The sequence below is a fragment of the Sus scrofa genome, chromosome 3 (assembly GCF_000003025.6).
Source record: "Sus scrofa isolate TJ Tabasco breed Duroc chromosome 3, Sscrofa11.1, whole genome shotgun sequence".
NCBI lineage: Eukaryota > Metazoa > Chordata > Mammalia > Artiodactyla > Suidae > Sus > Sus scrofa.
This window is the reverse complement of record NC_010445.4, coordinates 73997866-74142044: the sequence shown is the minus strand read 5'-3', so window position 1 is coordinate 74142044 and position 144179 is coordinate 73997866. Positions and strand designations below refer to the sequence as shown.

At 40.3% G+C, this 144179-nt stretch overlaps 4 protein-coding genes and 1 non-coding gene across 6 annotated transcripts in view; 2 read left to right on the top strand and 3 right to left on the bottom strand.

Annotated features, from left to right (window-relative positions):
* Window positions 1–8380, bottom strand: part of C1D (C1D nuclear receptor corepressor) — a 20092-nt gene extending 11712 nt beyond the window's left edge. The window contains exons 1-2 of one of the 2 annotated variants that reach the window (XM_005662505.3): window positions 8286–8380; window positions 5374–5545 (exon numbers count right to left, since the gene is read on the bottom strand). The gene's annotated coding sequence lies outside the window, so the exon portion shown is untranslated. The remainder of the gene's footprint in view (window positions 1–5373; window positions 5546–8285) is intronic. The other variant, XM_003125076.4, reaches the window with a different exon arrangement.
* Window positions 9717–9791, top strand: TRNAV-UAC. Its single transcript has one exon. It is a non-coding gene; the product is annotated as a tRNA-Val (tRNA).
* On the bottom strand, window positions 33116–56912 carry WDR92 (WD repeat domain 92). The gene is made up of 8 exons (XM_005662502.3): window positions 56564–56912; window positions 48717–48817; window positions 45800–45930; window positions 43532–43633; window positions 39855–39970; window positions 38173–38307; window positions 35363–35460; window positions 33116–34182 (listed from the first exon to the last, which is right to left on the bottom strand). Exons 1-8 carry the CDS (start codon window positions 56744–56746, stop codon window positions 33975–33977), a joined length of 1074 nt encoding a protein of 357 aa, XP_005662559.1. The 5' UTR covers window positions 56747–56912; the 3' UTR covers window positions 33116–33974.
* PNO1 (partner of NOB1 homolog) lies at window positions 57149–70424 on the top strand. The gene is made up of 7 exons (XM_003125074.4): window positions 57149–57474; window positions 57694–57843; window positions 60805–60888; window positions 61087–61147; window positions 61546–61663; window positions 68953–69023; window positions 69702–70424. Exons 1-7 carry the CDS (start codon window positions 57268–57270, stop codon window positions 69767–69769), a joined length of 759 nt encoding a protein of 252 aa, XP_003125122.1. The 5' UTR covers window positions 57149–57267; the 3' UTR covers window positions 69770–70424.
* Window positions 73872–137425, bottom strand: PPP3R1 (protein phosphatase 3 regulatory subunit B, alpha). The gene is made up of 6 exons (XM_021087426.1): window positions 136917–137425; window positions 101635–101674; window positions 82484–82660; window positions 81083–81142; window positions 79167–79351; window positions 73872–76007 (listed from the first exon to the last, which is right to left on the bottom strand). Exons 1-6 carry the CDS (start codon window positions 136917–136919, stop codon window positions 75960–75962), a joined length of 513 nt encoding a protein of 170 aa, XP_020943085.1. The 5' UTR covers window positions 136920–137425; the 3' UTR covers window positions 73872–75959.

The window sequence follows — 144179 nt, the reverse complement described above, 5'->3', positions numbered from 1 at the left end:
TCCTCCATTCACCTTCTCCTCATAAAGAGAACCACAGTGAGGTTCCGCAACTTGCCCAAGGCTGTACATGGTAAAGGTGCAAAAAAGAGGAAGAAGAAAAGAACTCATCCACCTCTGCTCCTAGCTCCCTGCCCGGGTTCTGCAGGGATTCGCACCCCACCACCTGCTCCTACAACGCCAGCTGCAGAAGTGGAGGAAGTGCAAGAGGCATGAGAAAAGGTGCCTCTCTCCATCCCTCAGTAAGGTCTGGCTGAGGCTCGGGGGAGGAGAGGAGACACCCTGCCCAGAAATCCCTTCAGGACATTATTGCCACCCCAACTCTCAGTGATGCTAAGAGCCCAGGAGAAAAGAAGGGGTGCAGACACCACATACAGAGCTGAAGTCATCCCCCACTTCCTTCCCTCCATCCTCTGCTTCAGGGAGCTCAGTCCAGCCTGGAACCTGGGAGTCTCCCCTCAGCCCTTCCTCAGGCCCGTCCCCATCAGTCCTGTCACTGTGACCTCCTTAATCTCCTTAGCTACTAGTCTTCCTCCATTCTCACTGCCTAGGTCCCTTCCAGAGCCTTTGAGTAGTCTCTCTACAGTCAATTTTCTCCACTCTCAATTTTAGGAGGTTATATAACATGATTTTTCCTATAGAGATAGCCTGGTCATGGTACACTTCTGCCTAAAATCCTGTAAGAGCTCCCCACCACCTTGAAGCTAAATTCTAAATGCCTTAGTATGGATGTCAGGCCCACTATGATGAGGCCCATGCTTGTCTGACTAACCTCCTCTCTCACTGCTCCCCTCTTCCAACCCTAGAGCTGTAGTCACAAGATGGCAATTTTCTAGATGTTCCACACCCATTCAGGGTAACCAAGCCTGTGTGGTTCTCTATACATGGACCACCCTTCCCACTTCACAGTGTTCAAGCCCTGCTTATCTTTGGAGGTAACCTCAGGTTTCCCTTTAGCCAATAAGACTGCTCTAAGTGCCACTCTCCCTTTCTCTGTCTGCATGAACACAAGTTCTTGTGTCACTTACAAAACGATCTAGTGAATGTGTTGATGTACTTTACTTGGACTACAAGCTCCCTGAGGGGGTGGTGTCATGTTGATGTGTCACCAGGGGCTGACACACAGAATGACTCTGTCTCAGTTTGCCTAAGACAGACCCAGTTGGTGCCTGCTGTTGTAGCTCACCATCTGCTCAGCTCCCCGTTTCTCTCATAAGTCTCAGTCTGAGCAATAAATTACAGGGTCACGCTAAACAAAAGTAGCTTCTCTGACCCTTGCCACCACTCCCCATCCCACTCTGTTAGAGCACAGGAGAGCCCAGGGAGTAGCCTCCGGTACCAGCCACGGTTCAAGCAAAGCAGCAGAACCAGTAGGAGTATGCTGATGAAATTTGTTGCAATAAATTGGTTTATGCAATTGTGGGGGCTGGCTAAGTAACTTTGAAATCTGCAGGGTGGGTGGGCCAGAAGGGGCATGCTAGAACTCTTGGCTACAAGCAGAAATTGCTCTTCACAGGTAGAATTTCTTTTTTGTCAGGGAAGACTCAGCTCTGCTTCTTAAAGCCTTTCAATTGATTGAATCAAGCCAACCTAGGTTATCTAGAATAATCTCCCTAATTTAAAGTCAACTATTTAGGGATTTCAACTACATCTACAGATACCATCACAGATGTTAGACTGAATGTCTGGGGGCTGCAGCCTAGGCAAGCGACACATCAAAAAAGACCTCACTCCCTTAAGCCTCCAGAACTACAGCCAGGAAAGGTATATTCCTGGCAGCACAGACTGTTGCTCTGATAGCATATTTCCTACAATAGCCATGTTATTGTTGACTGTCAGGTTCCCAAGTAATAAAACTAGAGTTCAACTTCCAGCTAATATATGGAAAAGAAACGATAATTTTTTAAAAATATATCACCATTTTGCAATCTCTAATGAAATTACAGATTTGAGTAATGATCACAGGGACAGTTTACACAGAGAAGTGAGATTGTCACTATCTGAATCCACAGATTGATGGGTTTACTTAATCACTACAAGTAGGAAACAACTATATCACGAGCCTCCTGATATGAAGCAATGTGATATACACAGCACCACCTGTAAAGGATTTCTACTTCCACCAAAAACCTGAATCTGAATATATAACTGAGCCTTTAAAGCTAACTTCCAATTTATAGGAAATATAGAGGACAGAGAAAAAAGTTAGCGCCACAAGAAAGCAAACAGACAAATCTGGAATGAGAAATACTCTACAGGATAACTGATCTGGTTTCCATTAACAAGTAAGCAACATGAAGAACAACTAAGAAAAGGGAGAGGAGGGAGAGAAAGGAAAGATCTACCTTCAGATCTAAAAACCAAAGGGAGGAGTTCCCATCGTGGTGCAGTGGTTAACGAATCCGACTAGGAACCATGAGGTTACAGATTCAATCCCTGCCCTTGCTCAGTGGGTTAACGATCCGGCGTTGCTGTGAAGTGTGGTGTAGGTCACAGACGCGGCTCGGATCCCGAGTTGCTGTGGCTCTGGCGTAGGCTGGCAGCTACAGCTCCAATTCAACCCCTAGCCTGGGAACCTCCATATGCCGCGGGAGCGGTCCAAGAAATGGCAAAAATACAAAAAATAAATAAAATTAAAAATAAATAAATAAATAAATAAAAATAAAAACCAAAGGGAATGTGTAGACCTTGTTTACATCTCTAAGAAACTAAGTGTAAAAAGCTATTTTTGAAAGAAAGAAACACAAACGTGGATCAGGTATTAGATGATACAAAGAAATTACTGATAATTCTGCTATAAAATTAGAATACACCTATGAAAATGGCATCACAATTGCATTAGGCAATACTCCCTATCATTTAAGAATGTACACTGATGCACCTAAGGGTAAAATTACAGGACAATAAATTTACCTTAAAAATAAATCTAGCCTTCATGGATTAATCACACTTTGGGAAAAGAAATAAGAAGCTATGTACTTTATTCCTATAGTGAAATTAGACAGCTAACCCACAAATTAACTTTTAAAATATAACCCAGATCATTAATTGGGTAACACCTAAATAGAAAGTATAATCTAGAAGACTCAGCTGCATCTCATTTCAACTCTAAATTGGGGGTGAAGGGAAGGTAGGTTACTGGGTATTCACCAAATCTGTAATAGTTGCTGAATAACTTTTAAAAGCAAGACAGAGCCTGTGGCCTCCCATGAAGTTTGCATTACTAATATTTCCAATGAAGGCTGACTTTCCAGAGTGTCTAATTACTTCCATAGTGTCACGAATTTCCTTCTGGAAAAAAAAAAAAAAATCCTGATGTCTTATATCTTTACCTGGCCCACGCAAAAGGAAACAAACAAACCAAGTCTAAAGTCAAATGAAAAACTAGGGAAAACTATTTGCAACATTAAAGCAGCATTTAGGAGTTCCCGTCGTGGCGCAGTGGTTAACGAATCCGACTAGGAACCATGAGGTTTCGGGTTCCGTCCCTGCCCTTGCTCAGTGGGTTAACGATCCGGCTTTGCCGTGACCTGTGGTGTAGGTTGCAGACTCGGCTCAGATCCTGCATTGCTGTGGCTCTGGCGTAGGCCAGTGGCTACAGCTCCGATTCGACCCCTAGCCTGGGAACCTCCATATGCCACAGGAGCGGCCCAAAGAAATAGCAAAAAGACAAATTTGGGGAGGCAGTTGGGCACTATGCTTTAAAAACGTTTATGCACAAATTCTTTGACCCAGCAATTTTGCTTCTCAAAATGCACACTTTCACACAAGATAATGTTCAAGGACATCCACTGCAACACTCTTTAAAATACACTTTAAAGCAGAGAACAACCCACATGTCCTTTAGAAAGGACTGGTTAAATAACTTATGATATATTCATTCAATAAAATACAAGGCAGCAGATAAAAATATGAAGTAGAATTTCAGTTCCTAAGATATATTAAGCAAACAATAACTGAGGAACTGTTAGATGCAGCTTATGGCTCAGATAAATGAGGATTGACACCTTTGGATTTATCAAGATATATGAGGAGTGTTACTGATGGATAAGTAAGCCTGAAGATTCTTGGAAACAAAGAGGAAGAAAAGACTGCTTTTGTTTGAGAGATATGAAAGCCTTTATAGAGGAGGGAGCATTCGATGGATTTGAAAGGATTAATAGGTTTTACAAGGCCGGGAAGAAAGGGGTGGGTAGGGGTAGAGGGTATTTCAAGCAGAGGCAAAAACCCTTATTTCTCTCCTTCAAGGCCATACCGCCTGGTCAGCTGTTTTAAAGATGCTTTGGAGTTCCTGTTGTGGCTTGGCAGGTTAAGAACCCAACTAGTATCCGTGAGGATGCATGTTCAATCCTTGGCCTCGCTCCATACAATAATCTCTCAATAAATATTGTTGTCTTTGGCAGATAGTCCATGTTAGTGTTGCCCGTAATTCTCCTTCAGACTTACAGTAAAATCCCAGTTTTAACCTCTAAAAACAAAATGATCCCAAAGATACCAGAAATAGATATAAATTACAAAGAAGTTGCTCAAGATTGAGTTATGAAAAATTGTATCACCTCTCAACTGTGATACAACATAGCTATTTGAAGGCATCTATAACATGTTTTGACTCGGAACTGTTTTGCTAATTTTGAAAAACCATTGTTCACACTACTACTATTTCACCTTTCAACAGAACAGTGAGCTCTATCATTTCCGTCAATCACAGTTTTCGGAACTTCAATAGGGATTATCTAGTTATTTTCGGATCCAAAGTCAACATACGGTTAAGACTCGGGTCAGCGTACTATCACACAACCAAAGAGATTAATAAGTGGGCAACAAACATCGCACTGGGACAGCTACATCTTTACCAAGCCAAAATTGAATGGCAGTCAACAAACAGCAAGACAAGAAAGATACTTTCAAACAGCGTCTTGAATCACACTAACTTTCCTAGGCCACGAAGAAAAACCACTTTATTGAGATTCCTTTAGATTTTACCTTAAGGTCACAATTAGCCTCCGCGGGAAAGATACTCCCCTACACCTTGCACTTTAGCCTTTCTCCCTCAACAAGGTTTGAAGAAAGCAGAAAATTAACAGTGAAGTCACGTGCTTTTAATTTCGCCTCCTTTCCAGAGTTAGAGGCGGAGCTAAGAAGCGAAGAGAAAGGTCTGACCCAGAGAGACGTGAGGAGCAGAGCAAGACTAAGTCAGCAAGCAGCCACAGGACGAGCCAAAGTGGGGTCTCGCAAAGATGCTGCCCCAACGCTCGCGTTCGCGGAAGCCTACGCAGCCTGGCTCAGCTCCTGACAGCCAGCCGGCGGGTGACATAAAGCTCCCAGGAGAAGAGGACTTAGAAGCACAACAAAAACTCAAACCCCAGCCCTGAATACCTCAGCAGCTCTCCACTCCTGCCTCCCGGAAAGCAGTCGGCGGTGTGACGTCAATGGCGCGCCGGACGGGGCGCGAGCGGCGCACTTCGATGACTTCACGCTGCTGGCCCCGCCCCTTCGGTCGGGTCTCCTCCTCCCTCAAAGAGATTGTCATCTGCACCACAGGCGGAATCTGTGGGGAAGTAGACGTAGGGACCCAGAGCTGGCACTTTTTTCTAGGTTTGTATTTGGCCAACCCCCCACCCCCGCATACAAGCTCAGTGTATTTAAGCAGAAAGAAGATGTTAGTTACTAAAGCTTTGTGCAGGTTTTTACGTTCGCTGAAACTAGTGCAGAGCCCTGGTTATTAATTACCACACTGTCCGCCTCAAAATCTGCTTCCAAAGCAGCTTCCAATGTTATCTGCGAGGAAAGGACGGGTTCTTTGTTTTTCCAAACCATCGCTAGGAGATGCTTTTATAAATTACAGTAAAAATGAATTACTTGAAAAATAGTTTTTAAAAAAGGCAAAACGCAAGCCCAGATTTCTAACTTTCAATAAACACAAAATTGCATTGCGATAAATAAAACTCAAAACAAACGTAAGAGGAAGAAAATAATTACAAAGACTGTACAAACTGTTCACTGGAGGATTGAGAGCATTGTTTTTACATTCCTGACTTCATTATTCCACAATTGTCATCTAACAAAGAGTTATGTATGAAGCAGCGATTCCAAATATTAAATGCCTCTAAAAGACTTGGAATGGAACACTGTGTGTGTCGATATCTAAAGTTTTTAAAGTGGCAAATGAGCTTTCTTCTGATTTGTTATTCTAATCTCATGGAATTAGAGACAAGATTCTGGTTGAGGGTGGTGAGTAAACTGTTCCCGTTTTGTTTTTGTGCTCAGAGAAACTGGTCTCACGGAATTAAGTTGATGAGAATGGAAGAAGAGTTTTCAACGCAATTTCTGCAAGCTAGGAATATTCATTTTTAACTTTAAGATAAAACAAATAAAACAAACAATGCCCTTTTCAAAATTCATCCTCAATGCTTCATCAGTTGCCTGTTCCAACAATTTATCTTTTTAAAGTTATCTTTAAAATTAAATTATCTTTTGATGGAAGAAATGGATTCCAGATTTATACATTGTTAAAAGTCTCAATTACAAAACTAATTTTAAAATATCACCAATGTGGTCCTATTACACCAGACTAATACACGATTCAGACAACATAGGACTCACTCATGTGAGTTCAGCAACATCTGAACTAATCTGTAGCCTGCTCAAGAAAACCAATTCACTGATCTTGGTTGAGCAGTGATGCCAAATTGTCCTAAAAGTTTTTAAGGGACTAGTCTCAATTTCTGCCCTCATCTCATTGTAGGCCGGTAATAACAAGTAGTTTGGGGATTGGCACCAATCCACCCTTTGAGTAGCTCTTGAGAGTTGGGTACATCGCCCTACTGGGAAGATTGCTGTGGAAACCAGGGAAGACTGAAATGTCACCCAGAATAACTCAGAACCTGACTGTTCATCCTGCACCAAAGTGACAATGAGGCTTCAAGGCGAGCTGTCACACCTTGTGCCTTTTAGGTCCTCAAGAAGCAAACACTGACATGGAGTTAGAAGTCTAAAAGGCTCAGGGCATAGGGGAAGCAGGGATGTCTCTTAAAGAAGGAGGAAGCAGAATTGACTGGAAAGACTCAGACCATGACAGACATCTCACAAGGTCTCTGTCAACCAAACAGTGGGTTCCAAAGCAAAGAGGAGGAGCCCACATTGGGCAGAAATGGCCAAGCACTGGCACCCACCTCTGTGTTCAGTCAGTTTAAAAACTGAGAGTTCTTTGATGGCTCAGATTCGGGTTGTCGCTGCTGAAGCATGGGTTTGATTTCTGGCTTGGGAACTTCCACATGCCACAGGCGTGGCAAAAAAAAAAAAAAAAATAGAGCTAATATTTGAGTCCCACAGTGGGTTAAGAATCACACTATGGCAACATTTTGGGTCACTTCGGAAGTGCAGGTTAGACCACTGGCCCTACACAGTGGGTTAAAGGATCCAGCGGTCAAAACTGCATCTTGGATCGGATCCTTGGCCCTGAGAATTTCCATGCGCCATGGTGCAGCCATTAAAAAATGCAAACTGAGGCAGAGGCTAAAGGTCCTGCCAGGTGACTACTCTAAGTTAACCACACTCCTAGACCAGAATGGAATTTCTTTCTTAAAGGGAGATTTGAGGGATGCACCTCCTGAACTGCCATACACCTAACCACCCCCAGTAGCGCAATCCCAGGATGGGTTCAACAAATGTTTGCTAAGTCCCAATTAAATGCCTGACTCTGTTCTACATGATACTGGTAGAGCAGTGGGAGAAAAAAAAAAAGTCCCTCTTGGTATGGAGATTACAATCAAATTTACCACTGGAAATGCCCCACTCTTCTTTTCTTCCCTTTTACTCCCCTTGATTCCCCTATTCTTTTCCTCTCGTACATGTCTTTCTCCTCTAATTCCTTATCTCAGCCTTTAAACCTTCCAGATACACGCCTGGGTATTGCTGCCGGATACTTGCCACAGAATGCCCAGGGGGTGAGATTTCAATCTTGAGGGTAGGAGTTTATAGAAGCTGATCAGTTGACGCCATCAGTCTCTACTGTTTATTTTAAAAACCTCAGTAAATAAAGATTTCCTCTTTTTTTATTGCCTTGTCCTTTTTTCCTTCCCCTCCTTCCCCATTCCTCCATCTCAAGGAGTAACTGGTGAATTTGAAACATTCTGGTGGGATGGGCATATTTAAATAGGCTGTCAGCTCATAAGTCATTCCAAAAACATAGAAAAATGATATTTGTTCCCTTATTGTCTCAGTCCCTTCATGCTGCTAGAACGAAATACCACAGACTGGGTGGCTTATAAACAGCAGACATTTCTTACAGTTACGGAGGCTGGAAGTCCTAGGTCAGGGCACCAGTACAGTCGATGAGGGCTCTCTGTCAGTTGCAGCCTTCCAACGTCTTGTACCCTCGCTTGGAAAAGGCAGAAGGGAGCACTCTCAGGCCTTATTTATAAGGAAGCTAATCCAGTCATGAAGGCTCCACCCACAGGACCTAATCACCTCCCAAAGGCCCCACCCAGCTCCTAATACCATCACCTTGGGCCTTAGGATTTCAAAGGTATGAATTCTGGGAGAATGTCAACCTCCAGACCACTGCACTCATCTGCCCCTCATCGTGCTTTATTGTCATAAACGACTTACATCAAAAAACGGAATAGGTGGAGTTCCTGTCCTGGCACAGAGGAAATGAATCTGACTAGGAACGCTGAGGTCCTGGGATCTGGCGTTGCCGTGAGCTGTGGTGTAGGTCACAGACGCGGCTTGGATCCTGTGTTGCTGTGGCTGTGGCTAGGCTGGCAGCTATAGCTCTGATTCTACCCCTAGCCTGGGAACTTCCATATGCTGCAAGTGCGGCCCTAAAAAGCAAAAAAAAAAAAAAAAAAAAAAAAGGGTATTTCCTGGGGGCTCAGGAGTTTAAAAACCCGGCATTGTCCCTGCTGTGGCTCCTGGCTACTGGGAAGGAGAAGCTAATTATTAGAATTTCCCAGTAACCAGGGACAAAGGCCAGCCAAATTATCTGTTATATAGCACTAATGACAACTAATAAATCATTCAAATAGCATTTGGAACGCAAATTTCAAACAAGGCTAGAATTACATTCTGAAGCGCTCCTTGGCTGAATCTGTATGACTACTTTCAGCAACAGAAGTAGAACCACAGTCTCAAGACCTGGCCTGGTGAAGTAACTCACTATGAGAAAGCACTTTTGTTTCCCAAAGTAAATGGGAAAATGGCTATGTTGCTAATTATGATCATGCTTCTGGCAACTGGGCTAATTTAGAAGGGAAGATTGGGTTATCTGACAGTCTCCACAAAAAAAAAGGATGAATTCAGGAAATTCCCCTGTGGCACAGTGGGTTAAGGATCCAGGGAATGTTGCCATGGCTGTGGCGTAGGTCATAACTGCAGCTTGGCTTCCATCCCTGGCCCAGGAACTTCCACATACTGCTGGCATAGCCAAGGAAAAATAAAAGGGCCAAAATCAAAGGAGAGCTTCTGGAAAGGCATAGCTTACATATCCCATAACTTGGTTTGGGGAATAATCAAGTGAAGACGGCAAGTCCACAAAACTGTCTTCAATATAATGGGAATAGGGTGTGTCCATGCTGGGAACTCAAGCCCTAACAGCCCTTATCTAGTAGATTAACTGATGGGATTAAAAATCACAATGAATCTTTGAAGAGGTGCTGAGGTCTGCCCTTTCCCAAAGAAAGTCTGGGACCCTACAGGTAAAAGGAATTTTGAGGAGTTCCCTGGTGGTCTAGTGGTTAGAATCCAGCACTTACACCACTGCTGTGGCCCAGGTTCAATCCCTGGTCTGGGAAATGAGACCCCACATTAAGCCACTCTACACAGAAGCCAAAAAAAGAAGGAACTTTGAAGGTGAAAAAATTATCCAGATAAAAGCCCCCAAAACTGGGAGTTCCCTTTGTGGCTCAGCAGGACTAATATCCATGAGAATGCATGTTCAGGGGAAAAATTGTAATTGCAATGTATACATGTAAGGATAACCTGACCCCCTTGCTGTACAGTGGGAAAAAAAAAAAAAAGAATAAATAGATCTGTAGCATAAAAAAAAAAAAAAAAAAGAATGCATGTTCAATCCATGGCCTTGATCAGTGGGTTAAGGATCCGGTATTGCTGCAAGCTTTGGCTTAGGCCACAGATTTGGCATTGCTGTGGCTGTGGCGTAGGCTGGCTAATGCAACTCTGATTCAACCCCTAGTCTGGGTACCTCCATATGCCATAGGTGCAACCCTAAAAAGAAAAAAGCAAATAACGACCCCACTCAAAAAAAAACCTCATTTCTGCTAACAAAATAAACTAAAGCATGGAAATGATTATCCTGGACTCAAACAAGACTGGAAATATTTTGCAAAGAGGCATTTGCAGTAATTTGCGCTATTTTGGACTTGCTCTATGCCATGACTTCTGCTAATGAAAAAAAAAATAGTTCTCTTTGGAGAGAATTTTTCGGTAAATATTCTGTAAAACCCCTTTCCCTAGAGTGAAATATTTGCATCTGGATACAAGAGATAATGGGCTTGAAAAATCTAAATTACCAAAATTGGTTTACTCTCATAAACAACATAATTAATTCTCCACATTCAGAAATAAGTATTTAATGTGAAAGAATGGTAGGGTGTTGTGTGGTTCTATTTACTTGTTTTGCTTTGTCTTACAGGCAGATAGTGGGAATTTCTTATTTTCATTACCAACCATCTTTGATATGTGTTTCTTTTTTTTTTCCAGGACAAGAGATTTTTTTTCACTGTTATTAGTATTTACTGAATTATAGTTGGTTTCAATGTTGTGTTAGTCTCAAGTGTACAGCAAAGCGATTTATGTATATACATGTAAATTTCATATCTTTTCCATTATAGGTTGTTACAAGATATGGAATATAGTTCCCAGTGCTCTACAGTAAGTCCTGTTGTTTATCTCTTTCATACATAGCGGGGCTATATGTTAATCCTAAACTCCTAATTTATCCCTCCCCCTCCTTTTCCCCTTGGTAACCACATGTTTGTTTTCTCTGTCTGTGGGTCTATTGATGTTTTGCATATATGTTAACTTATATCACTTTTTTTTTTCTTTTTAGATTCCACATACAAGTGAGACCATATGGTATTTGTCTTTCTCTGTCTTGATTACTTCCTTTAGTATGATCATCTCTAGGTCCATCCTGTTGCTGCGAATGGCATTATTTCACTCTTTTATGGCTGAGTAATAGCCTGATGTGTGTTTCTTTAATTCCAAATGGGGAGAGGAATTTCATTTTTATGTCTTATGTCAATAGCCTATTTTTTCCTTTCATGTTAAATAATAAATGATATCTCACTATCTTATTAATCTTATTTTTATGACATTCCCCCAAGCACATCTTAGCTTCCTGAGCAAAAATCTTGAAGAGTTCAAGTTGCACTGACTCTCTTCCCTGGGCAGCCAACACAACGCCCTGGGGGACCTTCCCCAGACTGACTCTCCTATTGCTTCCTATTCACTCCCAACCTCATTAGTGTCTTTGGCCTTTAGCTGCAACTGTCTAGTAGCAGTTCAGAGGAGGCAGCATAGAAGTATAATGTGCAGATAAACACAGTAGAGAATTTGATCTGCCTTCAGATCTTCAGATCCGGCACTCCTTTTGTAAACTCCTCAGCTAGATTTCCAGTTCTCCCCTCTCCCACTTTTCAGGGCTACATGTGAGGCATATGGAAGTTCCCAGCTAGGGGTCAAATCAGAGCTACAGCTCCCAGCCTACGCCACAGCCAACAGCAACTCGGGATCCAAGCCTCATCTGCAGTCTACACCACAGCTCATGGCAATGCCAGATCCTTAATCCGCTGAGCGAGGCCAGGGAGTGAACCCAAATCCCCATGGATACTGGATACTAGTCGGGGTCATTAATGCTGAGCCACAGTGGGAACTCCTAGATTTCCAGTTCTTAAGGACAGTGACCTCTTTTCTCCCTCCCTAATTTCTTTTTCAGTGCCTGGTACATGACTATAATTCTATCTAATTGTTGATTGACTAATTGATGATTAGATTCATCTCTTTTTTCAGCTATTATATAAAGAAAAGGCTAGGGAAAATGGAAACTGGCTAGTATAAAGAAATCTGGCATCATTTTCGTCACAATAAACAAAAATACAGCGGAAATGTTATCCTGAGAAGTGGTTAGCAGGAAGAAGCACATCTATGTTATGAAGGAAAAAATATGTTCTGTTCAATTAGTACATCTGAATGTAATGTGTATATATAGAATTTCAGGGGAAAATATAGTTATATAAGGTTAATGCATTTAAGTGTATTATTTATTTTCCAATGGAATGATGCTGATCTGTGAAATTTTTATATAAAGTTGAAATTTTAAAATACGAAGGAAAAGCAAAGCAGATATAGTTTTGTCCATTAAAAACGTCTTTAAGGAGTTTCTGTCATGGCTCAGCGAAGAAGAATGAGACTAGGTCGAATCCATGAGGTCGAAGGTTCGATCCCTGGCCTCACTCAGTAGGTTAAGGATCAGGTGTTGTTGTGAGCTGTGGTGTAGGTTGCAGATGTGGCTTGGATCTCACATTGCTGTGGCTGCGGTGTAGGCTGGCAGCTGATTGGACCCTTAGCTTATGAACCTCCATATGCCACGGATGCAACACTAAAAAAAAAAAAAAAGAAAAGAAAATGACACAGACGTCTAATGTTGAATAAATTGCTCTAAAAATCAGCCTGTCTTTACTGTCTAGCCTTGTCTGGACTAAATATTCCTGGGCTACAACATAACACAGGCCAGAAATAGGTTTTATAAAAAGAGATGAATTAAATCTAGGAGTTCCCACTGTGACTCAGTGGTAATGAACCTGACTAGTATCCATGAGGATGCGGTATTCGATCCCTGGCCTTGCTCAGGGGGTTAAGGATCCAGCGTTGCTGTGAGCTGTGATGTAGGTTGCAAAATGCAGCTCACATCCTTCGTTGCTGTGGCTGTGGTGAAGGCCAGCAGCTACAACTCAGACTCAGTCCCTAGCCTGGGAACCTCCATGTGCGGTGAGTGTGGCCTAAAAAGACAAAAACAAATCTAAATGGAAGCTTCTTTTATTTTCCCCTACTTTCCATTCTTGTTTTTTTTTTTTTCCCCTTTCTCAGCCTGACGCATTTTCTTTTTCTTACCTGTCTAAACCTTTTTCTTTATTCAATGACTCCACTTACTAAATACTTCAGAGTACTTTTTCTCTTTTTGTAGGGCTGCTAAGTACTTCATATCAAGTGTAATAAGCCAGATCATGCCATGGACACAGCTTTAAAAAAAAAAAAAAAAAAGCAAAAGTTTAAGGAGTTACCTTGCGGTGCAGTGGGTTAAGGATCCAGCATTGTCACTGCTCCCTCTGGTCGCTGCTATAGAGACGGTTTGATTCCTGGCCTGGGATCTTTCACATACCGTGGGTGGGGGAGGGCGAGGGCGAGGGCAGGGTAGACTGCGTAAAGGAATCTATTATAAACAGCTTGACTTAGTGGGTTTGAATTAAACCCAGTATGTTCCCTAAAAGGCTCTAGATCTTTTTTCCAAGCTAATGCTATTATGATGTCAAGTGGAAACACTTACCCTAACCCTTCCCCACTTTAAAAATAAAATTATCACCCTCTGTCCTTTGGGTGTAACACAAAGTTAAGTTTGGGGGGTTTTTTGGCCACACCTGAGGCATGCAAATATTCTCAGGCCAGAGTTCAAACCCATGCCACAGGAGTGACAACACCAGGTCCTTAACCCATGGAGCCACCAGGGAACTCCAGGATTTTGATTTTTAAAATGGGGCAGTCCCATACAGCCATCCCTCAGTATACTCAGGGGATTGGTTCCAAGAATCTCCATGGACACCCAAATCTATGGATGTGCAAGTCCCTTACAGAAAATGGCACAGTAAAGTCAGCCCTTTGCATCTGTGGTTCCACATTCAGGGACTCAACCAACCTTGAATGGAAATTCGATGCACGGTTGATTGAATCCACAGATGCAAAAAAACTTGTGGATATGGCAGCCCAACTACATTTATTGAAAAAAATCTCTTGGTCCCCATGCTGTACAGCAGAAAAATAAATAAATAAAAAGAAAAAAAAGAAAAAAAATCTGTGTATAAATGGCCCCGTGAAGTTCAAACCCATGTTGTTCAAGAGTCGACTGTATTTTCTCCTTATTTTGTAATTAACATTTTTTTTTTTTTTTTAGGTCCACACCTGCAGCCTATGGAGGTTCCCAGGCTAAGGTTCAAATCAGAGTGTAGCTCTGCCACAGCAATGCCAGTTCTGAGTCACATCTGCAACCCACATCATAGTTCACGGCAACGCTGGATCCTTAATCCACTGAGCGAGGCCAAGGATCAAACCAGCAACCTCATGGTTCCCAGTTGGATTCGGTTCCACTGCACCATGACGGGAAGTCCTATAATGAATGTGCTTGTATGTATTTATACATATACTGAGCAAATATCTTTGGGGTTTGTTTGTTTGTTTGTTTGTTTTTTCCTTTTTATGGCCACACCCGAGGCACATGGCAGTTCCCACGCTAAGGATCAAATCGGAGCTGCAGCCTCCAGCCTACATCACAGCTTTGGAAACACCAGACCCTAGCCACATCTTCAACCTACACTGCAGCTTGTGGCAACGCCAGATCCTTAAACGACCGAGTGGGGCCAGGGATCGAAACTGCATCCTCATGGATGCTACTCGGGTTCTTTACTGGCTGAACCACAATGGGAGTTCCCAAATAGCTTTGATTAAAAAAATGAAATGAAATGAGACAGTCTCAGGCAATATGGGACTAATAAATCCAGCCCATGTGAGTGCTGAAGCGTCATTTCTGAAGGTGAACTGTCTCTTCTGTAGCACCTGAGGCCCCACCAAAGGAGATGGCATGTCAGCTACACTCCAATAAAATTTTTTTTAAAAAGGAGATGTCATGTGTATCAAACTCAGAGCCCTTGAATAAGGACGGTATCTTGAACCTGCTGGAAGACCGACCTGAGGACTCCAGCATCACAAGCATCCTCCCAGAGGAAGTAACTCCCATCAATCTGTCACCACTTGCACACAGCTCTCCACTTCCTCACAAAATTTGTAACCACATTTTGGTTCTCACCAGAACGGATGAAGTCAGAACTTCAGCTGCCTCAGCTCTCGTCTCTAAGAGGAGGCGAATAATATCAATGACCCAGGTCTGTGTAGAGAGCAGTGAGGTGATGAATGACAGCGCCTAGACACACTCCTGGTACACAAGCATCCTGCAAATGCAAGGTTCACTCTCCTTTGAGTTTCTACAAACCCATTATTGAGAAGAAAATGAGTCTATTAGAAGAGGCAACCTCTCTATGTTTCCTAGAGCCTCGTATTTATTTTGGGGGTCCACTTTCTTTTTTATTTTTTTTTCTTTTTCGGCTTCACCCAAAGCATATGGAGATTCTTGGGCCAGGGATTGAATCCAAGCCACAGTTGCAGCAACACTGGAGCCTTAATCCACTATGCCCCATAGGAACTGCTGCCAGCCACTTTCAAGGGGAGTGTTCTGTGAGGATATTGCAGCTGAGCTTGTGTGTTTAGAAGGTGCTAATTTACTACGGGAACGATTGCTTTTCATCCTCCGGACATAAACTGAAACAGATCTGAACATAAGATGCAACTTCAGACATCTTTGGGAGCACTGAGATGGGCCAGATTCCTCTTTTTTTTTTTTTTTTTTTCGTCTTTTGTCTTTTTTAGGGCCACACCCTAGGCATATGGAGGTTCCCAGGCTAGGAGTCTAATTGGAGCTGTTGCCAACGGCCTACACCAGAGCCACAGCAACACCAGATCCGAGCCTCGTCTGCAACATACAGCACAGCTCATGGCAACATCAGAGCCTTAACCCACTGAGCGAGGCCAGGGATCAAACCTGAAACCTCATGGTTCCTAGCCAGATTCGTTAACCATTGCACCACAACAGGAATTCCCCAGATTCCATTTAAAGAGTTTATTTCAAAGCATTAGGTGTAGGAGACATTCCTTGATTTATTTATTATGAACAATAAATTGGTGCAGTGGGTGGGAGAGGTTTTTTTGGTTTTTTGGTTTTGTTTTGTTTTGTTGCTTTTTAGGGCTGCACCTGAGGCTTTTGGAAGTTCCCAGGCTAGGGGTCCAGTAGAAGCCACAGCTGCCTGCCTATGCTGCAGCCACAGCAACATGGGATCCGACCTCATCTGCAACCCACACCACAGCTCACGGCAACGCTGGATCCTGGGACCACCGAGCAAAGCCCGGGAACGAACCCGCGTCCTCATGGATACTAGTTGGCTTCAGTTCCACTGCGCCAAGACGGGAACTCCCTGGGAGAGTTTTAAAATATTTTTTTCTGTAAAAAAAATTTCAAACATGCACAGAATAATACAGTGGAGGGAGTTGTTTTTACACAGCTGATGTTATATTGCCACCCAGGGAGTAAAGTGATAAAAGAAAATGTTTGAACCCTAAGCTTATGCTTCCAGTAGCAAAGTAACAGCTTATGTAGTAGTTGTAGGATTATGTTTGTTTGTTTGTTTATTGTATTTTTAGGGCCGAACCTGAGGTGTATGGAAGTTCTCAGGCTAGTGGTCTAATAGGAGCTTCAGCTGCCAGCCTACACCACAGCCACAACAATGCCAGATCCTTAACCCACTGAGCGAGGCCAGGGGTCAAATCAGTGTCCTCATGGATACCCATCACATTCGTTTCTGCAGAGCCACGATGGGAACTCCAGGATTCCATTTAGTGTGTGATACTCTCTTTGGGGTTTTTGTGTGTGTGTGTGCTTGTTTTCATGTGTGTGTGTTTTCGTCTTGTTTTTGTTTGTTTGTTTGCTTGCTTGCTTGCTTGTTTGTTTGTTTTGGGCCACCCCTGCACTGTGTGGAAGTTCCTGGGCCAGGGATCAAACCAGCACCACAACAGGGACAATGCCAGATCCTTAATCCACTGAGCCACCAGGGAACTCCTGGTTTTATTTTTTGCATGACACTCTTATCAGCAGTGACTATCGTGAACCACAGTAAAAAATACATCTTACCTTGTGAATCATACTTTATGTATAACATACACCAGTTTCCTAAAAGAATCCTTACTATTTGCAATGAATTGTTTTCATTCATTTATTACTCTATTCGTTCAGTATATGTTTGTAAGATTATATAAAATAGGTGGAGTAACATCCACTTAGAGAACAGGAATATGTAAAAAAGAACAAACACTTCCCGTGTCTCGTTTGACCTTCTTTTTTTTAATTTTTTCTAAACTTTGTTTATTTATTTATTTGTTTGACCTTCTTTCTGAAGCTCTAACTAAAATTATCCAGAGGACATCCTTTCTTTTCCACCACAGAGCAAAAGGAAGCCCACAAACCTACCGTTCTGGTAGACTGTTTAGTATAAGGAGAACTGTAAGCATTTTCATTGCATTGTGAGAACTGGAGGCACATATGTGTAATTTTGATCCTGCAACCTGTCCTGGGTCAAAATGTATGTAATCCTAAAAGGACTGCAGGACTTCTGCCCCCAGGCAACAGCCTCCACTCCGTGCTCTCTGCTGCCCTCTCCTGATGGATTTTCTGCAGCAAAGCATGCATCCAGGCAGCTCAGAGTCCTAAATCCCAGGCAATTAAATACATCCTTTGCTCAAGCAGTTGGCAGGAGAATGTGAGCTTCCGTTCACCCTGCACCAAGAAGAAAAAAGAAAATGAAAAGAATAAGGGAAAAAGAGAAGTAAATGTTTGGTATGTCTAGTTTTGGTCATTTCAATTAAACTAGAATGATCCTTCATCAACCCATCTGCCAGTTAACTCCTTATCCTTTTTCTTGTCTTTTCCTTTTGTTTTTTTTTTTTTTCAAGAAATAAACACAAAATAGCTCATCAAAATAGCAGTGACTGAGGGGTTGGGAAAGAAAGAGCCCCAGTTTGATGTTGCCTTGTTTCCAATAGAATGGAAAAAAAAAATCTAAACCCAAACCCTATAATTCAACCCTCTGATTAAAGCATTTTTTAAAATCACATCTAGGAAGTTGAGATCTGCATTGAGATAAGGATGGATAGCATAGATCAAAAGGAATTGGACATATGTCAGTTAGATTAAGTGACAGGATGTGGGGAACTGGTGGGTCCCGTATCCAGTTCATGCACGAGTACATTGGCTGAATGCAGGTACTGGAACAGAGGAGCCACACATAGACAGAGGCAAAGAAAATGAATGGAAGGCAATCTGTAATGGTTAGAGTGTTTGTCTAATATGGATCTAAGACCACATCTCTCCTAATTAGTAATATTACTGTAATTTTTTATAACCATCCTGTCTTGCCCTGCCCAGGAGATTAAATTATCTTTGAACCTTTCATCTGGCATTTCTGAGGGGTCAGCATTATGTTGAAAGAACTCTGTACCCCACAGACATAAACTTAGTCATTAGATATGGCCAGCCTATTTCCCCAAGCCTATTAGAGGGGAAAATATTTACAATCCTTCCCTCCCCCCACACACATAAAGACTCCATTTTAGGGGAAAAAAGGGACAAGTAATATAGAAGAATGTTAATATTAATAATGTCAATATCAATGGATGCCAGAAAAGAATCGTAAGTGGGTTTTGCGGTGAAGTGGGGCTGGGGAAAGGAGAGGCTGGAAAGGAGGAATGGGAAAATGGAAAAGTCACACAATGGTTATTTTTCTGGCAGGGAAATTTGCACTAGAAGAATGCTGTTAAAGACCACAGTCGGTGCCACCTATTTTTTGGGGGACGCCATTCACACATTTCATGCTGAAGATGATGTTGGCTCATCGTGGCCATACTACATATCGGAGAAATTAAAAATCCAAGTTACAGAAATTCCATACAGCTTAACATGGGGTTTGCTTCCTTAGTTAACATAGTCACCAAAATCTAAAATTCTAGAGCTTGAAAAGACCTTCTCATTTACCTCCACCCCCAGCTTAGTTGTAATCCCATCGAATCACCTTTTAGCTAAAACAATTCCATACTGTTGATAATCCAATAGGCTAGAACCAGGGTGAGGGCACAAAATCTGAGAGCTACCCTAAACCTCAGTAATCAAGATAAATAACATTTTAACTTTCACAATTCAAATTTCATCTCTGTTGGATCCTGTCTTCATTTAAAATTTTAATAGACCGTTCATCATGGATTTTTTGGCACTGATTTTTTTTAAAACACTGCTTATCTTTCTTGAGTACTGAGGGTTTTGATGCTCTTATACTATGAACCCTGCAGTTCCACTGTGGTGAGGTGTGTAAAGAATCTGACTGCATAAAAATAAAAAAATAAGAATAAAAACCACACAAACAAAAAAAGAATCTGACTACAGTGGCTGGGGTTGCAGCTGCAGCTCAGATCAACCCTTGGCCTGGGAACTTCCATATGCCTCAGGTTCAGCCAATTAAAAAAAAATTTGCACCCTAAGGCAAACCTTTCACTCATCTTACAGTTGTCCTGGACCTGTAAACCTATTCCAATATTTATATAACTTCAGAAATGTTTTTCTCACCTCTAGCCCCGGGTTTCCCAACCTCTGGGGCTACTGACATTTTTGACCCAGGTAATTCTTGGTTGCAGGGGTTTGGATTGTGCACTGTAGCATGCTTAGCAGCAGCCCACCCACCAGATACTAATGCACCCTCCCCCTCCTCTCTCCCTACTGTCATTGCCAAATCACACCTGGTAGAGATCTAACCAAAGTCTCTCATGCTGCAAACTTCCCCATTTCTTCCCAGTGTGTTCTCTGTTTTGGTAGAGACAGAAAGCATCTTTTCAACATCCTCTACATAACAACCCCATGAGAGCCTTTGCTTTGTAGACCATGTGTTTACATTATGACCTGAACAGAGTGATGATAATCCTATTAGCATGTCTAGACTTACCAAAGTCAAATCCCCGGCCTCTGTAAGGTTTATTCCTGTCTTACATCTGACATCTTAGTAGACCACTTGGCCATCTGAAGGAGTAACTTCTCCCAGAAGTTCAGAGATGCCCTGTAATTATAACCCTTTGCCAATCTGCAAATTCAACTCCCTCATTACATGAGGCCAGAGAGATTCGTTACCGCCAACCACATTTCACTTCAAAGTGAATTTCATCTTGGAATTTATCAGTAACCTTTTTGGAAGCTACCGTATCTTCTTCCATCTCTGCAGTGAAACCTCTATGAGTCAGATTACATTGAATAATTCAGCAATTCAGCTTTCCCTGCAATCTTAGTTTTGTAAGTACTACAATCAGGGAGAGACATTTTACCTATGATAGCAGGAAAGATATTTAGTATTTTTCTTCCTTATTATTCAAAGGCTAAATTCATCACAAAATTTTTTTTGTCTTTTTTTTTTTTGCCATTTCTTGGGCTGCTCCCTCGGCATATGGAGGTTCCCAGGCTAGGGGTTGAATTGGAGCTGCAGCCACCGGCCTACGCCACAGCCACAGCAAGGCGGGATCTGAGCCTCATCTGCAACTTACACCACAGCTCATGGCAACACCGGATCGTTAACCCACTGAGCAAGGGCAGGGATCGAACCCGCAACCTCATGGTTCCTAGTCGGATTCATTAACCACTGAGCCATGAAGGGAACTCCCATCACAAAATTTTTAAAGACCAGAAAGTCAAATTAAACTTAGAAGAGACAAACCCACTTCTGGATCCTAGTTTTGTAACCACATGCTGAAAAGTCCCATTATCATCTGTGCAAATTGCAGTGGAGGCATAAATAGGTAGTCAGAACAATGAGCTAGAAATTGTTCCCAATGATCCACCATCTTCTACCTTCACCCTCCACTCTGTTGAACTGTCATAAAATTCTGGGTACATACGTGTTTTTTTCTTCCAGGCAGGAATGACTTATGTGGGAGTCAATCTACAGCCAAGATAATGAGTTTGTATCTTATACCAGTCACAGTTGTTGTCTGCAAGCAACAGAAACTAATTCTGGTTGGTTAAGCAGAAAACAGCATCTGTCACTGGGTTGTTAAACAGCTCAAGGGGTTTCCGAAGTGATTGAATCCAGGCTAGAAAAGGAGACCAGACAAAGGAAGTTAAGCCGCAGGGGGAGCCCAGACTCCAGCCAAAACACACCACCTCACCCACCTAGTGAGGAAACCATCACTCCTGACCACATCACTGAAGACTGGATGCGGAGGTTGCCTGGCAACCACAGACACCGGACTCTGGATGGTGCTGCTCCTGGTACCACCCCTTATTCGGGTAAGACAGGAGGAGTGGATCAAAACGATCACTTATGTGTGAGACAGATCTGTTCTTCCAGTGGCAATATATTTTCCTCACATGCATTTCACAGCAAGCAAATGCCTGTGGAGCCGGTGACGATGAGGCAGGTCATATTGAATTTACTCAGTTTTCCTCAAGTCTTCAAGCGTGAAGCGTTGCAAACCTTCGTAGGTACACTGGGGAAAGAAAGGAAGAGGAAAAAAGAACTCCACAGCAAGGCTTAAGGAAAAGCCTGCGAAAGAAAACAGTGAGATAAAGCAACACAATTTCAAATCTTAATCCCCTGAGACGGTGCCCAGAAAGCCGCACTTTCCCCCTTTCTGAGTGGGTTCTTCAAAACTCCGTGTCAAATCATGTTATAACCTTGCTTCTTAGCTATCTGTGATAGCTTTCAAAGGCCAGTAATTCCCCCCTATGTGGCAGAGAGCTTCACGCTACAGATTTGCGCACCTGACTGAGCTTCCCGCATGGCTTTGTGTGGAGGGCGGGTGAGGGAGAGAAATTTGCTCTCCCTTTCAGAACTAAATCATGCCACTGCCAAGGACACAGTCTAGAAGCACACCGGAATCACTCCCTTGGTTACATAATCTCCAGGACAATGACTTAATAGTACACACTCTCTGCTTTTGTCCCACAGGACACATAGCCAGGTCGTAGAATGCGCTTGCATTTTCTTGCATTTTATTGATTTGATTTGATTTTTGATTCTTTTTAATTTTTTGACCACCCCAAGGCATATGGTGTCCCCAGGGCAGGAATCAGTTCTGAGCTGCAGCTGCGACCTACTCCGGACAGATCCTTTAACCCACTGCACCAGGCGGGGGATCCAACCTGTATCCTAGAGCTGCAGAGATATCACCAATCTCCTGGTGCCACAGCTAGAGCTCCTTACTTTATTTTTTGGCCACTCCCATAGCATGCAGAAGTCCCCAGAACAGGGATCCAATCCAGGCCACAGCAGTAAGCAGAGCCAAAGCAGTAACAATGCTAGATCCTTAACCCACTGAGTCACCAGGGAACACCTGCTTTTGCATTGCTTTATGAGTAAAAACAAACAGACAAGACTCCACCTATGAGTTCCCCTTGTGGCTCAGTGCTAACAAACCCAACTAGTATCTGTGAGCATTCCGGTTCAATACCTGGCCTCACTCAGTGGCTTAAGGATCCCACATTGCCACAAACTGTGGCTTAGGTCACAAATGTGGCTTGGATCTGGCTCTGGCGTAGGCCAGCAGCTGCAGCTCCAATTCAGTCCCTAGCCTGGGAACTTCCATATGCCTCAGGCGCAGTTCAAAAAAAAAAAAAAAAAAAGAAAGACCCCACCTATGAGGGAGAACTTTTTGGTGCCCTCTCCTCTGGTACCCTAACCATAACCAGAGACGGCCTGGACATATGAGCACTGAATAGTGACTTGGGTGATGACAGGGCCAGGGGCTCAGGGCAGAAGAGTCATAGAAACACTAAGAGCTGTGGAGAGAGGGTGTCATCTGCCATAGCAAGGGTGGGGGACAACTCCCTCTGTCTCCTCTCCCCGCCTGGTGGCACTCTGACTGGCCTGAGGCTTCAGCAGGAAGAGGCAGGCAGGACCAGCTCTGAACAGCATCCTCAGGACCAGAGGTCAGCAACACAAGTGTCACCTGGGGCCAGGCAGGCAATGTCAGCCAGGGGCCCGCCTCAGGTATAAGGCTATAAAGACGATGGGGTCTAAAGCGAGAAAGGAAAAAAGACATCACCTCTACCATATTATTTGCTGGGGGTTTTTTTAATGAAGAAAATTTTCTGAAACAAAACCAAAATTAGTTCCTCTTGGCGAACTAACGTGCTTTCTTGCATCAGGCATGACATTTATTGTTTCCTTTTCCTCCTGACTGTCCAGAGGCTCAAAGCTATATTTTTGTGCTTCCCTTTGATTTTTTTATGTTTGCCTCTGAGTTTTTCCCCTCTCCTTCCCTTTTCTTTTTTTCTTTTTTTTTTTTTCACTTTTTAGAGTCACACTCACAGCGTATGGAAGTTCCCAGGCTAGGGGGTGAACTGGAGCTACAGCTGCTGGCCTATACCACAGCCACAGCAACGCCAGATCCTTAACCCACAGAGCAAGGCCGGGGATCAAACCCACAACTCACGGTTCCTAATCAGATTCACTTCCACTGCACCACGACGGGAACTCCTCCTCTTTCCCATTCCTTTTTTCTCTCTCTCTCCACACACACACACACACACACACCTGTTTGATAGTCTATAAAGAGGTGACGTAGACAACGAAAGAGGAATACTGATTAAATATTTCAGAGTTCTCAATTCCTTATTTATTAAGCTTTAATATATGCCAAGGTCTGGGTTTTTATTTGCCTCTGTTTTATTATTTTTATATAAAACTCTCTACTGAATGTCCAAACTCAGTGGAAAAGACTGTTAGGCTAATTCCAGATTCTGGCTCTGCCAATGAATTCAAGGGATCCTAATTTTTAAAACATTTATCATCCTAATTTTAGGAACTTAGAGAATTTCCCTTTGGAAGCTTTTTAGTTCTTTTTCTGACTTTAGGACTCTGTTTTTATTTCTTTCTCTCTTTGTTTCTTTTCTTTTTTTCTTTTTTTTTTTTCTTTTTAAGGTTGCATGTGTGGCATGTGGACATTCCCAGGCTAGGGGTTGAATCGGAGCTACAGCTGCTGGCCTACACCACAGCCACAGAGGATCTGAGCTTTATCTTTGACCTTTACACCACAACTCACAGCAATGCTGGATCCTTAACCCACTATGCAAGGCCAGGGATCAAACCAGCATCCTCAGGGACACTAGTCGGGTTTGTTACTACTGAGCCATGAATGGAACTCCAAATTTGTTTCTCTTTATTTCTCTCTCCCTCTTTTTCTAGGACCACACATGTGGTATATAGAAGATCCAGGGATAGGGGGTCAAATCAGAGCTGCAGCTGCTGGCCTATGCCACAGCAACACCGGATCCAAGCCGTATCTGCCACCGACACCACAGCTTGCAGCAACACCAGATCCTTAACCCACTGAGCCACAATGGGAACTCCTATTTTATTTCTCTTACTATCATCTCTATCTGCCAGCCAAGATTATGAATAGAGATGATGTATTTTAGGAAGGGGCCAGAGATCCAAAATTAATCTCTCCCAAAGTTAATTACTGCATAAATTAAGCTGAATGTGTTTTCAACACCATAAATCAAGGATAACAGGTATAAATAAAACATGAACCTGGGTGTCATTTATAACTTCATATCTAATGACACTTCAGTGAAGAAAGTGTAAAGCTGTCTTTTCTTTAGCTGTTGGGCTGGCCATCTCCAAGACTGTCGTAGATAGTGTAAAACCAAATAGCTCTCCTCCTGACGGCTGAAACAGCTAATAATCAGAAGCCTACAGAAAAATTCCCTCTGTGAACCTACACAAACCACGATCCTCCTCTTGGGCTCAGTAAACCAGGAGGAGAATTGCCAGGGATGATTTGAGAATGAGGTGGAAAAGGAACCTGCAGCTCTAGGGACTGGGAAGGTTGTTCTGCTGTATGAAGTTGACAGCCAGTTGTTGGCTTTAGGTTATTCTGTGGATGTAATTCAGTTCTTCTTTTTTTTTTTTTTTTTTTTTTTTTTTTTTTGCCATACCCGCAGCATATGGAAGTTCCCAGGCTAGAGGCTGAATCAGAGCTACAACTGCCAGCCAACACCACAGCCACAGCAATGCGGGATCCAAGCCGTGCCTGTGACCTACACCACAGCTCATGGCCACGCAGGATCCTTAACCCACTGAGCAAGGCCAGAGATCGAACCCATGTCCTCATGGATACTAATTGGGTTCATACCACTATGCCACCACGGGAACTCCAGGAATTCAGTTCTTAGAAAATCCGTGAGGTAGGATGAAAACAGAGTTGGGGTGGGCATGGGGGTGGATGGAGTCTGCCCATTCGTAGATTCATCCATTTTGTGCATAGGCTTAAAAAAAAAGACAGAGCAACAGAAGTTCCCCAGTGGCTTAGTGGGTTAAGGATCAGGCAATTGTCATTGCTATGTATCTGGTTGCTGGTGTGGCGAGAGTTCAATCCCTGGCCCGGAAACTTCCGCATGCCACGGCTGTGGCCAAAAAAAGGAAAAAGAAAAATGACAGAACTGTATATGGAAAATTTTGCTCCCACTTAGGAAAGCCTAAAGGGGTACCCTCAATGTCTTCAGTGCTGCCCAGCTACATGCTCCGTTCACTTCTCCCTCTTGCTTTCTCCTACTCTTCCTCAGTGGTCCCCCTTTGCCATCAACTGGGTGTCCAGCCTGGGGATTTCTGTTAGAACTATACACTTCAGTGACATTGTAGCAGAATATTACATCGGAGCATCTGTTTATCATTTTGCCAGCACTATCCCAGTGTCCCTCTTAAGATATGCTACCGGAGTTCCTTTGTGGTGCAGCCAGTTAAGGATTCAGCATTGTCACTGTCGTGGCATGGGTTCAATCCCTAGCCTGGGAATTTCCACAAAAAAGATGTGCTGCAAAGGCTTCACATCTGATTGGCCCATCCAACATTTTGGTGCAAATTTGGTCCAAGCAGAATTCTTCTGGAAACCCGATTGGTACCACTTTCCCTGACCACAGACTCAACTCTTTTATTTATAACAAGAGTTCAGCTCACTGTCATTAACTATGAATTTAGCATTTCTGGCAGCTCTTTCCAATTACGCAGGCTCATTCCTCTCTGCAAAGATTCTGCTACAGAGATCTCTAGGAACATGTTTAATTTTTTTATTTTTTATCATTATTATTATTATTTTTTGCTTTTTAGGGCCGCATCCGCAGCATATGGAGGTTCACAGGCTAGGGGTCGAATTGGAGCTATAGTCACCAGCCTACGCCACAGCCGCCACAATGCAGGACCCGAGCCATGTCTGCAACCTACACCACAGCTCACAGCAATGCAGGATCCCTGACCCACTGAATGAGGCCAAGGATTGAACTTGCATTCTCATGGATACTAGGAGGATTCATTTCTGCTGCACCACAGTGGGAACTCCCAATAAAATTTTACTAATAGGATCATATTATACTTATTACAATATGTATAATATCCTGCAACTTGCTTTTTTTTTTTTTTTTTTTTTTTTTTTGTCTTTTTGTCTTTTTAGGGCCTCACCCGCAGCATATGGAGGTTCCCAGGCTAGGGGTCCAATTGGAGCTACAGCTTCTGGCCTACACCAGAGCCACAGCAATGTGGGATCTGAGCCATGTCTGCCACCTACACCACAGCTCACAACAACACTGGATCCTTAACCCACTGAGAGAGGCCAGGAATTGAACCCACAACCTCATGGTTCGTTAACGACTGAGCCACAACGGGAACTCCCTGCAAATTGCATTCTGGTTTAAGAACACATCATGGTCCCAGTCTAACTTTCAGTTTAGTGTGACCACAGGACTACCTCTGGCCATAGAATCATGAATGCAAGTGTTGTGTGGAACATTCTGGAATACTGCTTATTAGAGTTATGCTACTTTTGGCCCTTCTGCCTTTATTCCTGCTTCCAACTTGCCTAGTGGGATGCCTAGTATCCCAGCAGCCATCCTGGACCACGAGGTGATCTCAAGGCTGGAAACCACACACTAGGGACTGGGAAGGAGAAAGAAAGGATGCCGGGAGTTCCCATTGTGGCTCAGCAGAGATGAATCTGACTAGTATCCATGAGGATGCAGGTTTGATCCTTGGTCTTGCTCATTGAGTCAGGGATCCAGTGTTGCCATGAGCTGTGGTTTAGCTTGCAGATGCTGCTCAGATCCCACATTGCTGTGGTTATGGTGTGAGACAGCAGCTGTAGCTCCGACCCCTAGCCTGGGAACTTCCATATGCTGTGGGTGCTAAAAAAAAAAAAAAAAAAAAAAAAAAGAAAAGAAAGAAAGAAAGAAAAAAAGAGGAGGCAGAATCATAGAGCCATTTTACAGCCTCAGACTCTCAGACTGCCTACTCTTGACCACCATTGTTCTGAGAACAAAGCCAGGACTTTCTGAGCCTTTGGTACATGCAACTGAGTGCAATTCCTAAATGGCACCATTCCTTCCAGTCATTTAACTAGCAAGCCAGTCTTTGCTGAGTACTTGCAATGAGCCCAGTCACGTGCTGTGAGTTATCACCACAGTGCCCTTGCCCATCCCCAAACTGGGCTGTCCTTCTTGGAGGGGGTCAGTGCAACCAGGCACATGACCTTGAACACAGATTCCCCCCATCCCTTCTTCCTCAAAGGTGATCTCAATCCATAGGATTAGTGAGTAAACGTGACATTTCCATCTCTTTGGCTCAGATCACCTAAGGAAATCAAACTACAGAGACACACACACCCATATACACATACACACACACACCAGTGCATACACAAAACCAAACACCAAAAACTTCTCCCAGGATCCACAAAACTTCCTTATCTTCCAGTCTCAAGAATTTTCCAAAATAACCCTTCGGCTCCCCTTTGAGACGTCCTGCCTAATGAAAAATATGACAGCTCAATGAAATAAAAATTTGCAGAATTAATCATTCAAAGCTACTATTAAATCAAAGTACTTCTTGTTGGTTTGTCAGTATGGACTTTTTCAATTAGACGATTTTGGCTACAGTGATGAATATCAACAGCACAATTAAGAGACTACTCTTCTAAGTTACGGCCACTTTCAGCTAACAATTCAGGTTTGCTATTGAATAAATGTGGTGCCTGTGACTTTCCAAAGATTCATGGGTTTTTTGTTTTTTGTTTTTTTGCTTTTTAGGGCACCGCACCCGAGGCATATGGAGGTTCCCAGGCTAGGGGTCAAATCGGAGCTGCAGCTGCCAGCCTACACCACAGCCACAGCAACTCCAGATCCAAGCCGAGGCTGCGACCTACACCACAGCTCACGGCAACACCAGATCCCCAGCCCACTGAACAAGGCCAGGGATAGAACCTACATCCTAATGCATGCTGGTCAGATTCATTAACTGCTGAACCAGGACAGGAACTCCTCATGGGTCTTCATCAGCAGCTGAGCCTCTCCTGTCCCTGGAGATGTCTGGGCAGGAGGGACTCTGCCCACATTTCCTCGCAGATCCTTCCTGACTGCCAGAGTGGTCCCATCACCTCCCACCCCAGGGTTCTCTCCACTCCATATCAAGAATCCCCACCTTGCTGGTGACAGGTGTCACAGATAGGACCTGACAAGCAAACTCTGAGTCCCAAACCAAATCCCTTTTATTTATTTATTTATTTATTTTTCCCATTTTTTGTGGTAAAGACAACAAATAAAATCCCTTTTTAATCTCCATGAGGTCCTGTAGAACTTGTCAAGTGAGAATCACTGTGGCAAAAGTTCACAGCCACTCCAGTCAAACACAGGGGACCTCTGTTCTGAGGAATGCTTCCTTGTCACCTGCGACATTTAGCCTGATGTAGGGAAAGAACACCAGACGTGGAGCCAGAAGGATGGAGGAAAATGCTGATTCACCATATTCTAGCAGCATTACCCTGGGAGTCACTTAACTGCTCTGAGCCTCAGTTTCCTCATCAGTAGACTGGGAATAATAATCTCTACTTTCCAGAGTAGAGCATCAATTTGAAGGTGGGGAAACATTCTAGAAAGTTTGAAGGAAGTTAAGAAATGGCATAAAGAAGTCCTTACTTAGAAGCATTGCATCTGGCAAAAACCTCTGGCTTCCAAAGGAAAAGACCTGGCTCAGACACAAGGAGCATCGGGAATCCTTTTGCTGGAGAAAGTGCAGGGGAGTTTGAGAGAAGCCAGAAATGTTCACCTAGTGGAGTCTACTCACTAGGACTGATCCCCCCTTTTTTTTTTTTTTTTCTTTTTGGGGCCACACTCTTGGCATATGGAAGTTCCCAGGCTAGGGGTCTAATTAGAGCTACAGCCACCAGCCTACACCACAGCCACAGCAACGCCAGACCTGAGCTGTGTCTGCGACCTACACCACAGCTCACAGCAACGCCCTATCCTTAACCCACTGAGCAAGGCCAGGGATCGAACCCGCAACGTAGTCAGATGCGTTCCTAGTCAGATGCGTTTCCACTGCACCATGACAGGAACTCCAGAGATGATACATTAAAAGAAAACAAAAACGATCCTTGCTAAGAGCCTTTTAATTTTCTATTTGATTTCATTTAAATATGAATTTTGTATTTATATTATTTTTACTTTATACATAATACTGTCTTTTATAAAACCCTTGATATTTCTTTGAATAGTCATATCAATGAGTACAGCATCTCGCTTTGGGAATTCCATGAATAACTGTAGAATGAATAAAGTGTATAAGAAAAAATAAAGAAGTCCTCACTTTAAGAAATATTTGACATTATAATCAGAACTTACAGAATGAACTGGCGGTGGGCAGTGGAGGAGTGTCCTCTTTGTTTACAAGATGATTCCTCACTTTACAAAAAGCCAAATGTTTCCTCTTGGAAGTCAGCTCTCACGGTGCACTAACAGTAAGGCTGACTCTGTAATCAAGCTAAGTAGGCAACTTTCCCAGCTAGGGATTGAATCTGAGCTACAGGTGCAACCCAGGTGTGGCAACGGTGTGCCCAGCGGAGGATCAAATCTTTGCCTCTGCAGTGACCCGAGATGATGCAGATTCTTAACCCACTGCGCCACAGTGGCAACTCCAGATAGCTTTTGACCAGTAAACACACTGTGTAAAACAAACACAGCCAAGCTATGCAGTATTATATACAAATTATTTTTTTTCATAAAACTCTCACGTTTGGTGGGTAAATTTCTATAAGATAATGTCTTTCTCAAGGTCCAATGTGACTATTGTGAATTGAAGAGTGAAGATTTTTCAGTTGCATTTGAAAGGCAAAGTCCATTTTCTGAGGAAAGGCCAGCAATGCCCACCTTTTCCCACAAGGGGGCAGCGTGCTGTAGGGTAGTTAGTGACAGGGAAAGCCTGGAATTGGGAACACACAGCCCAGGGAGGGAGCACCTCCTTCCCAAAGGGAAGACAATTCACTAAGAGTTGTAAAGAGGCAGGTCTGATGGAGCTTGGGCATAACCAAAAGCCCTAAGTATTTGCCAGAAACCTTTTGGCTGTTCTCCCATAGAAAGAGGATGAAATCATTTTGTGTGATGGACAATCCTTAGCCACTGACAGAAACAAATAGTTTTTCCTACATAAATACAAAATCTGTCCACTTAAATCATCAACAAACATGACTTTAGGCAGGTACCAATACACACTGTACTATAAACATACTGTTTTCCCTTCAAGTTTTTTTTTGTTTGTTTATAGAAACACACAAGGTAAAATAATTGAGTTATAATTAAAATAATTCAACTTGTGTCTTTGGACCCACCCTGGAAGGAAATAGCGCTTAGGATTTGACATAAATTTCTGAGTAAAAATAAACTACCCCAGGAGTTCCTGCCATGGCACAATGGGTTTCAAATCTGACTGTAGCAGCTCAGGTCTCTGGGAAAATGCAGGTTCGATCCCAAGCTCAGTGGCATAGGTCACAGCCGTGGCTTGGATTGAATCCCTTCTCCCAGAAACTTCCATATGCCACGGCTGTGGCCATAAAATTTAAATTAATTAATTAATTCTCTCCCTACTCCCCCCACCAACAAATTTAGAATAGAAGAATAGAGGTTTTTTTTTAGGGAGAATTTCCCTTTCATATAGTTTACTTTTTTGTACTGGGCTTGTCTTCAATTGAATGTTATAAAGGATAATAAGAGTGATTCAACAGGTCAGGGAAACAAGTGACTCTACTGTGTCTTGTCTATATCAGCTGAAGGAGAAACCAAAGGGCCTACTTGGCGCTAAGACACAGACCTGGCCTAAAGCAGCATGAATTGATCACTCTGTAGTTTTCACTTCTTGGAAGAACTTAGCCAGGGGAACTTTATGCTGGACTATTCTGTCACACGTGGCAGAATCCACTTTTGTCTCCTAATACCCAATTCCCTGTCTTCCTCAGAACCAGAGCTCCCAGCTGTCAGCTGAGTATATGGTTGCACAGAATAATGTCTATATTTTCAGGCTTACTCTGGTAGGTGTAGCCACATAACCAAGCCATAGGCAACGGGATGAAAGCAATGGGGTTTTTTTGTTTTTGTTTCGGCCATGGTGTGCAGCAGCTTGATGTGGGATCTCAGCTTCCAGACCAGGGATTGAACTTGGGCCGCAGCTGTAAAAGCACTAAATCCTAATCACTAGACCATCAGGGAACTCCAGAAGTGGTGTTCTTTAAAGTGGCAGGGCCTACTGAATTGATTAGTTCTAGCAGTTTTGTGGTGGAGTCTTCAGAGTTTTTTATAAATGTCATTTGCCAACAGAAAAAAATAATAATAATTAAATAAATAAATAAAATAAAATAAAGTGGCAGGGCCTTGCTTTCCTGATGGCTGAAATGTGGATGTGATGGTTGGAGCTGGAGCAACCACATTTGGGTGACGAGGTGAAAGATGCATCATGAGGAAGGTGAAGAAACAAGAATGGAGAGAGCCAGATCTCTCATCGCACAGAGCCACCAATGCAGCCTGGACTGCTTATCTAGATTTTTACTTAGAGAGAAATAAAAATGTCTTGGTTTTCAGTTACCTATCACTGAACCTAGCCCTAGTCAACAGAGATAATCTTGAGAAAACAGGTCAGAGATAAGATGGAATTTTTTCTAATCCCTTGTTTTGTGATTATTTCATAATTTTTACCACAAAGCAATATTTACTGAACTTTGGGTGAAGGACACATCTGTGTGACCTGGTTTTACGTCAATTCAAGGGTAGAGCTGGATCAGGATACCAAAGCAAAGTTCAGTTGCTTGGGCTTCTGGGGGGCCTTGCCCCCTGCATGTGGAAGTTCCTGGGCCAGGGATCTAACCCATGTCACAGCAGTGACTCAAGTCACAGCAGCGATAACACCAGATCCTTAACTGTTACGTCTCCAGGGAACTCCAAAATTCTTTTTTTTTGGTCTTCTTTTAGGGCCACACCTGTGGCATGTGGAAGTTCCCAGGCTAGGGGTCGAACTGCAACTGCAGCTGCCAGCCTAGGCCACAGCCATAGCAGTGCCAGATCCGAGCCGAGTCTGCAACCTACATCGTAGCTCACATCAACACTGGATTCTTTTTTTTTTTTTTTTTTTTTGTCTTTTTGCTGTTTCTTTGGGCCGCTCCCACTGCATATGGAGGTTCCCAGGCTAGGGGTTGAATCGGAGCTGTAGCTGCCAGCCTACGCCAGAGCCACAGCAACGCGAGATCCGAGCCGAGTCTGCAACCTACACCACAGCCCACGGCAATGCCGGATCGTTAACCCACTGAGCAAGGGCAGGGACCGAACCCGCAACCTCATGGTTCCTAGTCGGGTTCGTTAACCACTGCGCCATGACGGGAACTCCAACACTGGATTCTTAACCCACTGAGTAAGGTCAGGGATCGAACCCGCATCCTCATGGATACTAGTTGGACTCCTTACCACTGAGCCACAAAGGGAACTCCCCCTAATTCAGTTGTAAAAAAAAAAATCCTTTATGAAAACTGCTCCAGCCCCACTGTCTAAATGCAGCTGTGTTTGGTCATAGCCATGGCTGTTTCTGACATCTGTGTTTTCCCTGAGGAGAGATTTTGTTTATCCTGAAATTCCCAAAGTCAAAATCCCGTTCTTCCCTTAACTCTGATGTTTGATGCAAAACATGCCAAACCCGTGGGCACTGCATTCATGGCCATGGCGTCATGAGGCCAAGCTGCATCTGCTTCCTCTGTGTTGTTTTGATTCAGAACCACTTTTCTGGTTCGAGGTTGAAAGGCAAGTGCTTTTTTTTTTTCCCTCTAGACCCCTACATAGTGTCACAAATTCACAGGTTCTAGATAACACAGTTTCTAGATGACACGACTCCCACAGATTTTACAAACAAAATTTATTCACAAAATATATTAAAAAGATTGACAAAAACAAGGCGACAAAAGCCCCACAGTCTTATACATTTCACCATCACTTACCACAGCCAATAACTGAAGTCTCAGGAATTTGACTTCTGTTTTTTAACTTAAAAAAAAGAGGTCTTTGTAAATCATGGTATTTCACATATTTCATTTTAAGAATTACACTGCTGAAATAGTGACCTAAATCTAGGTTGACCATAATACCATTTTGGTATTTTATAAAGTAGTAATCTTTATAGAAATTTACTGACACTGAAATGCCTCAAAGTATATTTATTTATGAAGGTTAATTCAGTCATTTTACCAAGGTAAACTATTGTAATTTTTTTTTTTTTTTTTTGGCTGGGCCCAAACGAAGCATGTGTAAATTCCCAGGCCAGGGACTGAACCCACACCAAAGTAGAAACCTGAGGCCCTGCATGACAAAGCTGTATCCTTAACTCGCTGAGCCACTAGGGAACAACAAGGCATACTATTTTAAACCAAATTAAGTCACTACCATAGCACTGTTATAAAATATGGAACTTTGTGGATGCAGAGCCAATTTCAAATGTCTCAATAGAGAAAAGTTTTGACATTTTATCAGAAACAAAGGGGAGAGGAACAGAGCGGTGCTGGGGCCTGTGGTGGCCTCCTGTGCAATAGCAAACCAGTGTCCAGTCAGGCCGCCGGGCACTGCTCAGTTCACACCCCGAGAGAGGCTGGCCTGGGGCCTTTTTTGGTCAAATCCAACTTTCTTCAAGGGTCAAAGGATCCCAGAACAGATTCTAAATTCTGAGGGTTCCTCTGGAGGTTTCGTGTCCAAAGTCTTCAGATCAAATTTTATGGAGTTTGGTAACGATCAGTACTCTTACCATTTGATCAAATGAACTACAGAGGCAGAGACCCCTCTTATCTGGACTCCAGTCCAAACTGGAAATGGGCTGGGTAGACAACGTGACATTCTGCAGGAGGCTGACCGAACCCGCGACTCCCATCTCTACACCCTCGGAATCTTTCTTGGACCGCTGAATTGGGTATTCGCTGAAAACAAGATCAAGGTAGGAGGAGGTAAACATTAGCCATTTTATTTTTATACATATACTCCAGTAACTATGTCTATTTCTCACTGGAGTACTGGATCTGATGAGTACTTAAGGCATCTTTCTAATGTTGACTGGTATGGAAACAGGGAGACAGTATTTCAACGTCAATCCTACCCCCCCTGCCCCAATCTCATTAAAAAAGCCTTCAACCAAAAAACGTTTAAACATCAATTATATTAACTCCCAGCTTTTACCAGGCCTTTTAAATGAACAGCAGCCCTCCCTTCATCTCTATTCCAGGCCCTGGGATCCAGAGCCCATGGGTGGTAACACAAGCTGGATCTGGCTGTCACTGTCACTAACCCTGCCTACAGGGTGCAGAGAACTGACACAATGATGAGGCTTTACCTGGACACCAACCAGGGGTCTTAGGCTCCATGCTGAGTCTATAATAACGTCCCCTGCACTCGGGCAAGTGAATTATCAGGATAAATAAGAATTTTAATGCTTTTCCTCTCTTCTAGAGGGACTGTTCTAATGACCAAAGGATAATACTTCACAGAAGCCTTTGGTCAAAGTTTGCCTATTTAAAAAACAAAACCAAAAACTAGCAAAAACCATGATTTCAAATCGATGAATAAAAATGTCCACGAGCTATTCTATTAAATGGAAGATGCTACTAAAATAACAAACAAATTTAGTGTGTCAAAAGAAGGTTAAAATTTACAGAGTATAAAAATGAGTATACTAGTGGGAAGGGAAAAAAAAGGCTTAGGAGTTCCCGTTGTGGCTTGGTGGTTAACAAAGCCAACTAGTACCCATGAGGATGTGGGTTCAATCCTTGGCCTCGCTCAGTGGGTTAAGGATCCGGCGTTGCCATGAGCTGTGGTGCAGGTTGCAGACACGGCTCGGATCCCGCGTTGCTGTGGTGTAGGCTGGCGGCTCTAGCTTCGATTCAACCCCTAGCCTGGAAAAGTCCGTACGCTGAGAGTACAGCCCTAAAAAGACAGACAAAAAAAAAAAGCTTCGGAAGTAATACTTATGTAATACCATGAAGTTTAAAATCATCTCACAATGAACTAAGTCAAAGGAGGAGAAGGAGACAAGATCAATCTAATCCTACTTGACGCCCACAGGTGACCTAAAAAGGAGCGCTGTGCAGGGGTAGAGAGACTCACTACTTCCAGAGGTGCAGGCCGCCAGCGCCTCCAGCTGTCAGGAAGAGCTCTCTGTTCTGCGGCAGGTGCCGGACCTGCCACACAGTAGATTTATGAGCCTGCACAGAACGAGAGGCACACAAGAAGTTTATAAGTTTATATGAGAAAGACTGTCCTGCATAGACAACAGACTTGTGGCTGCCAAGGGGGAAAGGGGTGTGAGGGAGGGAGGGAGGGGGAGTCTGGGACTGGCAGATGCAATTCAGTACACAGAGGATGGATAAACGAGGTCCTGCGGTAGAGCACAGGGAACTACAGGCAATATCCTGTGACAAACCATAATGGAAAAGAGTATGAAAAAGAATGTATATAACTGAATCCCTTTGCTTTACACCAGAAACTAACACAACCTTGTAAATCAACTAACCTTCAATAAAATAAATTAAAAAAAAAGAGACTGTCCCAAAAGAAAAACCTACAAATGAGGATTTTTACCTCTGTTGCTTCAATAATAACAAATTCTACAACTTCTTTCATTTCAATTATAATTAATGTTATTTAAAAGTAGTTATTTTCTGACACTTCTCTTTAGAATGACTACAGGGATTTATAGGAGCCCATCAGAAATTGGGAAAAGAATCATTTTTCTTTATTGTTTTCCAAAACAATGTTTTGCTGGATTAAAAAGAGATTTTATCAGATTAAAAGTCTCTAACATTTAACCTTGTAGCATCATACAAATTACGCAAATAGATTTCATAAATTTAAATATCTCTAAATCTAAGGAGGGGGAAAAAAACATATTACAAAAACATACTTTTTTTCCTAAGGGAAAAAAAGGACAGATTGAGTGGTTTGGTTTGGTTTGGTTTGTTTTTTTGGCTGCCTTGTGTAGCAACTTGATGTGGGATCTCAGTTCCCAGTCCTGCTGCAGCAGTGAAAGTGCTGAGTCCTAACCACTAGACCACTAGGGAACTCCCTGAATTTTTTTTAAAAATAGATCTTTTTAGACCAGTTTTAGGTTCACAGCAAAACTGAGTGGCACGTACCAAGTATTCCCATAAACAGAATGAACTTTAATGTAAAGCTTCCAGTCTAATCAATTTACACCACTGACTTGACTTGTTTCAAAATAAGGATCAGGAGGACTTATCAGTCACGTTGGATGAAAAGATCAAAATGGCAACTGGATGAAGGTTAACAGCTTTTAGCACCTTAACAACAGCCAGTGAATCAATCCTAATAGTGCTAGATTCTATTTGGGGGGACCTGCAGGGAGTAGGAGAGAGGGAGGGAGAGTGACAGGGGAGAAAAGATTTCTGCTTTGCAGAAGCAGTGAGACTAGCTAACTTGATCTAAGCTATGCATAAGACACTCTGCATTTTAGCTAATGATCAGTCCTGACATTTGATTTTAATAGTCTTTTAAGACAATTATCATTAGCAAAGAAAAATGCATATCTCAAAATCCACACCTGAAGTCTGTGAGACTCTCAAGTGAATAGGTTCAAGCTGTTAAACCTTAATTTGTTTTGTAGTTTAAACCTATCTTTTTCTCCTGGAAGCTAATGGAAAAAAAAAAAAAAAAAAAAAAACAAGAGAGGAAATGACCCGTTAAAATGCACCAGTCATTTACCTGACAGATTTAGCAATTCCTGGATTTAGCAATTACTGGATAAATGTAACCAAAAAATTTTGGAGACACATGGCAATTTTCAGATACTGACAAATGAGTTGCAACTGTATTTGGAATAATTTAGTAAGTGCTTTGTGTTGTTGATAGATACTTAATATATTCCAAAATGACAAAGGCAAAACAATAGAACAGTGTATAGTTAGTTATCCTAAGAGTTTAATCAGACAGTGACAGTCATTTATGTGCAATAATAATCATTTTAATAATCAAAGAAAAAAGAACAGGAAGGTTTGAGAAGTACTACTGACTCCATGATAGAGGAAAGGGAGCAAGGGAGTGAATTTTTATTTCCTGAGCAACTTACTTATGTTAATCTTACGGAAACTACAGAAACTACAAATCCGTAACTGGTTTTTCATTTTTCTTCTCAAGGAAGCTCAGAGTCACATTTCCAACCTATCTCTTGCAGAGGATGGGCTGTTTCAGCATGAATTGCATGCAATCCCACTGCTTTATATATCAATTTCATTTTTTTATACCAGTGTTTTCCATTTGCGCCACTTTCTTCATCACATTTTCTAATATTGCAATATCCTGTTTCCCTCTAAGCTTCCTCAACTACTATTTAGAACAAGGCAAAGTATGTACATATACATGTATGAATAAATGAATAAATTTTGAGTAAAACTATGTACCACAGTGATTAGCACTTTAAATAATTTCATTTTATATATCAAACTGGAATATAAAACGAAATGTGATGAAATGACATAATGCATATATGTTGATATAGTTTAAAAGATATATAATTAGTATTAAGCAAAGGTATATACAAGCATTTACCTAAAAGTATATAATTAGGTATTAATACAAATATGATATATTTATTAGGAAACACCAAGCTTGGTTTAGTTGATCAAATTCCTAAATCAGCTACTTTTTTTGTGATTGCTTCTTAAGTACAAAATGAGAATCAGAGCCAACTGAGGCCTTTATGATAATCACCAAGTCTAAAGTTGAAAAACTTTGGGAAAGTGCTCTTTGCACAGAAAAACGTGTCAAGATTCTACAAGATTTATTAAAAATAGCTCCCTTCATGGAAAAACCTGGAAGGAACTTGGTGACTCATTCTATTTCTTAGTCTAAAACAAGCCATGAACATTCCTCTGCATAGAACACACTCCCCTCATATTTACCTTTTCTGAAACGGAAGCAAAACCTTTGGTTGGATGCTGTGTTCTCATGTCAAAAACATGAAACTTTCCTTCCAGAGATGTAGCTACTAATTTATTCATACTTATGTCTTTTCTGTCAAACTCCAAGCTACATACCTGGAAACGGAGAATATTTATTATTAATGGTCTCATGATTATTATTCAAGAGGTTCTTTCAAACTAAGTAAAACAATTTTTTAAAATTAGTGGCTCAGGGAGATCCTGCTGTGCCTCAGCAGAAATGAACCTGACTAATATCCATGAGAATGCAGGTTCAAACCCTGGCCTCGCTCAGTGGGTCAAGGATCTGGTGTTCTGTGAGCTGTGGTGCAGGTCAGCAGCTGCAGCTCTGATTCAGTTCCTAGCCTGGGAACCTCCATATGCTGAGGGAAGCAGCCCTAGAAAAAAGGCCAAAAAAATTAAAAAAATAAAAAATAGAAAATAAAAAGCATTTTAAATAACCATTTTTATCTTTTGAGTCAATATATCAAATACTTGTAACTACAAAAATTTCTTCTTGGTTAATAAGATTCATAGAAAGCATTTTAAATAATCATTTTTATCTTTTGAGTCAATATATCAAATACTTGTAACTACAAAAATTTCTTCTTGGTTAATAAGATTCATAGAACCAGCTAGAGTACATCTAGAAAGCCATAACTTTTTACCACTGTTATTTAATTCTTTTATAAAGCTGAACAAAGGTTGACTAGAGAGAACAAGAGGGAACCACATGCTTCACTCAAGATGTACAACTCAGGAACCAAAAATCTAATAGTACTTGGGAGTCTATTACATTTCAGACTTCCTAATAATATCAGAAAAAGGCCTCCTCTAGCTCATTTTAATACCACACTGGAAAAAATTAAAAGGAGAAAAAAGAAAAAAATTTAAATTAGCCCCCCCAAAACATAATACCACACTGCGTGGCCCACAGGGTCCACAGATGAGCCATAGGGGCTGTGATCTACCTGGCACTGTCATATCACATGAGGGTGTGTGTTAATTTGCTAAAGAGAGGATCTCTGATTTTTTTTTTTTTTTTTTTTTTTTGCTTTTTAGGGTTGAACATTAGGTGTATGCAAGTTCTCAGTTCCCAGGCTAGGGGCTGAATCTGAGCTGCAGCTGCCAGCTTGCGCCACAGCCACAGCAACACAGAATCCGAGTTGTGTCTGCAACCTATACCACAGCTCGTGGCAATGCTGGATACTTAACCCACTAAGCATCCTCATGGATACTATTCAGGTTCGTTACTGCTGAACCACAACAGGAACTCCAAAGATTCCTGATTTTTACTGGATCCTCAAAGGACTCTACAGCCCCCAAAGGATAAGAACTATCAACAGATGGGTTGTACTTAGATGAGTTATTAGAGTTGCTTTCCTTTGGTTATTTTTTTTTTCTTTTTCAGCCATACCTTCAACATATGGAAGCTCCCAGGCCAGGGGTCGAATCAACTGGAGCTTCGACCTACACCCACAGCCGCAGCAATGCTGGATCCTTAACCCACTGCGCTGGGCTAGGGATAGAACCCGAGCCTCCACAGAGACAAGCCAGATTATTAACTCACTGTGCCACCACAGGAACTCCTGCTTTTGTAATATAGTTCAGAGGTGGGTAAAAACATGTTCAGAGAAACTGAAAAGAATCCAAAGGTACATTACCCCGTTTTTTATATTTGTCTCCCACCGTAATGACATATTTCTGAGATCAAATAGTTTGATATCTCCGTTGTCATAACCAGCACAAACGACACGTTCCTCTTGATTATATGCATTGCCTAGAAATCAAAACATGACATTTCAGATCTTTATAAATGCTGAATTGAAGGCTGCTAAGAAAAAAAAAAAAACCTAAATGAGGGAGTTCCTGTTGTGGCTCAGAGGGTTAAGAATCCAACTAGTACCCATGAGGATGTGCGTTTGGTCCCTGGCCTCACTCAGTGGGTTAAGGATCCGGCACTGCTGTGAGCTGTGGTATAGGTCGCAGATGAGGATTGGATCTTGCGTTGCCAGGGCTGTGGTGTAGGCCAGCAGCTGCAGCTCTGATTCAACCCATAGCCTGGGAACTTCTGTATGCTGCAGGTACGGCCCTTAAAAAGCAAAAGAAAAGAAAGAAAAAGTTCATTCATTGAGATTCAATACTCGAGGGATATATGCAAGAGTTTATTAGATTTTCTTTCATTTATTTTTTTTTTTTTGGCTGCACCCACAGAATGTGGAAATTCCTGGGCCAAGATCAAACCTGCATCACAGCAGTGGCCCAAGCTGCTGCAGTGACAGTGCCAGATTCTTAACCCACTGCTCCACAAGGGAACTCCTTGGATTTACACTGAAAGCAAATATTCTCTCTCTCCTCTATCTATGAAGACCACCAGTTCAAACATAACAGGCTTTGGTAGAACGAACGCAGCTCCGCTTCCATTGCTTTCTTTGCCAGTAACTACATTTGAATGCATATAGAAACTACTTTAAACCTATTTTGTAAAATGTCGTCCAAGAAGTTGGGGTGCACTTATAAAAATACAACATATTTTTAGTTGTAAGGATGATCACACCCAAAGTAAAATCTATAACCTGCTGTTAATTCATCCTGCTTGGATCCAGGGCTTCTTAACGGAGTACTTCCTGCCGAGGAATATGTGTTAGTGAGAGGGAAGCCCTGTTAGCTGTGCCAGGTTATGTGGATATCTCATCCTAATGCCTATGTTTTTTTTGCTGCCTGCCCTTTTTCTTACAAACTCCAGCCCTGCCTTTCCACAGGGATGACACAACAGCATCTGAAACTCATGTCTAAAACTAACCTCACAGTCTTCCTTTACAAACCATCACATCCCCTGCGGAACTTTTTCAATTAATGACATCATGCACCCCACAATCAGCCTCAAAATTTAGTCACCTTGGAGATAATCCTTTTCCTTGCTCCTCATCTCCAAAAAACTGCCAAATTGTTTTTTTGTTTTTTTTTTTTGCCACAATGTTATCTTCTGATTTGACCTCCTCTGCTCCATTCTTGTTGCATCTAAACTATGTGTTTCCAGGAATACTACAAAGAGCTTCAGGCCTCATACTTCCTCTGCCACTCATCTCTTCCTGCTACACAACACCAGTTTTGCTTTCCTAAAGCTTTGATTATATCTCATCTTTGCAAAAGCCTTCAAAGATTTACCACTCCATCCAGACCTTCTAAACACCTTTGGCCCTGGCCATGTGCCTTTTTTTTTTTTTTTATCTTTTTGTCTTTTTAGGGCCACACCTGCAGCACATGGAGGTCCCCAGGCTAGAAGTCCAATCGGAGATACAGCTGCCGGCCTACGCCAGAGCCACAGCAACTTGGGAACCAAGCCGAATCTGCGCCATACACCACAGCTCATAGCAACACTGGGTCTTTAACCTGCTGAGTAAGGCTAGGGATGGAACCCGAATCCTCATGGATATTAGTCAGGCTCATTAATCAGGACAGGAACTCAGCCATGTGCCATATTTAAGGCTACCACCACTCCGTCTACATACTTCCCTCCCAATCTCAGTGGTTCAAATGTTACATATCCTTGGTCTGAGGTCAGTATGCTCTTCCTCTCTAATCATCTCTCCTTGGGATTCCTTCTGCCTTTTTCCATGCCTCTGTAAACTTTTATCAGTCCTGTCTCGTACTGTAACGTAGACAGCATGCCCTCTTTATCAAAACTACGAGCTTCTTGGGGTTAGAATCAGACTGTTTTACCACAGCTATGTATATACTTGGCATTTCCACAAAAAAACAGAAACAAACAAACAAACAAAAAAAACCTTGTCAAAATCAATGAATAGATGTCCTTTCTTTCAACTTAATGTCCTATATTTAAAATTGTACTTATGTCCCTTAGTTCAATGAGAAAAAGCCTTTAATGGACCTTTTAATTATTACATAAATATTTAGATGCTGATTCTAAACACTCGTTCTGAAATTTCTCCATAAGTGTGCATGTCTCAAGTTTATACTATTGCTTAAAATATTCACACATAGTAATTCCTGTACAGTAACTTGTCTTTAAAATTAGAAATTTAGAAGTTCCCATTGTGGCACAGCAGAAATGAATCTGACTAGGAGTTCCCCTCGTGGCTCAGTGGTTAACGAATCCGACTAGGAACCATGAGGTTGTGGGTTCAATCCCTGGCCTTGCTCAGTGGGTTGAGAATCCAGCGTTGCTGTGGGCTGTGGTGTAGGTTGCAGACTCGGCTTGGATCCTCACGTTGCTGTGGCTCTGGCGTAGGCCAGCAGCTACAGCTCTGATTCAACCCCTAACCTGGGAACCTCCATATGCCATGGGAGCAGCCCAAGCAATGGCAAAAAGCCAAAAAAAAAAAAGAAAAGAAAAAAGAAAAGAAATGAATCCGACTAGGAACCATGAGGTTGTGGGCTCAATTCCTGAACTCACTCAGTGGACTGAGGATCTGGTGTTGCCGTAAGCTGTGGTGTAGGCCAGCAGCTGCAGCTCCAATTAGACCCCTAGCCTGGGAACCTCCGTATGCCTCTGGGGAGGGCCTAAAGAGCAACAACAACAACAAAAAAAAAGTAAAGAAATTTAAAACTTTCCTCTAATTAAATAACAACCCAATTTAAAAACAATATAAACAGCTAAATGGCTCACATATATTGTTAAATCCCACTTTTAATGTCTGTTATCTACAATGGATTATTCTAAGAAAAAAGGAAAGAAAACAAAGGTTTAAAATGAAATATGGGCCATATCCTTTACTAGCAAAAATTACTATAATTTCAGTGGCTTGGTAAGAGATATAAGGACAAACATCAATTAGTCCTACAAAATCAATTTTCATTTTAAGTATATTAATAGAGGAACATGGTGATCAAATTTATAAAAAGTAATTTTGCAATGGCATAACTATTTTCTAGAAAATAAACATTCTCTGTAGAATATAACGCAAGATTTGTTAGTTACCATTTGCATCGGAGACCCTACTTAGTTTCATTAATGGCTTTTGGTTCTAAACTAGACCAAAATGATCAAGTTAAATAGAAGTAATAATAGCAAATATTTTTGAGCACTTAATATCTAAGCACAATTCTAAGCACTTTACATAACAACACTATTAAGTAAATTCTATTATTCCATTTTATAAATGAAGCAGGCAAAAACAGAGACGCTTGATAACTTGCCCCAGGTCACGCAGCCAGTAAGTAGCACAATGAGGATTCCAACCCCGGCCACGCCTATTTGCCTCAATAAACTGTCAGAATAATCCACAGAATAGTTTATAAAGAGACTCTTAGGACTCTCTAGAAACACTGTCCTTTTTACAATCTAATACTTCAAATACAAGAGCCTTCAGCAATTTACCAAATGCCACGGTCCAGCAGTCTCTCTTGTTTTCTCCTTGTACAGGTTCCATATTAGCAACGGGGTCATCTTTCTGCCTTGGGTCCCACACCTTCACAGTTCCTGACATGAATAAAAGCAAGTTGGCAAAATTTAATAGTGAATGGTGACATTTCTTTCTGCATCCTCTTCATATGGGCTTCCTTGGTACATGGAGATATATTACTGAGGTTATAACATCTAAAAAATACTGACTTTTTTTGACTTCTAATTGGGCAAGGTGTACTTACATCAGAGAAATAACCCATAAGATACCATCTAACTTGATCTCCAATTAATAGATACATGCAAAAGCCAAAAACTGTTCCAAAGTCATCAACAAGGTATGACTGACAAGGCACATACGTTATATAATTCAAATCATGCCTTACTTTCTTGGTTTAAGCCTAAAACCAATATACTATTTATTTAGAATAAAACCAGTGTCATTTTAATATTTTTTTCCTTACTACTCATATAATTATTGGAATTTTTCTTATACAGATGAATGAATGAACTAATTTTTATATTCTATAATCTCTCTTATGAGATTTTGGAATACCATTTCTTATACAATTAAGTTTGATTTCTCAAAGAAGAATAGAGAAAGAATTGATAAAAGTAATATAATTCTTCTCAATTTAATTTCAACTCCTTCATTTTAATGCAAACTATGGGAGTACTAACTAAATACTGCTACTGACTGTGAGAAATACAAAGGCAGGTAATAAAATGGCTAAAGGCAAGTACTAGTCAGAATAGGAAAAAGGTAAAAAAAGAAAAACTTAAAAAGGGTAATAAATGCAAGAAGAGCAGAGATATTCCACTAGATTTATCACCAAGGATAAAATTAACTTGGTCGTTAAAAAGGCTACTTCAAGGAGAAGTAAATTTCCTATAAATGGAACAAGAGTTACATTAATCTAGAGAGCTTATACAAATTGATAACATTCATATTAAGTCTGTACTAGTTAAATGAGAAAAGAACATAAATAGACAATTCACAAAGCAAAATCAATTAATTATCAAATAGGGAAAGAAGTTAACACAAGGTGGAATGGAATACCATTTTTATCTGCAAAATTGGGGGAGGTAGTAAATCAAGGCTGGTAGGGCAGACTGAAAATCTACCTACTCTTCTGTAGCTGATAAGGTAATAGCTACTTTTGAAAAGTTTGACAAATATTTCAAATGATAAAATATGACTATTCCAAAGAGTTATATACATGATGATACTCATTTCTTCATTATTTTTAAGTCGCTCTCCTCAAATAACAAACAAAACCTTAAGGCAAATTGAATGCCCATTAACAGGGACATGGTTATGGACACTGACACATCCACAGGATGGAATATTATAAAGCCATGAACATGATAATGATCAAGACCCATGGAAACAGCAATACTTACATAAGACAAAACAGTAAATGAAAGACGTTAAGATACAAAATCGTATTAACACTGATAACACATGTAAAACTATACGTAAGACTAGAGAGGAAAACAAATTTAACATTTATTTTTCTTACCATATTCCATATTGTTTTCTATGATTAGAAAAAAGGTTTGATTTCAAAAACACAGCTATTCTTTTGAGAAACTATTAGAAAATTAAATTCCACTTTTCTTTGACAACAATTTCCTCATGGTCTGGAGCAGCCCTAAAAAACTAGCTGCACCAACTGTGATACCAAATCACTTGTATCCCTTGTCAGGTCACAAAAATTCTGAAGAGAATTTCTGTTACATTCAGAACAGCTCCGGACACCAAAAGACCTGTCCCTCATTAGTCACTGTAGGGGAGCAGCATACTGGTGCTCTGGAGCTTTCTACAACATTCCAGTGGAAAGACCACAGAAATTCAGTGTCCAACTAGCTGTCAATGTGACAGTTTTCGCAAGTACTAATTCTGCCTTTTAAAAAAGGAAAATGAGAAGCTGCCACCCACATTCTATCGTCAGCTGCCTCAGAAACCTGTAGAGACACTTTAAATTCTCAAGGTTCATGGGAAACTATGGTTGTTAAGAGTTGAACTAGCTCAAAACTAAAATAGTCAGGGCCATGCCTCTATCTCGAAAATATCCAGAGGTCTGAAACGACTGAGGGATGTGCAATCAAACTTGCCTCTCGAGAAAGCAGAATGTGAGATTCAGAGGAGCATGTACTGAGGAAGATAGCCACATAGAGAGAATACGCTGTTTGGTATTTATCAGATTAAAAAATGAAGATACACAGGAGATTCTGACTTACCATCTCGGCTGCCAGTGACAATTTCAGGTGCCCCTTCCCCGATGCCTAGTCCACCGACACCATCTATGGTATTTATAATTTCCTTATGAGCCTTTACAGAATATACTGGGATATCTGGAGCTTCCAAGTTCCTAAACAACAGAACACAGCTCCTTACTTACCCATGTCCCGAATTTCACAATGCATGCCGTATTCAGATTTGTTTAAAAGTCAGGGGCTTGCAATTCAGGTGATTTATACATTTACTTCTAAATTTTTCTCTCTGCTTTAGCTTCTTTCAAGCCCTCGATGAGAGCGGTCACCATTCAACTTGGAATTCTCACTCCTGAGCCCATTCTACTCAATGGTCCCCAAAGACGATCTGTCTAGGACCTCTGCACATGAATGAGCTGGCATGCTTCTTAATCAAGGCAGATTCATGGCCTCCACCCCAGATATAAGGAAAAAGCATCTCTGGGCTGAGGCTCCAAACCTGATCTCTCCTGGTACACTGAGGTCTGATAACCACGACCTTAAATAGAGAGTAAATGCAAAGTGATTTAGAGCGTTTCCAAAGGAAGCTGTGGCAGCTTGATCTTGGGATCTTTTCAGGGATAAAATATGAGTGGTGTTTATGTCGCATACATTCTTCCTTAATAATGTATTATTTTCTCACTGAATTTCACACTGATATTCCCCTAGTGATGTTTTTCAGTTTATCGTCATGCTGGTCAAAATAAACACCCTAGTCAAGTTCGCTGAAGTCTGTCTAGTTCTAGGTTAGTTAAGTGAAGGAAATGCAGGAAACTACCTCCTCCTGGGTGTGTCTGAGCCCACTCGACCCGGCTGGCGAACGGCTCAAGTAGATCACGCTAATGCACCCTTCCGTGCCTTCCTCCTTATTCTGCCACTTCTACCTTTCTACTGGAGCTTCTACCCACAGTTCTTTTTAACAAGTCAGTTTTCCACAACTTATACTTTCTCTTTTCAGTGAACCAGCTCTTCATGACATATAATCCCAATTTATTATCAGGCCCAGGTTTATTAGTAAAATCTTGCAAATCAAAATTTGAGAAGTTCAACCTAGTTTACAGATGATGTTGATCTTGGTGCCAGACTTTGAAACATCACTTCTTTTCATGTGAGCTTATGACTTACCAATGAAAGTAAGACAGTAATACCTGCACTATCCTAGGAAGCTCTATTAGCAAGAGAGTCAATAGTTATATCTGCTGCATATTCTTGTGCTAAAATATATTTATTTTAAAAAATAACACCCAGGGAGTTCCCGTTGTGGTGCAGTGGTTAGCGAATTCCAACTAGGAACCATGAGGTTGTGGGTTCAGTCCCTGCCCTTGCTCAGTGGGTTGAGGATCCGGAGTTGCCGTGGGCTGTAGTGTGGGTTGCGGAGGTGGCTCGGATCCCACCTTGCTGTGGCTCTGGGGTAGGCCGGCAGCTACAGCTTCGATTCAACCTCTGACCTCTGGGGTAGGCCGGCAGCTACAGCTTCGATTCGACCTCTGACCTGGGAACCTCCATGTGCTGCGGGAGCGGCCCCAGAAAAGCCAAAAAACCAAAATAAATAAATAAATAAATAAATAACACCCAGGAGTTCCACTGTGGTTCAGCGGAGTTAAGAATCCAGCATCCCTGCAGTGGCCTGGGTCACTGCTGTGGTGCGAGTTTGATCCCTGGTCCAGGAACTGCCACATGCCACGGGCACACCCAAAAACAAAACAAAACAAACCAAACCACTCAGACTGCTCTCTCTCCCAAGTTCTTTGAAAGTATATGACCAAACAGGTAAAAACGAATGCATCCTAATAAATGCTAACTTAACTTTTAAGTAGTTAAAGCATAGGGAAGGAAAATCGTTCCATTCTTGTTATACTATGACTTTAAGACAGATAAATATGTCAAAGTAGTTTAATTACAAAGTAATAGATTCTAAGTTAGAATCAAGAAAGGTCACAATAGAAAACATAAGGTAGGGAAGATAGTTCTTCCAAAAAATTACTGCATACTTTAAATGATTTAAGAGATTTTCTTCAAAAGTAATGAGAGGAATTTCAGTTCATTCAACTCATTTAAAAATGAGGAAATAACTCTATGTAAAACATGAAAATTAAAAGCAACTGGCACAATTGTGATTTTGCTCATTCAAAACAGGTTTATCTTGATTTACTCAACAGATGTGTTCCTAAAAAGCTGTGCTCAGATGTTAGCTAAAACATAAAAAAAAGGAAAAAAAATTTAATGAATTGGAGGAAAAAATTAAAACATACAAAAATACAGTGTATCATTCTGTAATGCCAAATATCATCTTAAAATGTAAACAATATCTAATTTTTCAGTGTTACATTTGAGCTTTTTTAGCTTCTTTTTTTTTTTTTTTTTTTTGCCTTTTTTAGGGCCGCACCCACGGCATATGGAGGTTCCCAGGCCAGGGGTCAAATCAGAGCTGCAGCTGCCACTTACACCATAGCTCACGACAACACCGGATCCTTAACCCACTGAGTGAGGCCAGGGATCGAACCTGTGTCCTCATGGTTCCTAGTCAGATTCATTTCTGCTGTGCCATGATGGGAACTCCCATGTGAGCATTTTTATATACTGCATCCTTCATGCTGAAGAGGAATAGCCCTTTATTTACAAATATGGGTATTAAATGCTAGCATTAAATAGCATGGATGGAAATAAATACTAATAACATCATTTGAAATATCTAAAGATAAATATGCTAGTGTCTTAAAATGGATTTTAAACATGAAATCTAAAAATAGATATTGAAAAGTAATTGTCATTCTTATAAACAGTTAAAGTTTAAAATCTGGTAAATTTGAAACATTTTAAAATTAGAATTCTTTCAGAGGAAGAATAACTAGACTATCAAAGAAATTGCTTATCTCATGTCTCAACACTGATGAAATAATCTTACCATATATGAAGGTTTCCAGCAAAATCCCCAGTAGCTAAATATCTCTGCTGTAAAGATGTTGCACCAAATGTTCCACATTTAATGGGTTTGGCCTTTTCAATCTTGAGAGAAGAGAGGGAGAGAGGATACATTATTTATGTAAGCAGCTATTTATAATCCATGATATTTATGGCTCTATTACAGGAATTAAATAGGCACACAATAAAAAAGGCAATTAAAACATTGTCTGATAAAAATTATCATGCTTTTCCTTTAGTCACTTTTATACAATTTAAAAGTTCAGGCAGGGGAGTTCCTGTCATGGCACAGTGGTTAACGAATCCGACTAGGAACCATGAGGTTGTGGGTTCAATCCCTGGCCTTGCTCAGTGGGTTAAGGATCCCACGTTGCTGTGAGCTGTGGTGTAGGTGGCAGACTCGGCTCGGATCCCGAGTTGCTGCAGCCCTAACATAGGCCAGAGGCTACAGCTCCGATTAGACCCCTAGCCTGGGAACCTCCATATGCCGAGGGAGCGGCCCTAGAAAAGGCAAAATAAATATATAAAATAATATAAAAGTTCAGGCACCTTGGAGATACTGCAAGTTGGGTTTCAGACCACCACAAGGAAGCAAACTGCAATAAAGTAAGTCACAGGAAGTCTTTAGTTTCTCAGTGCATGTAACAGTTATGTTTACACTATACTGTAGTCTGTTAAGCATGCAACAACATTACATCTGAAAAAAAAAAATACGTACCTTAATTAAAAAAACACTGTACGGCTAAACAATGCTAACCATTATCTGAACCTTCAGCAAGTCATAATATCTTTGCTGGTGGAGGGTCTTGCCTTGATGTTAATGGCTGCTGACTGATCAGGGCAGTGGTTGCTAAAGGCTTGGGTGGCTGCAGCAATTTTCTTAAAGTAAGGCAATAGTGAAGTTTGCTATTTTGACTGACTCTCACACAGGCAGCATTTTACCCACATTAGAACTTCTTTCGAAATTGGAGGCAGTCCTCCCTAGCCCTGTTTTATCAACTAAATTTATGTAATATTCTATCTAAATCCTTCACTGTCATTTCATCAATCCCACAGCATCTTCACCAGGAGTAGATTCTATCTCAAGAAACCACTTTCTTTTTTTGTTTTTACAGCTGCTCCTGTGGCATATATAAGTTTCCAGGCAAGAGGTCTAATCGGAGCTGCAGCTGTGGCCTACACCACAGCTACGGCAATATCAAATATTTAATACACTGAGCGAGGCCAGGAATCGAACCCACATTCTCACAGGGACAATGCTGGGTTCTTAACCTGCTGGGCTACAATGGGAACTCCCAGAACCACTTTCTTATTAATGTTCTATCATGAGATGTCAGCAATTCCGTCACATCTTTAGGCTCCAATTCTAATTCTAGCTCTCTTGTTATTTCCACAACTGTAGTTACTTCCCCCACTAAAGTCCTGAACCTCTCAAACTCATTCATGAGGGTTAGAAGTAACTTCTTCCGAACTCCTGTTTATGTTGATATTTTGACCTCCTTCCATGAATCATGAATGTTCTTAACAGCATCTAGAATCCTTTCCAGAAGGTTTTCAATTGACTTTGTCCAGATCCATCAGAGGAATCACTACCTATGGCAGCTACAGCCTTATAAGATGTATTGCTTAAAAGTTGAAATTACTCCTTGCTCCATGGGCTGCAGAATGGATGCTATGTTAGCAGTCATGAAAACAATGTACATCTCCAAAAGAGCTCTTGAGCGACCAGGTGCTTTGTCAATGAGCAGTAATATTTTGAAAGGCTTTTTTTTTTTTTTCCCCCTGAGCAGTAGGTCTCTACAGCGGGCTTAAAATATTCACTAAAACATGTTGTAAACAAATGTACTGTTATCGAGGCTTTATTGTCCCATTTATAGAGTATAGCCAAAACAGATTTAACATAATTCTTAAAGGCACTAGGATTTTTGGATGGTCAATGAACAATGGCTTAAAATTAAAGTTACCAGTTGCATTAGCCCCTACCAAGAAAGTCAACCTGTTCTTTGAAGCTTTGAACCCAGCATGGACTTCTCTGTAGCTATGAAAATCCTACATGGTGTCTTCCTCCAAAAGAGGGCTGTTTTGTCTACAATGAAAATTTGTTGATTAGTGCAGCTGCCTTCAAGAATTATCTTAGCTAGATCTGGACAACTTGCTGTAGCTACTACATCAGCTCTTGCGGCTTCACCTTGTACTTTTATGTTATAAAGACGGCTTCTTTTACATGAAGCCGGTTTACATGAACTAACCTCAGCTAGCTTCAAACTCTTCTGCAGCTTGATCATCTCTCTCAGCCTTCATAGAAATGAAGAGAGTTACAACCTTGCTTTGGATTAGGCCTTGCTTAAGGGAATGTTGTGGCTGGTTTCTCTCCAGACCACCAAAACTTTTTCCATAATAGCAACATAAGGCTGTCTCAATTTTTTTTTCAATTTTTTTTTGAGTGTGTGTTGCGGGGGGAGAGGGTGAACACCACATCTTAAACTCTTCTGCCGTCTTGATCCTGCCCTGTTTCAATTTCTTAACATTTGTGTGTTCACTGGAGTAGCACTTTTCATTTCCTTTAAGAAATTTTCTTTACTTTCACAACCTGGCTAACTGGTACAAGAGGCCTTCATGGTCTATCTAGGCATGCCTGCCTAGATTAAACATTCCTAGATTTTTATTTAAAGCAAGAGATGTGTAACTCTTCCTTTCCCTTGGAACACTGAGAGGCCCTTATAGGGCTAATTTCAATGCTGTTGTGTCTCAGGGAATAGAGAGGCTCAAGGAGAGGGAGAAGGACAGGGGAAAGGCCAGTCAGTGGAGCAATCAGACTACACACAGCATTGACTAATTAACTTTGCAGTCTAATCAGGTGTGGTTCATGGCACTCCTGAACAGTTACAAGAATAATATCAAAGATCACTGATCACAGGTCATCACAACAAATATAATAATAATAATGAAAAAGTGTGACCCATCACAAGAATTACCAAAATGTGACTCAGAGACACAAGGTGAGCAAATGCTATTAGGAGTCACATTTTGGTAGTTCTTGCGACAGTTCACACTTTTTCATTATTATTATATTTGTTGTGATGACCTGTGATCAGGATTGCCACAAACCTTCAACTGTTAAAAAATGTAGTATCTGCGAACACAATAAAGCAAAGTATAATAAAAGAAGGTACCCTTGTATGCAACTATCAAAAGAATGAGTTTTGCCTTTCCTCTCGTGTCACTAATGAGACATTCAAATGCTGGTAACTCTATCATCTCCACTAATGTGCAAATATGCAGCGATGAGCATTTAATGTGCTATTCTCTGTTAAGATCCTCTGAAGAACAAGGACATAATGAAAATATTTTTTTCCTTTCAGGTGACTACAGGAACAAATCTCATAGTTTTCCCTGCAGAACTCAGTTTATGAAACTGAAAATGTTTCTGTCCAGTTCCCTCTGAGACCTTTTCAGTGCAGAGATCTGTATACCAAAGGCACTGCTATTAGTACAGATTAGCCAATCTTTGAGGTTTCTTTAATTAAAAAGACAATTGCTCCAAAAAAAAAAAAAAAAAAAAAAAAACAGACCCAAAAACTATTGCTCGAAGTATTATATACATAGTTGACACCTGACCAGCACAGGAGTTAATTCACATTTGGCTTACAGTTGGTCCTCTGTATCCACAGTTCTTTTGCATCTGCGGATTCAACCAACCACAGACCCCTGCTGTACAAGGGTCAACTGAAGTCACATCAGTACAACAACCACATGCCACTCCACCTAGCCAAGTCACTTAAGTTTTTCTTGAAGTGTACCTGCCTGACTGCCTCAGTCCCTGGAAACTCTAGGTGATATGGGATTGATGCCGATCCCGCACCACACTCATATCACCTTCATTTACTGTCAGCCTCAACAGGGCAAAGCTATTTATCTCTCTCTTTCTCTCTCTCTCTTTTTTTTTTTTTTTTTAACTACACAGGCAGTTTCTTCTATTGGCAATACCTTATTTTTCAAAGCTATTTCTCTTATTAGTTTCTTATAATCTTTATTTTTTTTTATTCTGGATGACTACAAAAGCAACACATGACCCTGTTAAATATTTTACCTTTGGAAAAGAAAAAAGGAAAAGAATTCAGGACACTTAAAATTTTGCTTGCTGGAAAACTGGCTGGTTAAAAAGATTAATAATGATCTATACTGCAAAATTTGTTCCACAAAGAAAATTAGCATAGGTTAACTTTTGCTATATAATACTGAAAATGACCATCAACAATGGACATAATTTGACCTAGCTGTTGGTTCTCTTTGCTCTGATAAGACAACATGATTAAGGAAGCCCATGATTGATAATTCCTGGGAAAGCTATTTTTGTTCTGCCTGTGGGTGAGTCTAGTACAGCTTGTCAGTATTTCCTCCTCCACATCCTGGCACTACTTAATTAACATTAAAAGGTTTAGTCAACCAAATGCTAACAAGCAGTGAATTCAGTGGCACAGGGGCTAAAAAAGCAGAACTTTGTTAGCTTATTAATTTTTAAAGTGTAAACACCCCCAACTGTGATTCCACTTCTCAGGCACCCCCTAGTTCTCTGGACCAGTTAGAAAAATGGTGCCCTCTATGGCTGATGCAAGGCTTGGTGAAAGAGATAGATATGGCTCTCAGCTCTCACTTGAACCCTTAGGCAGGTACCTGAGTGCAGTGCAACAAACTGCTCACCTGTATACCAAGCCACGCCTTCATTCCCTATCTATCCACTTAGCAATGAGATAAGGAGGTCCTAACAAAGTCCCATTTGCTTCCTTCCTTTTTATCTTGGATGCGTGAGCTCTGGAGCACAACGCTTGATGTAGTTCTACAAGGACATAATCAAGTATATTTCCTAATATTTTGACAAATAACTCATCTAGCCCAATGGCAGTCAACCCCAGCACACATTAGAATCACCTGGTGGAAGTTTAAAAAATACTGATGTCCAGGCCTCACTCTTGTCTAGAGGCAAGAATCTCAGTGCATCAATTTCTAGGGATGCGGCCCAAGGCATGAATATTTTAAAACACACACATTATGTACCCAACAATAGCAAAAATACACATTCAGATGATCCCAACACACAGTAAGAGTTGAGGATCACGGAGATTGTACTTAACCTACCTTCTTTTTAAACTTTTTAAAAATTTTATTTTATGGCTGCACCTTTGGTGTAAGGAAGTTCCTGGGCCAGGGGTTGAATCTGAGCCATTGCTGGGACGTACACAGCAGCTGGGACAATGGCAGACCCTTTAACCCTCTGCACAGGGCCAGAATCAAACCTATGACCTGAGCTTCGAGAGTTGGATTCTTAACCCACTGTGCCGCAGCTGGAACTCCTTAGCTATATTCTTTTCCCTTGCATCATCACAGCCAAATACAATGTAAGCTCTGAAATTTGTGTACTTGCTTTTATCCTCTCTTTAGAAAATAGGTTCTTTAAGAGAAGGGGCTCATCTTTCAAATAGTTTTGGCCCTTCTTTAGCATAATACCTTGAAATGATAGGTTCTCAGTAGGTATTTTCTGGTAGAAAAAGAGAAGAGCCAATGACAAAGGTGGAAATAAAAAGTGGTTAATCCTAAGAGCCAATGACAAAGGTGGAAATAAAAAGTGGTTAATCCTAGTTATGGGTGACATTAACTTTTTTTTTCCCCAAACTATATTTTTGGTATGTTTATCATGGACACATATTACTTTTGTTAAAAAGTAAAATTATGGAGTTCCCGTCATGGCGCAGTGACTAGAACCATGAGGTTGCAGGTTCAATCCCTGGCCTCCATCGGTGGGTTAAGGATCTGGCGTTGCCGTGAGCTATGGTGTAGGTTGCAGAGCGGCTTGGATCTGGTGCTGCTGTGGCTGTGACGTAGGCTGGTGGCTACAGCTCCCAATAGACCCCTTGCCTGGGAACCTCCATATGCAGAGGGTGCAGCCCTAAAAAGACGAAAAGACAAAAAAAAAAAAGTAAAATTATCACACACACACAAAAGAACAACCTGCTAGAATCCTCCAGAATCTTTAGAAGAGACAGCACTTTTTCTCTTTACAGAACAAGTGTCTTCCTGAAAGACAGACAAGTCATACGGCCTTATATAAAAATAAAAAGTCACAAGTCTGTAATGCTGTCTGGTTGAGCTTTGATTGGTATTTATTCCTAATACTTCACCTTTAAGTTTCTTTCTGCAATCCCAATGTCTCCTATTTGTTCAAACCTCTGGCCCAATCGATTAAGGACCAATAAACCAATATTTAAATGTCCCAAGTTATATCCTTTTACAGAATAAACTTACTCTTTCAACAAGTGATTTAGGAGTGGCTGCTCCTTAACATGCCATACTAAAGACAGACCCTGTCCTTACTCTCCAGGAGCTTACAATCTAATTAGAGATAAATGGGTCAGAATGATCTATTTCTGGCACAGTTAATAAGTACCGTTGGGAATGCGATGTAAAGAAAAGTTGCTTTTGCGTGGATCAGGAGTGGATGTCATTAACCAGGTAATCTGAACTGGATCTTAGAATAGCAGGCGACTGGAGACTAAGTGATGAGCCACACAAGGAAAAGTGGAAAAGAACATGTTTAGGAGAAGAGCGCCTGGCTAGAAAAGACAAACATAGCAAGAAAACTGGCGTTCCTAAAACATGTAAAGCTTAAATCTCATCTCTGCTATCCTATAAAAATTGTACTCATCCTTTGCCTACCATTTTAACCTCTAACTCTTCCATGTTGATTCTCTCCACAGCTTTGGACCCCTGGAATTACAGATTTCTCTGTCGTCTTTAACAATGCTAAACGTCTGAGTACGCTATATCATTTTTCCTTCATGCAACCCAAATCAAGGCATTTTAAAAACTGTAAACAGGTATAAACATGCTAGTTAATATTGTCATTCTCCAACTCCTTCACTAGAAATCTTTACAAAACTTGTAAATCTGACCTTGCCACACCCACTTAAATTAGCCCTTCATTGATGTCCCATTTTTTTCTTAGAAAAAAAGTATAAATTTTGTAAGTGACCTACAGATTTTGCAACGTCCCTGCTTACTACTCTTTTTGTTTCTAAAGGAGACACTCTCTCTCCCATCGCTGGGCTGTTTCCTCTGAAAATCTCCACTACTCCTAGTTGGGCCTTGTTAGCTTCTACTCAACTCAAATCTTTTTTCCTTTGTTTTTTTTTTTTTTCTTTAGATTTGTATTTATGTAGCGTTGGTTTGATTATTTAACTGATTCTCTCTCTTACTAGAAAATAAACTCCATGATATCCAGGACATTGTCATTTACATGCCTGGGAATACCAGGCAATCAACTGATACTTGCTGAAAGAATAGCTATGTTTGGTTGCTTCCTCCAATTACATAGCAGGCATCCTGGTGTCCACTTTGACCGTTTGTATGAAAAAGCATTTTACTAATTTGAACCTATTAACAGGCTCTGCACAAATAAGTGTGCCCTGCCCCAAAGGGCCCCAAATTTAAACACGAAGACGGAATGTCATCCCCAAGGACCTCTCGCTGGACTGGGAGGGTGGTTGGGGTGGCTGGAGGAAAGGACCGACAAGGCGCGAATGAACTAGCCCGCCAAGAATTCAGAACTAGAACCAAAGTATTGTACATCGCAAGTATTCCTCAATCTGCGTTCAAGCTTCGCTACTCCCACGCAACTAGAAAAGTGCTTTGGGGGGACGCTGGACATAGGATTTGGCAAAAAAAAAAAAAAAAAAAAAATGCAGACCACCCACACCACCCCTGCCCAAGATACACACTCGCCCCCCAAGAGCAGGCCCAGATCTTGGCACTGGGCAGTCTCGACCGGGTACCCACCTCCCGAAGCAGCTTTAGGTCCCCGTGCTGGATCTCGTACAGCTGAATGACGCCGGTGCCCCGCGCGAAGTTGCCCATGGTCACAAACTTGGCGCTGCAGGGCACCCACTTACAGTCGAATACCGTGTAGTTGAGGCTCTTCTGTATATGGGCGATGATCTGAGGCTTCTCAAAGGCCGACATGGTCCACCTGTTGGATTCCGCCTAGGCCACAGGCACACCCCCAACAAACCATGACAAAACGCTAACCTGGAAACCGGAAACCAAACGTTAAGAACAGTTGGTCCCTCCCGTTTGCCGTAAGCGCCCCTGTCGCCCTTGGAAATTGGGTTTAGATGTCTTTGATAATGCCGGATGAGCAACCGAAGACACAAGACTTTTTTCCCTCACCGACAACACAAGCTTGTTTGTAGCCTTTACTTAAAACCTTTAGTATATATTAGAGATAACTAAATGTTCTGGCTGCTAGTTGGCGTGGGCAGAGGGCGACCATAAGAATCAGGCATATTTTAGGACAGCCCTTTCCCCTCCCAATAAACACACACAAAATCTTGCTTCAGGTCCCTTGCGTGGACGTCTTAGGAAAGAGGGCGGAGCCCTGGGGCTGGTTGGTGGAGACTGGGGTCCTGCGAGACGCATCTGCGCGGTACAGCCCCGCACGTGTTCAAGCCGGAAGCTCCCGCTGGGGCTGGAGAGTCCTGAGGATGGAAACCCAGATGGAGGCTCAGAGCCCCTTAGCCGAGGACGGCTTCACCCAGGTCACCCGCAAGGGTAGCCGAAGGGCGAAGAAACGGCAGGCTGAGCAGCTGTCTGCGACGGAGGAAGGAGGGGGCGCGAGCCACATGGACACGGAAGAGGCTCGGCCGGCGAAGAGGCCCATCTTCCCTCCCCTCTCCGGGGACGGGTTCTTGGTACTGGCGGGCACTCACGAACAGGAACGGGGCAAAGCAGAGGCCTGGGGACCCTGTGGCTTTAGGGTGATGTAGAAGCTTTTTATGGCGTGAAGGTTTTAGAGAAGGACTCTCCTGATGTTTAATTCGTTCAGTTGAAGGATGCTCTTTGTGGATCAGCTGTCAGTTTACAACTCCGCCCATCCGACGACTCCTGAGTTGTGTTTTCTTTTATTGTAGAGTGGGAAAGAAGAAACTAGGAAAATTCCAGTTCCTGCTAACAGGTACACGCCGTTAAAAGAGAATTGGATGAAGATATTTACTCCTATTGTGGAGCATTTGGGACTTCAGATACGCTTTAACTTGAAATCGAGGAATGTAGAAATCAGGGTAAGGAGAATGTTAACCATTTTTAAATATACTGCGGTTTCTCTCACCTGTGGGTATGAAAAGGCATGAACCGACTTTCCTTAGAGGGGCTTATTTTGTTAAATGATTTTTTCCCAATTTTCTAATATTTTAGTATTTGAACCTCTCAAATGCTTTCAAAATCTACACTCAGCGCAGATATTAGTCCAATTCATGAGTTGGGCCTGAGATCATACCAAAATAGTAGCTATGTCTCTTTTTTTTTTGAAGGGCTGCACCTTGGCATTTGGAAGTTCTCAGGCAAGGGGTCGAATTGGAGCTGTAGCTGCCAGCCTACACCACAGCCACACCAATGCCAGATCCAAGGTAGTCCTGCGACCTGCACCACAGTTCACGGCAACACCAGATCCTTAATCCCCTGAGCAATGCCAGGGATTGCACCTACATCCTTGTGGATACTAGTCCAGGTCTGCATATTTTTAATAATCTGTGTTGATTAAGAAAAGGCTTAATAAAGAGCTTGTCATAAACAGAAGTATGTAAGTAATCAATGAAAGTACTTGCTATAGTATCATATTTTAGTGGTATTTTTTGAAAAAAAAAAAGTACCGATGATAAATTTAAGTTATACATACGTGTATTTATTCATTCATTCCTTCCTTCCATGATGTCAGGCTAGGAGTTAGGCAGTAGGGTTTCATTTTGTTTTATTTTGTTTTTTCTGAGTGCCAATTTTGTTTCAGAATCAGTGACCTAGGAATTCCCATCATGGTACAGTGGAAAAGAATCCTACTAGGAACCATGAGTTTGCAGGTTCAATCCCTGGCCTCACTCAGTGGGTTAAGGATCTGGCATTGCCGTGAGCCGTGGTGTAGGTCGAAGACGTGGCTTGGATTCTGCATTGCTGTGGCTGTGGTGTGGGCCGGCAGCTGTAGTTCTGATTTGACCCCTAGCCTGGGAACCTCCATATGCCGAGGGTGCGGCCCTAAAAAAAAAAGCAGAAAAAAAAAATCAATGACCAAAATTATTTGTCTTTTTAAGGATTCATCTTAAGACTCATTTCTGTTGAGGGACTAGAATAATAAAGCAGAGAGGCCCTGTTTTAAATAGTTGGTAAAGTATAAAAGTCAAAACTTGACAGAGGAATTCCTCTTGTTCCCATTGCCACTTTCATTCAGGTTTTATGGGTTTTTTGCCAAAATTCTTGTTTGCTTATGAATTTCCTTTCCTTCATTGCTTTAAACTGCTTTCCCCACTCCATCCTTTCTGCCAGAGCCAGATGAATTTTCCCAGACCACACACTGTTTTTAATGATATCTTGGTATCTTTTTGTTGTTTTTTTGGGGGGAAGGGTGGGAGTCTTTCTAGGACTGCACTTGCAGCATGTGGAAGTTCCCAAGCTAGGGGTCAAATCGGAGCGGTAGCTGCCGGCCTACACCACAGCCACAGCAACTTAGGATCCAAGCCACATCTGCAACCTATACCACAGCTCACGGCAACGCCAGATACCCAACCCACTGAGCAAAGCCAGGGATGAAATCCGAATCCTCATGGATCCTAGGTGAATTCATTACCACTGCACCACAATAGGAATTCCTTGATATCCTGTTATCTTTAATATCACTGAAAGATAAAAGTTAAGTTTTTGACTGAATTTGACTTCAAAGTAGGAGTCCCACTCCCAAGTTCTCCCACCATCTCCCTGAACATTTTTATGTCCAAATTTACCGGACGGATTGGCTCTCTGAAAAAGGCCCTTTCCTCCCTTCTCCCTTTTTCTTCCTACCTCATTTTTGTCATCTCTAAGAGTCTAACTCAAGTTTTCTCCTTTACAGTCTGCCAGTTTTTCAGCCCTGTCTTCAGGGCCTAAATGTGTGCTTAATCATCGTATGTGTTGCAGCACCATCGTTTGCGTTCCACTAACATTTGCTGATACTGCTCTATGCCAGACCCTTGGTGGCGCTTCATCATTTTGGTCTAGAGGACAGCCCTCTGAGCTAGATGATGTATCCCATCTACGGCTGTGAGGAAACTGGCCAAGGAGCGTCTGGCCAAAGTCCTCAATGCCTTGAGTAGGGACCACTCAGGGTCTTCCGTTCCAGCCTCCTAATTTTACAGAAGAGAAGACTTAAGACCTCAAGCATTCCTGGGGCTTGCCTGAGGTCACACATAGAATTGGGACTGGGGTCTAGTTTTTAACTGCGCCATTACACAACCCTGTGTGGTTTCAGATTTGTCAAATAGGTGGTCTCCTCAACTAGTTATGAGTCTGTGTGGGAAAGTAGGAATGATGGTTTTCGAATCAGATCTGTGTTCAAATCTTACTTTGTCACTTTTTGGCACTTCAGTTTCCTCAGATGAGAAATTACCGATCTCACTTAATATGTAAGTTGATATGAAGATGAGAGCTATAGGGTGTCAAGCACCTTTGTAGTGCACGTCTTTACAGGAGTGGGCATTTTAGTGAATAGTGTCTAGTTCTGTGATTTTTCAGGTAAACTCCTGGTAGGGCAGGATCCCTGCTTACCCCACTCCTAGAGTTGTTTTGGGAAACATCAGCACATGAATGATGATTGAAGTCAGGAGATGAAATCAGGATCCCAGGGAGACAGCGTCAAAGAAGAGAAGAGGACTGTCTTGGGTGTGGATGGGCCAAGGACAGAGGTCCCTCAGAATGGGGTTGGGCTGTGCCTGGGGGATCTTTCTGGTAACTCCAGAGTCAGGCCAGCCATGGAGTTGTGCAGTTGGTCATTTGACAGTCCCTGGGGACACTGCCCAGCTCTGGAGCAAGCAAAGCTTTATTGTGAAAATTAACCATGGTACTTACCTCACCAAAAACTGGGTCATAGAGAATCTATTGGGGGGGGGGGTGGAGGAAATTTTAATAATGAAAAAGGTCAGTCCTAGTAGTTTGTTAGAATATTATCATTTTCATTCTTAGCTATAATTTGTGCCCCCACCCCACCTTTTCTTTTTTAACAGACTTGTAAAGAAACTAAGGATGTTAGCGCTCTGACAAAAGCAGCTGATTTTGTGAAAGCCTTTATTCTTGGATTTCAGGTGGAGGTGCGTGATTTTGTGACTTCTGAAATGGGGGCTTGAAAAAAATACTCCATATGAATTTTTCAATGTATTTGGGGCTTTTTTTTTTTTGGTCTTTTTTTATGTGAATTTTCTAGTTGTACAGTTTCTGAGAGCTTAACACTCACTCATTGGCAGGTGCCTGAATGGAAGGGCTTCACAGTGTTCATTTCTGTATTGTAGGACGCACTTGCCCTTGTGAGGTTGGATGACCTCTTCCTAGAAACTTTTGAAATTACAGATGGTGAGTGTATGGCGGTCTCTCCGTATGTCTTACTGTGCGGAACTTTTGTGTTGCCCACTCTGTACCGTGTGTGATTCTCAGCTTTCCCATAACATCAGTTGAGCTGTATTATTTGCAACTTTTTGAAAAATGTGTGTTTTGGAAGTTCCCTTGTGGCACAACAGGTTGAGGATCTGACATTGTCACCTCAGTGGCTCAGGTCACCGCTGTGGCACAGGCTCATTTCCTGGCCCGGGAACTTCCACATATTACGGGTATAGCCAAAAAAAAAAAAAAAAAAAAAAGTGTGTTTTGTGTCTTTTAGTAGGGAAATTTGGTTAGTGATTAAATTAAACTTCATGTGGAATTGGGTGTTGCTGGAATGGCTTTCCTCCTGAAGTCTTGCTTTTCTCATTTAGTTAAGCCCTTGAAAGGAGACCACCTGTCGAGGGCAATAGGCAGAATTGCTGGCAAAGGAGGAAAAACCAAATTCACCATTGAGAACGTGACCCGGACGCGGATAGTTTTGGCTGATGTGTAAGTATGTGACCTTGAGAAAATTATTGTCATAATTTATATTTGATCTTTTGCTGGCTTCAAAAAAGTGATAGTTTGTATTTCATGCATAATGTTGCCACTCAACCTTCGTCAGGATTTGGTTTGGGATGAATAGTTAACCTGCTTCGAGAACAGATTAACTTAGTTGAGAAAAATCTTCAAAGTTATAGGTTTTGTTCTCAATTAGTAATGAAGGAAATGTTTAGAATCACTCTTAAAAGAAATTACATGAGGGAGTTCCCGTCGTGACACAGTGGTTAACGAATCTGACTAGGAACCATGAGGTTGCGGGTTCGGTCCCTGCCCTTGCTCAGTGGGTTAATGATCCGGTGTTGCCGTGAGCTGTGGTGTAGGTTGCAGACACGGCTCGGATCCCGCGTTGCTGTGGCTCTGGCGTAGGCCGGTGGCTATAGCTCCGATTAGACCCCTAGCCTGGGAACCTCCATATGCCGCAGGAGTGGCCCAAGAAATAGCAAAAAGACAAAAAAAAAAAAAGAAAGAAATTACATGAGGATGGAGTTCCCATTGTGGCGCAGTGGTTAACGAATCCAACTAGGAACCATGAGGTTCTGGGTTCGATCTCTGACCTTGCTCAGTGGGTTAAGGATCTGGCGTTGCCATGAGCTTCGGTGTAGGTTGCAGACATGGCTTGGATCTGGCATTGCTGTGGCTGTGGTGTAGGTCAGAGACTCGGCTCAGATCCCACATTGCTGTGGCTCGTGTAGGCCAGCGGCTACAGCTCCGATTAGACCCCTAGCCTGGGAACCTCCATGTGCCGCGGGAGCGGCCCAAGAAATGGCAAAAAAAAAAGAAAGAAATTACATGAGGAGCTTTCTGGTGACCCAGCAGCAGTTAAGGATCCAGCCTTGTCACTGCTGTGCCTCAAGTCATTGCTGTGGCGGGTGGTTCCATCCCTGGCCCGGGAGCTTCTGCATGCTGCGGGCAAGACCCACCCCCCACCAAAAAAAAGAATTACAAGACAGGTAAATAGCAACTCAGGAGACTTGCAGAGTAGATGTGTTAAATGCCATTGTGGGGCTTTCCTTTAAAAAAAAAAACACATATGTATGTACACACACACGTGAAAGCCTTTCCTAAAAGCAAGGTGGGTGTGTTGCACATTGGGTGAAAAACTCGAGAGCAGCTCTGTGGGAACATAGATGATAGGGCTTAAAATAAGGGTGCAGGAAGTCAAGCTGGGATTACCCTTCTCTGCCCGAGGTTGAAGCCGTGCCGCTGCCAGCTCGGGATGACGGGCAGATGGCCCAGAGATTATACAGCACCGTCAGGTTGGGAAACAGCAGTTGACGGAGAGGGGAGGGATCTGCCTGCTACTAAATCCAGAAATAAGTTCATTTAAAATCATCTCATCTTAGCTCTAAACTGCGGGGCTCACCATTATTTAGCGTCTGAATTTTAGAGTCTTTTTTGTACTTCAAGTAGAAAACTATTCATACCACAACTATCAGTGCCCTGTTTACCTTTTATAATTTTGACCTTTGTGACTTGAGCCTGGAGTTGAGGCTGTGGAGCCATGGGAAAAGTTCTTTTTGAACTAGAAATGTCAACATTTTTGACACCTGTGGCACAACAAGTTGTCTCTGCAGTGGCGTGTGTCACTGCTGAGGAGCAGGGTCAGTCTGCAGCCCTGGTCAGTGGGTTAAGGATCTGCACCTGTAGCTTGGATTCGGTCCCTGGCCCAGGAACTTCCTTTTGCCATGGGTGTGGCCAAAAAAATGTGAAATGTGTATCACTTTTAAAATACATATATTGGAGTTCCCGTCATGGCTCAGTGGTTAACGAATCCGACTAGGAACCATGAGGTTTCGGGTTCGATCCCTGGCCTTGCTCAGTGGGTTAAGGATCCGGCGTTGCCACCAGCTGTGGTGTAGGTCGCAGACATGGCTCCGATCCAGCGGCTCCAATCCTGCGTTGCTGTGGTTCCGGCATAGGCTGGCGGCTACAGCTTCGAATAGACCCCTAGCCTGGGAACCTGCATATGCTGCGGGTGTGGCCCTAGAAAAGACAAAAAGACAATAAAATAAAATATACATAGCCCTAAAAGCTTCTGTTAATCTGGACATTTTGAAATGTAACTGATGTGCTAGTCAAATTATGGTTAATTTTTATCATTAAGTTTATAATTTTAAATTTATAAGTATATTTCTAAAGCTTAACTTATTAATTGAACTAATTTCTTAAACCGCTTTGTTGCAGTATGATTTGCAAACAATAAAATTCACCCATTTTAAGTATACAGTTCAAGGAGTTATTGGCAGATACTCTGTTGGCATGTGATCCCACCACACACTCAGCCCCTCCCCATTCCTAGGCAATTGGCTCATTTCCTTGCTGTCACTATGGTTTTACCTTTTTTAGAAATTCATATAAGTGGTAATACACAGATACAGCCTTTTTCTTTTTTTTGGCGGGGGGAGGGGGGCTTTCCTGTTGTGACTCAGCAGTAATGAATCTGACTGATATCCATGAGGATGCGGGTTTGATCCCTGGCCTTGATCAGTGGGTTATGGATCCAGTGTTGCTGTGAGCTGTGGTGTAGGAAACAGACACAGCTCAGATCCTGCATTGCTGTAGCTGTGGTGTAGACCAGTGGCTATAGCTCCGATTTGACCCCTTCCCTGGGAACTTCCATATACCACACGTGTGGCCCTAAAAAGCAAAAAAAGAAAAAAAATATTTTTTATTAAACTATAATTGTTTTACAATGTTGTGCCAATCTCTACTGTACTGCAGAGTGACCCAGTCATACATACATATGTATGTACCCCTTCCCTTTCTTATATTATCTTCCATCATGGTCTCTCCCAAGAGACTAGGTATAGTGCCCTGTGCTCTACAGTAGGACCTCATTGCTTATCCATTCTAAAGGGAATAGTTTGCATCTCCCAGTCCATCCCACTCCCTTGCCGTCCCCCTTGGCAACCACAAGACTGCTCTCTATGTGAGTCTGTTTTTGTTTCGTAGATATGTTCATTTGTGCTATATTTTAGATTCCACATACACAGTATGTAGTCTTTGCTGTATGGCTTCTTTTAAGTAGTGCGAAGTTTTAGCTTTGTCCATTTTGTTGGGTGTTAGCAGTAGGTTTTTTCCATTGCCAAGGGCTGGCAAAGAAATGTACTATCTTGTAGTTTTTGCTATAAATAAGGTAATTGGAAATCTTCATGTTCAACAGTTTATGTTAATTATGATGTAGCCATACGACAGACTATTATGCATCCCTTAAATTTTGGGGAGTTTTTTTTGTTTGTTTGTTTTTGGTCTTTTTAGGGCCACATCTGAGGTATATGGGGGTTTCCAGGCTAGGGGTCTAATCGTAGCTGTAGCCGCCGTCCTACACCAGAGCCACAGCAGCAAGGGATCCAAGCCGCGTCTGTGACTTACACCACAGCTCACGGCAATACCAGATCCTTAACCCACTGAGTGAGGCCAGGGATCGAACCCGAACCTCATGGTTCCTAGTTGGATTCGTTTCTGCTGCGCCACGATGGGAACTCCTTGAATGTTGTTTTTGATGATTGCTAATAACCTGGAAAAATGCAGTATGATGTGAACAAGATATAAAACTGAAAACCAGTTGTTCCAGATACATTTGGATAGGAAGTAATGCTGCCCACATGTCCTGAGAGCTTCATTCCATTCCAGCTCCTGCCCCACTGCTTTGGTTGTTTTAGTGGCGAAACTACTCATGCTATGTGTTCTTGCTGCCTCTATTTCCTCATCTTTATTTTAAAGAATTTTGTTTGTATCAAAGTTGACATACACGTATTTTATTTTTTAAAGATTTTTATTTTTTCCATTATAGTTGATTTACAGTATTCTGTCAATTTCTACTGTGCAGCAAAGTGACTCAGTCACACATATATATATTCTTTTTCTCACATTTTCCCCCATCACAGTCCATCACAAGTGACTAGATATAGTTCCCTGTGCTCTACAGCAGGATGTCATTTCTTATCCTCTCCAAATACAATAGTTTGCATCCATTAACCCTAAACTCCCAGCCCCATCCCACTCCCTTCCCCTCCCCCTTGACAACCACCAGTCTGTTCTCCAAGTCTATGAGTTTCTTTTCTGTGGAAAGGTTCATTTGTGCTGTATATTAGATTCCAGATATAAGTGGTATCATATGGTATTTGTCTTTCTCCTGACTTACTTCACTTGGTATAAGAGTCTCTAGTTGCATCCATATTGCAGCAAATAGCATTATTTTGTTCTTTTTAATGGCTGAGTAGTATTCCATTGTGTATATATACCACATCTTAATCCATTCATCTGTTGATGGACATTTAGGTTGTTTCCATGTCTTGGCTATTGTGAATAGTACTGCAATGAGCATGTGGGAAAATTTTCAAGGAAAGTTTTGTCTGGATATATGCCCAAGAGTGGGATTGTTGGGTCATATGGTAATTCTGTATTTAGTTTTCTGAGGTACCTCCATACTGTTTTCCATAGTGGATGTACCAATTTACATTCCCACCTGCAGTATGGGAGGGTTCCGCTTTCTCCAAACCCTCTCCAGCACATATTCTAAAAAGCCAAAAATTCCTGCTGTCTACGTCCATCTCCCCCTCTTCTGAGGGGGGAAATTTCAACTCTTCAAGTTGAGCTCTTTTTCAGCTGACTTTAAAAAATTATTTATGCCCATGTTTCCAAATAGCTTATATACCAGCTTAATGTTTGTTTCAGATTCACTGTTGACTTTCTCCTGTGAAAGGTGAAGATTTCCCTTCTTCACTTGTCTCTGCCCCCAGCCCCGCCTCCCTACGCTTAACCCGCCCCATCCTCCCTGTGCTCAGTATTACCTGAGTATGAAATCAGTGCTCAGGACATTAATAGCTAAGCCAGATGGTACACTCTGGCTACTTTATCTGTCCTCTGTGACTTTGCTGTCACTTGAAGAAATAATTCTTACGGATCTGTGCTTTCTTAACGTTTCGGTTTCCCAAGTCTATAGAAAGCTGTACATTGTCTGCATCTCCACTTTATGGATTCTGATGTATCGGGCATTTTATACGTCTCTCCTGGAGCCCTCTGTTCCAGAGGCGCTGCAACCCTCTGCCTGGCACACAGCTGTCATCCTGGCTTCTCCTTTCACCTTTGCCCCTTTGATGTTGAATCCCTCGCTTCTTGGATGCTTTGTCCTGCGTGTTCCTTGTCTTGGTGGCGTAGGCCAGGGGCTAGCTTAACATAGGAAAGACATTTCATGAGACCTGGTTCTGAGGTCCTGTGTCCTAGCCAGATGTAAGGTAGCACTTTCATTCAGAGTGCCTTTCTGTAACCCTGTCTTCTAATCTTTCTCTTCAGTTTCTTTAATATCTGGTCCTTGATTCACCAGTGCATGAAAACTGCCTTTCTTTTACTTCTTTATTTATTTTAGGGCCACACCCACAGCATTTGGAAGTTCCCAGGCTAGGGATGGAATCCGAGCTACAACTGCCAGCCTACACCACAGCCACAGCAACTTGGGATCCGAGCCGCGTCTGTGATCTACACCACAGCTCACGGCAACGCTGGATCCTTAACCCACTGAGCGAGGCCAGGGATCAAACCCATGTCCTCGTGGATCCTAGTTGGGTTAGTTACTGCTGACCCACAACGGGAACTCCCCAGAACTGCTTTTCTAATCTCACTGGTTTGGTTTTTGTTGTTTTCCTTCTTTTCTCCTGCACTTTCTGTAATGCAATGTTCCCCCTTGCTGGTTGTGGCTTGGACTCTTTTGCATTAGATGCTTTTCTTCAGATCTGGTTCCTTGGTGTGGGCATCATGTGTAAGAGCGGGGTGATACGGAACAGACTGGAAGCCCTGGGCTAGGGGAGGTTCAGGGGTAGGGATGGGCGGCCAGCAGACTGCAGGCTTCACGTAGGATGATTCCAGGCTCTTTCTCTGGGGAAACCCTGGTGTCGGTATCAGTCTTTCCCACTGAGCAGGCCAGGTTCCCCAAAGAAGTATTGTCCAGTCTCTTTGCTGATAGACTCCTGGGGCCCAGTTACAGATGGCAGTTGGCAGTCTCAGCATGCAGATGTTTGCTTGACGTCAGCCCCATTTTGGTCATGGCGCCCCTGCGTCAGCCCTGCCTGGTGCCCCTAGTCCAGACCCCAGGTCCTTCACCTTCTCCCGTGAGCAGCGCCCCCACCCCCGGCATGTCACCAGCATTACAGAGGGGTGGTTGGGTGGCTGCCTGGTTGCACAGAGTAGGAAAGAGAATCTGGGGATCATCTCGAACAGACTTGAGCTAACTATCTTGTTTTTAGCCTCACTTTTACCCCCAATTTCAGAAACGCCTGAGCCTGTGGCAGACGGTGGGAAGCTCGATATTCCCACTGCTGATTTCGCTGTCAGTTTGACTAAGTTTACTGCTATTTTGGAAGAGGGGCTCAAAAATGCAGAATGTTTTAGTGTTAGTCTCATTTGAACCATTCAGCAAGATGCCTATTAAAAGGATCTGGATGCTCCTCAGTGTATAAGGAAGAAATGTTGATAACTTATGTAATCTATAAAAAACTTTGCAGTTGAAATCCAAGTATGTTTTAAGTAAGTGCACTGTTAACCTGCATCTGGGTACTTAATAAGCCCCGCTCTGCCAGTGAGTCATCTTGGACAGGTTTTTGGATTTCTCCAAACCACTTTCATCTGTAAAATGGGAATAGCTTCTGCCTAATAAAGCTCATGCGAGGCTTACATGAGGACATGTACGTAAAGCCCTGGTATATGGAGCGCACTCCCTGGATGGGAGCCATTACTCACCAAGAATCTTAAAGATCTTAGTCCTGGAGTTCCTGCTGTGGTGCAGTGGAAATGAATCTGACTAGGAACCATGAGTTGCAGGTTCGATCCCTGGCCTCGCTGAGTGGCTTAAGGATCTGGCATTGCCATAGGTGGTATAGGTCACAGATGCAGCTCGGATCCCGTGTTGCTGTGGCTGTGGTATAGGCTGGTGGCTACAGGTCTGATTGGACTCCTGGCCTGGGAACCTCCATATGCCATGGGTATGGCCCTAAAAAGACCAAAAAAGATCTAGGTTTTATTTTTTAATGTATTATATCTTACAATTTTTTATTGGGACACCATTTATCATAAAATCCCCCCTTTCAGAGTGGTTTTTATTGTATTTACAGAGTTGTACAACCACCACCACCTTGATTTAGGAACCTGTATCTACTCTGAGTTTGCAGAGTTTCTGGATTACGGCACTTAGTAAAGATAATGGTTTTTCTTGCTCACTTGTCTCACTTTCTGTCTTGCAGGAAAGTTCACATCCTTGGTTCTTTCCAGAACATCAAGATGGCGAGAACTGCCATTTGCAACCTTATCCTAGGTAATAGCAGTTTTGTCCTTGAGGGTTTTCTCTGAAAGAAAAGATTATTTAGCAACTCACATCACATTTGCAAGTCACCTAAGGGTCAGGATTATGTTAAAGGTGGAAGTCAAAACCCTTGGTGGTTGGACCTAGAGAAAAAGAAGGGGTGTTTTTGCTTGGATTCCATCTGAGAGTCCAAGAGAAAGGGTCTGTTGGGTTATACTGCTTAACACTGCTGCTTCGCCTGCCCGCCGAAGGGTCCAGGAAAGGCCTTCCAGGACAGCAGGCAGCGCTGTTGTAGGTTCCGAAGGAAGCTGCTCTCAGGGTAGCATCAGTCATCTTAATGGACCCACCAAGTACAATCACTTGCGGTCAGAGCCACAGGCTGTGAGCAGCTTGCTGGGCAAGCACGTGGCGTTTGCCCCAGGGCCCAGGTCTGACCGACCAGCTGCTTTTTGATATGTTTTGACAGCTTGGTGCCTTTGGCTCTCAGGATTTAAAATGGGGTGGTTTTTTTGTTTTGTTTTGTTGTTTTTTTGAGACTGTGTGTGGTTTCCTCTATGGCTCTGTGGCTGGTGTAAGGGAGATGCAGTGGAAAATGTCCCTGTCCTTTTTAGAGTTGCAGACCATTTCCCATGTGGCAGCTAAATATGTGATTGTGTTCGTGTAGATAAGCTTTCGTATTTCCTTCTGCAGGGAATCCTCCATCGAAGGTTTACGGCAACATTCGCGCCGTGGCTAGCAGAGCGGCAGACCGATTCTGATTTCACATCAGAGCGTCTCACCTTGTATTTAGACTCCAGAGAAAAAGGCTTTCCCCTCCACCAGCGGTCACCAGACACCACATGAAGAACTTTTCAGTCATGAATACCATTATTATACTTGTACATTAAGTATAATTTATCATGTCTTCTATTTTAAATCACATGTAGCAGATTTGCATAGTTTATAATCCTCATTTGGATGGAAACTCATTCAAAAAACAGTTCTGTATCGGTTTCTAACTTTATTTATAAGTTTATAACTTCTTATAATTTGTTATACATTTATACTTTTTCTCTGTGAGGTGTAATTAAAAGAATTACCTGGGAGTTCCTGCTATGACACAGCAGGTGAAGTATCTAGTGTTGTCTCTGGGCAGTGTGGGTTCAATCCCTGCCCTCGCTCAGTGGGTTAAGGATCCCACGTTGCCACAGCTGTGGCTTGGATTCAAGCCCTGGCCCAGGAACTTCAAAGCCAAAAAAAAAAACCAAAAACGGATTATCTCAGAAAATCTCTCCAAAACGTGATCCTTAATGCTGGCTGGTGTATAAATATTTTAGAATCAGTCATAGGCAGCAGTGTGGATGTACTATGTGAACTTCTAATCTTTGTACCTGTTTTTGCTGTTTGTAAAATTAAAGACTACACTACAAGGTTGATGTGCAAAGAGTTTTATTTTTTAAACAAGTAGTTAATGAAAGCAGTCAGACCTTGCCAGTGTTGGGTATATTTCTTCTTAGTAGTAATGGTGAAGTAGGATCAAAGAATGTTTTTATCCTTAAGAAAACTCCTATATTCTATAAATGTAACTGATTAATAGGTATCTGCCTAAACGTTATCTGATACATACTATACATTTTTTAAATGAAGGGAACTTATTTCATTCAACTATGGTTGTGATACTGCATTCCCTTGTCTCTACAGCCTTTGAGCAATTTTTTTTCTTTCTTTTTTTTTTTTTGTCTTTTTAGGGCCACACCCATGGCATATGGAGGTTCCAAGGCTAGGAGTAAATCATAGCTGCAGCTGCTTGCCTGTGCTATAGCCACAGCAACACAGTGTCCAAGCCCCGTCTTTAACCTACACCACAGCTCATAGCAACGTTAGATCCTTAACTCACTGATTGAGGCCAGGGATCAAACCTGCAACCTCCTGGATACTAGTTGGGTTCGTTACTGCTGAGTCACAACTGGAAGTCCTGAGCAAGATTTTGACACTTTAATGATGGGAGTATTAGTACATGTAGGAACTAGAAAAAGTATGAAAAGCTGCTCTTTCCTTTATAATAGTAACACATGCCACTGTCTAGAACTAGTCTGTATGTTGTGTTGGGATTAAACGTTACTTAATACTATAGTGCAGTCCAATGGGAAACTGCTGGCAATGTCCCAGCAGTAATTTTTTATCCTTTGGCAGCACAGGAGCATGGAGAGAGTATGTGTAGATGACAGCAAATCATTTTACTCCTATCTTTCTGAAAAGGAGGAATCTGTTGGGACTTTCTTATTCTAGAGTCTGCACAGGTTTCAGGAGGTACCCATGCTTTGTCCATAAAGTTGTATTCAAATCGTGATGTTAGGGCATACTTTTCAGAGGAATGGGTCCAGTTTGGATCAGGTTTTCAAACTACATGGGCTGAATGAACCATTGCTAGGTAATCATAAACGTTTTGTGTTGCTTTTTTTCTTTTTATGGCTGCACCTGAAGCATGTTTAAGTTCCCCGGCTAGGGGTAGAATTGGAGGCACAGCTGCCAGCCTACACCACAGCCATGGCAATGCCAAATCCCAGCCGTATCTATGACCTCTGCCACAGCTTGCAACAAGGCTGGATTCTTAACCCACTGAGCAAGGCCAGGGACTGAACAAGCATCCTTATGGATATGAGTTGGGTTTTTAACCCACTGAGCCACAATGGGAACTCCTTGTGTTGATTTTCAAAGAGCATAATTTTGCTTGGGACAACACGGGTTTTCTGTAATAAAGTGAAGTAATCCTATGGGATTTCTTACATAATTAGAACTATCAGTAATATAAGAAAACATATTTTTCTGGAAGTTGCTAACATTTGGAATACTGAACATTCATGGACTTGTTTCCACACCTGTGGCATTGGAAGTTCCTAGTCAGGGACTGAATCCAAGCTTGTAGCTGCAACCTGCACCACAGCTGTGGCAACACTGGATCCTTTAACCCACTGCACTGGGCTGGGGATCAAACCCACATCCTGGAAAGGACCTAAACCACTGCAGTTGGAGTCTTAACCCACTGCACCATAGGAGGAACTCCCCTTTGCCCCCTGCCCTTTGTGTAGCCACAGCAGTGGCATATGGAAGCTCCCAGACCAAGTGGTTAAATTGAAGCTACAGCTGCTGGTCTGCACCACAGCCACAGCAATGCCAGATCTGAGCCTCGTTGGCAACCTACACCACAGCTCACAGCAATACCAGATCCTTAACCCACTAGGCGAGGCAAGGGATTGAACCCGCATCCTCATGGATACTAGTCTGATTCGTTTCTGCTGTGCCACAATGGGAACTCTGCCTTGCCCATTTTTCATCAGGTTTTTGGGTTATTTTTTTGTTTGATTATTTTTGGGCCCAACCTGCAGCATATGGAAGTTCCTGGGCTAGGATCAAATCAGAGCTACAGCTGCAAGCCTATACCACAGCCACATCAATGTGGGATCCAAGCCACATTCCAGATCTACACCACAGTTCATGGCAATGCCAGTTCCTTAACCCACTGAGGCCAGGGATCAAACCCACATGAATACTAGTCAGGTTAACCCACTGAGCCACAATGCGAACTCCAATCAGTTTTTGTTTTTGAGTCTTAGAGTTTTTCACATATTCTAGATAGCAGTCTCTTATCAGATACTTGACTTACAAATATTTTCTTTCATTCTGTGAGTTACTGTTTTACTTTAAGTCATCTTTTCTACTCTTTAAGACCATTAGAACTAGGAGCTCCTGTAATGGCACAGCGGGTTAAGAATCCAACTGCAGTGGGCCAGGTTGCTGTAGAGGTACAGGTTTGCTCTCTGACCCAGCACAATGGGTTAAAGGATCTGGCGTTGCCACAGCTGCAGCTTGGATTCAGTCCCTGTCAGGAACTTCCATAAGCCTCAGGTGCACCCATAAAAAGACAAACAGAAAAAAAATTTAAAGAGAAAAACCTAGGGCTTAAATGTATCTATTGGTTTAGAGTTAACTAACCCATACTCCTAGAATAGTAGGATAGCCTGAAGAGCCAAAGAATCCAGTGCATAATAGCTCATAACAGGCGCACACCTGACAGTGCAGGTGTTCTGAATATAAACACCAAAAGCTCAAAATTCATCTGGGTCAGGCACATCCTTTACCTCTCACAAAAATCTCAAGTGCTTATTACAATGCTAGACAAGGAGTAGGAACCCTACAAAGTTGTTGCATGAATAAAAGTCTCAAAATAATACAAATTTTTGCCTTTTGTGAAGAGTGAGAAAATACTGAATGTAGTATTAACAACTAATATAAACAAGGTGTCTCATGTACTGAGTAAACACTAAGAGCAAATTCTAGATAACCAAGTGTATAAGTGAACGAGGGATAGAAATTCCTGGGGGGTGGGCGGAGGGGGCTTTCATTCATTTCATTTCAATAACTGGGGCAGACAAATATCAAACACTTAAGTTAATCATGTCAGAAGAGGTGAAATGCTATGGAGGAAGACAGCCGGGTAGGTCAGGGTGCGAGGGTGTTTAAACGGGCAGCCAGGAGAGTTCCTGCTGAGCCAGGACAGAACTGAACCACCCTGGAAGCATTTGCTGTGGGACAGCCTGTGGGGGAAGAGACAGTGCAAAGGCCAACAGAGGAAAGCCCAACAAAGGCTCCTGGAAGCACAAGGAGGCCAAGGCAGCTGGAAGCAGAGCAAGAATGGAGACCGGACTCTGCAAGTCATGAGGATGACTTATGTTTTCACCCAGAGTTAAAGCAGACTTACTTTCACTTATGGCTTACGGTCAAGGATCGAGCATCAACTTAACAGAGGTGTTTAAAAATCCAAATGAATGAAAAAAGACTAATGGCTGGGGAAGCCTAAAGACCACTGTGAATACACTCAACTAAGTTCCAAATATTTTATTTTCTTATTCATACAGTATGAAGTTTTCTAAAGATCCCACAACATGATGTTTCATGCAGAAGAAAAACTAAACATTCAACATAATCCATCCCTCCCCCAACCCTCCCACACACTCTAAAAAAAAAAAAAAAAAGAAAAAAAAAAGAAAAAAAGAAAAAGCCCTCATTACCCAGTAAGGAAATAATGTTTGCACTATTTTCTGTAACGCCAGCCAAGATATGCACAAGCAAGAGAAATAGAAAGCATTTGCTAAAATATTTGTAACAAATACTTATGTACAAAAAATTCACAAAAGACTAGCTCCCCCCTTGAAGCAGAGCACATGGCAGTTGACACTGGAACAGATCAAACCACTGGCTGGGATTATAAGCCACGTACTGATCCAGAGGAAGAAAGTTACATGTAGTGGAGATTTTCAGTTTGAACATTAACATTTCCAAAGTTTGGCAACATTATGTTTTAAAATTATGCAAATTATGTAAACAAGAGGTACATTTTAAATCGATCTACATGCAAAACTCCATGTCATGCAAGGACACCAAGCACCGGGATTTCTCTCACAGACAGAGCCCATGGCGTGCAGCACTCAGTTGAAGGAACAGCGATGGCAGGCGCGTGTGCCCAATTTGAGATTCTTTCACTGATTTGACCTGCCCTTTCCCACTCAAGATGAGAAAACCAGTTTTCTAGAAAAACTATGTAGGGAAAGACTACAGTCCTACAAAGCTAACCAGAATGTTTGCTTCCAGCCAATAGTACCTTTGCAGAAAAGGGAAGGGATAATATCAAGTGGTGGAACATGGTACACTACTTTTATATCACACAAATTTATTAAATTACCCATCACCTATACGGGCAAATCAAGAAAACCATCATGCACTCTCTATGCCTTGCAGTAGAGAAATTTAAGAAGTATAAATTTGGATATAATTTTGCTCATCTGTGGCATATGGATTTGTAAGGTTTCTCCCATGTAAGTCGTAGTGTATGTGGGTGTATAGATACATACATGCACATTAACTATCACCAGTTTCTAGATTAGTTGCAAGGTTTTTGAAACACAGAAGGGAAGTTTATGGTTCAAACATAAGTTTAATGACAGTTTACCACCCATGTAATGAAACAAATAAATGGATAACCCTAAGCAGTTACGTGATCATCGCAGGAACTCTGCATTATGTCTAAGAGAAGTCAGGACCGCCTTAAATGGCTTCTGTCCTTCACAAATAGAATCGCAACTAGCTTGACACTTACTCGGGGACATCTAATGAAATGTAACACTCCTAGCTGTGAAGTGACAGAATGAAGTGGCCATAAGCTCTGTGCAGTCACTGAAAGCAAGCACGAGCTCTTGGCGGCAGCTCTGAACTACACTTTCTCCTCAAGCAGATGTGGGAAAAACTGCTCAGCAATGAGACACAGTCCCCAGAAATCTATCATAGGTATAAAGCTACAAACTCCTTTGTTACAAAAATGTAATCAAGGTAAATAATAAGATGTTAACAAATGCTTTGTCAATCTCTCAAAGGAGAAAGCACAGGAAAAGGAGAACAGCTGGCCTAACACCCGGCTTGAATTGTACAATCTTTGATCTATACATAAAACTGTGTGAAATAAAAGTAAGGATGTTGAATGTTCTGCTTGGCACTTTTGTATTCTATCATTTTGTTTCAGAATCAAGTATATTAAATTAAAGCCAACCTACTACACATATAGAAAGCTACATATATCTATATATAAATATTTACATATGTATATATAGATACTTTCTTGTTATAAAAGATGAAGAAAAATAAATTAAAAAGCCAACCCCTTCCCTTTCTTCACCACATTGATATGCTCTTTTCATGCTGCTGTCCTTCAGACTTTAAAGTGCTACACTGAGTTATTGAGAGAATAAGAGTTCAATAACACTTAGTTGGCTTCATGAGGCTCATGTTGGAAAATGTGGCTTCACAGAGAAAAATACTTCCATTTAAATACACAGAGAGCATTGCTGGACGTCTTGAGCAGATCTTCAGAGATGGAGAAGAAAGCAAAAGTGTTGGGTGGTGCTCTTTAAAGGAGAGTCACACGTCTACCACCATCTTTTTGTGGATATCTAAGCCGCCTACAACCTGCAACAGAGAACAAGGCAATCTTGACTGTGTTCGTGGGACTCCTCTTTGCATCTTCTAAAACCAGAGTCTAAAAAACATACTGCTTTAGCCATTTCTAGAAGCTGTTGTGTTTTTACTCCCCAACGCTCGCACGAATTTCCATGGCTTCTCTCTCTCCCAGGGCAACAGGCATTTTTTTGTGCTCTAGCACAAGGGCTGGCAACATTTTCTATCAAGGGCCAAGTAGTAAACATTTTAAGTTGTGTAGGCCACATAGTTTCTCTTGAATTTTCTTCTTCCATCTTTTTTTTAAAAAACAACACTTTAAAACATAAAAAACTTTTTTTTTTTTGGCTCAAAAATAAAAACAGGCTGCAGGCAGGATCTGGCCTACTCTTTCACTGGTTCTTTTGACACAGCCTTTAGTAGCTGAAAATTAAATGCTAATCGGATGTTACCATAAAAGTTGTTAAAAACCAAATCTGGGCTTCAATGTCAGTCTGTTCTTAGAAAGTATCAAAAGGCACAGCTGAATAACATTTTTGCACGTTTCTTTCCCCTGGAGTCGAACACATGTAGAGCTGTTAGAGACATCTCAGTGAGCACTGACATGGCAACTGGAGAATGTTATTACTTGTATTTTATTTGGAGGATAGGTTTTATTAAGTATAATTCACATACACAACATCATGTTTGTGAGATTAATCCATGCTGTTGCATGTAGCTGCATCTGATTTATTTTAAACTTTATTTTTAAATTTGAAAAATAAAGCTTAAACAGCCAGCTAGTTCTACAAGCCCTGTTATGAAAACAGAAGTTTGCTATCCTGCTTAGAATTTTTCCTCCTATCTGATAAATTAGTTAACCATTCAACTTTATAAGTTGCACCCAATCTAGTTACCATCCTCTCCACTGTTCACTTGGTTCTTGTGGGTTAATAACCTTTTCTTTTTAATCCATTTGATTTCAGTGGAGTTTTGAGAGGAAGCAAAAATAAATACATGTTCAATCCACCAACTTTAATCCTGTCACTATCATATCTAATATCTGCGTATGGTAAAGTACTCTGAAATTTTTTTTGGAGGGGGGTGCTGTGCCCAAGGCATGTGGAAGTTGCTGGGCCAGGAATTGAACCTGCACCCCAGACAGTGACCCAAGCTGCTACAGTGACACCACCAGATCCTTAAGCCACTGCACCACAAGGGAACTCATTTGAAAATCTTAAAGTAGGAATGTAGTGTGTGATCTTTTAAAGTAACTTGTCCAGGGAGTTCCCATCATGGCTCAGCAGTAGCGAACCTGACCAGTATCCAGAGGATGAGGGTTCAATCCCTGGCCTCACACAGTGGGTTAAGGATCCAGCATTGCTGTGAGCTGTGGCAAAGGCCAGCAGCTGCAGCTCCGATTTAACCCTCAGCCTGGTAACTTCCATATGCAGCGGGTGTGGCCCTAAAAAGCAAAAAATAAAAATAAAATAACTTGTCCATTTTCTTTCACTGTTACAGCTTAAGAAGTCTTAGTAAGAACTCAAATTATGAGCTTGATAAAAGTTTTTAGAAACTGGTTTAAAATGCAAAATAAACATTTCCTTCCTTCTTGAACTACGCCCTCCAAGAATACAACTAAAGCAATCACACATGGTGGGAAAAAAACCTCAAAGCTCAGCTTATATCTTTAGTACAAACAGCATCATTTCTATACCTAAAGATGTATTTTAATATCCTTCCAATGTAAGTGATTTACATGTAATTTTTTTCTTAATCTTTTGAAGGAGAGGACAGAAGGGAGTCCAGAGGCCTGACCCCCACACATCCCTGCATTTTCTGAAGTTCTTCACTTTCCAAACTGGTGAAGTTTATTTATTAGGCCTCACTTAACTTCAGCCGTGTCTTCCTGGAATCAATTATTTGGCAACTGTCACTAAGCCTGCTCTGGCATTAACCTCATAATCCTATTGATTTCCTCCAAGGTAAATGTGGGGGTTTTATCAATTTCTTCCTGGGCCAGTAGGGAGTGATTCCCAGTCTGGTCATTACTGAGAAAGAGGCCCCAGGCAAGTCAGGGCCTGCCTGCAAGACCATCTGGGGATTCCTTCTTCCCACCTTGGCCCTTCCCAGGCTGCAAGAGACCAATTTTCATGTAATTTTAAGATATATTTTATATTTCAAAATTGCAAGTAGTTTTCACTTATAAACATCCCTTCCACAGCATTCCAGCCAAGAGTCTCTCATTCTTGTTTTGTTCCCTTCAAAGGACTGGAATTTCTTTTTTTCTCTTCTTTTGAACTACAGGCAGTGGCTACTATCTATGGCGCCACTACCAACTCAGTCTCAAGCCTATCTAACTCTTTCAAAAGACCGCACCTCGTCTTCAATTAGAGCGCCACCCTACTTTTTGAAACAAAATGCAAACAGAATATTCCCTTGAAATGAAGGAAGCTACTTAAAAGATAATGTGAACTGTTTAAATACCAAAGTAGTTACTTAAGTCCTTACATAACACACAACCAAAGTCATTTGTTTTCCCTTGTGTGGTCTAAATAAATAATGTAAAAGAGGAGGAAAATCGTCTAGAGAAGCATCCAGTCATGAATGAAAATTTTAAGTTTTTCGTTATCATTGCCTCTCCTCTGGATTCTCCAATATCTCTAGCTTGCAGCTAAAGCTGCTTATAACACATCCAAAAGTTCGGATCCTGCTTTAGGGGTAGGAGTAAAGAAGAGAAGCAGTAAACCGCTACCCCAGATCACCAGAACTACCCATCAATAGCTCAGAACATTGAGCTATTGCCTAGCTGCTAAGTTTAAGATGTACAGGGACTCCATTTCTGCTGTCCACAGGAAGGCAAGCCCTGGGATTCCTAGCTGAAACTAAGAACACATTATTTCCCACAAAAGAATTTTCAAATAACCTAGTTCTTTATTTGGGAGGCTATCAATAAGTAAAAATTATTAGCGGCATCTTATTAGACAATCGCTGAGAATACTGGATTCCTGAGAATAGCAATTATTAACAATTAAAACAAAGAACATTGCAAAAACTCTGAATAAGGAGCAATTAAGCAAAACCAAACAGAAATTTCTAGGGCAGAATACTGTAAGGAATTCTTTATTAAGTGATTTTTAAAATGTTTTTGTGAAACGTTAACTAATGAAGAATCAGCTCTTTGGTACTTACAGCACAGAATTCTTCAAAAGATATTCTTCCATCTCCATCCTTATCTGCATTTATTATGGTTTTGTCTACGATCTGCTGTAACTGTGTATCTTTCAGATTGTTCCCCACCATCATCTTCAACACCTGGAAGAGTTCCCCATTGGAAATATAGCCATCCTTATCCATGTCATAGATACGGAAAGCAACTAAAAAAAAGAATAAGGACAATCAATGGCAATTATTAAGGTAATCACAAAGGAATATGTTCAGTGACAAAGAAAACAGTTGCCAAACATTTAAAATTCTGACTATGAGGACGGCCCCTTCCTACATAGACATGTTTGTTATCTTTAAATGAAAACTGCTGGTTAAGAGTATATGGGCTAGAGAGGAGTTCTCGTTGTGACGCAGCAGAAACAAATCTGACTAGTACCCATGAGGATGCAGATTCGATCCCTGGTCTCACTCAGAGGGGTCAGGGATCCAGCACTGCCATGAGCTGTGGTGTAGGCTGCAGGCACGGCTCAGATCCCACGATGCTGTGGCTGTGGCATAGGCAGGAAGTGGCAGCTCCATTTGAACCCTAGCCCCCAAGGGTCAAACTTCCATATGCCACAGGTGCGGCCCTCGGCCCTAAAAAGCAAAAAAAAAAAGAGCGAGAGTATATGGGATAGGAAATCAAGACTGCCTGGGCCAATTAGTGTAGCCTAGAAGTAAGTTATTTAACCTTCCTAAGCTTCATTTGCTGCACATACAAAATTGGGGCCATGGGAGCTTCCACTGTGGCGTGACAGGATCAGCAGTGTCTTGGGAGCACTGGGACGTGGGTTTGATCCCAGCCTGGCACAGTGGGTTAAGGATCTAGCATTGCTGCAGCTGTGGCTTAGTTCAAGGCTGTGGCCCGGATCTGATCCCTGGCCCAGGAGCTCCATATGCTGTGGAGCAGCCAGGGGCGAAAAAAAAAAAAAAAAAATGGGGCTATGGAAGTTCACATGTGGCACAGCAGATTAAGGACCTGATATTATCATTCCTGTGGTGTGAGTTGGATCCCTGGCCTGGGAAGTACAGGCAAAAAAAAAAAAGGTTGTAAAATTGGGGCTACTAACACCTCCCAAATTCTTTAAAGTACTGAATGAGATAATATACAAAGATAGCAACTGCTATTACCATTCTCATTTATATCAAGAGTTCACTTGCAAAGGATGTCTGCATATATCCTGTTTCCCTGAGAACTGTTAATGACTACAGCATCTCTCTAATTAAGAGCTGAAGATTTCAGCTCTAAGAGCTAAAAAGGTTATCATTCACTATAACAGAGGCGGGGTACATAAACCGAAACGGTGAACGTCCAGCTAAATATTTCTGAATACAGGGAGTGTAAATGTAGTTAACCAAATCACATTAAGAGCATTTTGGAGTTCTCTTGTGCAGCAGCAGGTTAAAGGTTTAGCATTGTCGTCTGCTGTGGTAAAGGTTCGATCCCCTGGCCTAGAAACTTTTGCATGTCCTAGGTGCAGCCAAAAAAAAAAAAAAAAAGAAGAAAGTCCAAGATCATTTATTCTCACTTTCATGCCAAAATTCTATCGAAACTATAAATGGAGTACAACCTTTAAAAAGTGTGAATCATTATATATTGTACACCTGTAACTTGTATCAACTACACTTTAATTAAAACAAAAAACCCTCCAAGACAGAGTTCATGTGGTTATTTTCAGAAAGAAATTCTATTTTCCTTCTATCCAAAAGCAACACTGACACATCATTAAAAAATACTAGTTGCAAATGTCCAAGGCTTCTTCAGAATGTAAAATTTCTGTTATGTCTACTAAAGGTCTAGAATAAAAGACATCTTTTAGAATATTTTAAAAGGAGGTTACAATGCAGTATGGGACAGTGGTCTAAGAGGGAGAATGAAGTCAGTCAAGAAAAATACTTACACCTCAACTTCTGTTCCTTATCTCCTTTGACACTGAACTGAGAGACTCCTTCAATGAACTCTGAATAAGAATAAAAGATGTTAACAAATCATGTTTCCTTTTTTTTTTCTTGAGAAGTTACAATTTTTCACAAAGAGAAACTACATACCCATGTACAAAAACGCCTATATACTCATAAAAGAGTATTTTCTAGCTACAAAAGAAAGTATTACTAGCAGTGTTCAAAATTGAAAAAGCCAAACTGAAACTTCAACAAGGTTCCATATGTTTTTGAAAATTTGAACTTGCAATTCTCAGAAGTAAAATCAATTTGAACAAAAAAAATTTTTTTAGCCTTTTTTTTTTTTTTTAGGGCCATACCCTCGGCATATGGAAGTTCCCAGGCTAGGGGCTGAAATGGAGCTGCAGCTGCCAGCCACAGCCACAACAACGCAAGATCCAAGCCACGTGCGACCTACACCACAACTCATGGCAATGACGGATCCTTAACTCACTGAGCGAGGCCAGGGAATGGACCCGCATCCTCATGGATCCTAGGTGGGTTCATTCACTGAGCCACAATGGGAATTCCTGAACAAATATTTATAAAGTGCCACAGAGCACAACACTTTATTAAACATATTATTTAAGCTAGTTAACTCTTTTTTCTTGAAATATGACTATAAAAGAGGTCTTTAAAAAGATAAATGTTGTTTGGCAGAAAAAAAAAAGTTTGGATTTCTGGTTCCAAAATTCAGAATCTAAATGTAAACTGTTGGAAGTTTCATGACAAATGGTCCTTTTTCTTTACTGCATGCTAAACACTAAATCATAATCAGTTTAGAGCCCTTTACTTGTAATAATTCAATTTCTGAAACTAAAATGACACAATCTGATTCCCTGGTGAAATATTTATTTAAAGTGTAGAATCAAATGTAAAATTATGTACCACATTAATATTAGCAAAAGCACTATAAAGTGTCCTGGTAGAATTGAGATTAACTAAATTAATCCTGTCTATGATAATACTCATATCCTTATTACTACAGCTTATTTTTTCTATTGCTGACTTCGTCTCATTCTTTATAAAATATTTTTTAAATGTAGTTTCTAATATTTTAAGTTTCCCTAAATTGAGACTATTTTTCTCAGAATAAAAGAAATACTAAATCCTATTTCTTTTATATTACCTTTAAGAATAATCTGATCATCTACAACCAAAAAATAAAAGATCCTATTAGTTCATTAAGGTTCCTATATCACAGATGCTGAGGTTTAACATAACCTATTATTATAAGATTACCAATAAATAATATAAAGATATGCAATAAAAACCAATTTTTTCATACATTTTTGTACATAGAGCTATAGGGCTATTCAAAGATTATCTAACTTGTAGTTTAAAAATAACTACTTCCTTACCTTTAAAGTCTACTTCTCCATTCCCATCTGTGTCGAATATATCTATTACTCGCTGTACTAAGGGATTTTGTTGTAACTCAGGCAGAGACATGAACTCTTCCACACTCAAAGAGCCAGAATTGTCCAAATCGAGCTTCTTAAATCTCTTTCCTAGCCTTTTAATTTCATCAGCATCAACTAAAAAAGCAAAGAGAAAGAGGTAGCAAAAGTTATCAAATGATTTTATGATAATTATAGGGAAAAAAATTCAGCAGTTATCCAATAATTTAATATCCAATATAATTAAGAGATGCACATACTATTGACTAATTTCTTACAACAAAGAAAATATATAAAAAAAATTGTTTTGGTTACCCTTTTGTTTGTTTACACCCGCCATAACATACAACCAACTGCATGCTAAGCACCACAATATTACAGGACTGACAAAGCTAAGCTGATCATGGAAGTCACGTGGTTCCTACCAGGCAGACTAAATCAATCTCTGCTATGTACCAAAGCACTCTGATGTTCACTTATCTTTTAAAATTTTAATTTACTTTTTCCCCAAGAGTTCATGGTTCAAAAATTTGAAAATGATATGAATAGTTCAATATTTCAAAACATCCCAAATAAAATCTAACATTTATTTTTAAAATTTTACTAAAAATTCTTAAAATTCGGAGTTCCCGTTGTGGCTCAGTGGTTAACAAATCCAACTAGGAACCACTGAGGTTGCGGGTTTGATCCCTGGCCTTGCTCAGTGGGCTGAGGATCCAGCATTGCTGTGGCTCTGGCGTAGGCTGGAAGCAACAGCTCCGAATGGACCCCTAGCCTGGGAACCTCCACATGCTGTGGGTGCAGCCCTATAAAGACAAAAAGACAAAAAAAAAAAAAAAAAAGAAAAGAAAAAAAAAACTTAAAATTCTATATAATTTTTAAAGGTTGCTTTCCATTTAACTGTTATTACCAATATCCTAAAAATTAGGCACAGGGCTTTGAAATAGATCAAACCCACCTTGACAGCACCATGAAATGTTTCAGATCTGCACTTAGTACAAGCTAAATATTATTTTATTTTATTTTATTTTATTTTTGTCTTTTTGCCATTTCTTGAGCCGCTCCCGAGGCATATGGAGGTTCCCAGGCTAGGGGTCGAATCAGAGCTGTAGCCACCGGCCTACACCAGAGCCACAGCACACAGGATCCGAGCTGAATCTGCGACCTACACCACAGTCACCACAGCTCACGGCAACACTGGATCCTTAACCCACTGAGCAAGGCCAGGGATCGAACCCGCAACCTCATGGTTTCTAGTCGGATTTGTTACCCACTGCGCCACGACGGAACTCCAGTACAAGCTAAATATTAAAGAACAAATTCCAACTTGTGGCATCAACTTTGATAAAAGATTTTTCGTGTTGCTTGGGATTACACTGCCTTAAAACAGATGAACAAGGAAAAACAAACAAACCTCACCCTCTTGACTCATCTTGTGACTCAGAGATACTCTTTTTCATATGTTTTGCCAGGCTGAAACTCATGTTATTTTTCTACTTTTTGTAAGGATGTCTTTGAGAGGACTATCTCTTTAGGAGTTGAAAGTGCCTACATACTCAATTTAAATTACATATTCAATTTAAACTACATTATACAAAATACTTTAACAGATAATTCTATAAAGTCCTATACATATACAACTTAATATATTAAACCTTAGATCTTTTGATATAAGGTTTAATATAAATAAACCAATATATCAAATGATATATATATATCATTTGATATATTTATAAAATATAGTTATTACTATGGAATGTTTACATAGAAAACACCAAGTTAAACTGTTAAGACCTTACCCAATCAATGCTTTTAGAAAGCTCATGCTGACACAGTAAATATAAATAAATACTTCTAACTGGGCACATGAATACTAGAGTATAAGTATTAACAAAGATAGACGGCTACTTATTCACTCAACATCTTCTCAAATGAAGAAACATTAACTGTCTCTCTCTCCCCATATATATATATAGTCATTTAGGAGAAAAAGAATATGAGAGATTCCCAGAGTAGAGAAGAGATGGAGGCCTGTGGCTCTTCAAGCACTGTTATTACTACACACACACACCGAGCTACAACTCTACTGTTAGGCTTAACGGTAAAAACAACTTTAAGCCTAAATTCCTTTAGGTGGTTTTCAGAATGAAAAGGAAAATAAGTACACAGAATGGTGTCCTCAAATTTTAGCCAATTTTCAAAAATTGTACAATAGTAATTAGCAGCAACAAAACTACTGTTCCTTCAGGAAATTCTTTTAATAGCCATTTTATAAATAATGTATTACCTAGTAACACATTAATGATTTAAAAACAAAATGAAGCAAGTCGTACTGAATCCTCTGACCAATAATAATATTTTCAAAGAAACAACTAAATGTAATGTGGGATCCTGAAAAGAATTGTGGAAAAGAAAATTTTCCAATGTCACCATTTCACTAAAAAATACAGTGTAACAGCATTGTAACAATGTTAGTTCCTTGATGTTGATAACTGCTCTTTAGGTCTGTGAGATGTTAACATTGGGGGAAGGTGGGTGAGGGATTTCTGTTAACTTTTTCAAAATTTCTCCTTAGTCCCCTCCTTGTCTTTCATGACTGAAACTTTTACCCAATATTTTATAAAATGTCCCTCAGTTTGAACCTGCTAATGTTTTCTCATGATTAGAATCAATTCAGCATTTGGGCCAAGAATATCAGAGAAATGATGAGATGTCCTTCTCAGCGCATCCTATCAAGGGGTTTATGACGTCAGCATGTCTTTGATCTAGTAATGTTGACTTGGATCACTTGGCTAAGGTGCTTCCTGCCAGACTTCTCCACTATGTATCTATTAACTTCCCCTTTATATTAAAAAAAAAAAAAATACTGGGGTCATGAGAGGAGTGGATAATCCTAATTTCTCCTCAAATCCCAATCTAATTTTAGCACCCATCTGGGTAGGTCTACCTGCAAAATATTACTATGGTATGTGCCTAATAACGCTTTTTTCCCCTTATTATTAGTTGAAACTTTTTTTTTTCTTGTCCTCTTAGGACCACACCCTCGGCATATGGAGGTTCCCAGCTAGGGGTCTAATCAGAGCTGTAGCTACAGCCTACACCAGAGCCACAGCAACGCCATATCCGAGCCACATCTGCAACCTACACCACAGCTCATGGCAATGCTGGATCCTTAACCCTCTGAGCAAGGCCAGGGATGGAACCTGCAACTTCATGGTTCCTAGTTGGATTCATTTCCGCTACACCACCATGGGAACTCCTGAAACGTTGTTTTCGGTTTTTGGCTATGCCCACAATATATGGAAATCCCTGGGCCAGATACTGAACCCATGCTACAGCATTGACCCAAATCACTGCAGGATCCTTAACCTGCTGAGCCACAACTCCATGTTCCTGCTTTTATTTATTTTTTTTAAACTGTCCCTATTCCCTATTTTTTTTTTTTCTTGTCTTTTTAGGGCTGTACCCTTGGCATATAGAGGTCCTCAGGCTTGGGGTCAAAGAGAACCACAGCGGCAGCCTAAGCCACAGCCATAGCAATGCCAGATCCGAGATGCATTCTCAACCTATGCCATAGGTTGCGACAACACTGGATCCTTTAACCCACTTGAGTGAGGCCAGGGATCAAACCTGCATTGTCATAGATAATAGTCTGGTAGGTTACCTCTGGGCCACAATGGAACCCCCCTATTTCTTTCTTTATTCAGTTATTTTTATCAGCATGGATCCATTGATACTTATTTTACCCTATGGCTTAAAATCTAATGTCATTGTTTGTGAGTCAAATTATTCTAGCTTTGTTCTTTAGTTATTTACTATCTCGAAGTTGGCTCCTGTATGATTTTCCAACAATCCCCATTTTGAGCATTTCCTTATTTTCTGGAAGCACAAAATGTTCCAGTCTCATCCTAACTATACATTTCTAAAGAGATCCCCTGATCTCTTTTGTATGGCAAGATATTTAGCACTATACTATAGAATGAAAACTATAAACCCCTAGTGAGAGATCTCAGAATCTCTATCATACAGATACTGTGGAACCTGCCATCAGCTATGATGAAATTACCTACAGAGAAACATTTGTTGAATAACTCTTGTAAAGACTACCACAAGAACAAAGCCTTAGAATGCTGTCAACATAAGCAATTAGGCAGCCCCTTTTTTCAACAAAAAGATTAAATGTTTTGAAGCCTTTTGTAAAATTCATCTCCTACAAAATAAAGACTGTATTTCCAATGTTATCCCAAACAAGAAATCAAAACCACCAGGGGGTGCAGTAGAGACCATTACAGATACAATTTTCATGAGCAGCTCCAAAAATATCCCCAAATTTTATAATAATCTGGAATATAGATTAGAGTTTGACAACAAAATAAAGCTCCCTGTTACTATCAAGGAAGAATCAAAACAGCATATTATGAAATGCAGACATGCGTACTGTCTTTTTTCTAAAAATGAAAAACTTTCATCCACTTAAAAGGTTTAGATTTTAGGGGTATATCATAATTTTCTAAAGCAAGAGGCAACATATGCTTTTAATGTTTCTAGATTTAAATTATTACATACTTTAAAAATGATTACCAAATACACGAGAGCTAAACAGCAGCATCAACTAAAGAATTATCAAGTTGTAATCAAAAATGGTAAGAAATTTTAAACCAACTTTGAGAAATAACTGATATTCTAAAAATGCATTATTAGACATAGGTTCTGACAAATGTATACACTTAAGCAAGCATCACTACAATCAAGACAAAAAAGCACATTTCTATCACGCCAAAATGTTCCCTTGCCCCCCCCCCCTTTTGTTGTTGTCTTTTTTTGCCATTTCTTGAGCCGCTCCCGAGGCATATGGAGGTTCCCAGGCTAGGGGTCGAATCAGAGTTGTAGCTGCCGACCTACACCAGAGCCACAGCAACTTGGGATCCGAGCCGAGTCTACAACCTACATCACAGCCACCACAGCTCATGGCAACGCTGGATCCTTAACCCGCTGAGCAAGGCCAGGGATCAAACCCGCCCTCTCATGGTTCCTAGTCGGATTCTTCAACCACTGCACCAGGACGGGAACTCCCCACCTTGGGCCCTTTCCAGTCAATCACACACACACCACTCCCTCCCCACCACAACCCTAGACAATCACTGTTCTGTTTTCTGTAACTAATTTCTGTCTAGAATTTCATGTAAATAGGATATGTGTGTACACACACACACACATCATGGCTTATGTCTATCTTCTTTTTCTCGTCAAGTTTTTGACATCAATCCAAGTTGTTTCAAATGTCAGTAGTTTCTTCCTTTTTACAGCACAGTTTACATAGCCCATTGTATGGATATACCACAATCAGTTAATAGACATCCCTATTGTTTCCTGTGTGGGACTATTAGGAACACTGCACTTAGTCTTTTTGTAAACAAATGTTTTCCTGGAATTGCTGGGTCATAGGGTAAGTATATTTTGACTTTCAGAAACTGTTAAGACTTTCCAAAGCTGTATACCACTTTATACTCCCCCAGCAATCCATGAGAATTCGGGAGCTCTACCTCCTTGCTACTGTGGTACTTGTCTGTCATTTTAAGTTTAGCCATATTGGTGGGTAACAGCAATGTGATTATAGTTTTAATCTGCATTTCTCTGAAGATTTATGATCTTGAGCATCTTTTTCATGCAATTATCAGCAATCCATGTATCTTCATTTGTTAAGACTTCAAATCTCTTACACTTTTATAAGGTGTGCTGTGTGATTCTCTCTCTATACTGACGGATGCCAGTCCTTTGCCAGGTGTAGGCAGTTCAAGTATCCTCTCCCAGTCTGTAAGCTGCCTTTAAAGAGCAAAAACTTTCAATTTTGACAAAATCTGTTTTTTCTTTTATGATGCATATTTTACAAGCATGTTTACCAGCACTATGCTGGTCATGAAAATTCTCTCCTATATTCTCTTCTAGAAGTTCCACAGCTATAGCTTAAAATTATGTTTAAAATTATAACCCATGTTTTATGTATATAAGAGTAGACTTTCATTCCAGCTATTTTGTTCAAAAGTTTCCCCTTACAATAGCATCTTCCATTGTTTTTAGCAAGAATCAATTAACTGTACAAAAAATAATGATATACACCTTAAATTTGTTACAAGTCAAATATTCAATGAAAAAAGAAAAAAAATTAATCAAATACATACACACACAGGTTTATACCCTCTACTCTGTTCCACTGATTTGTCTATCTTATCCCAGTATCACTGTTTTATGTTTTATAGTTAGAACACTGTCTTCACACTTTGTTATTCTTTTCCAAAATTGTGCTGGCTCTTCTAAGACCTGTGTTTTTCCATGTATAATTAAAAATTATCCAGAGGTTTTATAAAAACCCTGCTGAAAATTTGAATGGAATTGTCTATGTACAACTGATACCTTAAACAATATCAAAGTCTTCCAATCTATGAACATGGTATCTCTCTCCATTTATTTAGGTTTAATTTCTCTGTATACAGATCTTACACATATTTGGTTAAATTTACACTTCAATATCCCAATGTTTGTATTCTATTATAAATAGTATTTTTGGTAAATTTTGTTTTTCAATTGTTCACTGCTGTTATATAGAAATTCCACCGGTTTTTGTATATTGCCCTTGTACCCTACGATCTTTCTAAATTCACCTATTTCTAGTAGCAGGATTTACGACATACACAACCAGGTCATCTGAGAATAAAGACAATTTTACTTCTTCCTTTCCAATCTGAATATACTTTATTTCTTCTTCTGGACTCAATGTACTGGCTGGAACTTCTAGTGCAATTTTGACTACAATTGGTCAGAGTGGAAAACATTCAGTCTTTCATCATTAAATATGTATGATGTCAGCTGTAGGGGTTTTTTTTGTAGGTGCCCCTTATCAGGTTAAGAAAGGGTCCCTTCTATTCCTACTTTTCCAAGAGTATTTATCATAAACAGGTAATGGACTTTGTCAAACAAAATACTTTGCTACAACTATTGAGAAGATATGTTTTTCTTTCTCTCTTACTATACCAATATAGTGAACTACCTTGATTCCATACCCCTGGGATAAACTCCTCTTGATTACTCTTTATCATCCTTTTAACATATTGCTGGATTTGACTGACAAATACTTAAGGATTTTTACAACACACATTCATGATGAACCTTGTTCTCTTAAGTTTTTTATAATGCCTTTGGTGTTGCTATTGGTGGAATGCTAGCTTCTATTTTCTGAAGGATTCTGGATTACAACCGGTACTTTTTTCCATGAAACGTCTGCTAGAACTTACCAGTAAAGCCATCTGGCCCTGGAGTTTTCTTTGTGGGAAAAATTCAATTCCATTCATAGATAAAAGCCACTATTAAGATTTTCTATATCCTTTTAGGTCAGTTTTAGATACAGGCATACCTTGAAGATATTGCATGTTTCATTCCAGACTACTTCAAGAAAGCAAATATCATGATAAAAAGTTACATGAATTTTCTTGGTTTCCCAATGCATATAAAGAAGTTATGTTCACACTATACTGTAGTCTGTTAAGTATACAACAGGATTATTAAATAAAAATGTACTTATCTTTTTTTTTTAATTTTATGGCCATACCTACAGCATACAGAAGTTTCAGGCCAGGATTGAACCCAAGCTTCTATAGTTAGTTTTTCTTTTTTTTTTTGGTCTTTTGTCCTTTTCAGGGCCACACCCGCAGCATGCGGAGGTTCTCCGGCTAGGGGGTCAAATCGGAGCTATACCCACTGGCCTACAACACAGCCACAGCAACGCCAGATCTGAGCCTCGTCTGCCACCTACATCACAGCTCATGGCAATGCTGCCAGATTCTTAACCCACTGAGCAAGGCCAGGGATCGAACCCACAGCCTCATGGTTCCTAGTCAGGATTCATTCCTGCTGTGCCACGACAGGAACTCCTGCAGTCAGATTCTTAACCAACTGTATATATCTTTTTTTTTTTTTTTTTTTTGTCTTTTGTCTTTTTGTCTTTTGTTGTTGTTGTTGTTGCTATTTCTTGGGCCGCTCCCGCGGCATATGGAGGTTCCCAGGCTAGGGGTCGAATCGGAGCTGTAGCCACCGGCCTACGCCAGAGCCACAGCAACGCAGGATCCGAGCCGCGTCTGCAACCTACACCACAGCTCACGGCAACGCCGGATCGTCAACCCACTGAGCAAGGGCAGGGACCGAACCCGCAACCTCATGGTTCCTAGTCGGATTCGTTAACCACTGCGCCACAACGGGAACTCCAACTGTATATATCTTTATTTAAAAACACCTTACTGCTTCTTTCTTCTCTCTTCTCCGTCTTTCCCCCCATCCAGCCTGCCCATGCTTTCTCCGTGCATATCTTATCTCTAATAAACACTTTATTTGCCTCAAAAAAAACCTTTTTGCTAAAAAATGCTCACCATCATCTGAGCTTTCAGCAAGTCATAACGGAACCATCGAGGGTCACAGATCACCATAACAAAAATATTAACTGCTATAGGGTTGCCATAAACCTTCAATTTGTTTTAAATAGAACAACAGTATATGTTAAGTACAAGCATGATATGTGAAGTACAAGCATGAAGTACAATAAAATGAGATCTGCCTGTACTGTTTTTCAAAAAATTTGTCTGTTTCATTCAAGGTGTAAAACTTATTGACATAAAATTGTTTATAATACTCATCTGTAGGACGTGAGGGTGAGTTTAGTTCTTTCATTACCAATATTGGGATTTGTGTTTTCTTTATTTCTTTTAGAATGCTCCTTCAAAATCTGTATACTATATACCAATAACTTCTGCCTTCCTGTGGAGGGAGTAAGCTCTTGGTACATATCATTATACTAATGGTATGGTCAAAAACAATCCACCACACATCAAAATTTACTCAGGCAAATGAATACTGTCCAAAGATGTCACAAAAGAAGCTATACACTTAATCCTAAAATGTATTCTTAGAATTGCTTTCAGGAGTTCCCTGGTGGCCTAGTGGTTAGGTATCTGGCCTTGTCACTGCTGTGGCTCTGGTTTGATCTCTGGCCTGGAAACTTCCACATGCCATGGGTGAGGCCAAAAACAAAACAAAACAAAAAAACTACAATTGTTTTCAGAGCTCACTGAGTTTCAGAAGAAAAATCTGTCATAGAAAAAAGTCATATAGGAGTTCATTCTGTGTCACAGTGGGTTAAGAATCTGACTGCAGTGTCTCAGATTGGCATGGAGGTACAAGTTCAAATTTTAGCCCAGCACAGTAAGGATCAGGCGTTGTATCAATCCTTGGCCTGGGAACTTCCATATGCTGCAGGTGCAATCATTAAAAAAAGAAAAAAGGAAAGTAAAAAGTTGGAAGAAACTTTGGAGACAAAAAACTTCAGATAAGCAAAAAGACCCAAAAGTTAAGTTGCTCAATGCTGTAAAGCTTGACAGCAGGAGTTCCCGTCGTGGTGCAGTGGTTAACGAGTCCGACTAAGAACCATGAGGTTGCCGGTTCGATCCCTGCCCTTGCTCAGTGGGTTAAGGATCCGGCGTTGCCGTGAGCTGTGGTGTAGGTTACAGATGCAGCTCGGATCCCGCGTTGCTGTGGCTCTGGCGTAGGCCGGTGGCTACAGCTCCAATTGGACCCCTAGCCTGGGAACCTCCATATGCCGCGGGAGCGGCCCAAGAAATAGCAACAATAACAACAACAACAACAACAACAACAAAAAGACAAAAGACAAAAGACAAAAAAAAAAAAAAAAAGCTTGACAGCAAAGCTGTGTAACAGAATTTTTTGAGATACTTTCTGATCTAATTTCTCTTCCTATGTGAGTTCCATCTGAAGATTTAACATAGAGAGTTAGGCTAAGAAATATTAAACACTGCTGTTCCTCAGCCTGAATTCTTGGGCTAAGCGTGGAGAAAAGGAAACAGAATAGTTCCACTTCAGTTACATGAAAATCAAACCACGTATTTCTAAGATGTTCTCCAACTTGGACATTGCTGATTTTCCTACTGCAAGTGTTTATTGCTATTGTTTTTTCTTTTTGTTTACGTACATCTGGTTTAAACCAAAATATGCAGTAAGTTAATGAAAAAAACATGTATTTATAAGATCATAAAAACACATCTTCAAGTTTTCTAAGTTATTAATAACCCTGGCTTGAAAGTCATACTCTTTTTCTTTTAAACCTAAGCATATTGTGCAGCACAGTAACAAATTCAAAAGATGTGGCTCTCAAAGATTCTATTGTTTTTATGTCAAATCCAACCCTCATCCCTTATACCACATTCTCCAAGCTCTCCTCTTACCTATCCATATGTTATGCCACACTGATATGTTAGTTGCACTTTTCTTTAAATTTTTTATTATAGTTGATTTACAATGTCCTGCCAATTTCTGCTGCACAGCAAAGCGACCCAGTAATACATATACATATATTCTGTTTCTCACAATATTCTCCATCATGTTCCATTACAACTGATTGTATAGTTTCTTGTATGTACTATACAGCAGGACCTCATGACTTACCCACTCCAAAAGCAATAGTTTGCATTAGTTGCACTTTTCTTGAGATTTGTATCACTCTCCACCAACAACTTCCCCAAATACGGTATTTTCACAAAAGCATGCATATTCAAGAGTCTTCTTTTACTTTCAGCACCAATTAGTCAAAAGACTTGTATTTATGGCCACTCCAGAGCTCAATCTAGTTTATCGCCAAGAATGTAACACAGCATCCCCAGTCTCTGCTTTTCTTTCCTTATTGACTTGCTTTTATCTTAACATTAAGAAATTTCAGCACACAATTTATATGATGGCTTTTACTTTCTTCTTGATATTTTCCATAGACAATTCTGGCTTCTTGCTCTAATCTGAACCACCTGCTTTCTCAGCCCCTGGCATAGATGTTATCCTGGGATTTTCACTGGTATCTTGAATATTTAGTTTCTTGGATCTCATTTCATCTTCCTTCTCTATTTCATATTCAAGAACTTATAAAAGGTAATTTTTGAAAATGTCTTTAATTTGACCTCACGCTTGAGTAATCATTTGGCTGGTATCAAATTCTGGATTTAGGAACTCAGAACTTCGAATTAACCGCTCTATTGTTTTCTAATATCTATTGCTGCTGCTAAGAAATCCAATGCCAGTAGACACCTATTTTTTTGAGGCCAACTTTTCCCTGTCTAGCAGGGGTTTTTTTATATTTGGAATTTTAAAATTACAAAAGAGGTAGACACCAAATGGAGATCTTTCTTCACCTAACCTTCTCGCCTATCAGAATGCTCTTTCGATCAGAAGATTCAATTTTTCAGGTGAGGAAAATTTTCCCTTATTATTCTACTGATTATTTTTGCTTCTATCTTATCTACTGTATCTCCTGAGATGTCTTTTGGACAGATGCTATTACACTCTATTTGTTCTCCAAGTTCTTCTTTTCTTGCATATTTTTCCATATCTTTTGCTCCAACATTCTGAAGGAGATCCAAGAATTTATATTTTGCTACATGGCTAGCTAGGCTTTCTCACCAGCTTAAGTAACTGTCTTCTACATACTGGCTACAAAATTATTCAAATCTGTGGTAGACTATCAAATTACCACATGTTATGGACCTCACTGCTCAAACTACAAATTTGTGACTGCTACCATAATGCCACAATTTGAGAGTATGGATGAAGGAAACAGAGCAAGCACTTTACTTTTCTTAAGACCACTCACCTAAAAATCTGAAATATTTAGAATATGAGAGACAACCAGGAATTTTTTTAAAATGGTATCTGTAACAGCAAAACAAGGTAACAACTTCAAGCCTAGGCATTCAACTTCATGCACTACACTTTATTACTCAGTAATAAACCTTTACTGAAAGAAAACAGAATATAAGTAATTCTCAGTGGATTAGGTAAAATAAATTAGGTCAGTCATTTATCACTAAGAGCATGATAAATCATGGCTGGTAAATTGTTTAAAAAGCATGAATTATATGATACATTTATGAAGATTTTATTCTAAAGTAACAAGCATACAAGTCAAAGATAATGACGTAAAAATTTTATTGCTATTCAGACAGTTTCCTCCAAAGATTTCTGAGGTGATGAATAAAGATTTGAGAGTAAACCTGTAATTACTCTTTAGAACACACATTACTTAAAAACTAAAGGGAGTTAAGCTAGTCCACATAAGAAAGGAAACATAAAGGAATGCAGAAATGAAGAAGAAAACCAAATTAATTTTTCTGTGAAAAGGTTTTGTTTCCAAAAGAAAGAAAAACCCTAATCTAAGTAAGAATATGAACATGTAAACCTCCCTGAGACAATCTGACTGCAAGCAGAAATTCACAGCACAAAGGGAAGTCAGTATCTCTATGGTTTCAAGCCACTTGCAAATATTCAAACCAGAAACAAAACTGCTTGATTATGACACTGTTCACTCAAAATGAGAGCAGTGTCCTAACGGCTAAAGATGTCTTCAAAGTTTCCATAGATTGGAGTTCCCGTCATGGCACAGTGGTTAACGAATCCGACTAGGAACCAGGAGGTGGCAGGTTGGATCCCTGTCCTTGCTCAGTGGGTTAAGGATCCAGCATTGCCATGAGCTGTGGTGTAGGTCACAGAAGAGGCTCGGATCTGGCGTTGCTGTGGCTGTGGCATGGCATAGGTTGCAGACGCGGCTCGGATCCCACGTTGCTGTGGCTCTGGTGTAGGCCGGTGGCTACAGCTCCGATTGGACCCCTAGCCTGGGAACCTCCATATGCCACGGGAGCGGCCCTAGAATAGGCAAAAAGACCAAAAAAAGTTTCCATAGATAAATCTTTTTAGATGAAAGACTTATTTATTATTTAGCCTTTCATCTATAGTCAGTCTATAAAATAGGCTGTGTTTACCAATTTTATCAACAGTAAAAAAACTAGTTGGACCTGACTTTCTGCTCACACTTCCAGCCATGCTCCAATCTAGCCCTCTGCTGGACTATCTAAAGCAGTATCTTGCACTCAGCCACTTTTCCAAGTTATCATGCCAAGTTACAACCACAGGCTCAACTTTGAGCAAATCACCCCAACAGAGTATACATTTCCTAGTCCAGCCAGGTTAGCTAACAGAAACCAAGTCAGAGTGGCCTAGAATAATTTAACTCAATAAAAAGCAAACACTGAAATGAGAGACCAAAAAAAAAATGAAAGAATACCTATGTCTTAGACAAGACCAGTTTTGCCTAAAGTCATCCATGTAGGCAAACATAATATTAAGCTTATAAGATTTACTATAAAAGAGGCTATACAGTATTGTGATTAAAAACATGACTCTGGGACATGACTGCCTGAGATCAAATCATGGCTTTGTTACTTTACCTGCTGCTGCGTGATTACAGCTCAGTTACTGGTGGCCTCCCTGCCTCTGTTTCCTCACCTATGCGATGGGGAAAGTAATAACAATACCTCTTTTGTGAAGCTACTGAGAGAATTTAAAAGGTTAATGTATGTGATGTGCTCAGAATAGTGTCTGGCATGTGTTAAACGCCATATAAATTATTATTTATGAAAACAAATGGGGTTATTGGTAACTACTGTGTTTTTCTGAAGATACAGCCTTTAAAATTATCCAACCAGTTGTCTATAAAGTCCAGCTATGGAGTTCCTGTCGTGGCTCAGGGGAAATGAACCCAACTAGTATCCATGAGGATGTAGGTTCCATCCCTGGCTTCGCTCGGTGGGTTAAGGATCCAGCATTGCTGTGAGCTGTGTTGTAGGCTACCGATGTGGCTGACATCTGGCATGGCTATGGCTGTGGTGTAAGCCAGTGGTTATACTCTGATTTAACCCCTAGCCTGGGAATTTCCACAGACTGCAGCTGCAGACCTAAGAAGACAAAAATAATAAATAAATAATCCAGCTCTAAGCTCTTACTAGCTTTTTTAGTCAACAGACATTTATTCAGCATCTGCTTTATGCTACTACGTATCATGCTTATTTAGGCTTCCACTGTCAAAGCCTCAATTCTTTTACTGGTGAAAATGAGCTTAGCAGCCTCGTATTAGTAAAGCTTGCTCTGCTGCACGCCATGCTTAACTATAATTAAATAGTTATTTCTCCTTGATATTACTCTTAGTTATTTACCCCTTCCTTTTTCACTCATTAAAAAAAAAAAAAAAAAAAAAAACTTTATAAAGGAAACTTTCAAGCGCATACAAAGTTTGAAAGACTCACATAATGAATTCCCACATACCTATCACCCAGCTTCAAACATTAACACATTATTCATCTTATTTATAACCCACTTCAATTATTTTAGAGCAAATCCCAGTGTACCATGTCCTTGTAACTGTTCAGAATTTATCACCCATCTCTCAGATACTCTTTTAAACCATCAAATATCATACCTAAAAAATTATTAGTAATTCATTTCTTGATATTAAATAATCAGTGTAAATATCACAAATGATTCTACAGATTTTTTGACTCTATTGGAGACAGCAATTAGGCAATGTGTCAATAAAATGAAGGTGACCTTCATTAACAGCTTCAGCATAGTAAGAGATGAAAGCCAGATTTGAGAGGAACAAGAAATTAACAGAAATAAGGAAATGAAGATCACTGTATATGTTCTTAGGAAGCTAAAATAGAATGGAGAAAAAAATGGGAGATACACACAGGATCAAGATTCAAAAGGGAGTTGATTCTGTTTATAAACTGAAGCTGAAGACAAATGTAAAAAAAGAAAGAGGAGTTCCCATTGTGGCTCAGCGGTTAACAAACCTGACTAGCGTCAAATGAGGACCTGCGTTCGATTCCTGGCCTTGCTCAGTGGGTTAAGGATCCAGCGTTGCTGTGGCTGTGGTGTAGGCTGGTAGCTGCAGCTCCGATTCGAACCCTAGCCTGGGAACCTCTATCCATATGCCGCAGGTACAGTCCTAAAAAGACAAAAGACAAAAAACAAAAAACAGAGAGAGGCTAACAAAACTAGGTCCCAGAGATGAGAGGGAAGGGGATGCAACCAAAAGCCCATACACGGGGGCTGACCTTGAATAAGAAACGTATAACCCAAACTCTGACACTGGAAGGAAAGCATTATTAAAGCATGAGTACGAGAATGGGAAAATTTCTGTGTGTGGCAGGCAGGGGGTGAGAGGGTGAGGAGATAATGAGGTTATGAACACTTAAAAATGGTCTCAGTTTTAAGAATTGGGAGACAAAAACCCCTGATAAAAGTAGGGGGGTAAGAGAAAATGTCAAAGATCTGAGAGTTCTCCTGCGGCTCAGTAGATTAGAGATATGGCATTGCCACTGCCGTAGCTCAAGTCACTGATGTGGAATAGGTTCAATCCCTGGCCCAGGAACTTGCACATGCCCCAGGCAAAGCCGCCCCCCCCCCAAAAAAATTGAAGATCTGGATGGAATTTAAGGAGACTGAAAGGGACAAATGACCAGACAGGTGAAAGAATTAATCAGTATTCAAATCTTACACAAGTTTCAAAAACAATTTCAGGAATTTCCCATTTGGCGCAGTGGATTAAGGATCCGGCGGAGCTTCAAGCTGTATGTGGCACAGGTCGGGTCACAACTTCAGTGAGAGTTCAATCCCTTGCCTGGGAGCTTTACATGGTGCACATGTGGCCAAAAAAATAGTAATAATAATTTCGAACGTCACCCCTTCCATGAAGCTCTTTCTAAATCTCTTAGCCAAAAGTAAACTTCGCCTCTTCGGAATTTTTTGCTTTTATTGCTTATAATGGTTTATTCCCATTGTAAAAATGTATGCATGTCTCTTTTTCCCAGTAACTAAACTACAACCACTTCTAGTTTTTATCTGTGTGTCTCAGGGTCAAAAACAGTACTTTACAGCATACAATTTATAATCTTATTATATTACTTTATTATTTTTTTTTGGCCACACCCATGGGGATGTGAAGTTACTAGGCCAGAGATTGAACCTGCACCACAGCTGCAACCCGAGCCACAGCAGTGACAACACTGAATCCTTAACCCACTGTACCACCAGGGTACATCAGAATCTTATTATCTTTTTTAAAAACAGTGTAACTTAAATACTAAAAGAAGAAAAGAGATAGAATCCACCTAAAGAAGTGAGAGGACTTCGGAAGCTGAAGCAATTACAGAAAGCCTCACAGAGAACCTGGAACTGAACTAGGCCTGGAGGGTTGAAAAGGCAAGACCTCAACAGGGAAGTGTAAACAGTAAAGTGCCTCAAGGGTTAGTTTTAACATTTTATATTTTATTTAAGGCACTGGCTGTTTACATAACATAAGCTCTTCCAATTAAAAGAGGTTTTGCAAATGTGCAAAAAAAGACAACTACAGTGTGTGGGTAGGGAAAAAAGTGGTGATTTTAATGTGGTTAACTTCATCCAAACCATGTATAAAATATATTCTAGTGAACCAAATAGGAATTAGGGGCAAGCTACAAATATGCTAGATGACAGAAGAATTCAGACAGATTCATACCTAGTTGAACAGCCACTGAAAAGTACAGATCTTTAGTGACAAGGCTCAAGTTCCATCAAAGCACAGATAAGATCGTAAAAAAAGACTTCCTAAGTTCTAAGGATAAAACTGAAAGAGACAGCTTTAACAGTGTATGAAGTCTATTTCAAATACTTACTATTTAAAAAACATGGCTTCTAATCCTGCTGTGTAGCACTGGGAACTATATCTAGACACTTATGATGGAGCACGATAATGTGAGAAAAAAGAATCTATACATGTATGTGTAACTGGGTCACCACTCTGGAGAGTAGAAAATTGACAGAATACTGTATACCAGCTATAATGAAAAAAAATAAAAATCATTATATTTTAAAAAACCCAAAAAACAAAAAACATGGCTTTTGCCATCCTAGATGTACTAAAGGGAATATCCATCTTGCCTTCTGCCCTGGTAGATTTTTCTTTGCAGTCAAGTTAAGAACCCTCACTCCCAGATTTAAAGGGAGAGCAGAAGATAAGAACCTGGGATACACCTGTCCCCTTAAGACCTTTGTTCCCTAATGAAGAAACAAAAGCTAATCTCCTAGTACCTCATTTCTATCAGAGCTGTACCTCCAACAGCCTATCCCAACTCTATTTGCAGACTAAATCCTACCTGCTACCACACCTCCTTCTTGCCCACAGGCCTCCAAAGGAATAATTACACCACAGGATTAAGCCGAACAGCAAGCAGCGAGGCACAATTTTGAGAACCCTTTCAATTCTAAAGAAACTATACAGCTGACACATTAAGATCATAATTGGAGATAGAGATAACCCCTCAGAGCACTAGTCTATAAGTACTCTATCCTGACTACATGTCAGTGATTAGACAGTGGAGAAGTGATAGTTCTCAAATCCAGAAGATGGCTATAAGTCTGTAACAGATTCATTAAATTTGCTGAGAGCTCAGATAGTAAATATTTTAGGCTTCACGGGCCATATATCTATTGCAACTACTCAACTCTGCCATTGTACACAAAAACCACCAAAGACAGTATGTGAACAAACAGGCATGGCTGTGTTCTAAAAAAAAAAACTTCAGTAACAAAACTACAGATAAGCAGTGTTTAGCAACACAGATCTAGATAGTCATAATTATTTGGTTTGGGTCAATTCTCTCTCTCTCTCTTTTTTTTTTTTTTTTTTTTTTTTTGGTCTTTTTAGGGCTGCACCTACAGCATACAGAAATTCCTGGGCTAGGGGTCGAATCAGAGCTGTAGCCACTGGCCTACATCACAGCCACAGCAACACAGGATCCGAGCTGCATCTGCAACCTACACCATAGCTAACGGCAACACCAAATCCTTAACCCACTGATCAAGGCCAGGGATCAAACCTGAATCATCATGAATACTAGTTGGGTTCTTAACCCCCGGAGCCACAAAGGGAACTCCTGGTTTGGGTCAATTCTAATAACACACTGGATGCAACATTTTATCTTCATGTTTAAAACAAAAATATATACCTACATATGATCATAATAATGGAAAGCCTGGAAAGAAACTGTAAAATAAAATGTAAATAGTAGTTGGAATGGCAGAACAGTGGGTAATTGGTCATAGGGTATGACCATAAAAAAGTTTTAAAAATTGTAGAAGTTACAAAATGCAAAATAAAATGGAGTAAGTGAATTAAGCAACAAGTAATTTAAGCTTAAAGTAACGGCTATAAAGAAAATAAATAAGGTACCACCCATGTTAGTGAGAATATGAAGGGAGTTGAGAGAAAAAGAAAAAAAATCTCCAAAGAGGTGACATATATGCTGAGATCTGAAAGACAGTGAAGTCAGTCAAGAAAAGAGCTGATGAAAGAGCATTTACTCAGGGCTCACAGCAAGCAAAGGCATTGATGAGAATGAAAGAAACTGACTAGTGTTCTGGGAAAAGGAGATAACTAAAACCTAAGTAATGAGGATACACTTTTAGTAGGACAAAAAAGAAGAGAATTCTCATTGCAAAGAGATGAGATGTCTCTAAACAAGGCAGGACCAGCCAGGGACAGCGGAAAGGACAAGGAACATTCAGGATGGTTTGGGAACTCTGGGCCCTCACGATGGTATCTAAATTTACCAAGGGTCCCCATTCCAATTTTCATCATCTCCCTCTTTCCCAATCACTGTACTTCCACACAAGAGACCTTTTGATTTCGAGCTCCCTGGCCCTGTGATCCTTGAATCAAGAATCTCTAAGATTGTCATTTTCTTTCTTTGTATTCTCTAGCATGTCAGAGAATAACCAGTCCACCCACACTTCTTACACTCCCCCTTTTCCTCAGAAAGGTCTTGTGCAATAGCTGCTTAGTCCACCAAAGTGCTGCCTCCAACTAGCCCTTTCTTTTACATAATCACAAATTAAACAAGTTATCTGCTGACCTGAAGCTTTGTTAATCTGAAAAACTTCCTGGGGTAAGCCACTGGCATTTGAGGGTCAATTTGTAACTACAACAGAGGGCAGCAGATACTACTAAAAAAGAGGTCTATAAAAAAATGTTTCCCTATTGTGGTAACTTAAAAACACTAAGTCAAATTTACTGCCCATGTAAAATATTTAAAGGATAACTCTGCTATTCATGGAGTATCTCTACAGATGATTTATGTACAAACATCTAGAGATGTGAAAACAAAAGAAGTTCTCGATAAGAATATTTGACTTACAGTGTGAGCACATTTCCAAAGGATAACTCGCCTCATTTCCCTGGAGGAGAAAAAAAAAATTAGTCACAAAATTGGCACAAGTGTCTTTAAAAGATTCAATTTAAATATCGTCAGTCACAAAACACTGGGAAATAAGCCATAAATGAGTATGTCTAGGTCTGCAAATATTTTTTGATAAGAAAAAATTATACAATATGCTAAAAAGCTTTTGAATCAAAAAGGCCGGAGTTGGGGCTCTGTCATTTAAGATTTATTCAAATGATTAAAATTTAAATATTTTTAATACCCTAAACATACTATATATCAAATTTTAATGCACTAGAGACTGTCAATGCTCTAATTTATCTTGCTGGGCAAACTCATTTTTGGATATAAAGCTTCTCTTGCCATTTCTACTTAACTGAATAGTTTCCTGAGAATGCAAAGTTGTTAAGAAAACAAAAATGTTACCATTTATACCTGCATTGAAACAGAATATTCTATATGCTATGTAACTAAAATAAGAACATAGATGCAATGTAAGATAGCCACTTTGACTCCAGATTTTTCTTTTCTTGAGAAGTCTTATTGATAAACTCCAAGTTAATACAATTTGCCTGGACTGCTAAACTCCCCCCCCCCAAAAAAAATTATTTTAGGGAAAAAATGCTGTAGGAAAGCTACAGACCTGACCCAATGCCTATGTTTAACAACTCTTGATGACTGGATCCAGGGAGGTGGTCAAGTAAGCTGGTTTCCATACCATTTGATTAGTAATGGAACCAGGAGTAGTTCTAAACCTAAAGCTGTACAAATTCCAAGTATAAAAGACTCACAGGACATAAAAATCATGAAGATCTTGTTAAAAGTCTACAGAATTTAAAGTAATATAAATTGAATTTTTAAAATTCAGCAATAAAATTAAGTATACCATGCATCCTATATTCCATCTAATTTTGACCCTGTCTAGCAGTAAATGCACAACAGAATATACAATTAAATATCCGAATATACTTATATATCCTAAGAAGTTATTAAATACAGCCTGAAATATGAAATACCATTTTAGTATGGCTGGATAGCTTTTTTTTTTTTTTTTTTTTTTTTTTGTCTTTTGTCTTTTTTGTTGTTGTTGTTGTTGTTATTGTTGCTATTTCTTGGGCCGCTCCCGCGGCATATGGAGGTTCCCAGGCTAGGAGCTGAATCGGAGCTGTAGCCACCGGCCTACGCCAGAGCCACAACAACGCGGGATCCGAGCCGCGTCTGCAACCTACACCACAGCTCACGGCAACGCCGGATCGTTAACCCACTGAGCAAGGGCAGGGACCGAACCCGCAACCTCATGGTTCCTAGTCGGATTCGTTAACCACTGCGCCACGACGGGAACTCCCTGGATAGCTTTTAAACTCCAAAAAGTATTTCTTATTCTGAGTAAACTTAAAGTCTAAGAAATGGTTATTAGAAATTAGCATCTTCAATTATTATCTTGCTGGCAATAATTAGTCTTTTCCTTGAACATTATACCAGATAATCTTCTAGAACTAGTTAGCCTAATTTTACATCACTTTAAATATCAAATATGTTTTAAAGATAGAAGTATCAAACATTAATAAAATGACATTATTAAAGAACAGAGATTAAGTTGCACTTAGATTACACCTCATTTTATTGACCTTGAGATTACTAACATGATTCCTACCTATTACTGTTTCACAGATTTTTCCTGTCCAAATTTCTAAAATACCCTTTAAAAAAACATCATTCCACTCTACCTTACAACTAAGTATGCTTCTTATGAGGCTCTCAAAAAAGTTTAATGACACCTTAGACTGCCATTGTGAGGTTTTGTTTTGTTTCTAAATAATATTGTAATCGTTTTTCATAAGTGAGGTCAAAAGGGTTATGGGGTGGTTTCAGGGAGTACTTTGAGACACAAGGACCAACCTGGCTAGGGCTTCTCAGTGCTTCTCCAACAATGATGCCTTCTCTCTCTCCTAAACTTACTTCAACCTCAACCTGTCTAATCTTATGCCCAGAAAATATATCTTTTAAATATTAAGGTAAAATTTTTTTCCAGATAACCAAAAACTTAAAAAAAAAAAAAAGGCTCTAATACACATGGCACAATAAGAAATGTCAGAAGAAAATTATTTAGGGAGACTAAAAATGATACTAGATGGAAATCTGGATCTAGAGAAAGGAATGAAGATGACCAGAAATGGTAAATAAATATAAAAGACATATTTCTCATTTTTAAGTGTCTCTGGAATACAAATAACACAAATATAACAATATGCTGTGGGATATATAATGTATAGAAAAAAGTGTATGACAAAAACAGCACAAATGTTACAGAAAAATTTGATATATGTTGTCAAGATCTTAAACCATGAGGGAAAGACCATTATTGGAAAAGTAGAGCATTATGTTGAGGATGCAAATTGTAAACCCTAGAGCAATACCTTCTAATTAAGAAAATAAATAAAATGGAATCATAAAAATACCCAATCCAAAGAAAGGTAGATAAATAGGAAGGAACAAAAGTCAAATCAGAAAAAAATAGGAAGTAACTCATAGCAAAATGGTACATTTAAATCCAAACATTTTAAAAAATATGTTATGTTCATTGTAAGTGGTCTAATAACTAATTAAAAGACAGAACGATATGCTATCTACATACAAGAAGCCTATTTTATAGATAGGTTGAAACTTAAAAGACGGAAAAAGATACATCACACAAATAATAATAATCAAAAGAAAGATTCAGTGGCTAGCAAAACTGGACAATGCAGAATTCAGAACAAAGAATACTGCCAGGGATAAAGAGGACTATTTCATAATTTCGTTTACTTTAAAAATTTTAAATTATAGTTGATTTACAATGTTGTGCCAATTTCTGCTGCAGAGCAAGGTGACTCAGTTATACATATATATGCCCATTCTAAAAATACAAGAGTTTGCATCTACTAACCTCAATACTGCATAATTTTAAAAAGGTCAATTCCTTACAAAGATACAATAATCCTAAATATATTGTGATACATTATAAGAAACATATTTGGTCCTCATCCATTTCTAGCACAAGAGCTCTTTACATCTTAAGTGAAGAAGACTACAAAGATCTCTTTTGTTGTATTAATGAAGTGTCTATGGGAAAGGACCTAAAGGTAGGGGCTGGCTGCCAGGGGAATCAATCATGAGATGAGAAGCTGAAACTTCCAGTTCAACCTCTGGGGAAGAAGAGCCGTTGCGAGTTGAACCATTCACTAATGGCCAATGATTTAATCTGAGCTGAGATTGAGTTCAGCCACCACTTGAGTGATTTAATCAATCACACTTATGTAATGGTGAAGTCTCCAGAAAAAGAAAAAAAAAAAAGGATGGGTTGGAGAATTTCTGGTTGATGAGTAGGGAGAGTGAAGCACCTGGAGAGAGTATGGTAGCTCCACACCCCTTCCCTGTACTTTACCCTGTGAGTGTCTTCCATCTGGCTGTTTCTGAGCTGCTCCTCTTACAATAAGCCAGTGAGCCAGTAAGTGAATTGCTTCTCTGAGTTCTGAGAGTCCACCTAGCAAATTAACCAAACTCAAAGAGTGGGTCGTTGGAACCTCCAGTCTATGACTGCAGCTGGTCAGACCCTCAGGTAACAATCTGGATTTGCAATGGCATCCAAAGGAGGCGGGAAGAGAGGACAGTCTTTTAGGATTTAACCTGTGGAATCTGATGCCATCTCTAGATACACAGTGTTAGAATGGAATTGAATCACAGGACACCCAGCTGGTATCTGAGAATTCTGTGGATGTGCTGGGAAAAAACACATTGTAACTGGATCTCAGAACCCTTTTATATATACGGTTGTCCCTTAGGATTCACAAAGGATTGGTTCCATGACCCTAGCAGATACCCAAATCCATGGATTCATTTGGATCATGTAGCACTGCAGCATTTATTGAAAAAAAAAAAAATCCCTATTATTAGTGGGCCCTCATAGTTCAAATCCATGTTGTTCAAGGGCCAACTGAATATGTTTAATAACAGATTTCAAAATTAAATGTGTCAAACACAGAGAACTGAAAGGAAAATAGACAATTATATTTGGAGATTTTAACATTTCTCTCACAGTAACTGACAGAAAATAGTAGACCAAAGGAAAAAATAATTAGTTATGGAAGATCAGACCAACACACTATCAATCAAGACTTCCTAAACAATATTCTTTTCCAGTGCACATGAACATTCACAAAGACAGATGTTATTCTGAGCATCAAAAAAAAAAAAAAAAAAGGCTCAGTAAACAAAGGTATGAAATCATACAGAATATAGTCTCTTACTACAAGAGAATTAAACAAGAAGTATTTGGAAACATCCAAATATTTGGAAATGAACATGATTCTAAAATAACCCATGAGTCACAAAGGAAATGCCAAGAGAAATCAGAAGATATTTTGAACAGAGTGAAAACTGAACCTATTAGAATTTAAAGGATGCAGGTTAAGCCATCTTTTGAGGAAAATGGTGTGTTACAAGAGAAGTCCAAAACACAATGATTTGTTCCCACCTTTAAAAGCTTTAGAAAAAGAATAAACTAAACTCAAAGCAAGGGGAGAGAGAAAAAAGGAAGAAATTAATGAACTAGAAAGTGGACAGAAGGAAAAATCAGTAAAACCAAAAACCTATTTTTTGAAAAAGGTCAAGAAATAATCCCCCAGGCAAATTGCTACAGATTCTACTGACATTAAAGAAAAGTAAATGTATATTTCAAAATGTATGAAAATAAGTTTTATAACTTAGATGAAATGGACAAGTTTCTTAAAACATAGAATTGACCAAAACTGACTCAAAAAAAAAAAAGAGAGAGAGATAAGCCGAACAGCTTTACAGCTATTAACATAAACTGTATTAAGAGCTTTTTTAAGGAGTTCCCATCGTGGCACAGTGGCTAACAAATCCGACTAGGAACCATGAGGTTGCAGGTTCGATCCTTGGCCTTGCTCAGTGGGTTAAGGCTCTGGCGTTGCCGTGAGCTGTGGTGTAGGTTGCAGACACGGCTCAGATCCCGTGTTGTTGTGGCTCCGGTGTAGGCCTGCGGCTACAGCTCAGATTGGACCCCTAGCCTGGGAAACTCCACATGCCACGAGAGTGGCCCAAGAAATGGCAAAAAGACAATAAAAAAGAGTTTTTTTAGGAGTTCCCATCATGGCGCAGCAGAAACAAATCCAACTAGGAACCATGAGGTTTTGGGTTCCATCCCTGGCCTTGCTCAGAGGGTTAAGGATCTGATGTTGCCATGAGCTGTGGTGTAAGCCAGCAGCTGTAGGTCCGATTCGACCCCTAACTTGGGAACCTCCATGTGCCGTGGGTTCAGCTCTAAAAAGCAAAGAAAAAAAAGAAAAATAAAGACCTGACCTGATGGCTTTGCCAGTCAATTCTACCATATATTCAAAGTCCTAAAAGATACCAACCCTACACAAATTCACTCAGAAAGAAGGTGAGGTAATAGTTCTTAACTCATTTTATGAAGTCAGCCTTACCCTGACAGCAAAATCAGACAATGACATTACAAAAAAGAAAACTATACTCCAATATTTCTTCCTGACTGGATGCAAAAATCCTACAATATTTGAGTCAATTAAATCCAGAAAAAAAAATTTAAGGAATAAAAATCATGACCAACTGAGCAATGCAGTTTGTTTAATATTCAAAATCAATGTGTTTCACTACACTAATAATAATAATAAAAAAATTTTTAATTTCAACATACAGAATAAAAGCATCTGACAAATTTCAATACCCATTTATGATAAAACAAGAGCAATTCAGTAAACTAAGTATCTTCCTTAGTCTATAAAGACTATCTACAAAATGCCTACAGCTACCATCATACTTAATATCATGAAAGAATGAATGCCTTCTCCCCAAGAACCAGGAAGATAAAATTATCTGCACCAATGCAATTAAGGTAAGACAAAAGAAATAAAGGGCATACAGATTGGAAAGATGGAGTTACACAGCCTTTACTTGCAGATGCCATGATTGTGCATGTACACAAATCCTAAACAAACTACCAAAAAGCTATAAGAACTAGTAAATGAATGAAAAAAGGTCATTACACAAAATTAAATGTATTTCTATATTCTGGAAGTAATGAAAAATGAAATTAAGACCACTTTCATATAGAAAATCATCAAAAATACAAAATACTTAGTAAAATACAAAATATTTAGTAAATTATGTGCAAAACCTGTACAATGAAAACCATAAAACACAACTGAGAGAAATTCAAAATGATCTAACAGAAAGCTGTATCATGTTCATAGATCAGGAGCTCATTAAGATGGCAATTCTCCCCATACTGACAGAAAACAATTCCAATCAAAATCCCAGTAAAATATTTTACATAAATCAATAAACTGATTCTAAAATGTACAGAAATGCAAAGGATATAAGTAGCCAAACAATTCAAAAAAGAACAGTGTTGAAGGATTTAAACTATCTGACCTGATGATAAAACCAGATAGCAATATGCAAGAGAAAGAGCGAAGAAAACAGACTTAAGATCTGAAAAGACATTTTACAATAAAATATATCTACATGACAAATAGGCACTTGAAAAGATGTTTCATACTATTAGACATTAGAAAAATGCAAATTTAAACTACACTACAACACCACTGTATGTGCAACTAGTATTTATATGGCTAAAACTTCTTTAGCAAGTGTTGCTAAAAATGTAGAACAAGGGCAATGTGCTGGGAAGAATCCTAGGATGGCCTTCTGAAATTCCCAGCCCCTGGTATATAAACATCTTCTCCCAGTTATTCAAACATTAATCTAGGTACTGCTGCAAAGGGATTTTGTACATGTAACTAAGATTCCAAAATAGTTAACCTCAGGATAAGATTATTCAGGTGGGTCTGTTTTTTTTTGTTTTGTTTTTCGTTTGCTGCACCTTCTGCATGTGAAGTTCCTGGGCCAAGGTGGAACGGCGCCACAGCAGTTATCCAAGTCACTGCAATGACAATGCTGGATCTTTAACCTGCTGCACCACAAGGGAACTCAGGTGGGTCTGTTCTAATCATAGAGCCTTTTAAAAGGAAAGAGGGGAAGTCAGAGATTCAAAGCCTGAGAAGAGTTCAACATAAGATAGAGTGAGCCTGCAAGAGCTGAGAGTGGCCTCTAGCTGATAGTGAACAAGGAAATAAAGATCTCAATCCTACAACAGCCAAGTACCGAATTCTGCCAATAACCTAAATTAGCCTGGAAACAGAATCTTCTCCAAAACCTCCAGATGAGAATTCAGTGTGGCTGACACCTGGATTTTAGCTTTGGGACTCCTGCAGATCCCATGCTAAATTTTCAACCTACAGAACTATGAAATAATTAATAGGTGCTGTTTTAAGCTACTAAATTTATGGTAATGTGTTACACAGCAACAGAAAACACCCAGACAAGAGTTCCTGTCATGGCTCAGTGGTAACGAACCCGAATAGTATCCATGAGGACACAGGTTCGATCCCTGGCCTAGCTCAACATCCAGTGTTGCCATGAGCTGTGGTGTGGGTTGCAGACACAGTTTAGATCTGATGTTGCTGTGGGAAATGTTGACAGATTAAGTGCTGGTGAAAATGAAAACTCTTACACATTTTTGCTGGTGGCAACTTAAATGAAAACATGTCCACACAAGACTTGTACACATATGCCCCTAGAGGTATTACTGTTGATAGCCTAAATAAGGACACAATCTAAATGTTCATCAACTGTCAAGAAATAAACTATGGTGCATCCAAACAATGGCCTGCTACTCAGTAACGAATAGGAAAGGACTTCTGAGAGACACAACATACATGAATCTCAAAAGCTATGTTAAGGAAAAGAAGCCAGATACAAAAGGTTACATGCTACCATTTATAAACCCTAGAAAAGGCAAACTATAGTTACTGAGAATCAGGGGTTGCCAGGAGTGGAGGTGAATGCAAAGGGGTACCAAGTGACATTTCAGGGTGTCAGGAATGCGCTACATCTTGATTGTGGTGGTGTTTAAAAAACTATATACATTTGAGAAGACATATTAACTGTACACGTAAAATTGGTTAACTTTATTAAATGACTAGCTATACCTCAATAAAGCTGATTTTTTTCCCCTTTATTTAGTTCTAAAAAGGGCCAAAGCTACTGCATATGGAAGTTCCCAGCCTAGGGGTCAAATCAGAGCTCCAGCTGCCAGCCTATGCCATGGCTACAGCAATGCCAGATCCTTAAACCACTGAATGAGGCCACATTCTCACAGACACTATGCTGGGTTCTCAACCTGCTGATCCACAATAGAAACTCCCAATAAAACTGATTTTTAAAACTAAACAAAGGTGTCTCAGGTATAATGGAAGTGCTTCATAACATATAAATATGTCTCTGAGATACAAATCTCAATCACTTTAAAAATAATAGAGTTTCCCATCATGCTATTATTTACGATTCAAAAACTACATGGATTTTTACTTTTATAAGATAGGTATTTCAAGGTTGCAAATTATACATTTTTCAGATTAATCGTGCAGTACATGAGAAACCAGAAACTATTTATAGTAATCTTGACCTTTTTAATTTCTTCATTCTTTATTTAGTTCCTTTCTCAGATTTTAGTCCATGAAGGCAACAACTGTCTTATTATCTTTTGATATTCCTTACCATATTAAACATGATCCTAAATTTATTCAAGGAACAGTTTTTATAGATGCATGTAAAAATCTAGATAGCCTTAAGGAACTTGGTTTAAATGGAATTTTAAGCATCAACATGTTGAATAGTAGGTCTGTCACTTTAAGGAATATAACTGACACATGAAGGATGAAAAACAAAGTATCAGTAAAGAAAGAGAAGATACAAATAAGAATCAAATGGTAATCTCTTTTTTTTTTTTTTTAGGGCCACACCCAGGACATATAGAGGTTCCCAGGCTAGGGGTCAAATCAGAGCTACAGCTGCCAGCCTACACCACAGCCATGGTGTTGCCCCATCAGCAACCTACACCACGGCTCACAGCAATGCCAGATCCTTCCTTAACCCACTGAGTGAGGCCAGGGCTTGAACCTGCGTCCTCCTGGATACTAGTGGGATTTGTCTGCACTGAGCCACGACAGGAACTCCAAAATGGTAATTTTAGAACTGAAAAATAATACTTTATATAGTAGTGCACTGAGCAAACTCACCAGAATAGAGCAAAGGAAAAATCAGTGAATGAGCAGATAAAGCAAAAGAACTCACCCAGTCTCAAAAATAGGAAGAAAACAAACTAAAAAAAATTAATCTACAGAGCCCATGGAACTACGGGACTATAACAAAGATTTGTTTTATACTTCAGCAGATAAAGATTATCTGTTTTAGAAGTTATTAAGACGGTCTGATTTTATCCTAAAAAAAAAATTGTGTGTAGTTGGCAAGCTTTATCTTTCAGCAGAAAAAGACATTTGGACTAATTCTTTTTCAAGTCCATATTATTCAGTATTTTTAAATAAATTTATTATGATTATCAATTTTTGCATACATTAAAATCAGCAGGAAAAAAATAAAACCAGTAGGAATAGGAAAATATTTTCTAAAGAAATTTTCTGGCAAAGAAATAAAATATTTTTGGATCTCTTTTATCTCATTTTGTTTAGAGTTACATTGATCTTAAAGTGTCAAGATATGAGAGGATAAAAATAAATTTTATAGATGCATACTGTAACATTTAGAATATTTTCAAAGGGCATACTGACAGAATATTTAGACATTTATCTTTATCTAGTAGACTTTAAGGGGTGACAGCACTGTCTTATTTGGTTGCAGGCTTTCCCTGTGAACTATAAATATTATTTCAGTATCAGAAGTTCTACTTTCTTATTTAAAGTGAGTATAAATGCTTAAAACATACCCAGTATGAAAAGTGAGCACTGAGCAAAGTAAAAATCTAAAGTTCTTTAATTACTGAACTTTTAATTAAGAATCTGAGTCTCCCAATATGCCATTAAGTATAAGATAGGTTTTTATAAATGTTCCTTGTCCACTGAGTTATTTGTTTCTAAGTATCTTTTTCTTAGTTGTTGTTTTTTTTCCTCCAAGTTATGCATGGGTCCTGATCCTATCACATGCTTTTTCTCCATCAACCAGTATGATAATATGATTTTCTTCTTCAGCATATTAATACAGTGAATTATACTTGTTGATTTTCAATTAGTAAGCAGCCCTGCAACCCTGCAATGAACCATATATGGTTATGGCATTAAAAATATTTTTTTTTTACATATTGCTTAATTCTTTTTGTTTCTATCTTATTAAGGATCTCTGCATCTACACTGAGATGGTTATATCAGTTTCTTTTTGGTACTTTTTCTTGTATCAAGGCAATAGGGCTGTTTAAACTATTTCATATTGAGTGAGGTGAGGCAGTTTGTATTTTTCAGGAAACTGGTCTATTATATCAAAGTTGTCAAATTTATGTGTGTAGAGTTGTTCTCAGTCTTCCCTTTATTATCTTTTTCAAGGGTCTATGGTGATACCTTCTATTTCATTCCAGATCCTGATGAAGTATCAGTTTCCTCTTTTATTTCTCAGTCTTGGTAGAAGTTTGCCAATTTATTGATCTTTTTGAAGAACCATTCCTTCATTGTTTTTCTGTTTTAATTTCACTGATTTCTGCTTTTATCTATTTCCTTCCTTTGAGTAGATTTTTTTTTCCCTGTCTTTTTTTTTGGGGGGGGGTCTTTCTTCTTCACACAGGAATCCAAGGACACAAGTGTTAAATCTTTTTTATAGTCCTACAGTTCCTTGAGGCTCCATGGATTTTTTTTGTCTTTCAATCTATCTTCTTTCTGTTGTTCAGACTGAGTAATCTCTTTTGCTTTATCTGCCAGTTTACTGATTCTTTCCTGTCTGCTCTATTCTGCTATTGAGTGCATTCACTGCACTACTGTGTCAATTATTTCGGTTTTAAAATTACCTTTTGGTTCTTCTTTTTATCTATTATTTCTTTGCAGAGGATTTCTATTTTTCATGTTTCATGTGTCAGTTATTTTCCTTGAAGTGGCAAGTCATTATTCATTTTTGAGAAAATGTCTGCCAAGTATTGAAGTATGAATGACCAGATCTTGTCAGTTGTCTCCAAGTAATTTCAGTGTTCTATGAAAAAGACAGCTAGTTCAGCTTACAAATCACATACTTGTTTTTCTTTAAAATAACCATCATAAGTATGCAGAAGTGATGATGTATACATATATTTCATTATACAGAATATTTAATATACATGTACACAACAGTTAGATTTAATAAAATTAATACTTTTTACTAGCAAGGATATTAAGTGAAACTGGTGGAGGGTTTTTTGTTTTTGTTTTTGGCCATATCCATGGCATGTACAAGTCCCCAAGCCAGGCCTCAAACCCAAGCCACAGCAGTGACAATGCCAAATCCTTAATTGCTAGGTCACCAGGAAACTCAAAACTGATGTTTTTTAGAACTACAAATGCATGGCAGTGAGTATAATGACTACTAGTACAGTAGTGTCACTTTTCCTGTTGTTGCTTTTTGTTGTTTGTTTTGGCCATGCCTGCAGCATATAGACGTCCCAGGGCAGGGATCAAACCCATGCCACAGCAGCAACCCAGCAGTCAGAACACCATATCCTTAACCTGCTGAGCCACCAGGGAACTCCAGTGTCACTGTTTTGATTCATGCAAAGGTGTTGCTGGTTTTACCAGTCAGTGTTTTTGCACCATCGGTGTAAAAGTAAACATAGCAAATAAAACGTATTTTTGTGTTCTAATGAAAACAATCTGACCTTGTAGAAAGGGTCTGGGGACTTCCCAGATATCTATGGACCACTCTGAAAAGCGGTGATCCAACACAAAGACCTTATTTAAATTTTGCCAACTGAGAGTATCACCATTTGAAGAGAAATTCACCAGTGAAAAACAAAACAATCCAATACTGTAACAGAACTAGCAGACCATCCATTATACTTGTCCTAATATTCTATTATGGTTCCATAATGATATTGTGTGTTATTCTGCAATACATAAATGTGTCCCAATAGCATTCTTTACAGGGGAAAAAAAAAATCCTGATCACATATTGTAATCAACAGTCATGTCTTTCTTTAGCACACTTTAAATGGGAATAATTCTTCAGTCTTTTATGACTTTGACATTTACAAAGAACACTTGGCCAGTTATTTTGTAGACTGTCCCTCAATGCATTTACCTAATGCTTCCTCATGATTTGTAAAATCCCACAGAAGTGGTAATGTGTTCTTCCCATATATTAGGAAACAGATAATGCTGCTTTTTCTCATACTGGTAATGTTAATTTTGATCACTTGGATAAGGTCTGCCAGATTTCTCCACTGTAGTTACATTTTCCCCTTTGTCTTTAAGAAGCATCTTGTGGGAAGATATTTTTAGACTATATAAACACCCAAAATACTCCCCAAACTTTCACCCATTTTAACATCTACTGAGACTTCTTGTCTGGTCAACTGTATTATGATGGCTGCTGGGATAGCCAGCCTCTAAAAAGATCCCTACCTCCTGATATTCACAGCCTTCTCTTGGGTAACTTGCTTTTAACCAACAAAGTATGACAATATTAAGGGGATATCACTTTTATGATTAGGTTACAAAAGACTGTGACTTCTTAATTTTTTTTTTTTTTTTTTTTTTTTTTTTTAGGGCCGCACCTTCAGCATATGGAAGTTCCCAGGCTAGGGGTCGAATAGGAACTGCAGCTGCTGGCCATAACTACAGCCACAGCAACAAGGCATCCGATTCTGCAACCTACATATACCACAGCTCATGACAATGCCAGACCCTTAATCCACTAAGCTAGACCAGGGATCAAACCCACATCCCCATGAATACTAGTCAGGTTTGTTCCCACTGAGCCACAATGGGAACTCTAAGACTGTGTCATCTATCTTGTCAAGTCTCTTTCTATAACTTTCTCAGGTTGTACACTTTAATGAAGCTCAAGTAGCAAAACACCATGGGTGACCTCCAGCCAACAGCCCACAAGGAATTGAGTGCTGCCAACGACCAATGAATGAATGTGGAAGTAGCTCCCAATCAAGCATTCGGATGAGACCACAAACCCCAGGCTAATACCTTCATTTCAGCCTTCTGAGTGACATGAAGCAGAGAATACAGCTAAGCCCAGAGAAACTATGAAATAATAAGGGTGTGTTATTTTAAGCTACTACACTTTGGGGTAATTTGTTACAGAGCAATAGGTAACTGATACAACTGCCATATGGTAGTCTAATTCCACCATTCCTTCAACATTTTTTTACTTGGCTTTCTCCATTTCCTTTTCTTCTATATGTATTTGTATACTTTGATGTGGATTAGGGGTTTCATTTCAATGTGCTATGATCTTTTATCATCATTATCTAGTTTGATACTTAAATTGTCCCACATTTGGCCACTGGGGGTCCTTCCCCCTTCAGGCTGGTTCCTGTGTCCCTTTAATATGTTCTCATGATTCTATAGGCCCTCCTTACCTTCTGGCACAAGATATTCCAAGCATAAATTGTACTTTCCCTGCCTCAGTCCTAAATCAGCTATTTCTCCAAGGAACCCTAGGTTCTTTTTGGTGGAGAATGGTCAATGTACCACATGATGAAGAAAAGTTCTTAACTATAATGCAGTCTTATTCATGCATCTCTTATTTTACACTTTGACTAATTTATAACACACCTAATTACTCTTTTACTGAGTTATCAGAACATAACTTCACTATATGAATTATAACTGTTTTATTTTAAAGAAACTGAATTATTTTTCTGCACGTAAAGAGCTTATTTATACCCTTTACCAGAACCATTAGTGAAGAGGAGAGGAGGAAATGCCCACCTGTAATACAGTATGCTAGTCGTGAACAAAGTAAAAACACTGAAGGTTCTCAGGTCGCCCAAACATGCAATTTTGAAACTGTGTCTATGGACATCCAGGTAGACATATCCAGCAAGTACAGAACCTGAACTCAGGGGAAAGATCATGACTGAAATATGATTTTGGAAATTATCACCATACACATAGGAGCCTTCCCCACTTGAGAGAATTCTTTTAAAAAAGAAAATGACCACTATTCACAATAGCCAAAACGTGGAAACACCCTAAATGCCCATCGACAGGTGAATGGATTAAGAAGATGTGGTATATATAAAATGGAACATTACTCAGCCATAAAAAAGACAAACTAAAGCCATTTGCAGCAACAGGGATAGACCCAGAGACTCTCATACTAAGTGAAGTAAGCCAGAAAGAAAAAGACAAAATATCGTATGATATCACTTATTTGTGGAATCTAAAATATGGAACAGATGATCCTATCTAAAAATAACAACAAACAAGCAAATAAACAAAAAACAGAAACAGAGCATGGCCAAGAAGAGCAGACTTGGGGTTCCAGGGGCAGGAGAGGGGAGGAAGGGGGAGGAGTGAGAGGGATGGGCACTTTGGGGTTTTGGGGATGCAAACTATGATATCCAGAATGGATAGGCAATTGGATCCTACTGTACAGCACAGGGAAATGTGAGTGACTGGGTCACTTTATTGTACAACAGAACTTAAAGAAACACTGTAAATGAACTATACTTTAATAATAATAAAGAAAATGAAATTTAAAAATAGAACACTAACACAAAGAATTAGATGAGAAATTCACTAAAAACAAAGCAATTAAATCCAGAAAGAATCACCAGAATACAGCTCTATTCTAATAGTTTAATATTCCATTATATCTTTATCATAATCTATATTATTCCATGATGTTTCCTTAGACTATAACAGAACATAGATAGTATTTTGGTTCTATTATGGATCATATTCTAATATGGTTCTAGAAATCATGTAAGGAAAAATTCTAAGTAAGAATTAAGAGTCACAAAGGGGACAAACAATTATTCCCATTTTGGGGAGTAGGTTCAGACTTTACATAAGTCATACTACTAAAAGCAAGGTGTAACTTTAATTTGATGAATAACAACTCTTTCAAAGTTATGCAGATTACTACACAAAGAGTAATTACCAACAGTAGCCCTACAAAACTGTATCTCTAAAATGATCTTAAGGGATAGCTCTTTTCATCTGGTTTTATTCTAACAATGAAATTACTTTCCTTCAAATTTCAAATTAAGACAATTTAGGAGTTCCTGCTGTGGCTCAGCGGGTTAAGGGACCAATGTTGTCTTGGTGAAGATGCAAGTTCAAACCCTGGCTCCACTCAGTAGAATAAGGATCCAGCATTGCCAAAAGCTAGCTAGGTCCTAGATATGGCTTGGATCTGGTGCTGCTGTGGCTGTGGCCTAGGCAGGAGCTGCAGCTCCAACTCAACCCATAGGCAGGGAACTTCCATATGCCACAGGTGTGGGCATAAAAGGAAAAAAAAAATTAAGACACTTTACATAAAGTTCTAAAATTCTTCAGACACTTCAGCCATATTAATTTAAATTTCAGTAACTTCAGCTCATACTAAACATGCAATACAATAAATGTTACTTTGTCAAATTCTAATGGAGTTTTTTAAAGGTAAAAACTGATCAAGAAAGTAATCTCTAAAAGCTGGCTTTGTGAATATAAACATGGATGGAAAAAAGGAAAGTTAACTTTATAGAATACACAACAAATTTAAGTATCATGTGCTGGATACTCTGTGAGAGGCTTTACATACATTATCTCACTTATCCTCCGAACAATCTTCTAGGTAAACAGGGGTGTCAAGGTTAAAGAGTTTGCACAGGTCACAGAGCTGGTAGTAGAAGAGTCCAAATTTGAACTCAAGCATAACTCCCATAATATTCTTACCAATATATCATAAAGCCACATCCTTTCTACATTACAGAAGAGAAGCAGTAAGTTAGTGGAACCATTTTCATCGCCATCTCAGAACACTTAAATTCAAGTGGCTTGTCACTGACAACTCACGTTGGCATAGCGATTTAAAATGTGTTGTTCATATATCTAACACAGTAGTAACAATCACAGAAACATGACAATGAGAGGGTGTGAGACAGGTGGAGACAGCTGAGAAAAAGGAGTAATAGGATGGAAGATATAAAATACTTTACATGAAAAATGTCCAATCACTTCTTATAAAAAACAATATGAATTTGGTAATATATTTTAACTTAAAAACTGACCCAATCCCAAAGTGAAACAGAAAACTCTAAAGGCATAGCATATTCAATAATTACAGAGAAAAAAATGTCAAAACAGAGGAAATAAAGTTCTAGCAGTGGAACAGTTCTGGATTATGGAGAGACCACTTTGACTAGAGCCACAGGACTTAGATTTAGTAGAGAGAAAACACAGAGGTTAAATGGGAAGGTCAAGGAACACCAAAGCCAGGGTGGACATAAAGATGAAGTGACAGTGGAAACTGGAGGCACCAATATGACACATAATTAAATTCTGAATGAAAAAACAGAGTATCCAGAAAGATGTTAGATGATAACAAGAAGAAATAAAGGAAGGTTCAGTCAGAAGGAAATGACTTTGCAGGAGAAATTAGAATAATCTATCACATACAGAATCAGGCCTACCGCTTCGAGTATTTTTTTTTTTTTTCTTTTTACGACAGCACCCATGGCATATGGAAGTTCCTGGGCTGGGGGTCAAACAGGAGCTGTAGCTGCTGGCCTACACCACAGCCACAGCAACTCAGGATCTGAGAGCCACATCTGTGACCTATGTTGCAGCTTGCAGCAACAATGGATCCTTAACCCAGTCCAGGGATCAAACCTGCATCCTCAAGGTCACTGTGTCAGGTTCTTAACCTGCGGAGGCACAATGGGAACCCCTTTGGGTATTTTTTAAATTGAGATATAACTGACATACAACATTTTATTAGTTCCAGGTGTACAACACAATAATTCAGTATTTGCATATACTGTAAAATGATCACCACAGTAAGTAACAACCAACACCATACATACTACGATTTTTTTTCTTGTGATGGAAACTTTTAAGATATAGTCTCCTAGCAACTTTCAAATATGCAATACAGTATTATTAACTATGGTTGCCATGCCGTACATTATATCCCCATGACATAACTGGAAATTTATATTTTTGACACCTTTACCAATTTCCCACACCCACCACCTCTTGCCTCTGGCAAACAGAACTGTTATCTGTTTTAAGTTTGGCTTGGGGTTTTTGTTTTCATTTTGTCTTTTTAGGGTCACACTTCTGGCATACAGAAGTTCCCAAGCTAGGGGCCGAATCAGAGCTCCAGCTGCTGTTCACAGCCACAGCAGCTCGGGATCCAGCCATGTCTGCAACCTACACCACAGCTCTAGACAATGCCGGATCCTTACTTAACCCACTGAGTGAGGCCAAGAAGCTAACCCAAGTCCTCATGGATGCTAGCCAGGCTCATTACCACTGAGCCACAACAGGAACTCCTCATTTTTAAGATTTCACATATAAGTAAGATCATATGGTATTTGTTTTTTTCTGACTCATTTCACTTACCAAAATGCCCTCAAAGACTGTCCATGTTGTTGCAAATGGCAAGAATCCCTTCTTTTCGATAGCTAATATTTCACTGCGTATACAAATATAAATACCACAATTGGGGGAAAAACTGTAATTGTAATGTATACATGTAAGGATAACCTGACCCCCTTGCTGTACAGTGGGAAAAAAATAAATAAATAAATAAATAAATAAAATTATCATGCTCCAAAAAAAATAAATAAATAAACACACAAACATCTTAAAAAATAAAATAAAATAAATAAATACCACAATTTCTTTATCCATTCATCTGCCCATAGACACTTAGGTTGCTTCCATGTCTTGACTACTGAAATGCTACCGTGAATAAGGATGTGCATATGCCTTTCTGAGTTAGCTTTTTTTCATTTCCTTGGGAAAAATACCTAAAGTGGGATTGCTGGATCATATGGTAGTTCTGCTTTTAATTTTTTAAAGAACCTCCACACTGTTTCCCATACTGGCTGTACCAATTTATATGCCTACGACAGTGTACAAAGGTTTCCTTTTCTTCATATCTTTATCAACACTTGTTACCTCTTGTCTTTTTTCTTTCTTTTTCTTCTTACAGGCACACCTGCAGCATATGAAGTTCCCAGACTAGGGGTTAAATCGAAGCTGCAGCTGCAGACTTACGCCACAGCAATGCGGGGCCTGAGCCACATCTTCAACCTACACCACTAGCTCACAGCTATGCCAGATCCCTAACCCACAGAGCAAGGCCAGGGATGGAACCTCAAATCTCATGGTTACTAGTCGGGTTTGTTATCACTGAGCCAAACAGGAACTCCTCTCTGCCCATTTATCAATCAGGCTGTTTTTGCCACTGAGTTGTATGAGTTCTTTATATATTTTGGATATTAACTCCTTATCAGATATATGATTTGCAACTATTTTCTCCCATTTGGTAGGTTTCTTTTCCTTTTGTTGATGGTTTCCTTCACTGTGCAGAAGCTTTTTAGTTTGAGGTAGTCCCACTTCTTTATTTTTGCTTTTGTTGCCTTTGCTTTCAGTGTCATATCCAAAAAAAAAACATTGCCAAGACTCATGTCAAGGAGCTTATTGCCTATGTTTTCTAGGAATTTTATGGTTTCAGGCCTTACGTTCAAGTCTTTGATCCATCCTGAGTCAGGTCTTGTGTCTGGTGTTAAGACAGTGGTCCAGTTTTCCCAGCATCCTTTATTGAAAGGCCTGTCCTTCCCCATTTTATATTCTTGGTTCCTGTATCATAAACTTATTGACCACATATGCATGGTCTTAATTCTGGGGTCTCTCTTTTGTTCCATGATTTATGCGTCTGTTTTTATGACAATGACATACTATTTTGATTACATTTGTAAAGGTATTTATTTATTTATTTCTCCTTTTTAGGGCCACACCCACAGCATATGGAGGTTCCCAGGCTAGGGGTCTAATCAGAGCTACAGCCGCCAGCTTACGCCACAGCCACAACAGCGCAGGATCCAAACTGTGTCTGCGACCTGCACCACAGCTCACAGCAATGCCAGATCCTCAACCTACTGAGCGAGGCCAGGGATTGAATCAGCAACCTCATGGTTCCTAGTTGGATTCATTTCTGCTGTGCCACAACAGGAACTCCCTATAAAAGTTTAATAGCTTTATTGAGATACAATTCACATACGATTCACCCATCTAAAGTGTACAATTCAGTAGGTTTTAGTATATTCACAGAGTTGTGCAGCAGTTACCACAACTACATTTAGAGCATTTTCCTCACCCCTAACAGAAGTCATACCCAGTGGCAGTCACTCCTATCTCCTGGCTTCACCCCAGCCCTAGACAACCACTAACCTACTTTATGTCTCTATATAGTTGCCTATTCTGGATATTTCATAGTAATTGAATCATATAATGTGTTTCTTTGCAGCTAGCTTTCTTAGCAGAGTATATTCCAGAGTCATCCATATTGAAGCAAAAATCAATACTCATAAATAATGCTTCATTGAATGAATATACATTTTTTCTTTCTTTCTTTCTTTCTTTTTTTTTTTTTTTTTTTTTTTTTTTGTCTTTTCTAAGGCTGCACCCATGGCATATGGAGGTATCCAGGCTAGGGGTTGAATCGGAGTTGTAGCCACTGGCCTACGCCAGAGCCACAGCAACGCGGGATCCTTAACCCACTGAGCAAGGCCAGGGATCAAACCTGCAACCTCATGGTTCCTAGTCAGATTCTTTAACCACTGCGCCATGACAGGAACTCCTTGAATATCCATTTTATTTATCCAATCATCAATTAAGGGACACTTGGACTATTTTCATTTAGAGGGCTATTACAAAGAAGGCTATGAACATTTGTATGTTTTTCATTTTAAGTATTATGAACATACACTCAGGAATGGAATTACTAGGTCTTAAGGCAACTCTGTTTAATACTCTGAGGAACTTTTTTCTAAAGCTCTACAACATTTACATTACCACCAGCAATGCTATAAGGGTTCCAATTTCTCCACATCCTTAACAACGCTTACCTGGCCTTTTTGATTATAGCCATGCTAGTGGGTGTGAAGCAGTATCTCACAGTAGTTTTGATTTGCATTTCCCTAATGACTAATGCTGTTGAACATCTTTTTATGTGCTTAATGGACATTTGCTTGTCTTCTTTAGAGAAATGTCTATTCAGATCCTTTGCCTATTTTTCAGTTGGGTTGTCTTTTTATTGTTTGGTTTTAAGAATTTTATATATATTCTGAGTACCTTAGCAAATCTATGATTTGCAAAAATTTCTCTACCATTCTGTGGTTGTCTTTTCTTTTTCTGTGTGTCCTTTGAAGCAAAAAAGTTAATTTTAATCATATTCAATGTACCTTTCTCCTTTTGTTGTTTGTGCAATTCATTATAAATTCTTTCACTAGAACAGAGCCATGCTCATTTGTTTATTTATTGACTATAGCTGCTTCAAGTTATAACGGCAGAGCTGAGTAAAGACCCTCATGGACCATGGAGTCTAAAATACCATCTGGCCCTTCACAGAAAGTTTTCCCAACTCCTGGTCTAACACAATGCCAACTCCCACCCACCCCTAACTTAAAATGAACAACTTCCCTTCCCTTGAAGGGGCTGTAAGGCAGATGATATCCCTTGGAAGGAAGCAGAATATTGGTTATGGTAAAACATGTACAGAAAATATTTGTGTTAAGAGGCTGATAACATGAGGTGACAGCTATGTATTGGTGAGGGAAGAGGTATAGTGGAACATCAGAAGCCAGATGTAATTTTCGCTGCCAACATCTCCATCAAAAATCTGTGACTCCTAGGAGTTCTTTTTGTGGCTCACCAGAAGCGAATCTGACTAACATCCATGAGGACTCATGTTCGATCCCTGGCTTTACTCAGTGGGTTAAAGATCCAGCATTGCTGTGAGCTGTGATGTAGGTTATAGATGCAGATCAGATCCCGCTTGCTCAGATCCCGCTTGCTGTGGCTGTGGCATAGGCCAGCAGCTACAGCTCCAATTTGACCCCTAGACTGGGAACCTCCATATGCCACGGGTGTGACCTTAAAAGCACACAGAAAAAAAGAAAAAAGAAAGAAAAAAAAGGAAAAAAAAAATCTGTGACTTCTGAGTACCAAATAAAATATTGATGAGGTTGTTTTAAGTACTATAAGGCCTAGCCAGCTTACAAGAACTTACAAGAGTAAGGAATTTATTATTTTTCTGGTATGCAAGAAACATGGGAAACAGACAATCTAAGAAGAAACCCTGCTATGAGACTTGCAAGACAGTTTTTCCTTTCTAATAAAGAGAGACACTTGAGGAAGTGTTCCCCACTCTTCTTCAGCTAGATGGTAGAGTCTGAAATTATGACTGCCTGCTCTCCTGACATGCAGAGCTTTAAAGTACACTGAACCTACACCTCTGATGAAACAGATAAACTGCTTAACCACCCTGTAACACTCTGCTCTGGGCTTCTTATTTCTTATTTCGTGAAATAATAAATTCCTTACTATTCAAGCCACTTTTAGTTGGGAGGGTATTCTGTTACTTGCAATCCAAACATTCTGATACATTTTCTACTTTGTGGACAAGTACATTACTGGACAGAACTATATAGAAATTAGAATGAAGTGATTATGAAACCAAGATCTGCCCAGAATGCTACGTAATAGCTTTCAGTAGTTTGATTTTTAAAAATGTAAACAGCTGCCGTATAGTACAGGGAACTTTAGCCACTTGTGATGGAACATGATGGAGGATAATTTGAGAACAAAAAAATACACACACACACACACACACACACACACACACACACATATGAATGACTGGGTCACTGTGCCGTACAACAGAAATGTATAGAGCATTGTATATCAACTATAATAAAAAATTTTTTTTTGCCTTTTTGCCTTTTCCTAGGGCAGCTTCTGCAGCATATGGAGGTTCCCAGGCTGGGGTCGAATCTGAGCTGTAGCCGCTGGCTGACACCAGAGCCACAGCAACGCGGGATCCGAGCCACGTCTGCAACCTACACCACAGCTCACGACAATGCCGGATCCTTAACCCACTGAGCAAGGGCAGGGATTGAACCCACAACCTCATGGTTCCTAGTCGGATTCGTTAACCACTGCGCCACGACGGGAACTCCAATAAAAAAAATTTTTAATTAAAAAATAAAATAAAAATTTAAACAGTATCTTGCACTTTATCAGGCATCTTAGGTAACTATCTTACCCAATACCCACCAGAACTCTAAATCAGTCGGTCTTACGGCCATTTTACAGATATACAGTTATATATATATAAAAAACTATATAATCCAATATAGGCCTTTCAATTCTATATCCCATGTGTGTTCCACCACATTATAGCATGTTTCACAACATCAAATAAAATTCATTAAAAGCAACATAATCAACAAAATGATTACAATATTCTTTCAGCAGTTAAAGAATTACTTGACATCATGTAACTCTATAATAAAATGTACAAAGAGCCACTATATGTTAAGTTCAAACTGGGCAAACAGAGTGACCAGAAGAAATATGGCACCTTCTAACAGCTCTACTGAAGCACTTACAGACACTATATTAAAACTTTTCCCTCTTCATGCCGGACAATCTATGCTGTGAGGTCTATCTTTTTTCTGTTCATCTCTGCACCTAACACTATGCTTGATATTCATAGTAGGTGAACAAAAATATTTGCTAAATTAAGAAATCAAAGATTTGAGTTGCGCCCCCCATTACCAGCTGATCTAGAATACATCTATGAAATGTTAAGTCAGCTTAAGTAAACAAAACTAAACATTATTTATAAATTTTGAGTTTAATTTATGAAAAAGTTCACTTATCATTTAACAAATAAAAGTAACATTCCCACATATAGCTGGCACTTTATTCAGATCTGTAAAAAGAATCTTAAAGCACAAAAGCAGTCCTATAACTTTCAGAATCAACAGCAGTTTCCTCTTTGGTAGCTTCCTCACTGTGCCTAACACTTGTGCTCTCTAATTGTATATTCGCAGGATTCAAAAACCTCCCTAGCCCTAAATGATATAATAAGTAATTCAGTTGCACTTCTGCTGGTTTCCCAAGACAGCAGGACAAGAGCCTATCCACCATTTGGCATTTACATTCCATGAGAGATACTCCAAAGGAAGCGGCTTTACAAAGATGAATAAAAATGCATCCCCTGCCCTAAAGAAGCCCAAAGCTTAGAGGGGAGGCAATTTAAAAACAGTGAAATAAGGGATGTGCTATAATGAAAGTTACTTACAAATGACCATGAATTGCCTGGGGGAATTGGGAAATGCCACTGGAACAGGATATTGATGTTTATCAGAGAAAGTGGAAGGACACTGCAGATTGAAGAAAAAGTTCATACAAAGGCACCAATAAATGAAAAACGATGAGGTGTTTTGAGAACCAAGAATTCTGACTTGGTTATAGCATAAGCCTGGCTAAAAATAAGGATCAGAGCATGAATGCCATGCAAAAGTTTAAAATTTTTAATTCTAGAGGAGTTCCTGTTGTGGCTCAGCGGTAACAAACTCGACTAGTATCCCTGAGGATGCAGGTTCAACACCTGGTCCTGTTCAGTGCGCTCCGGCATTGACATGAGCTATGGTGTAGCTCACAAACACAGCTAGGATCCCACATGGCTGTGGCTGTGGCCAGCAGCTGCAGCTCCAATTCGACCCCTAGCCTGGGAATTTTTTTAGGGCTGCACCCGCAGCATATAGAGGTTCCCAGGCAAGGGGTGGAATCATAGCTACAGCTGCCAGCCTACACTACAGCCACAGCAACGTAGGATCCAAGCCACGTTGATGCCAGTGCAATGATGCCAGTGGTAATAGGAATAAAGAGGAAGTTGATTCAAGAGACATCTGGGGTCTAAATGGCAGGACACATTTATAACATGACACTATTATTCCAGGAAAAAAAAAAAAAAAAAAAACATGTTCTTAAAGCTACAGCTTACAACAAACAAAAAGCTACACATTAAAAATAACATGGTTGGAGTTCCCATCGTGGCGCAGCAGAGATGAATCCAACTAGGAACCACGAGGTTGCGGTCTGATCCCTGGCCTGGCTCAGTGGGTTAACGATCCAGCATTGCGGTGAGCTGTGGTGTAGGTTGCAGATGCAGCTCAGATCTGGCGTTGCTGTGGCTCTGGCATAGGCCGGCAGCTACAGCTCAGATTCGACCCCTAGCCTGGGAACCTCCATATGCCATGGGTGCGGCCCTAAAAAGACAAAAAAATAAATAGTAACGAGGCTTAAGGAAAACAGCTGGAAGCAAGATACTCAAAAAAACCTGTGCAATTCTGTAAACAGAGTACTAACAAAAACAGTAAGAATCCTAATAAACACATTAACATAGTTGAAGAGGTGCTAAATCACTAATAAGCACAGCACTTTTCTAAAGGTACAGCTCAAAATGCAGGTGTCCCTCTGTACCCAAGGGGACTGGTTTCAGGACCTCCCACAGACACCAAAATCCAGAGAAGCTCAAGTTCTACAGCTGGCCCTCCATATCTGTGGTTCACATGTGTGGATTCAACCACCCCCACCTCTTTAAGTACTATATTTACTGAAAAGAAATCTTCATGTAAGTAAGTAGACCCATGAAGTTCAAATACATGTTGTTCAAGGGTCAACTGATTATTGTAAAGGCTATTTGAAGCCAAGTTATAGAAATAAAGAAAAAACGCACAAACATCTAGGGGAAATGTGCAATAAATTCTTCCAACGCAGATAAATAGTCAAAATGAGTCAAGAGGAAGAATGTGGTATGGACAGTACACAGCACTGCAACTATGTTAGTGTATTTAGCTTCCACCACTGATGTCAGGAAGCATGAACATGCTGGGAACATTTTAAGTACATTTTTTCTCTTGATGGATAGGATGAGAGCCAGACTGGAATGCCTCAAAAGTCCCTTGAGTGAGTGAGTGAATGACTGAGCCTTCTGCCCCCAAACTAGGTCAGGCAGTGTTCCTGTGTTACACTCGTCCAGGACAGACTGTAATTGATGACTGCTTAAGACTTAGGCAGTAGCGAAGGGAAGTAAAAGGTACACCAGATTTCCAGATAGGAGTGAATGGACAGATACTGTTTCCATTAAGAAAAATTAGGGAATGATGAAGCATGAATAAGAAGATAACATAATGAACACAGTTTCAGTTACATTGAGGTTAAGGTGTCTTTATAGCCATTATTATTTAGATAAAAATCCAGTAAGCAGTTAGAACTATGGACTAGAGAAAAAGAATGATATGAGCTAAATATATGTATGACTCATCAGGACATAGGAAATTATGAAACTTTGAGAATAAACAAAGAATTCATGCATTCACCCAATTCACTTATTTTAACAAATATTTACTGGATTCCTATAACATGGCAGGAGCCTATGTTGTCAGCAGGGGTGAGTGAGAACAAGAGAGGGATGATGGTAGTTCCCTTGTGACACAGCCAGTTAAGGATTCGGTGTTGCCACTGCAGTGGCTCAGGTCACTACTGTGGCATGAGTTCAATCCCTGGCCTGGGAACTTCCACACGCCATGGGTGTTGGCCAAAAAAAAGAGAAAGAGAGAGACAGCCATGATGACCACTCTCACGGAACACAAATTATATCATGGGGAGACAGAAAGCAACCAAACACCTATAGAATTAACCATGTGCTACAAAGACATAAAAAGTACTATAATAGTATAACATAGGAACAAGGGCTGACCTGGCATGGGGTGGGAGGCTCAGTCACTTACTTGAGGGGCTTTTTAGGCACTGCAAACATAGTCTATGCAAGGAGTAGAATAAACCATTGAATACAGCATAAAACGGCTGAATAAAATGTAACCAAGTTTAAGTGACTACACTATAGAAAGAAAGAACATGGTGGAAGAAGCTGAAGTAAACAGATGGAACCAATGAAGTCTATGGGCTATGTCAAAGATTTTAGTCTCTACAACATGTGAGGTTTTAAATGGGAAAGTGATACAACCATATTTAAGAGGGCCTTGGACCAAAGCCAGATGAGAGGGAAGCAACAAAGATTAAAAATGGCAGAGAGAAGTTCCCGTCGTGGCGCAGTGGTTAACGAATCCGACTAGGAACCATGAGGTTGCCAGTTCGGTCCCTGCTCTTGCTCAGTGGGTTAACGATTTGGCGTTGCCGTGAGCTGTGGTGTAGGTTGCAGACACGGCTCGGATCCCGCATTGCTGTGGCTCTGGCGTAGGCTGGTGGCTACAGCTCCGATTCGACCCCTAGCCTGGGAACCTCCATATGCCGCGGGAGCGGCCCAAGGAAATAGCAAAGACAAAAAAAAAAAAAAAAAAAAAAAAAAAAATGGCAGAGAGTGTACTTCTGCAACTAGCAGAAAACACAAAAGCAAAAAAAAGGGAGAAAATCTGAAGAGTTCCCAACAAGGTCCAACACCACAAAGAAGTCAAGTAAGAAGAATGAAAAACCAAATACATTTAATGAGTATTTACTGGATTTCCAAAGAACCTCTACTGTCACCACAATCTGAGGTGCTTTATTCCCATTTTACTTGTACTAAACGAGGTCTAGAATGTACAGTATTTGTTCAAAGTCACTTAGGCAGAAATGGAATCTAAAAGTCCAATCTTTCTAATTCCCAACCTCACAGTGATAATTAGAAGCTCACTGCCAGCATGCTAAATTTCAGTGAAATGCAGATGCATAATCATTCCAGACCAATGCTACATAACAGACACTCATGAAATGATGGAAATGCTCTGTATCTGAACTGGTGCAGTAAGCCACAAGTAGCTACTGAACACCTGTAATGTAGAACTGAAGAACTGAATTCACAATTTTATTTAATATTAATTCACTTGAAATAAAATTTAAATAGCCACATGTAGCTAGCAGCTACTGAATCACAGATGTGCACTGTAATAGACTGAAAACCAAAAAGTAAACAAAGAGAGATGAGTCAAAAGTATGATGGTAAAGAAAAAGAGTGACAGCTAGACAGAAAGCCAGAACTGAAGTATAACCTGCACATTCATCAATTCACTATTTGAGAAAGATTACTAGTTTATAAATCATGAAATTCTATGTTAGGAAAATAGGTGCAACATAAACACACATAAAAATCACAGATTTCCTCATTACCTATTAGCACCTGTTTTTCCTGGCATTCTGTCTTACAAGCAAATAATCCAAAAGGATGCCAGCTTATTGCATGCTCATGATAGGAAGTTGCCTGTTGCACTGCACTCAGAAGAATGTGAAAGAAAACTATCCCTGAAGCTAGATAAAGGAGAAATAAAAGTGCTAAGAGACAGCTCTACTAATGCCAACACTAAAGGCTTGATTCTTTTTGTAGGTTGCTGCACTTCACTCTTTTGTCCCTAGGTTTTAAACTGCACACCTAGTTCTAACCTACAATAAAAATAAATTCTCTGTATTGTTTACCAAAATCAAGAGACCATAGGTGAATATAATAATGCTCCCAAAACACAAGTCAAAGTGACATCTCATTTACAGAAATGTTTTCTGGGACAGTAAAAGGGCTACCACGTGGCCCTCCTGATGATACTCCTAAGAAAAAAAAGCTTTAACCAACAAAACAAAACCCTGAGAAAATAACCTGTAAGAACATATGACTTGTTGAGTTACTGCTCTAAATTTTCAAGGATTTCCTACAGAAATCTTAAAATGTTTTAAATATTTGTATAGTACAAGACTATAAAAACCAAAGACAAACCAGGAAACACTAGTCGTATTTCACTTCAAAATTTTATATCTGTACCAGATCCATACAATAGCTATAATTACTGTTAACCCATGACTATAAAGGGTATGGGAGTCCAAGGAGAAAATTCAGAAAAGGAAAGAGTAGATATGGAGTGTCAGATAAAAGGTTATTTTGAAGAGTAAAAGCGAAGATGAAATTTCAATCTGGCAAGCATGAAATAAAACAGATGCTTGCTCCACTGTATTTCAGAGATCACTTTTTCTTTTTAAGAAATTGTTATCTATGTTAATACTTAATAAGGTGCTAAGTGGGAAAAATAAACACAAAAAAGTCCTAGTAAAATATTGTTTCCTAAAAAGTATTCCATAAGAATACTATCATAGTTCAGACCCCAGCTGAAGTACCAACCTTAATCATTAAGAAATTACCACCTGATTAAAAAAAATTATGCTTAATTGTTTTTGACTCAATGCTTATATCTGAAATACAGTTAAAAATCTTGGAATAAAACTGACTGTAATGAGGAAACCAGAGCATAACATTAAAATCTCTTTAAGTCTGACCTTTGTAATCATTTAATAAAAACTAAATTATAAAGGAAATTAAGTCCACACACCAGTGATGGATTTAAAAAAAAAAAAAAAAAGGTGGAGGGGAGAAAAAACACACAAATAACTCCTTAGAAGAACATACAAGAAACTTAATGATCAACACAAGGAGGAGGAGTGGCCAGAAAATATTTACTTTCTATTTTTTACCTTTCAGTATGGTTTTATTTTTGAAGTAAATGTATTAATAGTGTGTTTAGAACTTTAGCAAAGTCTTGATTATTAATCTACATCTAGATGTTCCCTTCATCATAAACCTGAACTCAGAAAATAGTTCCTTTTAGACCTATGTGACTTGATCAGAAGTTACTAATGTAAGGACAAAGTTTTAAGCTCTTTTCCTGTTAAAACTCCTGTTTCCTAGATTAATATCCTAGGTCATGACCCACTGTTACCATCTCCTGGGACCACCTACTATTTAATAACATTACTCAATACCCTGTTAACTGCCTACCAAATCTCTCAAAATTGATACTGCAATCGTTTCCATACTCCTCAGCCTCAATCTTACCCCATTCCCCGCAGCCTCAATCTCAACTTTAGCAGATGATCTTGCCTCAAACTATCTCCAGATGCTGAGATGATTTTAAGCCACTTGGTTTGAATTCCATTATTAAAACATATCTGTCATCACAGCCTACTCTCCTCACTTGGATTTTTTCCCCTCTTTTTTGACGTCCCCTCCTTTCTTTTTGGCCATCTTCTTTCTACCACACCTAGGGTTCCTTCCATTAATCATCCTCTTTCTCACAGCTCCCTCTCCTGGCTTCTCTTCTAACTGGAAAGAAAATGGACATCTGCTATCCTAAAAGGAATTACCTCACCTAACTTTTCTTTGTCCATTTCCCCATAAACGTCTCAAAAAACGAACATTCATACCGGGCTGTCTCATCAGCACTCAATCCTTTATGCCACTTGTTCGTCCACATACTCCTTCAAAAACACTACTTCAAACACTATCATGTCAAGTATTTAGACAACAATAAAAAGACAAAGACAAGTTCTCTGTATTCTCAGCACCTACATTCCTTTGCAATCTTATTTTCATTACCTAGGGCTTCATTGAAGATACTGTCTTAAAGATTACGACTGCTATAGTTTTTCATTTTTATTTCCTCCTCTCCCCTATTAACGGATGAGAAGAATCTCTGAGACTCGTATTCCCTCCTACCTCCCTGGGGCCCTCCAAATATTAAAAAATTCCATCTTTTCTCTTAGAATCTTCAACTGCTCCCTCTCTCTTGGCTAATTCCCTTAAGCGCACAAATAATTTCTTCCTCAAACCTAAATTTTCTAACTTGTATCATCTCTCTTTCATTCAAAGCTATACTCAATCTCTGGCCAGTCATTTACTCAAGTCACAGCATCCTGGCTTTCCGTGCTACCAATGTTTCTCTGTACTACTGCCAAAGTCACCAGAACTCTCCTGCTCCCTCCAAAAGGCATTTAAAGTTCTTCTCTTTCCTGATTGCTACACAATCTAGCCATTATGACTCCATCAAATCTGGCATCACAAATTTTCCAACTATCTCACTGGCTATTTATTCTCAGACAACATTCACAAGTTCCTCGCCTTCTACCTCCCTCTTAAATGCAGTGTTTTTTAGGGTCTGTCCTCTTATCATTACATATTCTTTCTCTGCAGAGTTCATCCAGCTTCATGGTTTCAACTACCACCTAAAACACACACACACACAACACTCAAATCTTTAATATAAGCCCAGATTTATCTTCTAGACCCATATACAGCCAATACCTGTTGGCCATATCCAACTAGGTGACCCATGACTACTTTAAATTCATAGTGTCCAAGAAAGAAATCATCACACCACCAAATCTCCTTCTCTTGTATCTCCTACACAGATACTGTGCATTTCTAACAAGGACCCAGATGACACTGATGCCGCTAGTTCAGGATCCATGTTCTGAAAATCACTGCTCAAACATATGCTGTCTCTCACCACCTCCAGGCTGTCAAGTCCCTTCTGCTATCTCTTAAGCCATAATATCTATGCAGCAAGCACTGTTAATATTTCACAGCACCCTATCCTTCTGAACCTCGAATCGTGCAACATAGCATTCCAAGCATTAATTACCAAATGATAAGACTAGAGATGAAACAACAATCACCCCAGCAAAATGGAAGTTTTCTGAGGATGGGATAGCATTCTAGGGTATCCCTAGAACCATATCTTATCCAATACGGAGGTGCTTAATAAATATTTGCTGAGTGGATGGCACTGCTTCTACCCAGTCACCCAAGCCACAGCAGGATTCATCCATTTCCTTCCCCATAATCCAAGTCACCAAGTCCTATCTCCTACCTCCTACGTGTGTCTCATCCCTGGTGCTTCATCTCCATCTGCAGTGTTTCTACATTCTTTTAGGTCCTTATTTCTCACATTACTATAATAATGTTTTAATTGGTTCCCATGTCTAGATTCATCTATCTTATTTTATCCACATAACCATCAGACTGCTCTCTCTAAAAAAGTAAATGAGACAATGTCATTCTCTTGCTTAAAAGCAATAGCTTCCCACAGGCTTTAGGGGAAAAGATGTTAACTCCTTCATATGACATGCAAACCCTTCCAGAACCCTGCTTCAATCTACCTGTCTACCCTCTCTCTCCATTCCATCCTAACCCCCTGCCTTCCGGCCACAGTGAGCTGGCTTGCATACCCATGCCTTGATGGCTTTAAAACAAAGCTTTCTACCTAGAGTACCTTTCTCACCGGCTTTTTTACTCATCCTTTTAAGAGTCAGCTCAGGTACTCTTCCGGGAAGCTTTCTCTGAGTGACATTCATCTCTCTATCCAATCCCCAACCCCAGTTGGGATTAGGCCTCTCCCCTGCCACATGCTCTTAAAAGCACAAGATTAGCTTGTACATATCACACTGCATAATAATTGTCCAGTTCACCTACTTAAGTTCCTTAGAAATTACAATTATGTTTTGTTTTTATAGTCAATGCTAGGTATATTAACAGACGCTCAACTAAAATTTAAATACATTCCATGCTAGTCTCTAAACAGTGGCTCTCAAAATTTAGCATAAATCAGAATTATCTGAAAAGACATATAGATCTAGACTGCCTCGCCCCACTCCCAGAGTTATAGATTCAGTTGGTCCAGGGTGGGACCTAACAAATTCCCAGATGATGCTGATGCTGCTAGTCCAGGAACCACATATTGAGTGTCCTCCAACCCTGCTGACTGCAATCCTAACAATCTTTTTTAGACCCAGCTCAATTGTCATCTCCTTTATAAAACTTTCTTTAATCCCAAATGAAACTGATATGGCTCTTCAATTTCTATCCAGCTTTGTGTATATTATTCATGTGGTAACTCATGCTTTTTCCACACCTACTGGCATCTGCCTTATATTCTCTTCTTAAATGAAGGTAGGCCTTAATCATTTTAACATTCCCCATAACTGAGCACAGTAACTGGTGAAGACAGATGAAATCTACAAGTATCTGTTGATGTGAAGGAATCCCTGTTGACTGCCCAGATTCTGGATCCACTCTGACTCACTTAATCCTCCTGGCCCAAGCTGACTTCTTACACTATTGCTTGCCTTACTACCTACAACTGATCCTCCACACTTGTCTATCCCTCTCATTGCTGACTGACCCTAAGTTTCTCTACCTTGTACTCTGAACCTTTTTATTTTCTCATCTACTCTGAGAAGTAATAAGTGGAGAAATTTTCTTCCTATGATCGATGAGAATTTTAACTCTGCAGCCGTTAAGTCAGGTTGCTTGCATTTTTTTTAAAGTAGACTTTCTTGGTCACAGAATCCAGACTAAAATATGCTGTGTACAACTCCAACTGCAGTTATCATAGACAGCAAATATGCGTTTCAGGTTCTATTTACAGATGGTAGACATAATTTAAATGAAAAGTTTAAAAATTTAAAACATAAAAGGTCTCATAAAATTTAAGGTTGTCCTAAGAAGCAAAATATAAAGAATATTTACACAGTATGTTCATTCACACATAGATCCAGAACAAAATGTGCACTACCTACTCCAACAAAAACAGACACTAAAAACCAGATCATATTTCTAAATTATACTAAGAATGTAGCAAAAACTGTATCTGATAAATGAAAAGTTAACTTTCTAAAAACGCTTCTATAAAATCTACTCCTTCAAAAATTACTCAGAGACTGTTTTCAATCATGGGGACCTAATCAAACATTCTATTTAATTATTCTTTATCTACCTCTGCATGTAATATTGAAGTTCTCTATCTAAAATTATATATGCCCTAGGTAGAGAAAAAACTGTAATATTCAGTTATTTCAATAAATAAACATTATGGAGTTCCCTGGTGACTCAGTGAGTTAAGGATTCAGCACTGTCACTGACGTGTCACAGATTCAATCCCTGGCCCCAGAACTTCCCCATGCCATAGGTGCAGCCAAAAAGATATTAATAATAAATTCATTTATTTAATTAATCATAGACAACTGTTAATGGTTCAAGGAAAATTCTGAGGAGCGCAGTACTCACATTTTTGTACATGTGCATAATTTTCAACCCACTGCTCAACAATTTAAGACAAATTGAGATGGAGGAAAAGACATAACTCTCAGGAAAAAAGTAGGCTACCTTTAACATAGCACCTAAAACTAATAACCATCAAAAAAGATTCTTGATACATTCAATTCAATCTACAAAACTTTTTACTTTCCCCTTACTTGAACAAATCAATGAAATTTATAAATTAACACGTAAATTAAGTCTGTTGATAAAAATGCAAATTGCCCATGATATTCAGTAAGAGCTACAAAGATTTTCCAAAAGGAGTCAGTTTTCAGAACCATATACTCAATTAACAAGAAAAATGGATTAGATCACTCTAAAGTCCAATTTGAGTTCATCAATATTCCATATGGCAGAGCTGAGCTAGTTTTGATACTTTCAAACCAGTGCTATATTCAGCAGACCAACATACTGCTAAAAGTTGAGACGCCACTGCCATGACAAATTATGTCCTGAAATGGTATTGAGAGGACAGCAGAAAAAGAGCCAAGAGTGAATCAGAAAATAAATACTAAAAAGGAAACTGGAAAGACAGAGGGAAATACTGACCTGGAAGAAAACAATATCTTACGGTAATTTTAAAATATTTTTGAAAGAAAAGGAAATACTGAGTACCAGGAAGATAAATTTAAGAGCTAACTAAAAGAGGATTTCCCAAATTCAGCCTATTGTTCAAAAAGGGGAGAGAGAAGGGGCTGGGAGGATGCAACACGGCAGGAAAAACCACCTGGAAACCTTATCATTCTGCTATATACTAAATAAACAGCAAGACTAGATCACTGTTCCTCAAAATGTATTGTTTATTAACACAGGTAAAAACATTTCACTGCAACGACAAAGATCGTCAACATCCTGACCTTCAGGTAAAGGAACTTGTATTAAAGCACTAAAGTGCAATTCAAAACTCCAAAAGATTATGACCTCCCCAAATGAAAGTCTGTACTATGAATGGCTCTAATCTAACTTGTTTTCTGCAACACTTTGGAAAAACCTAAGTTTTGACTTTGAAGGCACAATTGTCTCTGAGGTACCTCCCAAGTTGGCAGGGAAAAACTTCTGTATCTCGAAATCACTAAACATTTATTAAGTCTGCTCCTAATGTGGATTTTTAAGTACACCCATCAGTGCGCTTCAATCATCTGCCCTGTGTTTCACATAAAAGCCAGCTTAACTAATTTCACTTTTTTTTCTCCTCACAATCGCACCAAACTGCTCTTAAGCTGCAAGCAACAGAATTTCTCCTTTCGCTCACCCACCACGCTATCCTGACATAAACTCTACACAAGGTGAAACACCATACAGTGAAAGGTACAAGAAATTACTCAACGTCAACGAATCCGTCGTAAAATCTTTGGTCAACTGTGTAAAAAGCTTTAAAAAAAAAAAAAACTAAATTACATGCCCGGCTATCTGACATGTATGAAAAAAGCCCTGCAAACTTTTTCTACTGTGCATGCAATTCTTGATTACAAAGAGGAAACTCCACCGGCTAGCCCGGGCGAGAGAACCGGTAAGGTAACAGGCTAAAAGGGCGTCGTTGATTTCTTGGCTACAGTGACAGAGGCGGGAGACAGACACACCCCTAGCGTCGGGCTGAAACACTACAGCAGTGAATTCTACCTAGGGATTAAAGTGAGCGTAGGGAAAGACAAATTTAAATCGCCATGATTCAAAAACAACCAGCACAGGAGAGACTTTCGAAGGTAACAAAGAAAACGAAAAACCCTGGGCAGTAAGTAAGCATTAATAAAAAACCAAGTCTCCCCGTTTGTAAAAAGCCGAGTTAGACTCTTTTCCTGAATCTACACCTTGGACCTTTCCGGTTCGCCGCTGCAGAGAGAAGAGCAGCAGCGAAAAACAAACAAACCCACCCCGTAAGATTGCAAAAGGCAGTGAAATAAACACTAGCGGGAGAGAGGGAAGTAAGTGGCAGGATTCCTGCCAAGACTCACTGCTTGAAAATAGAGTGAGTGGGAGAAAGAGCAGCTCTGGAGAGAAAGTGGGTCTTATATAAAGAGCCATTTGCCACATATGATTTCCACAGGATTTCGGAATCTCCCCGAACTTGAGAGTGAGTCTGGGGGTGAAGGGGGCTCCACGTGGAGGAGGGTCCCGAGACAAGAAAAGCCGGCCGACCAGAGGACAGCCCCGGGCGGGTGGCCGGGGGAGCGGGGGTCGAGGCCCAGGCGGAATCCCGGGGGCGCCGGGGGAGGGGGTGGAGGGGCGCCCCGCGGAGGCCCGGGGGCGGGCGCGGGAGCCCCGCGGTGCTGTCAATCCGCTGCCCGCCGCCCCCGAGCCGCGAGGGTTCTCACGGGTCTCTCGAATTTTCCACCGGGGGAAGCCGCCCGGGGGTGTCCGAGCTCTCCCCGCCCCCGCCCCTGGAAGCGGCGAGTGGGGAGAGATGGTGCGTGGGGAAACAGAGGGCTCACCATTTTGCTGGGCGGTCGGCGGCTCGCTCGCGCGGAGAAGAGTGTCGGCGTTCAGACGGGCTCCCGCAGGAAGCGGCAGCGGCGGCGGCCCAGCTACGCTCGGCCGGGGTGGCTGCGGCCCGCGGGACGCCCGCGGGGGAGGGGGTGCGGGCTGGGGGAGGGGAGGCGGCGCCGCGGGGACCGCGCCGGCCGGGTGACTGGGCACGAGGGAGCGGGCGGGGAGAAGAGAAATTGAGGTCGAGATTCAGAGACGGAGAGCGCGGGAGGAGAGACGGCGAGAAGGGGGAGAGACAGGCGAGGAGACGGGGGGAGTATGGGCCAGGCGGCTTGGGGGCTGCAGCCTCGCGCTCGCGCCGGAGCCGTGACGGACTCACTGCAGTGGCTTGTGCTGACCCGCAACCTCAAGGCACGAAAAAGGGGGAGGGCGGGAGAGGGAGGGGAAAGCGGAGCGCAGCAGCGCGCGGGGCGAAGGGCGGGGGCGCGCGTGGAGCCGGCGGCGGGGGCGGGGCTTCCGCGAGCGCCGCACATCCGGGAACTCGCGCGCCGGCTCGGCGGCGGCCGCCGCGGCGCTCTGGCGAGCTCTGGTTGGGGAGCGCAGAGCGCGCCGACCACGTTCTTCCCTCCGCCGGCCGCCCCCAGCGTGCGGGGCGGGGGAAGCGCGGGGGCGGGGGCGCGGACGTCGGTGACGTCGCGTGGCGGAGCCCTTCCTGTCATGTGGCTGGAGGCGGGCGCGGAGCACTGGGGGGAGGGGGAAGGGGGGTGAAGGCTGGCCTGGGCGGGGAAGGAGGAAATGCGAGGGGTGCGCGAGCACTAGGCGGAGGGGGACTTGGACTCAGGGGTGGGAGCTTCGAGGGGAAGAGGAACAGTTAGATATGCAGCCTTAAGGTGTCGGAACCACCCAGACTCTGCGCGCGCACACACACAGAAACACACACACAAGGAAAATCCCAGCCCTGGGGCAAGAAGGAATCAATTTGCGCTTGAGGACAGGTATCTTTGCATCACTGTGACGGCTTGGACCCCCTACAGAATGTATGGCACATCTAGGCTGTTGTCACCCGGGTGCAGCAGCCGCAGGCCCACACTCCAGTGTGGGTTGGCAGTCGGGAGCCGGGTTGGAGAGCCAGAGTTGGCTGCAGCTTAAGGCGCAGGAAGTCACTGCACAACCGACTAGAGGGGTTGCCTTCCACTACCGCAAAGCCTTTCTCACCCAGCTCGATATTTTCCTTAAACCCTTCAAGCTACCATTTGACGCGGAACAGCAGTGTTTGTTTTTGAAAAACGTTAGAAGACAGAATGCCCACTTGTCCCTTTAGCGGGGCTGTATCCACTTTGGTGGCAATTACCATTCCCGGAAAATTCAGACTACCAGTAGGAAATGGAGTCCAGAAAAGCATAAGGAGGAAAGTTATGTTCAGAAGGGAGGCGGGAGCTGCCAGGAGAAGCGTGGTATAGATAATGAAGAAAACATTTGTAACAGTTTTAACCTCTTCAGAGCTTGGTAATCATGTGTGTGTGTGTGTGTGTGTGTGTGTGTGTGTGTGTGTGTGTGTGTGTGTGTGCGCGCGCGCGCGCGAGAAATAGCAAGAGATGTTTACTGAGTGGTCAGAAACTCCTTATGGACAAACTATTTTGGGTAATTTTATAAAACCACTGTTTTTAAAGGCAGTCTGTTAAAGCTCCTTATGTGAGAGTTCTGTTTTTCCACGCTAACCTTTTTTCTATATGATAAACACTCATCTTTTCTAATAGCTCAGTGATGTGCCCTAGGTCTCCCTGCAACCCCCCTTTTCTTTAAGAACTACCTTGCTTCCGTGTCAGGATAATTAAGGAAAAGTAACTTAGACTGATAAGCTGTATCAAGGAAAGGCCAAGAATTGACCCTGTTTCTTCCACCTTTTATTCTAAGAGCTATGTTGCTATTTAGATGACAAAATGTATTCCAAAACAGGGAAATCCCTAAGGCAAATTGTCGTTTACATTTTTTTTAGGTGTATTATTTTTTCATTAGCTTTTCATCATAAAATAAGGCAGGCTTGTTTTTTTTTTAAGTACAATATTAAAAAAATTCCTCCTCCTCAACTCCATTTCTCAGAGATAATCACTGTAGCTGCATTTGTGTGTGTGTGTGTCCCTTGGACATATTTAGTGAAAATCAAATTATCATTTTGACTGAGGATTGAATACTAAGAAGGAATTTGAGCTATATGGATGCAGTAGGCTGAGTAACCCGTAATTTTGTCATGGTTTCAGCCAGTTCAGATTATAATTATTCAACAGATATCTGTTGTGAACCTAAATCAGAAATTCAAGAGCAGAGCACTGTGAAAGATTGCTTAACCTCTGTGACTGATAAAAGCAAGAGACACAAGGTCATTCTGCAAGTCTACCAGAGTTCACCACTTATATTCTCCAGGCTTTGTGTACACTGCATAAAATACAGACAGGTAGCAGGTTGCATGTCTGACACTGAAACAAATTAGTCTCTTTTGAATCATTGAGAGAGGTAAATCCAAAATGCATCTTTAATAATTACAAAAGTGAAAAGGCAAAGGATATATCTAATAAGTGGATTATTTTTCCTAGAAAACTTTGCAATCAAAAGGAATATGATGGAGATAAGTTGGCGGAAGAGACACTTATGACAGATATACCAGTAAAAAGAATGGTAACAGCTGAGTTTGAGGTGATGAGACGTACCAATGGCAGAGAAAAGGAGGGGTAAACAGGAAAGACATGTAGAGAAGGAAAAAAAAAGCGCTGATGATGCAATTTAGCAGTTATAGGGAACAAGAAAAGGTAGAAATAAAAGATTTTTAGTTTGTCTGGTGGAAAATACTGACCCATTAAGAGAAATAGAGAAGTCAGGAGAAATCTGATGGCTGAGTGCTGAGGTGAGATTGAATTTGAAGATGCTAGATTTGAATTGGTGAGCTATTTCCCTGGGGACGCACCCAACTAGGAAGAAGCCAGAGGTTCAGGGTAGAAAGGAATAGAGAGTTGGGCCTCAACTTGAAAACAGAGATCAAAATTGAAATCTTCATATATCTCCTTGTTTGGTGATAGGAAAAAGAAAGGACACAGACACAATAATAAAACTGCTAAGTAGAAAAAAAATAAAAGTTTTAAAAAAAAGAATAATGTTTACAGTCACATTTGACCATAGCTACCGTAGGATCCAATGTATCTGCATTTCTCTTTAAGTTAGAAATGTTGGAGCTCCCACCCTGGCTCAGTGGTTAATGAATCCGACTAGGAGCCATGAGGCTGTGGATTCGATCCCTGGCCTTGCTCAGTGGGTTAAGGATCTGGGGTTGTCTTGAGCTGTGGTGTAGGTCACAGACACGGCTTAGATCCCGTGTTGCTGTGGCTCTGGCACAGGCCGGCGGCTACAGCTCAGATTAGACACCTAGCCTGGGAACCTCCATATGCCATGGGAAGTGGCCCTAGAAAAGGCAAAAAGACAAAAAAAAAAAAAAGAAGAAATGTTATCATGTGTAGACCTTCAAGATCATTGTGATATCCCAAATCTGCTTTACTCTTAAAAGATTGAGTACTGTCATTTATTTATATAGAATATTAAAGAGTGTCAGAATAAATAAATTACAATTTCTGTGGTTGTTCACGCCATCCCAGAGCAGTTTCACCCCAAAATACCCCCTCTTGGCTTTTGGTTTTGGTTTTGGGGGTTTTTTGGCCATACCTGCAGCATGTGGAAGTTCCCAAGCCAGGGATCAAACCCACACCACAGTTGCAACCTGTGCCACAGGTAGGGTAACCTACTGAGTCACAGGGGACCTCCCAGAGTACTACTCTTTTTCATAATTATGTTGACTAATATCAATGAGAGACCATGTTTAATTTTATACTCACACATGGGAAGAAAATGCCAATAAAAAGGAGAATTAGGAGTTCCTACTGTGGCACAGTGGGCTATGAACCCAACTGCAGCAGTTCAGGTTGTTGCAGAGGTGCAGGTTTGATACCTGACCCGAAATTAAGGATCCAGCATTACTGCATCTGTAGCATAGGTCACAGCTGTGGCTCAGATTCAATCTCTGGCCCAGGAACTTCCCTATACCATGGGAGCAGCCATAAAATTTTTAAAATAATAATAGTAAAAATAAAAAGAATCAATTCAAACCACTTGTGGAGTTCCCGTCAGTCGTGGCGCAGTGGAAACAAATCCGACTAGGAACCATGAGGTTGCAGGTTTGATCCCTGGCCTCTCTCAGTGGGTTAAGTATCCAGCATCGCTGTGAGCTATGGTGGCAGATGTGGCTCAGATCTGGAATTGCTGTGGCTGTGGCGTAGGCTGGCAACTGTAGCTCCCACTGGACTCCTAGCCTGGGAACATCCATATGCCGCAGACGCGGCCCTGAAAAAGCACACAAAAACAAAAACAAAATAGAAGAAGAAGAACCAGTTGTAAACAGTGCCTGTCCATCTTCAGTACACATTTGTTAACATATATTTAGAAGAAATGTCTACCTCTCCTCCTGGATAAAACATATCCCAGTTCAAGAACCCCAGATTTAAGAATATTTTGTACCTTTTTGCCACCTAGTTTCATGCCACAAAATCCTCTTTGCAGTGGACGCTAAGGTTGCATGGGAAATAAAACATCTTCTTTCCCAGAATCCTATTGGGTACAGAAACGGAAGCAGGGTTGCCAGCTAGCTCCCTACTCCAAGGTGTGGTTGAGAAAAGGTTCTTGGCACCTGAGATGGCAGGGAAGTGGCAAGCTCCTCTCTTGCTAAGCAGGGGAGGTATGAGCCAAGGATTCCAAGTTCCATCTTGGAAATTCATTTCTCCATAGAAACCATTTTACAAAGATTTCTATAAACAATGGCCTTCCTAAGAAAGCCTGTTTAAATTATAATGCAGCTGAAACTCTTTATATTTGCTATTAAAAACAGTGAGAGAAAACAATGCTCTTAAATTATATAGCTTTATGAATTAATGAGTTTGGGGAAAATGTATACCAGGCACGGATGGATTTGTAGGTTTTTTGTTTTTTTTTTAAGCATAACTACTTTTTAAATTGTGGAATGTATGCAACTAATTCCATGTGTTGAAGGAAAAACCCACAGTGTTTTAAAAAGCAATTATGTTACACTCTTTACATAAGGAGCTTTATTATATTTCTGTACCAATTATTTTTCCATATGATAAGAGCATTACAGTTGCATAAAGATGACAGTTGAACCATGAAATAGAGAAGAGAAATCAGAGAGCATAGAAGCAATAGGGCCTGACCAGGGAAAGAACCAAAGGTAACATCTACATTTAAGTGACTGAAAGAGAAAGAAGTGATAGAAAAGAAAACAGACAAGGCAGAGGAGCAGGAAACCCAGCAAGGATGCTCGGGAAGCTGAAGGAGAGAGAGAAGTTTGGGATGAAAGGAGTGGTCCAACAAGTGTGGTCAAAGGGGATAAGACATGGGAGTTCCCATTATAGTACAGCAGAAATGGATCCAGCTAGTATCCATGAGGATGAGGGTTCCTGGTCTCCCTCAGTGGGTCAGCAATCCCGATCCGGCGTTGCTGTTAACTGTGGCGTAGGTCACAGATCTAGCATTGCTATGGCTGGGTGTAGGCTGGCAACTGTAGCTCTGATGTGACCCCTAGCCTGGGAACTTCCTTATGCCGAGGATGTGGCCCTAGAAAACAAACAAAAAAAGAGCCAAGACAGATGGAGTAGTGCAGGCAATTGGTTTACATTTATATATATATTACATATATATATGTAATATATATATATACATATATATATGTATATCCATTGAGATGTCCTAGAGTGTGTCTTGAAATAGTTGTCCTGAATTAGAATTCTCTTTTCTTTGGTCTCTTGCACATAAAAATGAGAACCAAGAAAAAGCCATTTATTTGAACTTCGATAGTATTTCCATTTTACTAGTTTATTAAAAGTATTTACCTTAAAGCATTTACCTGAACAGTATTTACCTCACCATAAAATATGATTTAAATGTAAAACAGATGTAACTCTAGAGAAGACCTGTTTGTCATACTTGTTAACTCTCATATATACTTAGACACAATATCTGCAGGTGGTGCACACAAGAGAGTGTGTGGCTCAAATGAGACCCTAGTTCTAATCCCCCCTCTGCTCATTTCTGTATGATTTGGGATAGTTATTTAAATCTAAGTCTGTGCTACATAATATGGTGGCCTCGAGCCACTTATGGCTGTTTACATTTAAATTAATTAAAATTGAATATAATTAAAATTCAATGTCTCATTCGCTACATTTCAAGTGCTTGATAGCTGGATACCTAGTGAGTACCATAATGGCCATCACAAAAAGTTCTGCTAAACAGCATTCGTCCAAGTCCTTTAGCTGAAAGTGTTCAGCACTAACCACCAACATAATGTTTGTTTATTATGAGGGTAAGCAAATTTCAAATATAACAAGTTAATTGAAACTAGCTCAGGTGCCCTCGGCATCTGAACAAACATGTAATAGACAGACACTCAAAACAAAAACAAACACAGAAAAAGTATATTTGAACAAATAAAAACGTGCTAATGTCAGGGAAAAAAATGCATATGTGAATATATTGCGAAGAGAGAGAGACTGAAAATAAAAAATGTGAAGAGTAGATTTATTGTCGGTACTTTTACTCAAAAAATGCATATATTCTATATCAAAATATTTAGTTTTTTCACCATTTAACTATGCTGCAACAAACATAGAAAATTTTAAATTTGTAAAAACACTTTTAGCAACTGCATAGCATTAATAGTTAATTTACTTTGTTTTCATTAAGGATTTATAGTTTTTAACTATAATCTGGTGTCCATATTTTATGCATAGCATTATATAGATTTCAAGTAGCAATCAGCACACTGTAGATAAATTTTTAAATGCAAAGAGAATGTATAAGTGATAAAGTATTAAAGTTGTCATCTCACAAAGATCCCTAGGAGATCCTTAAATAGGGGACCAAGGTTTCAGTTTTATATTCCATCTAAAAATAACATTCCTTAGTGCTGAATCAGGACTTTGAGCCTGCAACATACTGAATCCACTTCTTTCAATCATCAGAGTTTTTGTCAGGGAACTTTCAAGTAGGTCTTGACTTCCAAAGAAAAGGAAGCGAATGAACTGGCAAAAGAAGATTGGTTTGGCATGGAACATCCATTCACTGACTTGACTCATCTAATAGATAAAAAGGTATGCATACCAGGATCAGGCTGAGCCCTAGAAAAGGGAACACTGTTTTGCAGATTACAATCCACA

What these genes read in the sequence shown, in the direction of transcription:
- WDR92 (XM_005662502.3), bottom strand. Translation starts at nt 56,746, where the DNA reads ATGTCGGCCTTTGAGAAGCCTCAGATCATCGCCCATATACAGAAGAGC. An exon ending in CTGCTGGACCGTGGCATTTG is followed by an intron (nt 39,971 to 43,531) that starts GTAAATTGCTGA and finishes TTTGATTTCTAG; the next exon opens with GCAATGCATATAATCAAGAG. An exon ending in GGCCTGCACCTCTGGAAGTA is followed by an intron (nt 34,183 to 35,362) that starts GTGAGTCTCTCT and finishes TCTTGTTTTCAG; the next exon opens with CGAATACCCAATTCAGCGGT.
- PNO1 (XM_003125074.4), top strand. Translation starts at nt 57,268, where the DNA reads ATGGAAACCCAGATGGAGGCTCAGAGCCCCTTAGCCGAGGACGGCTTC. An exon ending in AACTTTTGAAATTACAGATG is followed by an intron (nt 61,148 to 61,545) that starts GTGAGTGTATGG and finishes TTTCTCATTTAG; the next exon opens with TTAAGCCCTTGAAAGGAGAC. An exon ending in CATTTGCAACCTTATCCTAG is followed by an intron (nt 69,024 to 69,701) that starts GTAATAGCAGTT and finishes TTCCTTCTGCAG; the next exon opens with GGAATCCTCCATCGAAGGTT.
- PPP3R1 (XM_021087426.1), bottom strand. An exon ending in TGGAGAAGTAGACTTTAAAG is followed by an intron (nt 81,143 to 82,483) that starts GTAAGGAAGTAG and finishes ATTCTTATTCAG; the next exon opens with AGTTCATTGAAGGAGTCTCT. An exon ending in CTTTTGAAGAATTCTGTGCT is followed by an intron (nt 76,008 to 79,166) that starts GTAAGTACCAAA and finishes TCTCTGTTGCAG; the next exon opens with GTTGTAGGCGGCTTAGATAT.